Source organism: Prionailurus viverrinus, chromosome B4 (assembly GCF_022837055.1).
Source record: "Prionailurus viverrinus isolate Anna chromosome B4, UM_Priviv_1.0, whole genome shotgun sequence".
In the NCBI taxonomy this organism is placed as follows: Eukaryota; Metazoa; Chordata; class Mammalia; order Carnivora; family Felidae; genus Prionailurus; species Prionailurus viverrinus.
The window spans coordinates 123174356-123318534 of NC_062567.1; the positions used below are offsets into that span (position 1 = coordinate 123174356).

At 47.9% G+C, this 144179-nt stretch overlaps 1 protein-coding gene across 3 annotated transcripts; it reads right to left on the reverse strand.

Annotated features, from left to right (window-relative positions):
* Positions 1-41257: 41257 nt before the first annotated feature.
* NUAK1 (NUAK family kinase 1) lies at positions 41258-114495 on the reverse strand. Of its 3 annotated transcripts, XM_047866475.1 has the most exons (8): positions 113558-113689; positions 105177-105290; positions 81800-81920; positions 64314-64465; positions 61168-61233; positions 51625-51744; positions 49686-49818; positions 41258-45932 (listed from the first exon to the last, which is right to left on the reverse strand). In XM_047866475.1, exons 3-8 carry the CDS (start codon positions 81870-81872, stop codon positions 44779-44781), a joined length of 1698 nt encoding a protein of 565 aa, XP_047722431.1. In that variant the 5' UTR covers positions 81873-81920; positions 105177-105290; positions 113558-113689; the 3' UTR covers positions 41258-44778. The 3 variants fall into 3 exon arrangements, with proteins under 3 accessions (XP_047722431.1, XP_047722430.1, XP_047722432.1); XM_047866474.1 differs by lacking the exon at positions 105177-105290 and having other exon boundaries at positions 113558-114495; XM_047866476.1 differs by lacking the exons at positions 105177-105290; positions 113558-113689 and adding an exon at positions 96076-96157.
* Positions 114496-144179: the final 29684 nt, after the last annotated feature.

Here is a 144179-nt window from a genome sequence, read left to right on the forward strand (position 1 = left end):
CAGAGACCACATGGAACGGCCCCGAGGCTACGTGAAGAGAGATGCCTGACAGGCTCTCAGGGGCTCCAGCCCCTTCGGCCACCATTTGGCTGCAACCACGTGAAAGACCCCAAATCAGAATTGACCAGCTGAGCCCCTTCCCAAATTCCTGACCCAAAGGAATTATGAGAGATGACAAAATCATTGTGGTTTGAAGCCAGAAAGTTTCTGGAGTGGCTTTTGCATGCAGCAGCTGCTAACTGGAACCCTCTTTAATGGACACACAGTGGCCAGAACTATATGAAGCCAGAGAGCAAACTATTTGTTACCACTCAGCATGGATATTGAGAGGAAGTGCTTTTGACAGGGGGATTTCCTCCTTGTTGAATCCTGTCTTAAAAAAAAAAAAAAAAAAAAACTTGGGCTTGTGCTTTGTCTGGATTTGGGCAGACCTGGGTTCAAAGAAACCACTTTGGCTGGGTTGGTTAGACACCACCCTTCTTGGAAACTGCACTGCATTGAAAGAATGAAGAGAGGCCATGGATGAAGAGGGAGAGGAAAAACACACCAGGCAGAGGCAGTAGTGGGGGGGGGGGGGTCCCTGTCTAAGGCAAGAAAAAGAACAATATGTACTCAGGACTACAAGAAGGCGAGGGGCCCTTAGACAAGTGCCCACCTTGGAAAACCCTGTTCCAGGGGCTTAAACAATTCAAGGTTTATTTTTCTCATTATATTAGAATCGTGTCCATGAGACGCCCATATGATCTTGGCACTGGACAACATCTGTGCCCACCAGCCAGTCTTCAACTGCCCAAACTCGCAACTGTTTAGGGGCTTTTCTGACCAAGTCAGAGCAGGTCACTCCGCCCTCGGGTAGGAGAACCGAAGTGTGTGTTCCACACTGGCTCCCACGGTCCCCTTAAAGGATGAAGCTCCAGGTGCCCATGAGGGATTGTACTTCATGGCTCACCCTTTATTGCCTTTCTCCCCATCCTTGTCTCCTGTCGCCTCTCCCTTTTCAGCATTTCCTGGGATCACTTACCAAATAAATGACTTGCATTCTGTGAAGCTAAGGCAGCAGAAGCAAGATGGGGAATGGCAGGTGCCGATGCTGGAAAAGTAGGCAGGGACCAGAGAGGCAGGGACTTGCTTGAGGACACACAGAAGTTAGAGGCAGCACTGGAATCGGCCTCGGCCGATTGGGCAGCACATCTATCCATTTCAGGCTGCCCTAAGCTCACTAAGAAGCCAAGAAACAAAATCACAACTTATAATCTTGGTATTTCTTCCTGCAGATGACCTCACCTGAATTCTTACCTCTCATGGCTTCCTCCCACCAAGTAGCACCCACCGCAGAGCATTTCTCTGATGCTGAAACCATCAGCAGACCAAAAAGCAAACAGAAACAAAGATTCAGTAGGAGCTGGGAGCGCCTTACAAGTATACCCACATCAGTCAGCTCAACGTCAAAGAAACACTCCAAGTCAGACTCTGCCCAGTGTATGCCTCCTCCATGTGCTAGCTGTGTGGCCAAGGACAATTTTCGTAACTTCTCTGTGCTTCCTCTGTAAGTACAGATACACTCATAATGCTACCTTGCTGGGTCGTTTCACAATAAAATGTACAACACGAACAGGTGCCTAGGTCATGCCTGACCACTATATATGCTTGAGTAATAGCCAGCCCCTCTCATCTCCTCCTACACATTCGCTTTTTCCGAACAGAATGAAAGATCAAGTAGAGGTGTATTGGCCAAATAATGGACTCCATTTGCCTGGCGTTTCTTAGCCTACTAGCTTCACCTGATTATTTCTAGGAGGCTAATACCTCATTACAATAACACTGCACTCTAATACCAGTGGGCCCATAAACAGAGGCCCCACTAAAATAAAACCATTATAATCATGGCTCAGATTTAATCACTGGCTAGTGGGCTCCCCAGTGGTTTGACCAAGAGCCAGGCAATAGTCAAATAATCAAACTGCAGATGCCGGGATAGCAAATCAGCTCAAATTTAAACAGTGGCAGAGACCCAAACTACAGTGGGGAGAAAAGGGGGGTGGGGAGGGGGGAGACGCAGGCTTACACAACGTCAGAATTTCCCTTCCACGGCCTCCCAAGTTAATTGGCCCATAAAATAACTGGGCTTGTTAATGAATAATAGGCTCGTTCCTGAGAGGCCTCTAGGTCAGGCAGTCACTCTGGGCCCGCTGGCTGTTGAGGCTGCTCTTAGAGGTGAAAGGGAGCCCTCTTGAAGACAGAGGCATTATGATCTCCATCCTACTGGTTGCTCACAGGCACTCCGCTGCTTGGAAAGAGGACCCCGAGCCACAGAACCAATAATGGGAGGGAAGGAGAGGCAGGTCAGTTTTAGCGGGCTGAAGCTTGCACAGTTTGGGCGCCCACTAAAGAAAAATAAGACTGGGCACCTGGGCGGCTCAGTCAGTTAAGCGTCCAACTCTTGATTTCGGCTCAGGTCAGGATCTCACGGTTTGTGAGATCGAGCCCCGCGTCAGGCTCTGTGCTGATGGTGTGGAACCTGCTTGGGATTCTCCCTCTCCCTCTCTCTCTCTCTCTCAAAATGAATGAACATTAAAAAAAAGAAAAGACAAATAAGACAAACTGTGCATATAAAACATGTTCGACCATTCAATACCACCTTGCATGAAAGAGCGGTCATGCCAACCAACCAACCCAAGGAGAAGTTTGAGGGAGGGGAACTGGAATGGGAAGAGTTAGCAGTCTTAGCCCATTGCAGCTCAAACACCTTACAAAAACGTAGGGCCACGTGGGCGTCAAGCTAGAGCTGCTCCTCGGCGGGTGAGAGGTCTGAACCTTCATTAGCTTCACGGTATGCCCACTGCAGTAGGGAACTAAGACCACCAACTCCTGAGTGTTTCCCGTTTTGCTTCCCACTGTCATTCCATCAGCCCATGAATGCTGGTGCTACCTAACTTCAGAGATGGGCTGCCACTAAGAGCATGGCGAGCGGAGCCCATCCCAGGGTGAGTGTCTGGAGGCACACCAGACTCTTTCCAAACCCGGAACGCCAAGTGCTTTTGATTCCTCGGGGGGCAGTGCTCTCCATGAGAAACTGTGTATTTAAACACTAGGTGCTTCGCGAAATAGGTAGACATATTGTTTCAAGGAACCCAGACGTTCAAAGAGAATTGCCATTCAGACCCTCCCCAGGCAGGCTGACCGTGGCAGGAAGCATCGTGGCTAAGAGGAAATTCAGCAGATTTGGGTTCAAGTTCTGGCTCGGTCACTTGCGAGCTCTGTGACCTTAGGTAACTTACTTAACCGCCTTCAACATTGATTACTTCTTTTCTTAAATGTTTTATTTATTTATTTTAAGAGAAAGAGAGAGAGAATATCCCAAGCAGGCTCTGCGCGGTCAACACAGAGGCCAACATTGATTACCTCTTATGTAAAACTGAGGTAATGATAATATGTTTCACAGAAGTGGAAAAGGCTAATGAAGGTAAGTCACATAAGTCACTTAACCTCATTTCTGACACATAATCATAGGAGACCAAGATTCCCTGGGATTAAGAATAAATCTACTGTCCCTTCCCATTATAGAAAGAATGTCTATTCACCCCCGCCCCCGCCCAAATCCATACCTTGAAGTCCCAACTGCCAGTGGGACTGTATTTGGAGACAGGACTTCTACGAAGGTAATTAAGGTTCCATGAGGTCATGAGGGTGGGTCCCTGCTCCAATGTGATCAGTTCCCTTATAAGAAGAGACACCAGAGAGCTCTCCAGCATGTAAGGACACAGGGAGGAGGCAGTCACCCATAAGCCAGGAAGAGGACCCTCGTCAGACACGGATACTGCCAGACTTTGGCCTAGGACTTCCAGCCTTCAGAACTGCAAGGAAAGAAATGTCCGCTGTGAAACCACCCAGACTGTGGTATTCTGTTACGACAGCCTGAGCACACTAACACACTTTCACATCAGTCCTCTGCAGCCCACATTGAACTTTCTCTTTGCAAATGTGATCAGTCCAGAAGGAAAGCACCATCCAGAAACATTGAGGCTGGTCCTTCCAGACTGGGCTCTCAGGGGCTCAAGAAGGAAACAGACATGCATGAATAACTTCAAGTGATGGCCTTCTTGCCAGGATCCTTGGAAATGTGAGAAATGGAGGGAGAAATCGACACACTGTACATCAAGAGTACAATAACCTCATCTTGTTCTTCTACTTTGAGATGGCTTCAGGGTGATGGCAAGTGTTGCCCACTGAGGCTCAGAAAGCAACTTAAGTGAGGGGACCCATCCTCCCTAAAATGAGCCTTCATTTGTTCTTCCTATAGTGAACACAGATTTTTATTGTTCAGGATCCCTTCCATCCTGCCCACTCCAACTCCTAGCTCTGAGGACTGCCAGTCCCCTGCTCCAGCTCCAGGATGACCAGCCAGAACAACTTATTTACCTCTCCAGCCACAGTGACTGCACAAGAGGGGGGCATTTGGCCTGAGCCGAGCGAGCCAGTCTTCATCGAGACTTTTCAGCTAAAGCAATCTGGAAAGATGGCTTCCTATTACGGGATTGCTTGAGAGGATGTGAAGTCAGGGTTTTTGGTGGTCGTCTTCCCCCATCACAAGGAGTTAACCTGTCTGTAGCAGAGAATAGGAACAATGCAGAGAGGGAGGAAAAAGCGTAAAGCGATGGAAAAATAGAGTACACTCTGAAGATGCCTGAGGCCTGGATCCAGCTATGTCTGAAACCTATGTGGACTTCCCAGTCACGCAAGCCAACACATTTTATGTTTTCCTTAAGCGGATTCGACTTGGTTGGGTTGATTTGTTGTTGTTGTTGGTAGTGGTGGTGGTTTGTCACTTGTATCAAAGTCTTAATACATTTGCCATGATGCCCAACCTGACTAGAAATCGTTGGCACCATCTGGTCAGGTGGGTCACTTTCGGGCAGCAAATTGCCCACAGCCCTTCACACTCAGCGGGGGCTAGACTCCCTTGCAGCCTCCTCTTACGACTTTTCGGTCCTCAGCCACCAAGTGGCTCGGGTGGCGTCACATCCGCAGCTACCCACACCGCAGCATTTGAAGCAGGAGGGACAGAGTGGAGGCAGTGGGGCTGGTGTCTACTCCAGGCACCTTAAAACCTGCAAATCCAGTTTTCTGAGGGAAAGTTAGTGGAGTGCCAGCCGAGCAGGGGCAGCACGGAGCAGTGACAGTTTTCCTGTCGCCCAGACGGACGGCTTCCAAAGCTGGTACCACACGTCCAGTGTGTGCTCTGGGGAGACATGCAGTTCGTCTGCCGTGGCTTGTCTTTGTGCCACGGGGAGGGCGGGGCAGGAAGAGCCAGCCCCTCCATCCACAGGACACAGAGACGTGAAGTCAGCTTGCATCCGAAGACCATCCTGGCCGTGTGACATGTGACCAGGGCACCAACTTCCGAGGAAAGCACAGCCCCACGTGTTCATTGGATAGTCCAGGGTATACCAAACAGACCTGCTCCTGTCACCGCCCCAGCCCTGTGGGTGACAGCGCATCCGGGAAGTAAGAATCCACAGCTTGATGGCATTTCCTTCCCTTCGGACCCGTGAGGGGCTCTCACAGGAGTCGGCTCCCACCAAGTCTGAGGACAGGAGGAGGGGACAGGGCAGGAGTGAGTCTCTTCTGTGTGTTTCATGGAGAGAATGAGGTTAAGTGACAGCAACTGCTTCCTCAAAGCCACATGGTCAGCCCCATGCCTCACTTTCCCTTCCTCAGCCTCTCCCAGCTGTACCTCATCTTGGCCTCTGGGCCCGTCCACCCACAGAACTCATGAAGACTTAAGCAATCCTGTGGTAGCCTGCCTGACCAGCCGGGATTGAGGCAGAAATTTCTTCAGCACACGCACAAGCAACCACCTAAACACACACACGTCCTTACACGCATGCCTATACACACGAGCATACGCTCACATGTTCCCACGCACGTACGTATACACTACACATTCACGCATACAGGCTCGTGACCAGCACACACGCAAACGTCCATGCAAATACACAGCAGAAAATCACACCCACACATTCACCTAGGGTGGCCTATCGTACCCTGGCACATTTTTTAGTCGAGTTCATAAAACTGAGGCCTTTTTCCTCCATTGAGCTGAGTCACTGAGCCTCTAAATCCCTCCCCTCTACCCCCCATTCCAGTTATTTCATCCAGGATGAAGATCTGAGTTTTTCTTCACTTACAGCCTCTCACGGATGCTCCAAAGATACAGCTCTGTCATGACAGCTGGAACAAAATCTGTCACTAACATATGTGGAAATGAAACAGAGAGGAGCCAGCGGAAAGACCACGGACTCACTTGCACCAAAAGCTCCACACCGAGAGCACACAAATAAAAAACCATAGTCCACAGGGGCGCCTGGGTGGCCTAGTGGGCTAAGCATCCGACTTCGGCTCAGGTCATGATCTCGTGGTCAGCGAGTTCGAGCCACGTGTCGGGCTCTGTGCTGACAGCTCGGAGCCTGGAGCCTGCTTCGGGTTCTGTGTCTCCCTCTTTCCCTGCCCCTTCCCCTGCTTGCATTCTGTCTCTCTCTCTCTCTCTCTCTCTCTCTCTGAAAAATAAATATTAAGAAAATTTTAAGAAACCATAGTCCATATTTACCAAAATAGATGATAAATTCCAAATGAATATTAACAGATCACTCTCAGCACTCTAATAACCGAAATACAAGCATCATGAAGTAAGGCATCTATTATTGTAATTCACTCCATTAACATTCAAAACTAGTTATTGTGTTATTTGAATACTCACTCTTTGCCAATGTAGTATTGGCTTCATTACAGAGAATCAGAGCAAGATAGATGGATGAATACGATGACGCCTATAAATACATTAACAGGAGATTCCAGAGACGGACCCACACAGAGGGAGAAATTTAATGGTAAAGGTGACAATTTATTTTTTTAATTAAATATTTTTTTAATGCTTTTATTTATTTTTGAGAAAGAGAGACAGAGGACCAGCAGGAAAGGGGCAGAGAGAGAGGGAGACACAGAGTCGGAAGCAGGCTCCAGGCTCTGAGCTGTCAGCACAGAGCCCAACACGGGGCTAGAACTCACGAACTGCGAGATCATGACCTGAACCAAAGTCCGATGCTTAACCCACGGAGCCACCCAGGTGCCCCGGTGACCGTTTAAATCAGAAAGGAGAAAGGAAAGACCATCAGTATGTGGCCCTGACACAACAGTTCATTTACAGGGGAAAAATAAAATTAGATCCTGCCCCACATCATTCAAAACAATAGATCCCAGATGCATGAAGCTTCAGTATAAAAACCCAAACCAAGAAGCTGACTCGTAACTACAGAGAACAAACTGAGGGTTACTAGAGGGGAGGTGGGCGGGGCGGCACCTTAACTAGGTGATGGGGATTAAGGAGGGCACTTGAGATGAGCGGCGGGTGTTGTTGGAAGTGTTGAATCACTATATTGTACACCTGAAACTAATATTACACTGTGACTAACTACCTGGAATTTAAATAACAACTTAAAAAAAAAAAACACTAAACTACAGAGCATGCCCAACGGCAAACGAATTCAGATAACATGACGGGGCTTGCCAATTAGCACAGTAACACTGAGTCCACATTTTGAGCCATAATACTTTGGGCCCCGCTGCCAGCATTATGCTGGGGTTTCAGTATGCTAGGAGAGAATACGGTAGAACGTTCTTACAGGCTTCGGACGGAGAGACGGTCTTCCTAAGCAAGAGGGAAATCTCGAAGCTGCAGAAGGAAGACTGACAGATGTGGCTGAATCAGAATTTAAGGTTCTATCAAATGACCACCAAGTGAAAGTTCAGATGTGAAGCGCTACATTTTTTCAATAGAAATATCATCAGTGTATTCGATTACATCATTTATTATACAGCCATTTTCTGGAGTCTTAAGTAGTGGTTACCAAAAATGATGCAAAGTTGTATATACAGGTTTGGTAAAATTTCCAAGACACAGAGCTAAGGGTCCAAGACCAGTTACAGAGCTGACCAGATAGACAGATGGATCCCATTCATGTTTAAAAAGTGTGTGTGGTTTGGCCATAAGAGACTCTTAAAAACCGAGAATAAACTGAGGGTTGATGGGGGATGGGAGGGAGCGAAGGGTGGGTGCTGGGCATTGAGGAGGGCACCTGTTAGGATGAGCACTGGGTGTTGTATGGAAACGAATTTGACAATAAATTTCATATTTAAAAAAAAAAAGTGTGTGTGAGGGGCGCCTGGGTGGCTCAGTCGGTTAAGCGTCCGACTTTGGCTCAGGTCATGAACTCACGGTTCGTGAGTTTGAGCCCCGCGTCGGGCTCTGCGCTGACAGCTCAGAGCCTGGAGCCTGCTTCGGATTCTGTGTCTCCCTCTCTCTCTGCCCCTTCTCCACCACGCTCTGTCTGTCTGTCTCTCTCTCAAAAATAAATAAACATTAAAAATGTTTTTTTAAGTGTCTGTGAAAATTATTATAAAACTTCATGGAGACTCCTTTTTAAATTTTATTTATTCTTGTTTATTTTAGAGAGAGAGAAAACCTTAAGCAAACCATGCTCAGCGCGGAGCCCGACGTGGGGCTCGATCCCACAGCCCTGGGATCACGACCTGAGCCGAAATCAAGAGTTGGACGCTCAACTGACTGACACACCCGGGCGCCCCAGCGGGGACTGTTATCAATAGAGAACAGACTGAGGGTTGCTGGAGGGAGTGGGTGGAGGATGAACTGGATGGATGATAGGTATAAGCAGGGCACTTGTGATGGGCACTGGGTGTGGCACGTAAGTAAGAATTACTGAATTCTACTCCTGAAACCAATATTGCACTGTGTGTTGGCTAACTGAAGTTAAACAAACAACAAAAAACTTTATGGAAAATGGACTATATTCATCCATAATGAACTGTTCGTGCTGGTATCTCTGGGCAGGAGGCTGGCATCAGTGGGTGAGGGATGGATTTCACTTTCTAGTCCATAAGCTTCTGAATTACTGAGTTCTTACAAAAAGAACGGATTCATGCATTTCATTGTGTCACAGGTAAGAGACAAAGAAAATCATAACATTTGGAATCAGGCCATTGTCCTGACTCCCCTGTATTTTTAGCTTTGTCGCCTGTGGCAATTGGCTCCATCAAAATGAGGCAATAACCGCCTGCCTCATAATAATGATTTGAGCACAAGTAAGATAAATTACAGCTACCCTTTATTGAGCGCCCACTGTATACCAGGCTTTATAAATGCACTATTACCTTTTCAATATACTATCGGCTAATTTTAGTGATTTGCATATAAGGAAACTAAGGCCCAGAGAAGTGAACTAACTTACCCAGGGTCACAGAGCTGCTACGTAGCAGAGCTGAGGGGAAACCTGGATTGTTCTGATTCTAAGATCAAGCCCGTTCACCCACGTTCGCCACTCGAGCTCCTTTTGTTTGCTCTCCCAGAAGGGTTCTGGCACTGGCTTAGGCAACACCCAGGGATCGACCAGCTCCAGCACAGCCCCCAGGCTGGACCCTGCAGAAAGGGGACCAGGAATTCCTGACTCATAGCCACAGCCGATTGCTCACAGGCTGTGTCTGGAAGCGCCCATCTCCCACTTCCTCTGAAATAGATAACAGCTATTTTAGCCTCAAATGCCCCTGGCATAAACACATGAACAGTAATAAATCTGAACTGAAAAAAAAAAAAAAGAAGAACCTCCTAAAATAGCAGCCAGGGACCTGCCTTATAAAACTCTCCACCCCTCTACAGCCTGCTAGAACCCTCACTCTGGGGACCCCCCCCCCCACCAAGGAAAGGGAAGGAAGAAGAGATCAGGAGACAGGTACCACAGTCAGTAGGGAGTAATTAGAATAATCAGTGGCGGAGGCTAAACATATGTTAAAGACTAGGAATGGCTAATTGGGTATTCTAACTTTTCAGAGTATACACAGTCTGACTTCTCTCTATGAACCTGAAATTGTAGGTGACGTCAGATATACCTACAAACACTAGCTAAGCCCGTTTAAGGACTTACTATGTGCCAACAACTGTTTTAGGGATCTTCACAAATTAACGCATTTAATCCTCCGCAACAACTCAACTGTTACCCCAATTTTCCAGATGAGGAAGCTGAGACACAGAGAAGGCAGGTATGTTCCCAAAGCGAGTAAGTGACAGGCCCAGAACCACTTCAAACCGCCTCCCACATGCTTGGCGTGGAGAAATTGTTTGCACTGAAATCAAAGAAGGACCTGGAAGTCTGGATTTATGCAGTGCAGAGAGGTTAGCCTCAAGACGAAAAAGACCTTGAGGATATCAAGATACTCAGAAGTCTGGAGAGAAGAGAGTTGGACTGGCAGTGAATGGAATGAGGTTTCAAGCTGATCTTATCTGGATCAGAAGGTTCAGAGACCCAGCTGTCACCTGGGTTATGTTTCCGAAGGATGTTACCCTTCCTCTCCTCCAGATCGCCCTTGGGGGTGAAGAAGTCCTACTGTGTGCCTGGCCTGGCGTCCTCTGGTCCTTGGCCACTGGGGTTCTCCTTCCCAGTTCCCCTCCCAGGCGTCCCACTTCTGCCATACCACTGTCCTTGCTTCGTATCACTGGGACTTCGTATCATTCTAACTCTGCCCCACCACCTCCAGGACAAAATAACGTCTAGAACTACAACCACAGAAGTCAAATGAAGGATGCACAGCCCGGCTATATTGTTGGTATCGCCTGAATGGAGGGCATGGCTGGTACTCCCTGGCTAATTGGTTCCATCAGCTTTCCCTGAAGTCTAGCCCAGTGCCATCCAACGGAACTTCCCGCGATGAAGAAGATGTCCCGTATCTGCTCTGTCCAATAGGAAGCCACAAGCCATGTGTGGCTATTGAGCAGCTGAAACGTGGCTAGTGCAACTGAACAAGTACATTTTAAATTTGTACTTAATTTGAATGCCAAGAGCTATATATGCCTAGTGGCTACTGTTTGGGACGGCACAGCTCTAAACCATGGGGAAGACCCAGACACCATGGCAGCAAGAAGGGGAAAAGAAGCCTAATGTCACTCGAGTCTGTATTTGTTTCCTATTGCTGCTATAATAAGTTACCAGAATGTAGTGGCTTCACGCAACACAGCTCTATTATCTTATAATTCTGGTCGTCAGAAACTCAACACATATTTATCTCACTGGGCTAAAACCATGGTGTCACAGGGCTGCATCCCTTCCGGAGGCTCTAGGGAAGAATCTTTTCTTCATTCCTTGGCCCACAGCCCCCTTCCTTTATCTTCACAGCTGGCATTATCAACACATGACCTTCCCTCTTACAGGGATGCTGGGATTACATGGGGTCCACACAGATAATCCAAGAGAAGCTGCTCATCTCAAAATCCTTAACTTAATCACATTTGCAAAGTTCTTTTTTTGCCATGTAAGGTAATATATTCCGAGATTCAGGGAATTAGGATGTGGACATCTCTGGGAGCGGGAAGTCATTATTCTGCCTACCACAGAGCACTGTACTGGGACAGTGAGAAATAGACTTCCAGATCTGCCTCTAAAGCCTGTCTCCGGGGCCTGATCCAGAGGTGTTTACCCCACTGGGGCTGGAATTGGAAAAGAATACAGGGTACCTGGATCAACTCCAGGGAGTGCAATTTGCTCCTTTTATGTAAAGGAGACGCCACGGAGTTTTTGCAGTGCACAACCTGAGCAATTGTACATGGGGCTCTGGGAGAAAGCTTCTATCCAGCAGACAGGCCATCACAAAAGGAGAGAGAGAGAGGAAAGGTAAGCACACATACTCAATTCCTCTTCCTGGTTTGGTGAATCAGTAAGGCCTTCTTCATCCCTTGGGGAAAGATTCAGTGAACATAAGGTAGGAAATGCATTACTTCCAAGTACTTTCCGCCTCTCTTGGAAAGTGGGGTGAAAGTTCCTCATAGAAACATTAGGATAGGAAAAGAAATTTCCACTAAGGGGCTGTCTAGCTCAAAGTATCCAGATCCTAGTTGGCTGGAGATTCCTTCCCACACCACAAGACATACCCAATACCTCCCCACCCCAAATGCTCCTGGACTGACGCAGCCACAAGACTGATAAGACCAAATGTCCCTCATTGGCAAGGATCGCCCTTTACGACAAGCCCACAAAAATGTCCTGTGACACTTGGCCTTTCCCCGCTGTGGAGGACTCAGTGAAATCAGCATTTTTTACAGTTCTCTCTGCCTTTGGCCAGTTAACTCAATCCCAGCTCCCTTAAAGAAGAGGGTTTGTCATCTTAGCCTGAATTTTCCCCCTGAAATTCCCAGAATTCCTCTGGCTCCTTCCCCACAGCTGGGGAAGCTCCAACTACCACGGGGGAGTTCTCTGGGAGTCCTCAGGGAGGGCTCATGGGTACTCACCAATGTCCCCTCCCAGCCACAAGGTAGCCTCATCGGACACTTTCTCTGCTGCTCCAGCAATGACATCTCAGGGCCCCTCCCAGCGTCCAGGTGCATCCGGGCCTCTCCAACTTCTCTGATGGTGTGGTGGGCTGGGCCTGCTCACAGCTTGACCGCTCTTTGTCCCAGCCCCTCCCACAAAGGCTACCACCTGAGCTGCCTTGAGTGTCCAGGGTCTGACGAGAGCCACCGGCATCATTCCCTTAACGTCGCCTCCTACTTTGTTACCATGGCCCCTTTCTGGGGCTCTGTCTTAAATAGCAATGAGTGTCAGGAAAGCAGTGAGCTTTGTGTGTGACTTGAGGGCGACGGGAGGGTAACTTTAATCAGGTGGGCGTGACGTCTCCTCTGAGGAATAAGATTTGATCCCTCCCTTAACCTGAAGGAGGAGACGAAGCAGCCTGCAAGAGTGCCCCAGGCAGAGACCCCCAAGGCCAGAGCAGGCTGGCTTCCATCTGAGGAACAGAAAAAAAGAGCAGGGTAACTGGCACTAAGGGAGTGAGGACAGAGGGCCCAGAGACAAAGTGGGTAAATGCAAGAAAAGAAAGTGGTCAGGTCATCAGGGCTTTGTCGGCCACAGCCAGACATTTGAGTGACTCCTAAGCTGGGGGGTCTCGGAAACTCAGTAGTTGGGGTACCATTCACTGCGATGGACAAGTGGGAGAATAGAGGAACGGGTCTGTGAAGGATTGTGAGGTGGAGTCAGACTTTCCATCCAATGGAGCCAGTAGGACTGAATGCCGCGAGCTTGATGCTTGGGACCGTTGTCCCAGCGAGAAAGGAGATTTGAGCAGGGTGGCCCACAGTCTCTCTTGTGGCTGCAAAATCAGAACGAAACTCATAGACACACTGACAGACGACATTCCCACTCCATTAGCCCCACCCTCGCTAAGTCAGCCAACAAACTACTCTGTCCGAAATATTAAAGCAGCCACGATTTAAATCAGGTGGTTTTGTGCTCCCGCTGAAAACCTTCTGCTGAGCTCCCATTACAATTAAAGGAGAAAAAAAAATCATGCCCCCTTTCCAGGTGTTGAGGCAGCACTAGCTGCCTCTCAGGCACATCCCTGAATCTCAGTGGCCAAACCCAGTAGAAGTTTACTTCTGGCTTATATGCTTTAGACTGAGTGTGTGCCCCGCAAAGACATATGTGGAAGACATAAGCCCCAGTGTGATGGTGCAAGGAAGTGGTAATTAGGTTTAGGAGGTAATTTAGGAGGTAATTAGGTTCAGATGAGGGGTGAGGGTGGCGCTCCTGTGATGGGACTAGTCTCCTTCTAAGAAGAGACTAGAGCTCTCTCTCTCGCTTGTTTGCTTTCTCCTTCCTCTGCCACAAGAGGATACAGCAAGAAGACAGCCTTCTGCAAGAGGGCTAGCACCTGACCTTGGACTTCCCAGCCTCCAGAACAGTGAGAAATAGATGCCTTGGCTAAAGCCACCCAGTATGGTATTCCATGATAGCAGCCCAAGCAGACTAAGACAACCCGCACAGTCCAAACAGGTGATCCTGATGAATGGTCAGCAGGCCTCCAAGTAGTGACTCAAGAATTCAGGTCCCTGTCATCTATGCCTCCACCATCCCAAACATGTGGCTTCTAATGTCACCATATTGGAGAAAGAACAGCAAGCACTGCACCATTGGAGGTGCCATTGGCTAGAGCTCAGTCACATGACCACACCCGCCTGCAAAGCAGGCTGGGAAATGTAGTCTAGTTGTGTGGCGGGGGGGGGGGGGGGGGGGGGGTGAGGAGGACAACATCTAATGGGCTCTGCCCTCCACACTTCCAGAGTCCCTCACAATCTGGCTCTTGTCTACATCTCCAACCTCATCTGCCACAATTCTCCCTTCACCTACTATGCCTCAGCCTTCTTTCTGTTTCTTGAATACCCAAACCCAAGCCTTCCATGCCTTTTCCTGCCTCAGGACCTTTGTACTGGCTGTTCATCTACCTCTCAATGGCCGATTCTTCCCATCATGCTCACTTTCATTCAGAAATTACTTGCCAGACGCCACAAGATTCCAGCCTCCTGTCAAGTCCCAATCCTTGATCGGGACTTTGATTGTCTTAATTACATTTGCAGTATCCAAAACTATATTATTTATTTGCTTATTTATTGTGTCTTCCTCTATTAAAGTGGAAACATCAAGAGTCCAGGAACTTTGTGTTGTTCTCCACTGCACTCTCCAGCACACATAGGGGCTCAATAAGTATGTGTTGAACAAAAGGATGAATATCACCAGGATTGCATCACTATCAGGGATCCCCTCGGCACTTTCAAGGCAGCCTGGAGCAGGGCTTAAGGTGTGAGTTTTGCAACCACGCAGCCTGGAATCAAATCTCATTTCCACATGGTCTGGGACAATAAATTGACAAGCCTCTTAGCCGTAAATCATAATTATACCAACTTCAGTTTTTATGAAGATTAGCAGTAATGTCTCTTAGATGCCTGAGACGTTATAGGTGCTCAGATAGGTGGTAAGTGTTGAGAGAAATAAACTGCTATTTTAACTAACTTTTGAAGAGATCCCACTCCATGCCAGCCACTGGGCTGGTGACTGGGATGAGTGATCGTGGTGATCATATCATGATCATAAGAGAGGGACTCCTCCTATTCCTACTGTGCAAATGAATAGGGTTGCCAAATAAAAACATAGGATACTTAGTTTAATTTGAATTTCAGACAAATGAATGATTTTTCAGCATAAATGTGTTCCATGCAATATAGGAGACATACCTATGCTTTAAAAAATTGAAACACAATGGTACAACTGAGTTTTACGTTGAAATCTGTATTGCATAATAGATGTCAGGCATGGCCTAGTAAACAAAGGTAATAAAACCGAATCCCCGTCCCTTGAGGAATAATGTTGTCCCAGCTGCGAGCATTCTGGATCAGTCTTTTGGGGGGAAAATTTGGCAATGAATATCAAGGGTCTTAAAGACATTCTCATTCCTGGGCACCTGGGTCGCTCAGTCGGTTAAGCATCTGACTCTCCATTACAATCTCACAGTTTGTGAGTTTGAGCCCCGCATCAGGCTCCGCGCTTTGGATTCTCTCTCTCCCTTTCTCTCTGCCCGTCCCCTACTCATGCTCTCTCTCTCTTTATCAAAATAAATAAATAAACTTAAAAAAATATATTCTTATTCCTTAACCTAGAAACTCCACCGCATATGAATTTCTGACATATTAGCTGATTTTCTAAGTCCTTAATATATTTCACAATTTTTTTTGGCAAAGCAGGGTACACTTGCAAAACATCTGTTGTTTCATCAAGAAAAATAAAAAAGAATGATCAGGACTAATATCCTTACGGTAGTAATTGGGAACTGTTATCAATTGAAGTGTGTCCTTCCCCCAAAAAAATTCTGCTGGAGACCTAACCCCCGGGACCTCAGAATGTGATAGTACTTGGACATAGAGTCTTTGCAGAGGCAAACGAGGTAAAATGAAATCATTAGGGTGGACTGTTATTCAATATGACTGGAGTCCTTATAAAAAGGGAAGGTTGGGACACAGAGACAGACACACAAGAGGGAAAATGATAGGAAGCATAGGTAGAAGGTGGCCAACTATAAGCCAAAGAAAGAGGGGACACGTCATTCCCTCACAGCCCCCGGAAGGACCCAACCTTGCTGATATTCTGATTTTGGACTTATGGCCTGTAGGACTATTTAAGCCATTCACTTTGTGGTATCTTGTTACAACAGCCGTAGCAAACTCACACAGGAACATCTTAGCTCATTTTCAAATTGGGGTATGAAACTAATCATGAGTTTCTTTTTCCTGGTTTTTTTTTTTTAATTTGGCACACGATTTGAAACCCGTCTACCTTTTGGGTTAAATGAATTGTGGTACAATAGAAAACATGGCAGCCATAGTTATGCACAAAGTATTACTATGGCAAGATATTCCCATCTATTGTTAAATAAAAAACATTGGGGGTCAAGCTGCCAAGATTCAAATACTGGCTTGATCACTTATCACTGGGCCACCATATTTAACCTCTCTGTAATTCCGTTTCCTCATCCCTCATTTGGGGAGGATTGTATTAATACTTACCTCTTAGTATTATTTTGAGGATTAAGCCAGAACAAAAAAAGATTAGAAGAATGCCTGCACATAGAAGTTCCTCTATAAATATCAGCTATTAGAATTAGTACAGTTTGATTCCATATTTGTAAAAATCACTTATTTAAATTATATAAACGGTGTCAGGGACAGAGACAGAGATGATAGATAGAGCGAGGTATGGAGATGATAGAGCGAGAGAGAGAGAGATGACAGAACTAGAAATAGAGAGAGAGGTAAATGTCCTAGGTAAATAACAGCTATTAATTCTGGATGGTGGGATTACAGGTGATTTCTATTTTCTTTTTTTTCTTTATATTTTTTAGCTGCTACAAGAAACATGTGTTACTTACATAGCACATTTTAGTGAATATTTTCGTTATTTTAGAAATGTTGTGTCTTTTGACATTCCTAAAATTATACTGCATCACAGTGATACAGAAGGAGTTGATCAACAGCCAGTTAACAGAAGAACATTTCATCCCTGTGGCCTGAGCTTGGGCTTTTGGTTGCAGAGAGAGACCGGCAGAGCTTGGCAATTCTTGTTTTGGGACGGTCAGCCTGAGGAGGAGGGCTGTGGGCGAAAAGGGGAAGGGGTCACGGACCAGACCGCAGCCCAGGAACAGAGGGAAGAGCTAACCTCTGCCAACAGGTGGCGTTTTGATGATTGCTTCCTCTGTATACGATGTGTGCCTACATTATATGACGCGTGCCTCACGTATCTACTCACGTATGTTCGTTCTACTTACGCGTTCAAGAAACATTTATGAAGCGTCTGCCGCACGCCAGGCCCTATGTTAAGGATAAAAAAGACAATTCAGATGTAGTCCGGGCCCTCAAAAAGCTCACAGTCCAATGCCGAAGACAGACGACAGATGCCACACCATGAACGGCGACAATACGCACCAACAGCCGCAGCAACGATCCACGCGGGAATGCAAAGGCCCTCAAGAGGGCCGATTGAGCCACAGGAGCTGTGGCCAGCATCTCATCTCAAGGACTCCTGCAGAGCCTGTCTGGTTGATTCGGAGTTGTTACGCCCCATACCAGATCCCCTGCACCCCTAACCCAGGGGCAGGGTCAAACACTGCCCTTGACATTTTGTTCTTTGATATTTATACAACCAGCTGCGAAGATGAACCCGGACATCTGAGAATAAAAAACATTCCAGTGCCACCAAATGCAAGCATTCCACTTTCGGACACAGGTATACCCCTGTTGGCTTAATGACAGGCATCGTAAAAGATCCCGCCCGGTGTTGAGAGATACGTCAATGTTCCAGTAACAAGCAATCATAACTCGATAGCATTCGATAAACTCACTCCAGAATCTCAGGCCTCGGGCCAAGAAACCGCCACTGTTTCCCGTTATGGCCTCCGGGGCCTTGCCTTCCTCCCCAACGCTGAGCCGTCTCCTTTTAAAAGCTCACTCTGTGGGCTGTTCTTTGCAACAGGTGCTGCCTGTTATCCTCGGGATACCAGAAAGACCCAGGGCGAGGCTCTGAGGCGGAGGTAGGTCGGAAAAGGAAAAACAAATCTGAACCTGGGAAGGAAGGAGGAGATGAACGAGTCCTTCTCGTCGCCACCGATGCCACTGCCACCGTCACCGTCATCACCCTGCCCTTGAGGAGGTTTTATTGAGCACCAACTCTGTGCTCAGCGTTACTGGGGCTGTGGCATGAGCAGCACAGAGGAACTCACGTGGAACTCCCATGCTCCTGGAAGAGAGACAATAAAAAGTTCTCAGAAATTTCCAGATGATGACGAATGTTAGGAAAGAGATAAAACAGGGGCACCTGGGTGGCTCCGTCAGTTAAGGTCTGACTCTTGGTTTGGGCTCAGGTCATGATCTCACAGTTGGTGGGATTCTCTCTCTCTCCCTCAAAATAAATAAACATTTTTAAAAAAGAAAAGAAAAGAGCTACAACTAGGTGACGTGCTAGCGAGGAGCTTGGGTGAGAAGAAAGCTTACGAAGGTGATGAGAGGGTGTATCATTGGAGGTTAGAGCCTAGTGATAAGAAAAAGCCATGAGGCCAAGAACCGGTGAGGAGAGTTCTCAGCACAGAGGGAGCTGCATGTGCAAAGGCTCTGAGGTAGGAATGGGCGTGGCCTGTTTGAGGAGCCGAAAGATTGGTGTGCTTGCACAGCAGACGATAAACAGCTGGGAGAGGGTAGGAGATGGAGTGGGAGACCCACAAAGGGCCAGACGAGGTGGGGCTTGTAAACCATGACCAGGAGATTGGATTTTGCTCATAGCTTTATTGAGCACCTATTGTATGCCGGGCGTTTTACGGACACCATCGCTTGAAGTCCTCCCATAGTGGACGTAATGACCACCACATTATAGACGACGATGGTATGACACAGAGAGATTACAAGATGTGTTTTATCTTGGCAGAGTTAGAACTGATATCCACGTTTGTCGGACTCCAAAGCCCGCACAGCTAACCACTACACCATGCTTGGTAAAAGGACAGGACTTTAGCGGTGACAGTCCCTCCACGGGCTCCCCTCTCCTCTCTCCTCTTCACACCCCCAACTTCCTGTCCCCCCTCATTTACCCTGCTCTTCCCCCTCAGACTCCTGTAGTATAGGAATAACTGGAGGGCCGGGGCAACACAGCCTCCCCCAAGCCTGACATGACTCTCAGAGCCCAGGACCCTGCACCAACGGCCAGTCCTCGTGCTTCCTCCCATGCGGTGCAGGAGCTCCCCTGGGGTAACTCTCTCCGCTTCTCGGGGCCCCTCTCTCCCCTCCCCCCAGGGCAGAAGGGCTGACAACGTGATTGGAGAGGTTGAAAGGAAGCCCCTTTCCCTTCCCTCTCCTCCTCTCTCACTTCTTCCTTCCCCTTCCTCTTAGGACCATGTTGCCCCCCCCACGGCACATCCGCTGTGCCCTCCCACATCATGGCAGGCTCTGACCTCACTGGGGTAGGTGGGCCAGGGCTGGCTGCCTGCGGCTAGTGGCCAAATTTGTCCATTGCAGGGTTAGCATCAGGACACCCACGAGTCCGCCATCTGACCCACAGCTAGCTCACCTCGTGCGTTCTGAGGAGCAAATGGCATAGGGGAGCCATTAGTGTTCAAGGGTGTAATACCTTTATTAAACAGCCAGTGCAAGTCACCATCATCCACAGGCCTCCGCTTAGGTCCCCTGAGCATGGTTGGCACAGCAGGAACAGTTGAGTTAATAATCTGAGCTCTGCTTACCTCCCTGAGTTGTTGTGGGAACCAGCTGGAACAACATAGTGAACAACAAGGTGGTCCATATTCAGAGACCTGGATAATTGGAGCATGAAATTGTGCTCATAGCCAAGGTGGCTTGTTCAGAAACAGACACATGAATCTCTTCTCATTCTGAGACTTTTACGGAAACTCTCAAGAAGAGGGGATATCATCCGATTTTGAAGTGGGTAGATTATCAAACTGGAGCTACTGGAAGAAAAAATTGTCCCAACAGGCAGCCTGATTGAGAAGCGGATCCAAGGGGTGGAGAAAATAAGACGAGGGCCTGATGACATTTTCTGAACTCCTGGATCTAGCCATACCTGAAGCACAAAACTTTTCCAATGCAAATAAATTATCTTTATTTTGCTGAAGCCAGTTGGAGAGATCACCTGTTACTGAAAGTTTCAACTAATTGAGCATTTATTTATTTTTTTTTAATTTTTTTTTCAACGTTTATTTATTTTTGGGACAGAGAGAGACAGAGCATGAACAGGGGAGGGGCAGAGAGAGAGGGAGACACAGAATCGGAAACTGGCTCCAGGCTCTGAGCCATCAGCCCAGAGCCTGACGCGGGGCTCGAACTCCCGGACCGCGAGATCATGACCTGGCTGAAGTCGGACGCTTAACCGACTGCGCCACCCAGGCGCCCCATTGAGCATTTAATTTAATAATGTAGTCCAAGTGCTTGAAGCCATGCCTGGCACACCGTAGCTACTCAAAATCTCAAGGCCATTATTCTCAAGCTCATATGAATCCACCTCAGTAATAAGGCCTGAAGTGAAGGTCTTAAGGAGGCTTAAGTCTATATCATAGAAAGCAAAGGGCACATTAGCCCTCCTCTACAGCTTCTTGCCTCCTACAAGGAGCCTGTGAAGCATCTCTGACATTGGAGCCTCTGGCTGCCAGTCAAGCACTGTCTGACACACTAAACTTCTGCTATCCTCGGGACACTGAAGGAAAGGTCTGATCCCTTCTTAGGCCTCAAAGCAGATCCAGTGACTTCCTTCCTCAGTTACATCTAAGTCAGGGTTCCTTAACCTTGGCACAATTAACACTCTGGGCCACATAACTCTTTATTATAGAGGCCTTCCTGTGCTTGTAGAACATCCCTGGCCTCCACCTCCTGGATATCAGCAGTGCCCCTAGGATTGCGACAACCAAAATGTCTCCAGACCTTGAAAAATGGCCCCTGGTGGGGGGGAGGGGGGAGTCATCCAGCTGGAAATCACTGACCTAGACCAAAGCCATGAATGTTCATTTCATTGAGTAAACTTGGTATTGAAATGTACAACCCAAAGACCCCACAATTTTCAAAGCACAAGCAGTGTGAGGTTAGGGGAATTTAGTGGACAGCTTGGACAGCAAATTACATGATAGTGGTTGAGAACCACTCCGTGGGCAAAAAATACAACAAAGCTTGTGAAGCATTGTCATTGTCATCATCATCACCATCATCATCAGCATCACCATCATCATCATCACCACCATCAGCATCATCACCATCAGCAGCATCATCACCATCATCACCACCATCACCATCACCATCAGCATCATCATCACCATCATCATCACCATCAGCATCACCATCATCATCACCATCAGCATCATCATCACCATCACCATCATCATCAGCATCACCATCAGCATCATCATCACCATCATCATCACCATCAGCATCACCATCACCATCATCACCACCATCAGCATCATCACCATCAGCAGCATCATCACCATCATCACCACCATCACCATCAGCATCATCATCACCATCATCATCACCATCAGCATCACCATCATCATCACCATCAGCATCATCATCACCATCACCATCATCATCAGCATCACCATCAGCATCATCATCACCATCATCATCACCATCAGCATCACCATCACCATCATCACCACCATCACCATCATCACCACCATCAGCATCATCACCATCACCATCATCACCACCATCACCATCATCACCACCATCAGCATCATCACCATCACCATCACCATCACCATCACCATCAGCATCACCATCATCATCACCATCACCATCACCATCAGCAGCATCATCACCATCACCATCACCATCACCATCAGCATCATCATCACCATCATCATCACCATCACCATCAGCATCACCATCACCATCAGCATCACCATCATTATCACCATCAGCATCATCATCACCATCATCATCACCATCACCATCACCATCAGCAGCATCATCACCATCACCATCACCATCAGCATCACCACCATCATCATCACCATCATCATCATCACCATCATCATCATCATCACCACCATCACTACCACCAGCATCATCACCATCACCATCACCATCACCATCATATCATCACAAACCAGCATGTATTGTGTGCTAGCAGGCACTTTTCACTTATTATCTTTTATAATCCTCATTGAACAGCCCCATAAGAGGCACAAATATTAGACATAAAGCACAGATGGGTAAACAGAGGCATAGGGAAGTTAAGTAACCTGGCGGAAGTCACACAGACAGCAAGGGGCAAAGGGCTTGTCTGGGATTCAAACATAGGTAGTCTGACTTCCCAGCCCAAATTTTTAACCATGATGCCATATTTAGATTTTGTCTGAGATCCATCAACTGAGTGCTAAATTTATTTGATAATAATCATAGGTGACATCTAAAGAATTCCTGAGACATAGCCTAGATAGATAGATAGATAGATAGATAGATTATTGATAGATGATAGATAGATAGATGGACAGAAAGACAGATGATAGAATCAGAACTATGGAGCCAGAAAAGGTGTTCAATATCATTAAGATCTGTGAGTCCCATCTGGAGTCCTGGTATTCCAACACTGCTTACACTGATTAGAAGCCCTATTTGGCTACCAGGGCCATCATAAAAATTCCTAAAATGTGATTTCCTTATTCAATCAGAAATACTTCCATATCTGAATCACAGAAGAAAAAAAAATTGGTTACTATTTAACAAATAGTCTGCCCCGAGACAGTATCTTTCAAAACACAGGGAGGAAAGGAATCAGAAAAAAGTCCCAGGCACTGAAAAGTGTGAGACCTTGCTTCATTCTGATCTTGTTGCTTCTAATGAAGGTGGGAAATTATGTGAGCCAACTTGGGCAAAACCGTAAAAAGAAAAATTCAATTTTCCTAAATTCATAGTCCTGTCATAGTCCTGAGTACACTATCAGGAAGATGTGCACATACAAGTGTATTTTTTTCCAGTTATGTGTGGACTGAACTTTCCAAAGGACTTCTTATTATGGCCAGCTAGTTGGCCAACCTTTCTAGAAAGGGAAACATTCCCATAGAGCCTCAGAAGATGATCATGTGACCAGCAGGTAGCTCTGGAGAAGACAAAAGAACAGAATCACCAGCCTCCTGTATCCTGCCCGGACTAAGCGGGAGTCGGAAGAAAGGCTGGCTTGTCCAGTTCACACAGACATCAATGCAACACACACACATTTGCAGATGGAAACTATAAACCCCAACTGTTTGCCCATTTACTGATCTCCCTTACAGGAAGACTATAACCTCCTCTTTGCATCTCTAGTGCCCAGCACATTTCTTGCCATACACTCTATGAATGTTGGTTGAGCCATACAGTAAGCACTCCATAAATGTTGGTTGAATTAATTCATTTGAACAGACTAAGGCGTTACTCAACAATGATTAACACAGACTTACAGAGGACTTACGGACCCACAATTCAAATCCTGACTCTCACTGGAAAACTTTGTGACCCCGTCTAGGCCTCCTTGCCTTATCTGTAAACTGAGTAAATTTGAAAAGTAAAAACTCTATGTCGTGTTGGTGGAGAAGTAAGTCATTACGGACATTTCAGAAAGCAATCGGCCAGCCCTAAGTGAAATGAAATGTGTATATATCCCGCTGCGTGCATGTATCCCAGAGAAACCCTGGCCTGTGGTAATGGGTGACCCTGTCGAGGGGCGGGGTGGGTGGGGAACAAAGTGAAACTGTGATGAATATGGTCTGTGGGAAGCAATGCCCCAGAAAGAAGCAAGAAACTAGACATCCCTAGAGCAGCGTGGACAGATTTCAATGCAGTGTTAATATGCAAAACAGGCAAGCAGCCAGAAACACATGGAAAGACCTACGCAAACTAATAATAATAAATAGAATGGAAGCAACCTAAATTTCCAGCAACAGGAAACCGGTGGAACAGCAGGCAACTGAAAAATCACCACCACAAAGAAAGACCAGAAACCAATGTTAATAATGGTTACTCTTAATGGGTATGGGGGCCAGAAACAGGCTCGAGGGGGAGGGATGCAAGGGAGATACCTCCGAGCGGAATTTGTAATTTACTTTTGCCTGTTCAACTATGCAGTTTACGTAGTCAAAAAGTAAACCAAAAGAGAAGGGGTGGGTGGGAGACAAACTTCAAAACTGAAAGCAAGCTTTTGAACACAACGTCCTAACTGTTCCTCCTGGAGTGGACTTTATTCAAAGAAGCACACAACCACCCAGGAATTTTGCAAAGAAGTCTTAAGCTTCACGGAGTAGCTTTATCGTCAGTCGTAACATTTGTGCTTTAAAAAAAACCATAGTCTTGGGTGAGAAACTAAGAAAAGAGTAAGATTTCTAGCACAATGCCATCTGTGAACATTAGAAACACATACACCGATGCCACCCGACAAGGACGCACCCCTATTTGAAGATGGAATTAGAGGGAGTGCCTTCTTGGGGAGAGGGAAGGTCACGGGTGTTGGGAGAAAGCCGGAGATAGAGGGCAAGGTCTTTGTGAGACTAATGGTGACAATGTGCTGTGAGCTGACAGCAGTGACTTACAAGTTTCTCGGAGCTGAGGGAAAAGGTAGTAGGGACATAAAACAAATGAAATGAATGGTCGGACTTGAGCAAACGTCTGGAGTAATTTCTCCTTGCTCTTATCTAAATTTTAAAGAAAGAAAATTTGAGAATGAAATGAGCTACCTGATGTCATTCTTTTGCTTCCAGAACCCAGAACGTCTGGCTTATGACAGGTGCTCATTAAATGTACATGGAGTCGATGCACATCCAATATGAAGGGTGCTTGACTGCCACACGAAAGATAATTAGAAGTAGGCAGTCCAGGACAAGTATGGTGATCCCTGGTCGTTAGGGTCACAGACATTTATCTTTCTGCTCCACTGACCCCCATCTTACAGCTTTTGTCCTCAAGGTCACTTCATGGTCCAATACAAATGCCAGAGTGCCGGTCATTTCATCTACATCACAGGCCAGATGAGGGGGGAGACGTGGAAGACCAAAGAGAAAGAAGAATAGCTTGTCCCCTCCCTTTTAAGGAAACTTTCTGGAAGTACTAAAGAGTACTCACCATTACATTTCATTTTATATAACTTAGTCACTTGGTCGCACCTAGATATAAGGGCCCAGTAAGGGAAGCTGGAAAATATGGTCCCTAATTCTGGATGATGTGCCCAGCTGGAAATTGGGGTTTGCTACTGAGGAAAGATAGTGATAGTTAACAGGTGTTGGGTAGACAGCCAGTAGTCTCTGCCACTGGAGAAGGAAATGATTTTGGTTAGCAAAACCGAGTAATCCTATACCCTTAGGACTTAGTAAAGGTTAGCAGTTGATTGGGAGGCATACGGCTTAGTGGTAAAGAAGGCAGACTCCAGAGTCTGAGTTCAAATCCCCATTGAGGATATGAACTTGAATAATTTCTTAGCCTCTTCCTACGCTTCAGATTCTTCTAATCAAAAAGTCTCTCTTAGGATGCGCTTGTCAGGATTAAGATGAGCTACGTGAGCAAAGAACCTAGGACAGAGTATGTCTCAATAGATACAGAAAGTGGGGTTTGGACAATGGACCCCAGCCATCATCTTGTAGTCCCACCTCTCGGACACCCAATAGGCTGTGGTCCAGATAACACCTGTTACCACTGACCCTATACGTTTTGTAATCATGACTATGACCAATCATGATGATTAATCATAATAGCAGCAATTGTAATCATCCATCCACTGCACTTGGCAGGATAGGAGACCCATCCCCCGCACATTAGATCCTCACCGTATCATCTATAAAACACCAACGACGACACCCACCAGTGGCTGATACGGCTAGTGAATGAGATCCTGTGTGTTGAGTGCCTGGCACATAGTAGGTATTCAGCAATCCTTGCGCTTAATTCCTATACTCGACCGCATAGCCCTAGGTGTGCAACAAATATCAAAGATTTATGTATTGACCATTTTACTTTGTAGATTTGAGCATTAAATGTATATTTATATGTGTCTCGAGTATATATGTGTGTATTAAATATTTACCAGAAATAAGTGTCTAAAACGAAGCGATTCTTGCCAGAGCTACTAGTCGCCCTCACAGATGACTTTTCCTGGTGTCCCCTACTGTGAGATCTGAGTGTGGCTTGTTGGCATGTAGCCTGGCCCTCGCACCAGTAACTCAAACCTCTTTCGATCAATGGCCTGTGTCTGGATGTGCTCCGGAAACCCTGCATCAGGAAATAGGCTCCAAATGAGGGCTTTTTAGTTCTTTCTGGCATTGGCCTGGATTCAGAGCAAAGGGGATAGGGAGCAGAAGGAAAGAACTGCACAAAGGTGCCAGACGGTGCCCAGAGTGCTGGACGCACCAGGGGGATCCCATGCCCCATGAATGCTGGGATTTGTGCCGTCGTGCCCAGGCACAGTCCTGGGTGAGTGGGATTCTCAGGACTCCATCTCACTTCCTTTGCAATGTCGAGTGGGGAAGGACAGCGAGGCAGGGAGAGCGTTGATGTCTGGTGTGGGTGGGCAAGACAGAGACAGGTGAGCTCTCCCGATGGTGGTCTCCAAAAGGGCCTCAGACATCCCTTGTCTACATTTGAGGTTGACGGAGGGCAGGCCGTGTCACAAAATAAATGGTACAAAAGGGGACCGCCTCAGTGTAGATATTAGAAAGCGTATTTTACCAAATAGGGAAGATAAAGTTCTGCCATGCTCAGGCCTCGCAAGCAAACGGGACAGGACTGTGTCTGGCGGGCTCCTGCCCCCGTTCAATCCATCTATCCAGAGTCCTCTGAGCCAAGGACTAAACAGGATCCACCTGGCTCTTCTTTCCTCGGAAGAGATCTGAACCTTGACTTTCACCCAGCAGCGACATCCCATGTGATGTTCTCAAGGCTTAGGTGACCCGGGTTCAAGTCACTTTATCTCCCCAAGGGGCCTCAGTTTCTTCATCTAAATGGGGATAAGAAGAGCCTCCTGTGGGTTAAATGAAATGACATAGGATGATTTGTCATTGGTTGTGGGTCATTTTTTTGGTTTCCCTACATCTGAAACTTCTAGGTCTACAACCCAGTCCAGAGCAAGCAGGCGCACCTGCCCAGGATTTCAAATCTCAGAGTGAGTATCCACAGAAGCAGGGAAGGAGGAGGGTCCATTTTGGCCATTCTGACCCAGACCGTCTCATTTTCTAGGGCAGCCGAGCCCTGTGGCCAGAGGTCAGACCCGGCTGAGGTAGCAAAGCAGCCAGGAAGGTGGTGGAGGTCTCATCAGCAAACTGGCTCCGTGGCCCGATTCTGGCTGAGGTCTGGCCACTCGCTTCCTTTATATTCCCCAGCCTTTAGTTTGTCAAGCCTTGTTTCCCAGACCTTCTGGAGATTCTGGGAGTCGTCTCCCGTCCTCTTCTGCTGAGATCAACTGGGGCTCCTCTCTGGTGTTTGCTGCTCAGGGCGTGGTCCGGCCCAGCAGTGGGAAGGACCCACCACAGGGCCTGGCCAGGAGCAGGTGCACAGGGCGTGCTCAGCTCCCTCGGAACTGGCGTCCTGTTTGTACAAGTTTGCTAGGGCGGCCACGGCAAAGTACCGCAAATTTAGGGGCTTAACACAGCAGCCACATGTTATCGCACAGCTCTGCAGTTCAGACATCTGGCTTGACGTGGCTGACCTCTCTGCTCAGGGGCTCACAAGGCCGTAATCAAGGTGCTGACAGAGCCGCATTCCTTTCTGGAAGCTCTAGGGAAGAACCCACTTCCGAACTCATTCGCAGTGTTGACAGAACTCAGTTCCTTGCAGCAACAGGACTGGGATTCCCGTTTCCTTGACCTGCGGCCCCTCCATCTTCAAGCCAGCCATGGCTGGCCACTGAATCCTTCTCGTACTTGGAACCTCTGTGGCTGTCCCTTACTTAGCCTCCCTCGGCTGCCGTGAAGAGTTCCTGTGATCGCACCTGGCCCACCTGGGTCTTCTCCCTATCTTAAGGTCAACTGATTCTCACCCAAATTACACGTGCCAGGTAGGTAGCCCATTAGGGCTGGAATCTCGTGGGGGCCCCAAGCGTGCCCACCATAGCCTCCTCCCCAAAGCCACTCTGCAATGCGTGAAATTCCCCTCCTTGCTAAGCAGGTCGATGTCACCTAGAAAATGTCTTGAAGTGGGGTCGGATGTATGCTTTAGAACCACAACTCCAGAGTCTGTGTTCCTACGTGCAGGAGTGAGAAGGGGCAAAGCAGTTGGGGAGTTCGGCTCCTGAGAGAGAAGGTGAGGGTGAAAGCCAAGGTGGTGGTGGTGGTGGTGGTGGAAGGAGAGGCAGCCTGGAGACAGAGAGGGGGAGGAGGAGGGGGGAGGGGAGGGGAAGGGAAGCAGGGCTGGCTCCTCCCAGGTTTCCATCCTGTACATCCGGTGCCATTAAGCAAAATGGGAAACCAGCGAGGACGGGAAGCAGGTTTCCTGCGCGGGAGGAAGGGATTCTGATTTGAACGCAATGAACTAGAGAGGCCTGAAGTGTATCAAAGGGAACATGCATCCCCAAGCGCTGCGAGGATGCAGGCGAAACCTGAGAACACGGCAGCTAAAGCAAAAAGCAAAAAAAAAAAAAAAAAAAAAGAGCGAAAGCGAGAGGGGAGGAGGAAGCCGGAGAAAGTGCAGTCGAAGGAGGAAGGATGAGACACATGGCGAACATATGACCACTCTGCCGGGGAGTCAGATGCTGCTGGCTGTGGCCGCGCCGCTCCGCCGCGCGATTTAGGCTCCCATCTGCGGCAGCACCCTGCGCGGCCGCCTCTTCCCAGAGCACAAGACTCGTGTGCTTCCGTGCCAAGCTGCAGCCCAGCATGCACCTGCTGTCCCGATTTTGCGGGAATAAATGCTGCTTTGGGGCTCCGTGGAGCTCCAGATGGCACTCCGGGATTCCTGCCCACATGCCTTATGCTTCCCAGCCCCAAGAGGGTCGTCGCCACCTGAATGCCCCTCCACTGCCTCCCACCTTCTCCAAATGTCCCGCGCTTCTTTGCCTCGCTCTCCTTCGCCCTTCCTCTCTTGCCTCGTGCCGCTGCCCCACGACACGATGGAAGGATCATGGGCTCTGGTATCCGACAGACCTAGGTTACTACCTTACTTAATAACCCAGCTGTGTGGCTTTGAGCAAGTTACTTAGCCTCCCTGAGACCGAGGTTCTTCACACATGGAACGGAACCCGTAACACCTGTCTCAACGGGCCTGTCACATTAACTGCCTAGTCCCTTGTCTGGCACAAAGATGAAACCCAGTCGATGTCAGTCCCCCTCCTCCAGCCTGGCACGCGGGCCTGCGGGTCTCTTGGCAGAGGCAAGAAGGCACAGCCAGAGGCGCCACGGGGACTGGTGAGCGCGAGCTGTATAGTGAGGGGAACGCGCCGTCATGTCTTTGCCACATCTTATTGCTAGAACCTTGGGCTTGTTATCTGGCCGACCGCTCTGAGCCTTGGTTTCCTTGTCTAGAAAACAGGGACAATGGCAGCATGTGCCTCTGCTGGGCACCTCCCACCCGCCCCTCCAGAGACACCCTCCGTCTTGCCCCACTTTGCTCAAGGTGACCAGTGGCAACTATGCCAACCGAGATCCCCGCCAGCGTGGTCATTTCTGAGCTTCCTCCCCACAGGGTCACGGTCGAGCAGGATTCCGCACACCAGCTCCAATCCCAGCAAGGACTCTAAACGCTTCTGCCCCCTGCATCTTGGTACCGGAGTTGCAAGAAGAACATGACACGGCCAAGTACCGAACGGAACAATGCTTTCCATACACAGAGAAGAGACAGAACAAGGTCAGCTTCGATAGTGGGCATGGGTCCCCAGGGCGGGTAGGTCTCCCCCAGTGGCCAATGCAGGGAAGTCGGCCTCTGGGCACCCTTCTGTGCCACGGCAGAAGACAACTCTCCTCTCCCCATGGAGGACAGATCATTAACAGTGGGGTTGGCCAAGCGCCATATGACATGCATGCTTTGGACAAAAGAGTATCCATCCTGCCTGAAACAGGGGAAGATATTCCCACACAAGGTGATAAGCCTGGCACGGGCCATAGAGGGTCCTTATCTCCCGGGAAGGCCTGAGAAGGCCTGTTCTTGCATGGCCAAGTGGGGCTCGAAAAACTGCATAGGAGACAGCCTTTTCCAGTGGTCACCTCTGGCCAGCCGCTTTGCCTGATGACAGCTCCTGTCATGGAGGCCTTCCTGACATAGCTGTGTCCTTCTAGAGCCCAGGACCCACCCCATCCTCACTCCTTCTTCATTACCCCTGGGTACTGAAGTTCCCTGGCGTCTGCCCTACTCCCTAACCATACCCCCAGAAACTGTCCTTTTATGAAAATCTCCTCAAGTTATCCTATTTCGTGCCAGAACCCTGCTGGTGAGGAACGAGTGAATAGATGCCAAGGGCTTAGAACATTTCCTGGCATAAACACTAAATATGTGTTAGCTCTTATTGGGTCATTTCATCAGGTTTTCATGAGACTTCAATGAGATCATTTTTATAAAGTGCTCAGTAGCCTGTCTGACACAGAGGAAGACCTCAAGTAATGATGGTACCAGGAGAGCACTGACTGCTCCCGTTTGGACAGAGGAGGGCGGATGTCCTTCCCTCTTGACAGAAGGGAATATTGGTAAGAGGGGCACACGCTGTCCTTACCTTTTCTCCTCTCTCCCATGGTGCGCAGCGATTATCTGCCTGGTCAGACCAGAAAAGGGGCATAGGGCAAGCTCCCCTGGGGCCATTTGGGGTCACTCTCTTGATTACCATCTGCCCACAGGAATTTCAGTTTCTTCCCCTGGTCCCAGGTGATACATCCTGCATGGGGGAGGCTGTGTCCATCCAGTTTCTCCACCTCTCCCTGCCTCCCTTAAAGACAGAAAGAGCAAAAGCCCCAATATGGCCGAGGGCCCAAGCCATGGCCTCTAATTTTTCTTTATCAGCAATAAAGCTAGTAATCAAGCTACCCACCTAGGTGGGTCTCTCCATAGACTCAGAGCTGAGAGTAGAAAAAGTGAGATTATTCGCTACCTTATCAATCTCAAACTGGAAGTTAATTTTGTCTAGTTTATTATTATGATTCTACTTGAAGGTAATTTGCAAGCAGGAAAGAATCAGCGTTCGTTGTGTGGCTTCGTGGGGAAAAAGACCACATGCGCCTACTTTGCAAAGCTTGTCCGACCTGGGCCTCCCATGCAGCATACTTCACAGTTTTTGGAGTTGGGGCTGAAGATGGTATGTGCTCAAACTTAACCTTCCCTAATATGGTCAACACTGTGGGGATTTGTCATCCTATCTGGCTACCTAACATATTTAAGGCATGTGCTATGTCCAAAGACGTCCCCATCTTGTGAGGCATGATGCAACGTAGAGGTTACTAGAAAGACCGGGTAATTACTTCCGCTGCTATCAGAGTGCAGGCATGCAACCTCATCCCCACCTATTAGACAAATCCATGCTTAGCTTTGACCCAGGTACAGACCCCACAGAGGGTCTATTCTAGGAAAGGTGGTGGCAGCTACCTCCAATTTTCAGAGGCAGTCACCGTGACAGATACTGTGTTAATAGTGGCCTGTCCCCAGCATTACCCTGTCAGATGTTGGCAGTGCAGGGGGCAATGTCTATGACCACTGGGGCTGGCTGGGGAGGGGGGGGGGGTCCCCTCCTGACAAGTTCTACAACAGAATTCTGTTTCTGCACCTATAGTCTCAAAGTCTGGCCTTCCTGAAGGTTCTGTGTTTACTGAATAACCTTCAATAATTTCCATTTCTGCATAAAAGAACCAGAACTTGTGTCTGAAGTGTCTGAAGCTAAAAACTCTGACTAATACAGCCATCGAAATGACAGCCCTTTGGACCATGAACAATGTGAGTGCAGAAGCCAAGTTTGTCTTCATCACCACTATTCTACTAAGAGTTTCTTTTGGCTTTTGAGTCCGTGTTATACTCAGAGACTGTATCAGTCAAGAATCCTTCAGTTGCAAGGGACAGAAATCCAAATCAAACTAATTAAGCCAAAAACCAAAACCCAAAGCAAAAAACAGGGACTAAGTCACATAATTGTAAAGTCCTGGGTTAGTGTTTGCTTCAGGGACAGCTGGACCCAAGAGTTCAAATAAAGCTACAATACACATTTAATTTACTTTCTTAGTTCTGTTTTGTTCTCTCTTGGCTTCATTCTCGGGTCATCTTTCTTACCACCTGGTGATAAAACTGGCTGCCATTAGTATCTCTAGGTTTACATCAGTCCCATGGTCATTCCAAAAAGAAAAGAAAGAAGGAAAAGAATACAAGTCACTCTACCCCAACATGAACACTTAACCACCCACGTGGTACTGCTGGGCTCTGTTTTGGAGTGAACCCAGGACCAATCATTGGGTCCAGGAGAAAAAGAAATCCAACCAGTTAGGGTGGGTGAAGAGCTCATTCCTCCTTCAGGGTAGAAGGTGATGCCCCCCTGGAGCCACCTTGCATTGGGAGTGGTTGATCCCCACAGAAAGTGGTGCAGGACCAACAAAAAGAGCAGATTTGTATTATAGAGCTTTCAGTGACAGAATATTATTCAACAAAAGCTACTAGAATGGAAACTAAATGGGCTCGTCTAAGACTGATACATTTCTCTGTGTCCCTCTCTCTGTCTCTCTCTCCCTCCCTTTCATTGTCCCCTCCCCCCATGCACATCTCACATATGCATACAAGGCAGAGATTTCAAACAGTCCCTGTGCCACTAACAGAGGAAAAGGACCATGAGGATCAATCCCAGAATTGCTCAGAGGACAGAGCTAAAGTCTCTTGTTATATCAAGAGGAAAAGAAAAATCATGAGCTGAAGCATAAACTTCCAAATTATAAGGACCATGATTGCTGGGCAGCGAAAACCTCATCATTCTCAACTAGACCATAATCTTCAGGAAGCTTTCAATAAATAACCTGCTACTTTGACATGAATAAAGTTGAGAAGAAGTGAGCTGTGCTGCGACAGTAAAGGCTGAAAGAGAAAAACAAAAGTTGTTTCTGATGTCCCTTGGTGTCGCTCTCTTATCCAGACACTGAAATTGAAGCACCACAATGAGCCAAGTATCATATTCTCAAAAAATCTGCCAGACATTCCTGCCATTTCAGCTTTATTGAATTACTATGGAGTGCAAGCTTAGAAATATAAATCAAGGGGAATCAGGAAGTGCGTTTATTTCATTAACCCATCTAGCCTTCGTCTGAGGCCTGCCGGTGCCTCTGTTGTAAATAGCCTTGCAACCTCACCCTGCAAATACGTTGCATTTTGTTTTCCAACGGCAGCAAACCAATGATAGGCTATCGCTTTGTTCCTGCTTTCCTCAGAAGCGTTTTCTGCCCAATTTAGTTGCCCAGATGGAGCACAGAGCTTTAAGATGAGAACATCTCTGTGTCCTTTTGTTTGTCATTTCTTGGTCTCCCAGGCGCTCGTTGGCCAGACTTGCTCTTCACATCCATTCCAACCGACCAGCCACAAAGGGGAAGAACTGGTTCCCAAGATGGGCCACAAACATCTGGAGGACATGCATGAGCCCAGATGACCTTTGGCACAAAACGTAGTGTTGTGTAGAGGGGTTGCACATGCAAAATGCTTAATAGGTGACAGGGGTAATGAAGGCAGAGATTTTTTGGTCAAAGCAAGCAACTTTGCATTTTCAGATGACACAGCAGACTTGGGACGGGAATCCCCGTAGTCAGATTGACTGAGTTCAGGTTCAGACCATGCACTTACCAGCTGCATGACTTGAGCCCGTGACTTCCTTTCTCCAAGCTTCCATCTCTTCTGCAGTGTTGATGTTTACTTCCAGGGGCTATCGAGAGACAGGACAAAATGAGCTTGGGGAGGACCCATAACCTACAAGATGTCACTCACCTTGGTTGTCATTATGACACCCAGACCGAAGAGGGCAAGAGCCAGATCCTTAGACGGTTCAGCTTGAGGCAAAATTTCAGTATCTCTTGCCACCTTTCTTGTGAGAATTCCCTTGCCTTTGCCTTCTGTCCCAAGGATTCCCAAGGGGTCTGTGCTGTTCTCCATTCTTACTCCCAGTTAGCACTTAATAAATCTTTCCTGAAACATTAATGGCTGGCTAAGGTTCAGCTGACAATAGCTTAATGTGCGATATCCTCCCAGGGATCCTGGCGCTTATTTTAATAGGGAAAGAGGCCTTAACTTCCCTCCTAACCACTCAGAAGCTCCACCAGAATCCAGGGAGAGACAAACCTACAATGTCACCATCTGGGCCCTTTCCACATGCTCATGTTAAAGGTTTGGGGGAGCGAGCAAGGAGAGGGGGAAAGACAGTGAAAGAAGATCTTTAGGAGTTCCCTCTCCCTTCCCCTCTCAAAGAGAAACCTAGTGCCCAGAACACAGTAGGTGTTCCATAAATAATCTTGAATGGATGAATCAATGATAGAATTGGTAAACGAGTGAGCAAATAAATGAAGAGCTGTCCCACGCTTTCTCCGCTCACTCACAGGGGAAGAAAATAAATGAAAGCTCACTTTGGCAATAGCACCTCTGAGAAGCAGCCCAACTCTAATAGCAAACTCCCTGGCTAACCCTTTTTACTGAAATTACCAGCAAGCAAAATAACCAATTTGCTTTTCACTGATAGAATTTTTACTTGACTTCTTTCTGGAATGTGATATTTTAAAAAGAGAGAGAGAGAGAGAGAGGTTGGGGGGAGAACAGGATCTTGATAAGAGTGAAAAACATAGGGGGCCCCTGGGTGGCTCAGTTGATTAAGTGTTCAACTTCAGCTCAGGTCACAATCTCACAGTTCATGAGTTCGAGCCATGGGGCCCTGTGCTGACAGCTCAGAGCCTGGAGACTGCTTCGGATTCTGTGTCTCCTTCTCTCTTTGCCCCTCCCTCACTCACAGTCTGTCTCTCTCAAAAATAAATAAATATTAAAGAAAAAAAAGAGTGAAAAACATAGGCTTTGACGTTTGTCATATCTGAGTTTAAGACCCAGTTCTGCCATCACCTATCTCTGTGATTGGGCAAATGGCTTAATTTCAACTTTTCTTCTATCTATGAAGGAGAAACTCCTATGAAATACCTCCTAACCCCATTGTAAAAACAAAATACAAGACAGAACAGATTATATTAAACAATTGTGCTCAGACATCAGGCAACAAGCAATGTAGAACTATGATCCCCAGTAGAAAAGAAAACACAAGGTAAACCCTCCAATTGTACCAGCTTAACCTGGGGGAAATTTCTATGGTAAATCTCTTCCCCAGAAAGAGGAACCCAAACAGAGATCATGAAGGCCATGGGCAGCTAGATTGTAGGGCACAGAGTCCTGGAAAGGAGGGCACTATACAATCAAAGAGCTCCAGAAATCTTCATGGGGATACTGAGCCTTTAGATAAATACTGATCTGTGCATGTGTAGGGAGAAAGCCCATGAAGCTGGGCAAAGGAAAATAACAGGAAGAACAAGAAGAAGAAGAAGAAGAAGAAGAAGGAGAATCACTGGGAAGCTACAAGCTAAACAGTTCTCAGAGTTCACCCAGGGCTGGAAATATTCATGTTTCCACCAGCCAGAGTACAGAGACATTGCTGAACGCATATGTATACCAAATGGAACTTATAGGGATGAAAAACACAAAATCTGAAATACAATTTCACTGGGTGGAATTAAGAGCAAATTAAACACTATCAAAGAAAAGATCACTGAATTTGAAGACACGCCAAAAATATCCAAAACAAAGCACAAAGAGGAAAAAAAGATTGAAAAATGTCAACAGCCTCATTGTCAAAAATGTCGACAATATCAAGTGGCATAACATGTATGTAACTGGAGTTCTAGAAGGAGAAGAAGGAGAGGAATAAATATTAAAAGTACTTGAATACATAATGGAAATTTTAAAAATCCAACTTTTGGGGGCACCTGGGTGGCTTAGTTGGTTAAGCATCCAACTTCAGCTCAGGTCATGATCTCGTGGTTTGTGGGTTTGAGCCCCACATGGGGCTCTGGGCTGATGGCTCAGACCCTGGAGCCTGCTTTGGATTCTGTGTCTCCTCTCTCTCTCTGCCCCTCCCCTACTCTCACTCTGTCTCTGTCTCTCTCAGAAGTAAAAATGGAACATTAAAAAAAGTTTTAAATACAAGTTTTGATGAAATCTAGAAACTTATAGACATAAGGTCAATGAACCCAAAGAAGGCTAAACACACACACACACATACACAAAGTATCAAGAGAAATCATAATCAAATTGCCAAAGGAAAAAATAATAAATAAAAAATATTAGGTGTTGCACAGAAAAGAAAAATGTCACAGAGAACAGAGAGAAAAATGATCACAGACTTCTAATCAGAAGGTATGCAAACTAGAAGATAATGGAGTGATAACTTTGAGGAAGAAGAGATAAAAATGATCACCTAAAATATTATAACTAGAAAAAATATCTTTGCAAAATAAAGTTGAAACAAAGATTTTTATTTCAAAGAAAGAAAACCTGAGAGAAGTAGTCTCCAGCTGACCTTTACTAGAAGAAATGTTGATGAAAGTTCTCCATGAAGAAGTATGATACCAACGGGCAGCTTGGAACACAGAGGATAGAAAACACAGCAAACATAAAGTTATGTGTAAATATGAAAGATACTGTCTGATTTTTAATTTTTAAGGTAATTCTATTTATTTGTTTCTTTGTTTAAAAGGTCATTTTAAGGTCATTTAAAACAAAACCAGTAATCATGCATAGGCTTCTCAACAAATTGCTCTCCAACAACTGAAGATCTGTATGTAAAAAAAATGAAACTCAACCCTTTCCCACACGGTAAACAAAAGTTTACCTCAAAATGGAGCATACACCTAAGTGTAAAAAATTGAATGTAAAGCTACTAGAAGGAAACAGAGAAAATATTTGCAACACTGGTATAGGCAAAAATTTCTTTGGACATGAAAAGCACAAACCATTAAGTCTTTTATGAAAAGGATTCTGGCAAGATTCAAAACATCTGCTTTTCAAATCACTCTGTTAAGAAATACAAAGGCAAACAAACAGAATGGGAAAAATATTTGCAAATATATATCTCATAAAAGCCTGTGTCTAGATATATGAAGAACTCCTACAACTCAATAATATGAATATTACCAACCAAATTTCTAAAACTGGCAAAATTTTGGAGAGATACTTTACAAAGGAAGATACTCAGCCCAAAAGCACATGAAAAGGTGCTCAATGTCATTAATCATCAGGAAAATTCACATTAAAACTATAATGAGATACTACGTACCCACTAAAGTAACTAAAATTAAAAAGACTGACAACGTCAAGTGCTGGAATAAATATGGAGCAGCTGGAACTCGCCTATGTTTTCGTAAATAATGTCACACGGTACAACCACTATAGAAAACTCTGTGGTTCTTTTAAAGTTAAGCATACATGTACCATAAAATCCAGCAATTCCACTCCTAGGTATTTGCCCAAGAAAATGCTAACATATGTCCCAATAAGGATTTTTACACAGATGTTGAGAGAAGCTTTGTTCATAATAACAAGTGGTGGTATGTTCATACAATGGAATACCACATAGCGATAAACAGGAATGAACTACATGGGGTACCTGGGTGGCTCATTTGTTAGGCATCTGGCTTTGGCTCAGGTCATGATTTTATGGTTCATGAGTTCATGCCCCGGATCGGGCTTCCTGCTGTCAGCACAGAGCCCACTTCAGATCCTCTCTATTTCTCTCTCTCTCTCTCTCTCTCTCTGCTCCTTCCCTGTTCACTCTCTCAAAAATAATAAATAAAAAAAATTTTTTAAAGGAATGAACTACAGCTACTTGCAACCACATGGATGGATCTCAAAAGCGTTGGGCTGAATTAAAGAAGCTGGACACAAATGAGTACATGCTGAAAACTTTCATTTGTATGAGATGGTGTCAGAAGGCAGATTGGGAGTTTGCCTAAGACCAAAGGTGTGGAGTGTAGACAAACTGGGAAGAAGCATTAGAAAGACTTGTGGATGGTGAAAATGTTCTCTATCCTCACTCTGGTGGTGATCACGTGCACATACTCATTTTTCAAAACCTCCTCAAAACTAAACTCATGTATGTTTTATTGTATGTGAATTGTACCTCAATAAAGCTTATTTTTAAAAAGACACCCCCTTTATAATGGTACAGATAATGGAATAATAGTAGCCTCTAGCATTCTAGGTTGTAGTGATGAGGAGAGATGAGATGTGAGCACCGCGCCATGTGTCACTTCCAGTGGAAACGTAAAGAGCCAGGACGCATTTCCCCACCCTCCCTTTCCAGTGGTGCACTGGACACAGAAGAAGCACATGTCAAGATGCTCTCTCATTAGCTCCAACAGCCTCAAGGGCAGCAGCATCCCACGATTCTGGATCCCAAAAGGATCTGAGCATGTGATTATGAGTTGTTTCTCTGAAAAGGGGAGCTGATGTTTCCCAAGCCTCCACGACTCTTTATTACCATGGTGCCCAGATTTACATGTTTATGAGAAGCCAGTCTAAGCAGCTTCCCCTGCCAGGAACCATCTGTACCCCACAGGGACTGAACCCACAACCATGGCCTCTTAGGAGCTGACCAGCAGGCCTGGTTCAGAGGTCTGCATCTGGCTTTCTGCTCTGCGCACATCCTTTTGTCTGGGCTCCAAAGCCTAATGGTTGAAGCTTCTGGAATGCCCCAGGCACTGCCGCATCAGATGTTTTTCAGCTTCAGTGATTCACAAATTTCTATTTGAAGTACTTTCTCAGGATAGCTATATTATTGGAGCCCCTTTTCTCCAGCTGCCTCCAAAATGAGCTGTTCCCCACCCTCAGTTTCTCCTGACAGGGAGGTGTTCCTCTGGAAGTCTGATTTGAGGCCATGCCTGCATTGTCACCTTGCTCTAGGTTTTGAAAACACGGTGATGTTTTGTGTTTTGTGATGGAAGTTTTCGCAATGCCTGATGCCAAGCAGGTCCGTGCAGCCAGCCTGGCATCCCGTGTTTCCATGTGACTCCAAAGCAGTTGCTTTGAGCTTTCAGCCCTCCGGTAGTGGGCTCCCCTGAGATGACACATCAGCACAGGAGAGAGTTTATACAGCACTGTTGGGTGTGTGTGAATACACATCTTTGGACAGAAGAAATCTAGCCCCTGAAGGCCTACTACTGAGTTTGGAGCCACAGAATGTGCTCAGAATAGAGAAAGACTCATTCTCCATCCCGTTCCACTCAAGAGGAGTTAAGACACCTGAACCTACTCTACTAATTTTATCTACTGAGATGAAATCTTCTAGACCCTGGCACCATATTTGTTCGGAGAGTGCATTGATTTGGGCCCACATCTTCATTCCCGATTGTGTCCATTTAGCTCCTGCAGGAAAATGCCATTTACATGGACAAGGATAGTGACAAGAAGGGCCTTATGATCAAGGAGCTTGACTTAAGGAAGGATCATCCCAGGGGCACAACACAGCAGTTAAGAGCTTGGGCTCAGAAGCTAGTCAGCCAGGCTTGAATCCAGCTCCACATTTAATAGTTGGGTGACTCAGGCAAGATGCTGCACATCTCCAACACCATTTCCTCATCTTTAAAAATGGAGATCAGGAAACATTGAAACGTTAAAGGAGCATTAAAAGGGATGATGTACGTAAAGGGTAAGCACACTGCCTGCAGCACAGTAAGCACTCAGTTAATATCAACAGAAATGACTTTTCTTTGTGCTGGACCTCCCTGTGGAGAGCAGACGTAAGCTGTGGAAGAGCCGTTGTTATGTGCCCATCTGACTCCATTTTATTTTCCACTTTTTAAGTATTATAGGCTCAAAGACTACCCGGGAAATTAGGTTGGAGTCAGGTGAGTGAGTTGTGGCCAACGGGAGGAGGGTACACGTGATGTATACACATTCAGGCCTGACCCTTAAAGGGTCCTCACTTGTGGTCTCTCTATCCCTCATTTGCATAGCTAGAAATGGAGGACCCCAAGATGGCGGGCCCACAGGATGGAGGAAGCTCAGATCCCTGAGCGCCTGTGTGGAGAAGACATGACAAAGAGAGCTGCCCCACATGTTTTGGACTTGGTGACAGTAAGAAATAATCGTTGATCATATTCAGCCACTGACCTTTCGGGACTTGTTACTTTAGCATAACATAGCCTATCCTGACTAATTCACAAATGAAAACCAGCACAGGGGCTGGATGGGAAAACTAGCGGGTCGTGACGCAATGCACATTCCCAGACAGGTGGAGACGAGCACCATAAATTTTCCTTCACTAGGAAAATAATTGTCATAATTTAAAAACATTGACTGCCAATTCCCCTCCCCCCCCCCCAATTTCCCACCGGAACTAGACGGTTGTGACAGCATGGGGCAGGTTTTGTGACATGAAACCCTTCGTCTGAACTTTCTGGTCTTCATAGAGCACTACTGTTGCTCTGCTTCCATGCCCCAAGCTTTGCATGATTCTGCGGATTAAAAACATCTTCTCCATAAATTTCAATAAATTGGCAGTGATTTTTCTGCAGTGGAAACATATTCTTATTTAAAATTGCATGCCATGGCATGTATCTCATCTGGGGACCACCTGTCAAAGGAGGCGGCCATTTGTAATTAAGGGTACACAGAGTCCTAAATGATCGCAGCCAGTCCACGTTAGAACCTGACCACATATGTTTAGCAAAACACCACACTCCCGGGACCAGGATTGTCCTATGCCAATGGGCCAGAATTAACCCTGTAAAGCTCTGTTTTGAAGACCCCAGGGCCTTTGCATATACTATTCCCTTTGTTCTGGAATGCTCCCTCTTCATAGAACTAGTTCTTCTTCCAATCTCTTACCAAATGTCACCTCTTCAGAGATACCTTCCCTGACTATTCTTTCTATAAAAAGTACCCCCTCCCTTAATTCTCTATCTCTGTACCCTATCCATATCCTTCATAGTAATTATTACAATCTATAATTTGGGTGGGTTATTTGCTTACTTGTGTATTATTCATTTTCTCACTCCAGTCCAGTTTGAAGGAACCGGGCCAGTAGTCTCTTCTGGAACCCAGAACTGAGACTACCTGCAAGGTATGGGGTAAGTCATAAAATCAGGGAGAAAGCAAGGTTACAAGAGGAGGAGGAGAAGAAAGCTGGTGTGCAAAGAAGGGCGGAATAAAAGGGCCTGGAATTCTCTTGGCTCCTACTGCTCCAGTTCTGGTTCCAGCTGCATTTCCTTCTCCAAAAACTTCAAATAAATTCCCCTTTTGTGTTTCAGCTAGCTTGGGTGGGTTTCTGCTACTTACACCCAGTCTGTCACTTAATTAACTCAGAGGAAAACAACCAAATAAAGAAGCAAGGTCCCAGTTCAGTTCAGTTCATTGCAATTTATTTAATTTAAAAAATAAAAACGGAAACAAAACAAAACGAAAAATGAAAAACAAAACAAAAATCAGTTTCCAATGAAAATACACACACTTTGGGTGGTTATCCAGCTTTTTCCCCCCTGTAGGCTGTTCTGGGCTCAAACCAATCAAATGAATGAAAACCAATTTTGACTGGAGCCATAAAGCATGTTGCACCAATTAAATTACACCAATATATTATTATAATACCTTTGAAATGCCTTTCAGACCAATAAATAAAAAAAGACAAATTCAAATAAAAAAGTCAACTTTTTATTACCAAAAAAAAAATAGAAATTAAATAAAAGTCACAACACGGATTTAAAAAAAAAAAAAATGTGCAGTCAAGTTTCTCTCTCTCTCTCTTTTTTTTTTTTTTTCTTCTTCTAGGAATGATACCATGCCAGTAAATCCCTACAAAACATTTCCAGTTTGGCAATAAGCAGTCAGTCGATCATTCACATTTGTACTCAAGACAGCAGGCCAGAGCAACACTCACCTGAATTCCCCACCCCCCGCAAAGGGCTCCCCATCATCTGAAGAAGCAGCACCTTATAACAGGGATGGAAAGTCAGAGAGCACTTAGCATTTTCATTTCGCCTAGGGTCTTGAAGCACTTCCTGAAAACTGATCATGCCTTCAAATTTACCTGTAAAAAGAAGTATAATTCTACTCCTTTGGCAGATGTGTAAACTAAGACACCGAGAGGCCCACAGAGGCAGGGAAAGGACCAGGACAGCTGACATGGATTCTCCTGCTTGGTCCACCAGGTCATGAAAGTGTCTCTCACCTGTAAATTCCATGGAAATGAATCGAGCATGACTTCCTTGGTTGGGGATTGACTGGTAGGGACGATAGGACTTAATCAGGAAGCAGGGGAGCTGCTCGTCAAGAGCTCTTCTCTCTATTCCAAGGTTTTCCTTGAAAGGACACAGTCAACATGGCATCTAGAATCACAGGACGTTAGCAGAATGTCGGAAGCAGGCAGGGCCTGAGAGACTGGCTAATCCACCCCTCCAGCCCTCGCTGAAGGGAGAATTTAGCCCTCAAAACACTGCAGGTGCCTAAGGCCATCGACTGGTTAGCAGCACACCAGGACTCAGCTCAGAACCTCCGCCTCTGAGTGGAGGCTGTCTTTGCCACAACCCACTGTTGGTGTTTATTGACAAAAGAGAACATGCAGGTGTGGGGCTTTGGGGGGAGGGGGAGAAGCAGAGTGATGTTCCTTAATAGTGTCATTTTAGAAGGAAGGAAAATATTAAACAAATGCAATCACTTGGCAAAAGGAAAAAACACGTCAACCAGTAGGTAGGCGCTATACCTTCGTAGGTGTCATACCTTAAGTCATACCGACAGCCACCAACTAGGCTGGCCGAGCTGCCACGCGTGACGGGCCAGCAGTGTGGCAGTAGAGGCTGTTCAGAAAAGGTTGCATGAAATGAGACATGGAGTGGGGAGCTCACAGGCTGCAGGATGCCCTCCATGCACCCACACATCCCCCACACACAATTAGCTATCTACAGATTTTTTTCCCTTTGAACCTATACTGGAGTTCAGGAAGGAGGCGGCATTGAAGGAAAGAGAATCGAGAAGCTTCCCGTAATGCACCACTCAGCTCAACCTGAAGGCACGCACAAGCCACAACCCCAGAGCTAGCGACAGGGGACAACTGGAGCCATCTCCTCAAGAAAAGGGCAGTTTCATTCCAATGATTGTTCTCAGTGCCTTAAGGTGAATTCTTTCTCATCTCTTTATGAACGACTGTCTATTGGTTTTCCCAAAAATACCCCCAAGACTAGTCCTCCTTATATATCTATGTGGCTACCAGAGGTTGGCCATCTTGCATCAAAGGGTTCAATTTTCCCAGGCCAGTAGGATCTGAAGTCATCCCAAATTCCCCAAAGAAACCACAAATTCCATACCCAGTATCTGAAGATGTCCCACTGTGAGACTGGCATCTTACCACCGGCAGTCTGGGGGTCCAGAAATTAAATACTTAGTATTATTACTTTTTAACCAAAGAGTCCTGCTACACCTCTTTCCTACCTCCTCCAGAACCATCTGGATGGCTCCTTGGGAAATGTTCCCTCTCCTGTACGCTTTCTCCCAACCCACTCTGCTCTTTCAACACCTTATTCATTTGAATGGATTCAGCTTTCTTTTCCCCCAAAGCCTAGGAGTTCAAACCCATGACAGAATACTTAGATATGGGCGGGGGGGGGGGGGGGGGGGGGGAGGGAGTACCTTCTGCCTAACTTTCCTTTTCTCATCCAAATATCCCACCAAACACGAACTCCCTGGAAGCAAACTCACCTGCCTCTGCGGATTCCACACTCGGTGGATGGGAACCCATCTGCTATTAGTAAACAGGGTAAATGGTTGAGCCCATGACTCCTATGGCAACATCACATCCAATTCGTGCAGGTGAGAACCCCAGAGGCAGCATTCCAGTTAACAGTGAGATGTTAAAGAAAGCGACAAGTTGCCCCCTTGCTGGTGAGGATCAATTTCCATTCATCTGCCCAAAGACCACAGAGGGTCCCGAGCTCAGTTACACACCATGGTTTGACCTCTGATGCCACCAACTTTTTCCCTGTCCATCCTTGGAAGGCTGTGCTGAAGAGCAAGGCAGACATCAGGAAAGAAGTGGCATACGGCAAAAAAAGCCCCCAAATCACCACGGGCTGACTCTTCTAAGTCCTTAGCAGTGTTCAGAGCATTCTCCTCTGACCGAAGCCCTGTCTTCCATTCCAGGTAGACTAGCAAATTAACAAAGGTCACACTAGCGGCATGAAGGACAAACACAGAGCCCACAGGATGCCTTGACCCAACACTCCCAGGGCTGAGCTGGGTCCAGGATGGCGACTACGTGGCTTGGGCACTACCACCCTCTCTTTCCACTCCCATGGCACCACTGTGGTTCAATCACAACACTCCTTCCCATTGTGCCTAGGCGACTCGAACCAGCACCCCCAGCAGCCACTATCAACAAATCACTGACTCAACTTCAGGTTGCTGAAATCTACTTGCCGACCCCATGCAGTCAGACCAAGCCTGCCAATGGGAGGAGGAGAGAAGCAAGCTCTGAGCTCACCCCAAGCAGACGGCCCCAGGCTCTCTTGCCCCTCCTCCAGAAGCATTTGGATGATGTTTAGGGAAACGCCGCCGCTCCCATATGCTTCCTCCCCACCCTCTTAGCGCTGGCCACCACCACCTCCCCCGGAAAGCCGGTCCTCCGAGAGGTGCCGCAAAGTAAATGCCAATTCGGACCCAAATTCTGACTGGCAGCTGGCAGGACTGGCAGAGAACCCACTTCTCCCTTTCAGGTGCTGGCGCAAGGCTGCGGACTTGGCCAAGCAAGATGGTACCAATCCTTTTTCAGTCTATCATCATGGCCAGCAAAGAGGTAACCAGCTCACAAGCACAAGTCATTGCTCCCACTCCTCCCCCAAAACCCACCCACAACCCACCCCCTGCACCCTGGGGAGCTAGTTAAGCTTGTTGCAGATCTCCAGCGCTTTCTTGTAGACCTGAGTCACATCGTCCATGTCCACGAGGAGGGAGAAGCTGCTGTCTCCCAGCCGGTTCCGGTACCGCTTCAGGTACTGGGGCCGCGGCCGGTTCTGGAGCCCCTCAAAGTCCTGGATCTGGAGGAAGTTTTCAGCAGAGACGCAGCTGCGGATGCGCTGGCGGGCAGGGCGATTCTCCTGCAAGTCCAGCAAGTCGAAGGAGTCGCTGGACAGGACGCTGTCGTCACTGATGACGCTGGAGGGCCGGCTGTAGCTCCGGGAGAGGCCTTCGGCGGGGACGCCGGGCTCCAGCAAGGATTCCAGTGTGGGCATTTCGGGGCTGACGAGGGCCGGGTCCATGGTCCCTGCTGAGTACTTGCTGCTGTGTTTCAAGATGCCCTTCCTGCGGCAGGAGAGGCTGTGGGAAGTGCCCCTGGCTGGGTCTGGGGGGCTGGGCGATGGGATGCTGCTGCCCAGCCCATCGTTACTGTCCAACAGCTCGGAAGATTCGCTGCGCTCTGGGGACGAATAGTACCCCGATTCTCTCTGCTGGGTCTTCTTCAAGATGCCCTTCTTGGGCATCGTGGCCGACTGCTTGGGGCTGAGTTTACCTGGCACCTCTGCCTCGGGGGAGCTTGGGAGGGGCACACCAGTCCGACACAAGTCCTGCTCCATCTTGAAAGCAGAGGGCAAGGCAGGGCTGACCACACCTTCGATAAAGCCCGTGCTGTGGGAGCGATGTTCACTGTTGCTCCGCTTCTTCAGGATCCCTTTGGGCCTCTTGGAGCTCAGCTTGGATGGGCTTTCGGGCACCGAGTCCTGGCCAGACTGGGCAAAGTCATTCTCTTTCTTGGACTTTTTCAGTGACCGCTGCCGCTCCAGCATGACTTCTGAGGCCCCGGGTTTGGCCAGGCCCTTCATTTTGGCTTCAGCCTCAGCCTGCAGCCCCGTGGAACGGTGATGCCAATCGATAATGCGAGCCAAGAGCGGTGACTCGGAGTTGTGCAGTGCGTCACAGTCACAGACACTGCTCTTGTAGCCCCAGTTCACCCACCAGTGGTTGGCGATGTCCTCAATGGTGGCCCGGCGATCGGGGTTCACCATCAGCATCCACCGAATGAGTCCTCGAGCGTCTGTGGGACAAGAGAAGAAGAATGATACGTCGCACGGAAGCCTTTGGCCTTGACGGGGCCACCACTGTAGGGGTAAGGAGACCCCACTAGGGAATGGGAGCCAATGTCTTCCAGACAGTACATCAAAAGCATCATCAGGACGCAGAACCACAGGCCAGTGCATCGTCACATCTTGGCACGTTTTTGCATAGAAATAAAGGAATGTCCCAGAACTACCAAGCTCTCCATCAGCTCAGATCTTCATTAAGTGGGGAAGTCCAGGTAACCAGAACAGATTCCAGACCCGGCCCCAAGCAGGCCCCACCATTCCTTCGGTGGCTATCATTTTACCAAAAGGGAAAACAGGTGGAGGTTACCGAGGCTTTTCTTTCGACCTCCAAGGTAGGCTCGTGGAAACACACCATGCTCAAGGTCACGGGGAAAGTGCGTCAGCATGAAAAGGAAACCGAGGGCTGAGATGGTGAGAAAAAGGCTCCTCATCAGAGAAGGAAAGCCAGAGAAGGGTGGAGAGGGGCTCACATCCGGCATACCTGGGCAGGGAGAGGGGCCATCCCCAAGGCTGGCCTGACCCCGGGCCTTGGCCAGGTTCTGAGACCCACACCCAGTGAGCTCACCTCTTCTCCCTCTCTGACATAAGCTGTCGCCTACCGAGCTGTCAGATCCGAGAGCTCATTTAGATCTGCTATCTGCTTATAGCCTGGCTGAGACATACCGTGTGCAAGTCTCTGCTGCCAGAGGATTAGGGGAAAGGCCCAAAGGGATGTGGAGGAGGCCACAGGAACCAACTGACTCTCACAGCTTATAAACTGACTTTTCAGATCAAACTGTGCTTCCCCCAATGGGAGTTGAATTAGATCCTGGGAAGGATCTAAACTTCCCAGGCCCCACCTCCCCCCTCAGCTGCTTGTGTAGGCTAAAGAGTAGCTGGTGGGGGCCAGGCAATGAGACCAGGGGTGAGCTACGCCCCTGAAAAGTAACAGGATGATCGTTCCCTTCAGACATTCAGGAAATATCTTCTAAATTCCTGCAATGTGCCAGGAACTGTGTTTGTGTGTTGGTTAGCCGATGAGGCAAATAAGACCACCGTGAGGGTCACCTGGAAATTTCTTAAAAAAAAAACAAAACACCAGACTGGCCTATTTAAATAAATAAATAAATAAATAAATAAATAAATAAATAAGCATCTACATATATACATATATGTATAACACAGTAGTCAAGAGTCAACCCTCATTCTTCACAGATTCTATATTCTCAATTCTCCTGCTCACTAAAATGGATTTGTAACCCCCAAACCAATACCCGGCCACTCTCCCTGTCATTCGCATACATTTGCAAAGTGGCAAAAATTTGAGTCACCCCCAGCCTGTACGTGTGTTCCCAGCTGAGTTCGAAGGAGGCGATGACGCCCTGCCTTCTTGCTTCCACCCTCATACTGTAAAAATGTGTACTTTTTACAGCCTGTAATAGTCCATTCTTTTCCATATTTTTGTCCTTGTTTTTTGGTGATTTCACTGTGTAAAATGGCCCCCCCCCCACCATAGTGCTAAAGCACTGTCTATGGTTCTTAAGTTCGAGAAGGCTGTGACACACCTTATGGAGAAAATACGTGTGTTAGATAGGCTTCATTCAGATAGGAGTCATAGCGCTGTTGGCTATGAGTTTGATGTTAATGAGCCAATAAGATATTTCAAATGAGGTGTCTTTAAACAGAAATATACATAAAACAAGATCATATGCTGATCAGTTGACAAAAATATTGTGACCAGAGATTGAACCCTGTATTTCCTCTCAGAGTCGTGCTTCAGTATTCACTACCTCAGTGCTCAGAGCAACTTTGTAGAATGTAACTACTGGGAAGAATGAGAATCCAGTGTGTGTGTGTGTGTGTGTGTGTGTGTGTGTGTGTGCGCGTGTGTGTATAGCATGTCTATCTATGAAGGTCTGTGTTAACTACATTTCAAAGATGTGCACAGACTTTCCATCCACACATGACCTTCTCCTATCAAGGGATGAAGCTTATGACCTTGGCTGCTTTGACCCACAGAACATGGCAGAAGTGACATTATCTGGCTTCCCGGTGCTGACATGAAAAAGGCCTGGAAGCTTCTTCTTTCTCTGTCTTAAGAGCCCTGAGCTGTCATGTTAGAAGTCTAGGCTTCCTCCTGGAGAGAGAGGCCTGGGGAGGGACTTTGTGCAGGGGAGCCCACGTGGAAGGGCAGTGAGCAGGGGTCATAAAACCAGACCCAGCCAGGTGGCCATCTGAATGCAACTGTAGGAGAAACCCAAGCACGGCCAGGAGAGCTCTAGCCAACGCAGGGAATCGAGAGATACGGTACCTGGTTGTTGTTTAAACCACCGAATTTTTTTTTTTTGATTGATTACTCAAGATTTTATTTTGTGATTCCATTTTACTTTGATATGAGAATAAAAATCAGGAATTGAATTAGATTTGTTATCCAAAGTAGTAAAACAGATCGGAAAAACTTCATGAAAGAAGAAACATTCAGAATCCTTCATGACCCAGCTCATCTATTTTCATCCTAAACATACAGAGAAAAGAGCTAATTCAGAAACCACTAGCTGGATGCGTTTTGATAATTGTTCGTGAGTAAGAATATTAGAGACCCAGCTCCTTCTAAACCCTTACGTAGCTACTATTTCTCGAGGTGTGTATAGTTCTTCTCTCACTTCTGACCGGTAACTATAATTTATGAGAGAACGCCTTACTCTGTAAGAGTAAATGTCCCCTGCTTTTGTATATTCAGCTCAGCTGAATTTGTTAGTGCTGTCTCTTACAGGACAACTGGTTAGGCAAAAATTTAAAAATTGGATATATTTAAGGCGTATAACATGATCGGTATACATACACATGATTAAATGATTACTACAGTCAAACCAATTAATTCATCTCCTGACATAGTTAAACTGTGTGTGTGTGTGTGTGTGTGTGTGTGATGAGAGCATCTGAAATCTATTATCTTAGCAAATTTCCAGTATAAAAAAGAAAGAAAGAAAGAAAATAAGCCACCAATTTACTTGGAGTGGTGGGGGGAGGGGTAGAGTTGCTATAGCAATAAATGATGCAATAAATGACGCCAAGCGCCATACCACATGCCCCCGGGGCACAGCAGTGAAAAAGAGCGGTTGCCACCCTCCTGGCACTGAGTCTAGTTGAAGGTGGTTTATATGACTGCATGGGCTAGAAAGGACTTCATAGGATATCTCTTCCAAAATTAAAAAAAAAAAATTTAATGTTTACTCATTTTTGAGAGAGAGAGAGAGAGAGAGAGAGAGAGAGAGAGCACGAGTTGGGGAGGGGCAGAGAGAGACAGACACAGAATCCAAAGCAGGCTCCAGGCTCCGGGCTGTGAGCACAGAGTCCGATGCAGGGCTTGACCTCATGAGCCATGAGATCATGACCTGAGCTGAAGTCAGACGTTTAATCGACTGAGACACCCAGGTGCCCCTCTTCCAAAATTTTAATTAACAGTGGAGAGACTAAATCCAAATGGTAAGGGACTTGCCCAGGTTCGCGTAAGCAGGACTCCCAGCCTGCCTACTGTATAGAGCATTTGTTCTAGAAATTCCATTTGGGAAGGTTTGGGCAGAGCAGCTTTGCCAAAAGGCAAAAATCTGAAGAGGAAAAACAGGAGACTCCTTATAGACATTCAAACAGAAGCAGCAAGTGTGAGCAAAGGCAGGACAGCCAACCACTCCCGCTCGACCTCTGACCCTCCAAGGGCACCGCACCTGAGGGCTGCGTGGGCTCCCGGTACTCTCCACTGCTGATCTGCCGAATGAGGTTTTTGTGATCGAAACCATCGAAGGGCATCGTTCCATAAACGAGGGTGTAAAGCAACACGCCCAGGGCCCAGCTGTCCACCTGGAGCAGAGAGACGGGGTATACAGGAGCTCAGAAGCAGGTTCCAGGATGCCTTCCAATCCATCGGCCTCACTGCCTGTGAGCAGCCACCCACAACGACCCTAGGAACTGAACGTAGCCCCTGGCAGACAGGTTCCCGCCCGCAGCCTGACAACTATAGGCAAGGCAGCTGTGGGCTGCTTCAGAGCCTGACCTTTCCATTTCCAACGGAGACCAACAGTACCAATCTACGTGAGAATTTTCTTAAAAAGATTATCTTCTTGGATCCTCAGTATAATGTGAAATAGGTAGGGCCTGGATTATATTCAACCCCATTTGACAGATGAGACTACTGAGGCATAAGAAAGCCAAACGATATTTCCCCAGAGCCGCTCTCTGCCAACGTGATGGGTACAAGACTGGGCCATAGGACCCTTCACTCTGAATCCAGGAATCAATTCCTTCCTGCACCTTCTTCAGATGGGTCAGGGGCTAAAGACTCAAATGCTTATGAGAGCCAGGCACGCAACAAACATGAACAAAGCAAGGGAGAATCTGGGGTACGACGTGGAGCACTGGGGACGGAGACAAACGGTAGAGTGCATTGATCCACCTTACAGAGGCAGCCTCCCCTTGGCAAACTGCTTCCACAGAGCCAGGCGAGCCCAGCACTGCCAGATCCTCTGGTTTCTCAGGAGAAGTCAGAAACTGGACTTTGATGTGAAATCTCCCCATTATTAAAGGTTTGGTCCATTTTCTTTTAGAAAGACTAATGTGGCCAAATAAAGCCTGCTTGCTGGCCAGATCGCAGGCTGCCAGCTTAGAACCTTGGAAAGAGATCATCGAAGATCAAAGAAGCATTTATTACCTCTGATAAATGTAGTGTGTCAGGTTTTTAGAGTTTCGTAAATTGAGTCTGATGCTCCTTCCTTACACTCTTATTTTAGAAAGACTTTCTCTTCACTACAATTGGTAGGGGGCCTTGGCATCCTTCTTTCAGCCTTCAGCCCTGCCTTCAAACACTCTCAGAGAGATAAATATTTGGAAGGAAACATTTCAACCCACTGAGCAGCTGCTATTTAAGGGATAACCAGCGGGTGGATCTCTCGGTAAAGAGAACCTTCCTTTTAAAGAGAATCATCACTCACAACTCACGCATTTTCAAAATAGCATTTACACATACGCATCTCTCACAGTGGCCCTGAGAGCCTTTAGGCGTATAAAGAAATAAACACATTTCTCATGAATTAGAAGGTGCAGTTAAAACTGTAATTCCTTAATCAAAAATACATGCTGTCAAAAATACATGCTAAAAGACAGTCACTGCAGAGTTAGGGGTTTGGGGGTTTGTTTTTTGATTTGTCCTAACAGGGAAAAACTAAAAACAATCTGTCTAAATCTAGGGAAGTGATTAAGTTATGGTATATTCGTACAATAAAACATGTCTTTATCAGAAACCACGCTTTTAAGTAATAACAAATTTAGAAAATGTCACAATATGATTTTAAGCTAATAAAAAGCCAGACACACATATGTATACACATATACATAATGACTGCAATTATTTTTTGAAATGCAGAGATCTACATTGGAAAAAAGTCTAAAAGAGAAGTCACAAAAATGTTAAGGTAACTTTATCTTCTGGATTTCTCAAATTTTCTCCCAGGTGTCTACATTATGGCTTTTATAATCATATAAGGAAAAGTCTTCTTGCATGGCATGCTTTTTTGTTTGTTTGTTCTTAAGTATTGCTTAGATCCAATTCTCGCCCTCCCTCCTCCCTTTCCTCCCCCACCTCCACCCCCCACGCACCAGCAGCTTGCTCACCTCTGGCCCCCGGTAAGGTCTCCCATTGACAATCTCAGGAGAAGCGTAGAGCGGGCTCCCGCAAAATGTTTGCAAGAACTTGTCCTTCTGGTACAGGTTGGAAAGCCCAAAGTCAGCAATCTACAAAGAGAAGCAAGGCCAAGGGGGGCCTGTTAGTGTCCCAGTGAATGTCTACATTAGATCATCTGAGCACGAGGGCGCCTGCGTGGGTCTGCGGCTGGGTCACCATTCTCTCTCCGGTCCTTAGTCTTCATAAAGGAAGGAGTCCACAGGACCGGGCCAGGGACTCCCAGCTGCAGTCCCTGCCACCCACCACAACTCTGTCACATCCGCCCACTACATGCTCTCTTACTTACTCAAAATTACTCCCCACGTGGCCTTTATCTTCACTGCAGTTTAGGCCTGCCCTGAGAAACACCCAGGAAATCACTGGCTTGATGTTTCTGATGCACAACGAAGTACACAACTATTAATCTGGAAACCGCCCATCTGTGGCCCAGCTAAACTCACTCTGCACCCACAGAGCGTATCACACGTTGGAAAACCCCGACCAGTGCCGCTGATACCCCGGCATTTTCATCTGCCCACACTCTGACCAGAACTCTGGGTTGAACCGCCAGAAAATGGGAACCCAGGGTCCTTTCCTGTTCTGGATCACAGGCTTATTGTGAGAATTAAAAAAAAAAAAAAATCAATCAATCCAGATGAGAACATGAATGTAAACCTTTAAGTCTTCAAGCTCCACGCAAATGTTTTACCCAACGCTGATTCTCTGGTACTGCACATCCCTTAGAATCACTGTCTTCTGTCCTGGTTTCATTACCCTGTATGGCAGTACTCTTCTCTGTGTGTGTATGCGTGTGTGCATCGTGCATAAATATATACATCACATAAATACACACCCATATATACAGATAATGTACATTTATGTACGTATGTATACACACATGGCGTATATATAACTTCCCCTTGCCTGTTAGACTCCAGTCCCCGAGGCAGGTTGCATGTTCCACGTCTTCCCTCCCCACCCAACGAATACTTGTCACGCCAATAGGCAAAATATTTTGAAAAGCACAAGGTAATTAATAGAAAAATGAAGAAGGTGGAGGAGGAGGTGGAGAAGGAGGGAGAGAAGGGGAAAAGGAAGGAAGGAAAGAGGAAGGAGAAAAAGAAGAAGGGGAAGGGGAAGAAACTTGCACCACTTACTGAACAACCTCCAAGTATCGAGCACTGTTCTGAGCACTTTCCCCTTCTCTAATCTCATCCAAAACCCCATTTACACAACAACGCAAATGTACTTCATGCCACTGAACTGTGCAGCTAAAAAGATGGTTAAAGTGCCAAATTTCATGTTATGGATATTTAAACACAATTCTTTAAACAGATGAGGAAACGGGTTTAAGGAGACGAGGTGATGCACCTCAGGAGAGCTGACTAGTAGGTGGCCATGGAAACCCCGTGCCTCTAAAGCTTCAGTCCACTGTGTGCACAAGACCACCCCCTGATAATCTGCAAGCTTCACCCCAGCCTTCCGAGCTGAGCTTCTGCCATTCTCCAAGCCGATTTCCATTTGGGGCTTATAAATAGGCTGAGTGATTCACATGCCCAGAGCTCAGCCTGGCCCCAGTGGCGCTGAGGCTCTGTCTTGAATGCAGCCCCCAGAACAAGGCTATTTTCTAAAAGTTGTCCCTGAATGAATGAATGGAATGTCATTGAAAGCAGCTGGTGTATAACCACGCTCAGAAAACGCATTCTCTGGGCTCACATTGCACTTAATTGCCCTGAATTCCACTTTCTTATCAAGGCCTCCGATTTGCTTGCAGGAAGTTGGTTGGAAGCTTATGAAGTGTGCCCTGTGGATCAGGAAAGGAAGGGAATGGCTGGATGCCCTGGAGCCTGCCCCGAAGTCCCAGGGCTTCGGCCTCTGCAACTGCAGCCAAGGCAAGGTGCAGACACAGCGCAGTGTGCGTCCCGAGGAAAACATATCCCCTTCCTACCCCACGATGTCCACGGTTGCCAAATACATGCGTGAGAGGCACCCACCACCATGGCGTGCAAATCCCTGCACGCACACACTCGCACCAGACTTCTCTAAGTCTGGGCGCCCTTGCTTTCTGTGCAGCTGTCCTGAGAAGCAAGTTTATGTTAGGGACCCCTCCCGTCCTCTCAGACTGATGCTTATCAGCCTTGCCCAGTAAAACTGTCATTGCCACTGACAGAAGATTTATAGAAATGTAGATTAGCCCCGTGTTCTTGGCACTTCAACGGAAAAGAAATATTAATCAACACACACACACATACACACACACACACACACACACACACACACACACACACACACAGAGTTCTTAAACCTTGAACCACCTAAACTTAGGCTCCAGCTCTAAGATTTCATACCATCGGGAGTGTCTATCGACTATAAGAGCAGAAATGGCCACTGGTTAAAACTTCTCAAAGCCTCAATTTCTTATCTGTGAAATGGAGGTAGGGAGGTGCCTGGGTGGCTCAGTCGGTTGAGCGACCTGCTCTTGGTTTTGGCTCAGGTCATGATCTCAAGGTTCATGAGATCGAGCCCTGTGTCAGGCTTGGGACCAACAGCAAGGAGCCTACTTGGGATTCTCTCTCTCTCTCTCTCTCTCTCTCTTTCTCTCTCTCTTCCTCTGCCCAGCTCATGCTCTCTCTCTCTCTAAAATAAAAATAAAATAAAATAAAATAGTTAGGAACAGTACCCACCTCCACAGTGTCATGGTGAAAATTACATGACAAAAAGTATGTAAAATGCTTAGGACAGACATTGGCACAGAGTTGGGCCTCCATAAGTATTTGCTCCCCACCATTAAATCTGTATCCATAGCTTTATCAACCTCACGGTATTCAAAACAATACTGGCTTTCCAGTTCAGGAAATTATTTAAGGCCCCTTTTTCAAATTAATACATTTTTTACAAGTGAACGGAACAAAATAAAAATATGAAGTAAAATAGCACAGAAGATACGAGGGAAAGGCAGAAACCATGAAGACAGTGTAATAAAAAAAATCTGGGAAATTTGAAAAACCTGAAATTTTGGAGATAGTGATTTTATTTTATTTTATTTTATTTTAATTTTTTTTCAACGTTTATTTATTTTTGGGGGGACAGAGAGAGACAGAGCATGAACGGGGGAGGGTCAGAGAGAGAGGGAGACACAGAATCGGAAACAGGCTCCAGGCTCTGAGCCATCAGCCCAGAGCCCGACGCGGGGCTCGAACTCACGGACCGCGAGATCGTGACCTGGCTGAAGTCGGACGCTTAACCGACTGCGCCAACCAGGCGCCCCGAGATAGTGATTTTAAACATAATAAAACAAAAATAACCGAATTAAAGTCGTATTTTGCCGACACATCGGTAACCTTTGGAGAAGGTAACTACTTTGAATTTTTTCTGGTGATGGGCTTGTTCTGCCCCGTATCGGCTCAAAATCACGTCCCCACACTGGGCCAATACCCGTTCGGCCTGGGCCCCAGAAAAGAATCTGAGAAGACAACACGCAGGTCCTTAATTTTTGGAGTTTTTGTTATCATCAAGCCATTCTAGAGGGATGTCCTGCTGGATAAAAATCAAAGGTAGGAAGATACGGTAGGAAGTGATTATTCACATTTCCAAATAGCCTCGCTACAACACAGATGCACCTTGAAGACTCCCAGCTAAGTGAAACAAGCCAGACACGAAAGGGTAAATATTATATGGGTCCATTTATACGCGGTACCTAAAGGGGAGGGGCGGTAGTTAACCCTGGGTCTCTGTGAATAATCGCTGTGAGCTCACAGGATGAAAAAGGAAGTATCTGCTTGCCGGTGGGTAAATGCTGGGGGAAAGTGCTGACGAGGAGGGTGTTGGAAGCAATGGTCTGACGGTCATTTGCAGTGTCTAAGAGGAAGTGCAGCAGACTGGACAGATCAGAAGAATCTGGGGCTGACCGTGGACGTGGCACTAGTGCGTGATGGGTGGGACCTGCCACGTCACTCAGTTTCCTCACCTGCAAAACGGGACTAATAATAGAACCCACCTCGGAAAGCTGCGTGAGAGAGAAGAGCAGGCACGAGAAGCCCTTGGAATAGTCCTGGGACGACAGACTCTAGATTACAGCCGTCATGATGTTGCTGGTGGTTTGATCTGCTTAACAATTGTTTGCTAAGAAACAAACCCACCAAAGAGCCAAAGGGAAATTACCATCACCCACTTCTGGAATAGGCATGCCCAGGGTGGGAGGCTGTTCTGCACGACGGGAGAAGTAAGGGATGAAGGGTTTGAGGGTTTGGGTTCAAATCCCAGCCCTACCGCTTACCAGCACTGAGTTTAGGTGGTTCGTTAATCCTTCCCTGCTCCACTGAGGTCCTCGGGTCGGCAGCTTCCGCACCGGCTGGGAGATGACCAATCCCAAGTGACCTGGGAAAGCTCTTAACTGAGAGCACCTCCGAGAAGCAGCTTCTCAGGGGATGCTAATGAGCAACCCATCACGGCTCACCACACACTCGACTGGGGCGTCCCTACACAGCTGCCCTGGCCATCATGACTCCGGCAGCCTGGCCGGTGGCTACCAACAGCTCTTGGAGAGTCCCTCCTAGGAACTACTGTCTACAAGCTGCCTACAGACAAGGCAAGGCAGACTGAAGCAATGGCCAAAAAAGTGCCCGTGTGTGATGCTCGCCTAGATTTGGGGCAAAATTGGGTAGTAGTGGTAGAAGGCAGAATTTATCAGGTGCCTGGGTGTTTAGAGTCTGGCAGCCTTAGGTTTGCAGCCAGCCCCATTGCCAATATCAGCTGCAGAAACCTCCTCATCTGTAAAATGGGGATAATCAGACCCACCCCAGTGGAGACATTCTGAGATCCAAGTGATGCAAGGCATGTGGCAGGTCCGGCACAGGACTCCGGCTTCTAGCAGAGGCTCAATGAAGATCACTTTCCTTTCCCAGCCTCCGTGCGCTATTCTTGTGCTTGCTGCTCCTTCCCTGTAGAAGGCTGTCAGCACATTTCTATCAAACTCCTACCCATCCTTCAAAACCCAGTTCAATCACCACTGCCTCAGCAAAGGCTTTTTGGTCCTCTTATAATTAGCAGAATCACTACCTCCTGCTCAGCACTTCCAGAGCACATTATACGGGCGCTATGAGACACATAGCAAGACCATCTGGTCTTGAAAGGAGGATCAGGGAAGGCTTCCTGAAAGAAGAGGCATTCAAGCTGAGACTGAAAGGAGGGGTAGGCAAAGAGCAGTGGGAAGAGCATTCCAAACACAGGGAACCACGTGTGCAAAAGCCAGATTGTCCTCACCACCAGACAATTACATTCTATATCTGTTCGTCTGTTGCTTGTGTCCCCAGCTGGAATTCTAGGTCAAATTCAGTACCTTATCTTCCTCACTCACCTCTATATCCTTCTCATGGCTCATTATGCTGGTTTAACAACTGTGAGATTCCGAGCTCCGAGAAGATAAGGACCTGGCCCTCTGGTCCACTCTTAAATCCCAGCATCCAGCACGGGGCCAGGTACACAGTAGGAAGTTAGCACATTTCTGTGGTCAAACATGTACTGCCCATAGGACATACTCAATTTGCTCAACAAGTAAGTGCGGAAATAGATGAGTGAATGCAGCCACGCACGGAGACACGCATATACACAAACACACACGTAAATGGGTGAGTGAACAAATGAACAGATTAATTAATGCACAAATGCAGAGTTCTCACACGCATGTAATCAAAGCCCAGAGGCCATATCCTGGGCTGCCCCATTTGGCCTTGTGAAGCCTCAGAGATTTCTATCTCATCTTAGCCCTAGCCATTCAAATTTCTTTTCTTGTCCGCAGCCTCTTTGAGTCCATTGTCATCAGGGGCAACAGGCCATCTCCCCTATGCCCCTCTACTCTGAGCCCTGGGAGCTCACCAAATTCCCAGCCCTCTGTGAGGAGGCGAGCTGACCCCAGTGCTTGGACCTCTTACTTCAAGGCATTTTTACAGGACCCTTCTATGGGAATTGTCAGCATTCCATTCTCCCAGAGAGTGGGATGTGAATCTGGCCCATTTTTATTAATTGCAAATTACTGCTATGCCGGGCGTCTATTTTAGTAGACATAGGCTTACTCCACAGAGGCTTTAACAGGCCTCTCCGCAGTACGGAATGCAACCCAAAGAGGCACATTGCTCTCATTCTGTCTGCCAACAGACTATTGTGAATATTTTTAGAAGCCACGCCCTCTCACAGTGGCCCGATAAATAATTTCCAATGCCAGATGTGCCCTTTGCAAATCAACATCAGGCAGAGAAGAGGGGACAACGAGTTACCTGGCTCACACCAAAGTGCAGCGGCATGGGTCACATTTAAACCAGTAGCATGCTTAGAGGCTTCCTGGGCCAAAGCCCCCCGCCCCCACCCCCAGCCTTGTAATCCCGGAGAAGGAATCGGAACTGAGGCTAGGGAGGCACCAGCGGGAGCTGTGAGAAGGACCTGGCTGCTCTTATCCCGCTGGCTTTCTCCCTCCGGTCCAGACGCTGATGCCATGGGCTCTCCAGAACACGGAGGCCGGTGTGTGGTCATATGTCTGCTGCCTCTGCCACCAATGCCCTTTCTAAGTATGTTTCCAGCAAAGTGCTGAGTCAGGAAGAGAAGAGCCAGGCAGATACAGCCGGAAGACAAATCAACACCAGCTGAAACGTATTTAAAAAAAAAAAAAAAAAAACCTTGGGAGTGCGTGTGAAATGATGAAAGAGAATTTGCCCAGAAGTCAAACATGGTAGTTGTAATCCTGGCTGTCATCCTTTCACCCCAAACCCAAACAGCTTAAGGGTACCCGCTGTGTGGCAAGTGCTGGGCCACACTCTGCAGAAACAGAGACACAGAAAGCCCACAAGGATTCACTGCACATGATCATGGGCATGTCACCTAGACCTCCTGGGCCTTCATCATGCAAACAAGGGGGTCAGAAAATGACCCTCAACGTTCTTCAAGCTCTAGGATTCTCAGATCCTAGCAGCATCCCTTGAACAAGCAGAAGGAAAAATTCGTGTTGGGGAATGGGAAGGTCTGTGCGAATGTGGCGGGGGGGGGGGGGGGGGGGCGCGCGTGGGCCCATGCTTGTGTGTTTCACCTTGGGCAATGCCAGGAGTAGAGATTCTTAACGAAAAGACAAGGAAAAAAAACATGACCGACAGTTCAATTTTATTAACATTCTGTGCATCTGCTATTCACCTACACAAAGGACAGGGAGCTCAGACTGAAGGGCTCAGTCCTGGGAGCCTTGAGGCCCAACCCCACTGTCCTATGGCTCATTTGCATGAGCCATTCCCCTGGGCTCCTGCACCATTGTTCCCAGAACAATTGCCTTCAGAATTCTAACTATTCTTCTCCTCCATTGGGAAATTCTATGACTCCATAGGAAGCTATGTGCCTTATCACTTCTGGGACTACATCATGGGACCAAGAGGTCACATTGTCCCACAGAAGCCAATCCCCAAGCCAGAGGCTCACATTCCAGGCCTTGTAAAGACTACATTTCATTTCGAGAGCTCCCAGGGCAGGTGGCAGGACGAATCGCTGAGAAAGTTACCAGGGTGGAAGGCACAAACCCTTAGAAATGTGTCCCTAGGACAAGAATCCAATTATGTAGCCATGGCCTGGCCACCACTCCCCAGGACCCAGGCACCGTCCCAGCAGCTGACTCCCTGTTCAATGTCCTCTCCGGTGGCCAACCATTTGCACGGGTGCTTCGGACACGAAGACCTGAGTGGCAAGTGCTCTGAGTATATATGGTCTAAAATCCTCACATTTGCCATGGACTCCCCAGGACTGGGCACAAGGCATGGCACATGGTAATTGCTCAGGAAGTAGTCACTGTAAACTTGGACAAGTAGACAACAACCCCCAGAGACAGGACCAGCATCCCTACTGGACAGACAAGGAAACTGAGGCTTAGGCAAGTACTTTATCCAAAATACCGCCATTAGTAAGGGACAGAGTTGCAGTTCAAATTCAAATTCCAGGCTACCCAACTCCGAAGCCGCCGCTCTGAACCCTGACTCACTGCATGGTGCTCAGCAATGTACGAAGCTACACACGGGGTATCTTGCTTAGTCCTCAAAACAAGCCTGTGAGCATCACGGTTACCCCGTTTTATAGTCACAGAAGCAGGATGAAGTAGCTTTCCCAATGGCAAACAGCTAGTAAGCCACGCAGGACAGAATTTTCCAACCACACAGTCAGTGCTCCTACGAGAATAATCCAGCCACTTTGCCAGAAAGGGAGAGACCTTGAGACTGCACTGCCTGATCCTAGGAAGAAATTGTTTGACCAATTGTTCCCTCCTTATTCTGTGGACTAACACAGAAATGTGTGACCACAGTCCACTACTCACAAAAACAAGACATCACCCTAACATGGCTTCTGGGAGCCTCTCAAAGGATGATGCTAACCCATGGTTGCCACCATGATCTGCAAACAGAATCCAAACTCCAAGAGAGGAAACAGTCTCTCTGTGATGCACCCCCTCAAATGAAAGCAACAGCAACAAAAAGAGGGGACGATGCGAGGTCATTCCCATGCTTTGTCCCGGGACCAGGGATGAGGCACTAACGTCACCAGCGGCCAATTAGAGGGATCCCCTGGTGGCGGGAGTACTGAGGCCATTTCATAATGAAACCCATGCGGCGGGCTCCGTTTATTTTGAAACCGTATTTGCTTATTTTGCAGACGTGATCAAAAGGACATTCAGAGAGCTCCGCAGGAGGCACTTGAACCCCGTTGGCCGGGAGAGCTTGCTTCAGCTCCAGCGGCAGCCAGCAATAACACTCTCCGTAAAAGTACGCCCATCCCTTGATGGTATGCTCCTTCCCGGCAGCACAGGCCATCATCCTGTCCGGCAGCTGCCCAGTCCCAAGGCTGGCTACGGGGGTGGGAGGGTTGGGAGGGCGATGGAGGCGGCATGGCAGTGACAGGAGGGTGGCAGGGAAGGAGTTCCAACTCTTCCATAACCTGGGACCCTGCTGGCAACTCAAGCATTCAGGAGTCACGCAGACATGGGCTCACACCCCAACTCCACTACTTACGGCTGTGTCACCTTGGGTTGGTTACTTAACTTCTCTGTGCCTCACGTCCCTATCTGTGAAATGACGTAAATGACAGTGCCCGTGTCACAGGGTTGGGAAGATTAAATGGAAATGATATCAGGCAAGTTGCATACCAGTAACATGTGCAACCTGTTACTGTCCTAAGTGTTTTTATGGCGATGATTATAGACCATGAGCTTCCTGGGGACGGGGACTGTATTGTAGTCATCCCAGCATGAAAATCAATGTCTGGCATCCAGTTGGAGCTGGAGAAATGCTTGTTGAATTTCAGTGTTCGAACTGAACTGATGGCTTAAGCCCCATGACTGCCTGCACCTGCCTGCCAGGGCAGGACCCAGCAGCCGCCTGATGCCTGACTTCTGGGCTGCAGCCTGGGGCTGCTTGAGCCCCACCAGCCACAATCCCCAGGCTCCGTATTATCAATCAACGAGACACGAGCTTTACCTTAATATTGCAGTTGTCATCAAGCAGTATGTTTTCCAGCTTCAAGTCCCGGTGGACCACACCGTTCTGAAATGAGAACACAAGCAGGGGACTGAATGGGATGGCTGGGATGAGATCAAGAAAGAGGGAGCAGGAGCCGGGAAGCAAAGGGAACGATTTGACAGATTAAAGAAATGCGCCAGCCCGGTGGTCTTCGCCTCCAACCTTCAGGGCCTTTCTCACTGTCATGAAGCTCTCCGCCAGCCAATGACCAGGGACAGGAGAGCATTAGTCACTTGCTGTGTGGTTAAGGGAAAAATGACTGGAATCCATTCTCCCTCAGAGCCTGTAAAACAGCAGGGGGAGTCTTTGTCGGAATGTAATTCCACTGTGTGAAAGCAATATAGTCGCAGGCAGGGACAAACAATGTCTGTCTGTAGTGTGCTTCCCAGGGAAGAAGCAGATATCTCTGCTGGAGACTCAGAAAGTGGGGCTCACAGACCTGGCTTGTCTGTCTGTCTGTCTGCCTGCCTGCCTGCCTGCCCAAGGCTGGAAAGGGGACTTGCTCAATCTATTCTGACCCATGAAACTAATCCAGATCTGTTCAGAGCAGAACAGTAACACCCCCATGGAAATTTCCTAAGCAGCTGGGAGGGAAGGTTCAATAAGTCCCTCTCTGCTGGCAGGACTCAGGTGATGGGAGGCGGTGGGAGGGGCCAATGAGACCCTAGCCACTGGACCGACCAAAGCGGGTCCCTGCCATCCTACGTGACCTTTCCATTCAAGCCAACTCTGGCAAGGCTGGACGCTGAAGTGCAGTGACAGGCTGCTAGCCTACAGAGGGTGAAAAGCAGTCATTAACCAACAGACTGCTGGTCTATACAGCAGTAACAACTAGTACTCATGATCCTTTGTAAAGCCCAATGATCTTTTAAAGAGGTGGGTGGGCGTGGGCAGAGAGGTGGAACTGAGACAACCAGCTACATTGGGCTGGGTGCACAAACAGCAGGGAGTGAGTTTTTAACATCATTCGGCATAAAGGGCATTTGCAATCGAAGCTGCTGTTGTAAGCAAACCAACTGGCTAGAAGTTCTTAGTGTTTCATTCAAGATTTCTTTAGGGGAGCCTGGGGGGCTGAGTCGGTTAAGCTTCAGACTCTTGATTTCAGCTCAGGTCATGATCTCACAGTTTGTGAATTTGAGCCCCCACATCAGGCTCCGTACTGCCGGAAGCTTGGGATTCTCTCTCTCTCCCTCTCATTCTGCCCCTCCCGTATGCACTCTCTCTCTCTCTCTCTCAAAGTAAATAAATAAACTTAAAAAAAAAAAAAAAGATTTCTCTAGTTCAGAATCTGCATGTTTATAGTTGGTGCTTTATTGTTTATTTTCCTTTCCATTTGACAGTTCCTAATATCCCCAAAAGCACTGGCTGAAGACACAAAAGTTGTATTTCTGCTACGCTTTTTCTAACACAAAATTTCAAGGGTGTGTTTTGAATTCAGAAATATACAAACCAAGGCTCCTGGAGGAAAGATACAGAATACACACTACCCCATTTTTCTCTAGTTTTAAATATTGGGAGCAGTTTGGTTTATGTTATTGCATTCTTAGTTTTCATAGTAAGATGGAATGAGTCTGATAAAGCCCCATTCATACAAAAGCCTAAATCTTCACCCACTTCAAATAATGAAAATATGATCTGTAGTGCTTTAAGATGATGCCTGATGACAAAGCATAAAATACTGTTTGATCTGATCGGTGCCTTTGGAGTCAGCAAAGTGAAGTCCAACAGTGTTCGTGTGGATTAAAGGTTTTAGATTTGAATTATCAAATTTTTTTCAATTTTTTAATGTTTAATTTGAGAAAAAGAAAGAGAGAGTACCAGCAGCAGAGGGCCAGAGAGATAAGGAAACAGGGGATCTGAGGCAGGCTCTGTGCTGACAGCAGAGAGCCTGATGCAGGGCTCAAACTCCTGAGCCATGAGATCATGGCCTGAGTGGAAGTCAGCCGCTTAACTGACTGAGCCACCCAGGCGCCCCTGAATAATCATCTTCTAATTACTTACAGAGCCACTCTCAATTAACCAGAATATTTAACAAGCCAGAAGGCCCCATGTGGCAATCATTTGAATGAAGAAGCTGACTCTATTTTGGACGCCATGTTGGATTCAAGTCACTATTGTCCTCAAAGTGAAAGAATGTTCCTGAAATAAACAGCATGAATAGGATGGGATCATGATTAACATAATTAGTAATAATGATGGCTGAAATACGTCTTGGAATCATTTGTGCCCTTCATTTCCTTCTCCAGAGACAAAGGGTAGCCAACCTGGCTGTATCATGAGCACATCCCATTAGGCGTGTTGCAATAAAACGTACGTGTAGGGACGTAACCTTTGTGGGTGTAACCTATGTGAGGAAAGATACCAAGAGCACAGGAAGTTCACAACCAGCGGCTTAGTAACTCCACTTCTGGAATATCCCTCAGGTAAATCATTCAGATGAGTGGAAGAGGTTAATATATAAAGATAGCAATCACTACAATATATTAACCAGAAATTGGAACCAGTGTAAATGGCCAACAATCACAATAATTACAGAGAATTTTTAGTAATGTGGGAAAATGGTTTACATTAAAATACTAAGTGAAAAGGCAAGACACCAATATAAAAAATACACATACTGTGGTGCTCTGGATCCTGGAATGGAGAAAGGCCATGGGGGGGGTGGGGGGTGGAACTGGTGAATTCTAAATAAAATCTGTAGTTTTGTTAACACCAATGCCTGAATGTTAGTATCTCGGTTTCAACAAATGTACTGCCGTAATGTCAAATGTTCCCATTAGGATAAAAATGAATGAGGGGCAAATGGGAGCTCTCTGTATTATCTTGGAAACTTTGCTGTGCCTCTAAAATTATTCAAAATAAGAAATTCGAATAAAAAAATAGATGGTTGGAGTAGGAGGAAAAAGACTGGAAAGCAATGAACAGAAGTGTCACTTGTGGGCTATGCCTGGATTCTGGAATCACGGGGGATGGTGATTTTCTTCTATTTTATAAGTTCTCCATGCACATGACAATGAACAGATATCACCTGAATTCTATGAAAAGGATCACGTGGCACCATCAAAACCATCTGTGAGCAAAGCCCCGGCGGGGCGCAGCCGTACCTTGTGACAATAGTGCACGGCGGAGACGATCTGGCGGAAGAAGTGTCTGGTCTCCCTCTCGCTGAGGCGTCTCCTCTCACTGATGTAATCGTACAGCTCCCCCTTGCTCGCGTACTCCATGATGATCACAATCTTGTCTTTGTTCTCAAACACTGTGGGGGGAACGGCAACACACAAACACCCTGTTTATCCAACAAGCTCACTTATGACCACAGAGGGTGCGAGGGAGGACAACGGAGATGTCACTGAGCAGGGGCCAAGAGACAGCAGTCAGGCCATTCCACGTCACGAGGGGCTGGGCGAGTGTTCCGGCCAGGTAGATGATGACATCACGCTATTGTTACTGGACACACCTCTGTAACCCTAAGGGAAAGGTGTCTCTCTCCTCCGATGGCCCCCTGCCCTTGATCAGGATCATTTTCCTAAGCCCCGCCCACCAGAACAGCCCCCTGTATGACAAACAACTACCATCTATTAACCATTCGATATGGACCAGCGACCTGGACCTCACGAGCTACTCTGAACCCAAAATGGGTGGCTGGACTTGTCACCTCTTTGCTCAAAACCTTCTAGACTTTTCCATCTCACTCAAAATAAAACCCAAAGTTGCAAATGTGGCCCACCAGGTCCTGTGTGGTCCTGTGGACCCTTCCTAGCCCTATTCCGTGTATTCTGCATATTTATTGATTTAGTCACCCCCACTAGAATGTAAATGAGGGTTGGTCTATTTCATTCATGGCTGTATCCCCAGCACCCAGAGCGCTGACATGGGAGCTCAATGAACAATTATTGAATGAGCGAGCTCAAAACTTCCTAAATGCATTCTGGACAGTTACAGTAAATAATTACATAGCCTTTACTCTGTGCCAGGCGCCTGTAAGGTTTTGAGTGCCCCACATGTACTGACTTATTTAGATCTTACAGCAAACTTTCAGGGAAATACCAGTAATTGAAAAATGAGGACACTGAGAGAGAGAGAAGTTCGGCGACTTGCACAGTTTGGCTGAGCTGCCAGACTGGGACACGGCTCACCTCTGGCTTCTGGCCTTGGTGGGGACCCGTGATGCCATAGCCTAACATGGTGGCATGTCAGGACCACTGCAATCCGCCCCCCCGCCCAGGCTGGGTTCCCTGACTCAGCCCCTTCCTACTCAACCACCACCAGGGAACTTGTTTTCCAAAATGCTTGTAACCGCTTCTCTCTCCCCAACCCTGATACTCTCTCTAGCAGTGATGTTCACACTCTGCCAGACTAAGTCCTTGGGAGGGAGCATCAAGCAGATGCCCATGGGTGCTGGTCAGGGGAGGCCACAAAGCACAGGCACTAGGTCCTCGACACCACCTGCACCAAAGCCACTCTGCTGCTATTGGGCTCCATTGGGCTTTCACAAAGATGGACATCCTTTGAGCAAAGACAAAATAAAGAATAATTGTTTTGAAAGCCATCACTCCCGAGGGACATGGTATAAAAACCTTTGTAGGGTACCCAAGACCGTCCCTGAAGGACCCCTGCCTACATCTCATCAGTCTCTACCATTCCCCCATCAGGCCCCTGATGTTCACCATTGCTGGACCATTTGTTGTTTCTCACAATCTCTCTCTGTCTCTGTCTCTGTCTCTGTCTCTGTCTCTCTCTGTCTCTCTCTCTCTCTCCGCCCCCCCCCCCCCCCCCATGACTGCTGTTTCCCACCTCCTTCCCCCTGCCTTTATTCCTCCCTGTCTTACCTGTCTGGGAAACTCCGGCCCGTCTGTCAAGATTGAACTCAAATATGGCTTCTATTTTGCTTCCCTCTGCCCCGCACGGTGGCTACTTAATACGTGTATCACTTTCAAACCGCATACATTTATGTGCTGATTTACATACCCATTTCCTCTGCCTGGACTGTGAGTCTGGACTTTTAGACATAAAACGTTTGGTTTTAGAATCAGACATGCCTAAGTATGGCATGGAATCCAATAGGATTCCTGGGTCTGCCTCTTAATTGCTGTGTGACTCTGGGGGAGTGGCCCGCCCTCTCTGTGCCTCAGTTTGGTCAACTGTAAAATGTAAATAACGTTAGTAAGCACTTCTTATAACTGTTGGGAGCGTTTGTTGACACTGGGTTTGTTAAATGCTGAGAACAAGGCCTGCACTTATGGCATGTGCTCAGTGACATTAGCTAGTATTGTGACGATGGATATTATCGGACCCCAGGGCCTTAGCATGGAGCCAGACTCCCAGATACACTCAATAAGAACGGAATGGAACTGGAACATGCCCCAGGCCTGGGTCCTCTGTCCTCCCACACCTTGTCACTGGCTGTTAGAAGCTCAAGCCCCTCCAGTTCCTTCTTGGCTCCTTCAAGTCCAGCCAAACGTCTCTGATAGAATGAAGGGGGAAGGAGGAGGAGGAAGGAGAACAGCCAGACAAAATTGGCCGCTTCTGCGTCTGCTGGCCTCGGGGTACCCTGCAGCCTTGGCTCCTGCCAGGGATTTCAGCCTGTTGTGCCCTTTTCATTAACAATAAACTTTGGAAACTGGAAAAGCTGCCTCGGGAGGCACGGCTCAGGCTCCAAAAATGACGGAGCGATATGTCCTGGACAGGACGGCGGGCTTTCTAATTTTAAAAGGTGCGGAAGGAAGAAAGAGGGAAGGTTCTCTGACAGGGGAATAAAGAAGGAGCCTCACCCCCCTACACACGAAAGTCTGATGCGTCCCCAGGGGAGGCCAAACCACTGGTCCCCTCAGTGACTATCAGAAGGTGTGGGTCACTCGCCCGGTACAGACACAGGACCGTTTCGGTCTCTTTCCAATCGGCTGACTTGGTATCATGCAGACATAAACACACTCGTTTCAACAGTTCACTGCACCGGACGTTTTCACACACAGCTTCCATCAGTAAGTCCTGCTAGGTCTCCCTCTAAAATACATCTCGATTCTGCCCTGTCTGACGTCCCCAGCCACCCCTTGCTCTGCAGGCCCCGTCCTCACTGGTCTCCTGCCTTTCACTCTTGCCCCTCAGCTGGCTTTCTGTATTTAGAGGGGGGCCGGGGAACGGTTCCAGATGCATGTGCTGTGGAGCACAGTCCTGCAAGAGACTCTGGAGGAAAAATAGGGTTCTGCGATCAAACGTAGGCAAAATGTTTGGAAAACGCTAATTAATGCTCGATCGCCCTAGGAGAGTCTGGTTTCTTTGACTCTGAGTTTGGCGGGTTGATTTGGCCATTTCAACACCCCTACTGACATCCAGAGGAACTAACCAGGAGCCAGGCTGGGGAACAATGGGTGAATGAGATAATATCCAAGTGATAAAATCGGCCCCTCAACTGTTGCAGGCCGGGCTTGCGGGCAGCGGGTGACAGAACTGTCCAAGTGGCCACGCTGGGCTCTGCGACCCCACCCCCACCCCTCCCACAGGAAGCAGCACAGCCAAGCCTCAGGGTCAAGGCCCTGATTGCAACCCTAGATTAGCTAAATGCAAACAACAGTTCCAGACTTGGTACCTCAATGACTCACCAAGGAGGCCACACGGTGATATGCATGAAGCTTCCAGTCCCTTCTGGTAACAACGCGCTTACTGAAGGCTGTGTGCACACTTACTGTGTGCTGGCACTGAGCTGACCAGTGTTTTGCAGGAATTGTGTCATATGGCTTCGGTCCTATGAGTATCCTCATTGTACACGTGAGAAATTCTGGGTTCACCCAGGTTAACAACTGCCAGGGCCACAGAGAGTCTGAGGCGGAGCCAGGCCGAGGCCCGCAGTCTGACCACACACACCACGTTCTTAGCCACTACACTAATACACCTATACGTGAACCCCCTGACCCTTGGTCTCATCAGTCAAACACAGGGCACTCCATGAGCTCACGGGTCTTGCTCCTCCAGCGTGCTGCCTCGGCCAGTGCTCAATAAACGGGAGCTCTCCTCAGAATTACTTCATCTGCCTCTTAGCCAGCTCCTGCAAAATAAAACCCTACGAGACTTTGCTCTCCCCGCTGCCATCGCTCTTTAAAACGTGTTGTGGCTGCCGCAGAATCACAAAATTTTCAAGCAGGAAGGGCCTTAGAGATCAAGTACTATTTTTTCCAGAAGAGCCCAGGGTTTCTAACATATAAGAAAGAGCAAGGCCTTGGGGGTCTGTCCTGAAGAATAACCAGCTTCCGCGCCCTTGGCCCCAGACTCCTTGCCCACGTTAAGGTCACTATCAGCGAGGTGATAGGAACTCTTGGCCATTCTTCTGGCAAAAAGGGCCGCTTCCCTTGGGCACTTTTACAACTGGTTATTTATAAGCCCAGAAATCTTGTCTGTGTTTATGTTATTAGTCACTAAGCAAAAGCTTATTTTCCACCAGTTGGGAAGGGTTTCCTTTCTGCAAAATGAAAGCCTGTGTCTCTTGGCCAGTCTTACCCAGAAGCCCAGTGGCTCCAGAATGGTAAGGAAAACTATGGCCCTTGACATGCCAGGCCTACCAGGGAAATCAAAACCCTGAATAGAAACTTAGCTCAGCTTGAGTCAGCCCACAGCACGGGGCCATGTCCATTTGCTGCAGATCCAGGATTTAAGTGTAACGATACACTTCTGTAAAGTACCCATGATGGGAATGGCACAGGGGGCGGGGGGGGGGGGGGGGGGGCGGTTACTGAGAGAAGATTTTACCAGGTTAAGACTGGGGAAGGCAGGCCAGGCAGAAGGAGCTGCATGAGCCAGGGCAGAGACAGGAGCAGAACCAGCGGCAGTTGGCAGGTGCTAGGAACTAAGGGACAAGAAAGGAGAGGAGGGCTATGAATGAGCCGCAGAGGCCTTGAATGCCCACAAGGAGTTCTGGGGGGGCGGGGAGGGTCAGATATGCCCAAACATTGCGAAGAACCATCATAAATAGACGGAGCAAGGGACAGGGCAGCACCCAGGACCCTGGGCCTAAGAAATAGACCAGAGCTCCCTTCCCCTCAAGAGCTCCCTTCCCTGTCAGATGGTAATCTCTCCTTCCTCAGAAGGCTTATTTGTGATAACAATAGTTAACACTTAGTGGACAATTACTGCATGCCATGGATTGTCACCTTTAATCCTAACAATCCTACGAGATAGGTATTAACATGATCCCTACTTCATAAATAGGGAGCCGCAAGGCTACATCCTCCAGGCTGAACATCCTCCGTGATGAATATCGGTCAATACCAGGGATAAATTTTGCCAATTTTCTAAAAATGGAATCATGCAGTATATCTTCTTTGTGTCCGGCTGGCTGCATTAGCTCAACACGGTAAGAATAATCCATGACTGTTCCACGTAATGGAAGATTGTTCACTCTCGTTGCTGACCAGTACTCCGCTGTGTATGTCAGGGCTGTGTCCATTCTACTGTTGATGGGTATTGGGGCTGTTTCCAGGTGCGGGTCGCGGTGAATAGTGTTGCCGTAAACATTCTTGTGCATGTCTTTCGATGCTCATCTGTACGCATTTGTGTTGGGCGGGTAACCAATATGGATTTGACCCCAAATTTATATGACTTACAGGTTTCTGTTCTTCCCACGACTCTCCACCACTTTCCACCATCATCCATTTACTTTCCTTGCATAAAACTCAATAAAGAGCCTCCTTCATTGAAGAGACCAGCATCACTGCTTTTCTGAAAATGCTTTTTTACCAATCTGGAGCACTTTTTGCTTTGTTTAGTTAAAGGGGATACAAAGGCAACATAAGGCACTGCTTTGGCCCTGAGGAGCTGCAACCTAGCTGGATACAACCAGCAGTGTTTATAAAATAAATCAAGTGCTAACCTGTGTGATACAGACTTTAAGCACCTAGATGATCAGAGAGGAAAATCCGTGAGATAACTCGAATGGCTTGAAAAGATTGCTAAAGAAACAGGCATGGAACTGGACCACCCAAAATGCCTTGAGAGTTTTGCTTGCATGAGATGGTTTTACCATTGTTTCTGCACAGACTGATATGCAAACTCTGTCCATTTTCTTCCACTGTCCCGCAGAAAGGCCTTCTTCCCAGACACCAACTTGAATGATTTCTCTTGTTTTCTGTTTATTTTCCATTTCAAGGGAGAGTGGGGATTGGTTACTATAGCAACAGCTACCTCTCCAAATTAATTCTGAATTTCATCAGATGTTCAGTTTGACAGTCCAGCTCTGCCTTCTGATTGTCTGGCTTTCACAACCACGCTAATTACCCAGCTCCTAACGACTCCCTCCTGCTGCCCCCGGGGGGGAATAACACAACTTGTATAACTCGAGAAAATGCGTATTACAAAACAATGCTCTGGCCTGGGAGAAACACTGATGAGTGAGGAGATCTTGGGGTTTTAACCATCCGCCAGCCATTTTAGAACCAAATACACGAGGCCATTTGGGAAGACGACGGGCTTGGGAAGGGAGAGCGTGGGAATTGTTTTACAGGATGCTCCGTGGAGAGCAGGTTACAAAAAATGGAGGATGTCCTTCTGGTTTACATGTAACGTCAGAAGAGGAACATTAGTTTCTGTCGATGTGAAGCAAAATGGCCAAGGGCCTTGGCGCCTGGGTGGCTCAGTCGGTTAAGCGTCCGACTTCGGCTCAGGTCGTGATCTCGCAGTTGGTGAGTTCGAGCCCTGCAGTGGGCCTCTGCTATCAGCACAGAGCCCACTTCGGATCCTCTGCCCCCCTCTCTCTCTGCCCCTCCCCCACTCATGCTCTCTCTCTTCCTCTCTCTCTCTCTCTCTCTCTCTCAAAATAAACATAAAAAAAAAGACAAAGACAAAGCCAAGGGCCTAGAGTGGACCAGTCAGGATTCTCCTCATGCCTTTGCCTTCAATTAACTCCATATCTGAAATTAGTTCATTCTTTCCATGGGATTGCCTCCCTGCATGACAGCATTTTACTGCTTCCCTGAAACCTCAAACAGACACACCGTTCCACTCCTCAGAGATGTGCTCTTATTAAAGGTCATAGGATCCTCATGGAAAGTCGCTTATTTTTCATTTCAGAAATGGAGTTATCTTTCCTTTGCAAGAACTGTCTGCAACCTAATTACGGGCCCTTTAGTCAATACAAGATCCATTCTTCAAAAGTTTCCTCCCCAGAACTAAATTTCAAGCACCTCACGGGCTCATGGCTTCATAAAATGGTCCTCTGATCCCTTAAGTCCGAAAGCCCATGGCAGTGAGAGCGAGAAAATTAAACTGGGCTGGCAGCTCTCCACTGTCAATGAGTTGGTCAGAGTTGAATCAATGTGTTTCCTGGCTTAGACAATGAAAGGCTCTTTAGTTCACTAATTGTCTTTTCTTAAACCCAAACTCTCTCTGGATGTCGGTTGGCATGTGCAAGGAGAACCATAGCCAACCAGGCCACCCACTACCAGCAGTGGACCCCACAGAAGGCAGAAGAAATAGTAAGAAAGCGTATGAGCTACCTGCAGAAGAAAGGATGCAGAAGGCTTGTCAAGAACCATTCATTCCTGGTAGGACCATCAGTGCTACTTGGGAGCCCAATAACAAATCCTAGGAGGGCAGGGGATGTGGCCAGGAAAAAGGAAGGAGTTTCATGGGAGAGAGAATCAATGGCACCATGTTGGTCCAGCCATTGGACTCCATCTTCCTTCCACAACCACCCCTGGAGGTATTTCCATGGAAACAAGCAGGGCTATAAGGTGATGTGTTCCATCAACCATCACCACACACTCATCAGCCATGCCCCACAGTCTCCCTGATCGTTTTCTCTATTGCTCTGTCCGGGCCTGTCTGTCACACACAAACACACACACACACACACACACACACTCACCCAATCCTGAATCTGAGAGAGCCCTGACAATTGATCAGAACATCTCAGAACCACCCCAGGCTGATGCTAAGGCTCTTGTACTTGACACAGTGAAGTTCCAAAAAAAACATGCAGTTTGGGCAACGGGTATAGTAGAACCTCTCCCCACGGTGAAGACCACCTTACTGTTCCCCTCCCCACAGAGGGCTTTGCTACAGGGGCTCATCCCACCCTTACCAGCAGTCAGGGTGGAAAAGTCAGCCCTGCTGTTATCACACCTCTGCTTCTAGCCATTGTGTGCTCCACCATGCATGGTTCAGGACTATCTTGTCAACTCTGAATTCTGATCTGCCTCATCATGCAACACAGTACCGTAGTTAAGAACCTGACTCCCTGAGCCAGGCTACCTGGGTTCAAATCCAGGCTCTGCCACTTACCAGCTGAAGGACCTTGGCAAGTTACCTTACCTTTCTGAGCCTCGGTTTCCTCATCTGGTAAGGTGAAGATCACCTATCCTCATTGTGCAGATTATCACAGCACGTGTACATGTGTTAGCCTGTTATTAGTAAGGAGCGAGTCTTAGTCATGCCTGAGTCAAATCCAGGACTACTAAGGATATGTATGGGCAAAATCTGCACCTGAGGTCACATGTGTGCTCTTGAGGGATGAAAGGGAGGTGGGAGAACAGAGAAATAGAAGACTAAGACTCAGGGACGTCTTCCTCAACGCATGCCGCTGACCTCTGAGGCAAATTAGCAGAGCCATCCCACTTAAGTTCAAAAGATCCTATATTAAACGACAACACGGTTCCATTTTTTTTCTCTTTAAAAATTAACTTCAAGTACAAGTGGTATTATTTGAGGCATTAGAAAATATTGAATTCCAGGAAACCCAAGAGGGCGAGGCAGGACAACCACGGAGTAGCATTAGTTTTTAGTTGTTTTATTTCTAATCTCCAGCCTCTAGAAAAATGACTTGGGTGTAATCAAATGAAAACAATGAAAATAATACACTCGAAGGTCAAACAGCTAACTTAATAGGAAACTCATTAGAAACGTGGCTGGACAGATTCAGGGCCGAAGAGCTCGTTCGTCTGACTAACAGTGAAGAAAACTCCGGTGCTGTGTTATTAACCAGGGAAAGTCCTCACTTTTGGATCCGGTCTGCAGAGATGTCGCGTGGAACTTGCGAATCTGGCAAGTGTGTTAAAATGCTCAGCGATTCGCCATGGGTTCAAAAGAGTAAACACAAGCATAATACACTACTTTGCCAAGTTCAACAAACTGTTTCATGGGGCTCTGAGTCCCTGATGAGGGCAGCAACCAAATGGCTAAGTAAGTAAACCCAAGCCCAAAGGTATCGTTCACTGCTCACTGGGGATCACTGCCAGACACACGTTCTTCTCTGGAATTCACTGATGACAAATGATCAGACCAAGACAAGTTTCTAGAGCAGGGCTCATTTCCTCTTGGTTGCAGGATTAAGTCCATATTTCTCAGGCTGGCCAATTAAATCTGAATCCCCAGGGGTGAGGCCCAGGCATCAGCATTTTTTACAGACGCCCCATGAAACTTCAGTGTGCATCCAGCATCCAGAATCCCTGATGTAGGCGATCCGGCCTCAACCTTCTCTTCTAGCACCTCCCAAAAGAAGGTGATGCTCTAGCCATGAAAAGACCTCTCAGAGCCCTAAACACCACATCAGGAATAATCAATATGCTTTATTAAGCATATTTATCAAGCATGTACCTGCCACTGTACTTAGCAATTTTATTCATGATCTGGTTTAATCCTCACACCCTTATCTAGAAAGTATGGAGCTACTGGCCCAATATTATAGATAACAGAACTGAGCCTCAGAGAGGTTAAGTCACTAGCCCAAGGTCACATAATAGCAACTAGAAGAGCACCTGGCTCATTCAAATCGAAGCCCACTTGGATCAATAAAATACATATTCACCCTACTGGCAAAGTACCTGGGACATAAGTACTCACTAAATTTTTGTGAAAGTAATAAGTGATCAAATGAATGAATGACTAGACGAGCGAATGAATGAATGAGAACACTGGGTAGAATTAATGACCAACAGCCCTTGTTAGATCAATTCTGCCATCCCTGCCTTCAAAAAGGCCTCAGTCAGGATCTGCTTGATGCCTGAGAAAGCTGGATTAAGGCACTCGAACCTGAGAAGAAAAATGTGAACTGCTTCGACTGTAGGCATTTCCAAACAATTGATGCTAGAAATGAGCCCTGCCTTGGTTTGTGACCTGCTGAGCTGCTGTTTCTCTAATAGAGTGGTTCTCAAACTTGAGAGTGCATCACAGTCACCCAGAGGGCTGGTTATGACACAGAACAGGGGACTCCACCTCTATCCGGGGGGGTGGGGGGGGACAAGCAATGCTGTCACTGTGGTCTGGGCTCCCTCTGAGAACTGTGGCTCACGTACATTACTGGAGTTTATCAGGGTTCTGCCATTCTCAAGGGGTTACTTTCCAGAGGCAGCCATACTCTGGGACTCCAGGACCTCTGCTGTATCCCAGGGACGCACGTCTTGCACCAGCCCCACCGCCCCTGGCTGTAAGTTGAGAGGTGGAGGTAGAATGCTGTCCTCCAAGCCTGCAGCGCACAGTACAGCCTTTGCGCTCTTGCAAAGACCCTGTCTCTTGGTTTCTCCTCTGCATCTCTGGCTGGAGTTTTACGGCAGTGATTTTCACCAGGAGGCAAGAACAATAATAATATGCCCTTCCAGAAAGGTCTATCACATTCTCAGGAGGCAAAGGTAGCTTGAAAAAGCGTACTGTAATGTACACATCTAGGAAGGTGGAAGGAGCTTTTAACTGATAGAAAACCCACCCAAAGTGTCTTTATGGTAGGAATTCAGAGAATTTTCTAGAATACAGACTCCTTTACATCTTCTCCAGGGCGGCAGGTCTTAGGCTCACAAGACCCATATGCTTATCGAGGAAGGCACGTTTGTTTGTTTGGTTTTGCTTCTTTAAGCTTCAGAAACTCTTCCATAGGTGGGAGATCACAGCTGACCAATGCCCAATAGGCTTCCCACTTGGTTCCAGAAAGCCAGGACCACCCTTACCTAAGATAGGAGACGTGATGAAAGAGTTGGCCCGGTCTAGCATATGGCAATGCAAAGGGCCAATGAGGCAATGTAATCTTGCAGGGCCAGGAAGAGAGATTTCCAGGAACAAAAACCAAGGGCAGACAAGTGAAGGCACCAGGGGAATCTCCCCCACTCACTCCACACACCCCCATCCCCCTCCCTCCCTCCACCTGCCCCTCCCCCCCACCCCTACCCTGAGGGGTGCTGTTACCAGATGGGGTGCTAAGTTTCCCTAAAGTGTTGTGCGGCAAGAAGTTCATTTCTGGTGGTTTTGCGGATCGGGTCTCCTAGGCTTTCAAAGGGGAAGCCAGGGCGAGACAAAGTGCCTTTGATGTTTGCGCTCTGGGTCCTGAAATCAGAACCTCAGGCAAAAACTGTTTTTATCTCTTCCACCCTAGGCAGCCGAGTTGAAAGCTCTGGCGGGCACTTCCTTTTCAGCTGTTATTTCCATACTGTCAATTCCCACCCTGCTGAGAGAATGGAATTCCTTTGACTGGAAACAGGGTCCATCTCAGAGATGGTGCCGGAGATTTCTTTTTTCCTCTTCTCTCTCCATTAAGTGATTATCCTTAGTACCACATACTAGAAGGTGTAGGTCTATCCTCTTTTATTTACTTAGCATTAGAAACCAGTTACGGCTTGTGTTGACACAGAGTTGACAAATTTGAGGGTTAATCACCTTCACCCACAGGTCAGTAGGAAAGTAACCCCAGGGTCTGGTTTGAGAAAGAAACATTTGAAAGGAAACACTTGATCTTCTAGTTTACCAGATCTGGGCCCCACACTTCTTCCTGAGATGTCTGCAGAAATATTGTCTAAAATACCCACAAAACTGGGATTTAATGCTCTCACATATTTAGGGCAGCAACCCCTATGAACGCCAGGGAATTCTCTCGATCATGGGTTCCAGAATAACGCTTGTCCCCAATTAGGGGCATCTGCAGACCACTAGATGATCTGGCTTGGATCAGGAGCACCGGCCTCAGAGTGCCAGGGACTAGGTTCAGCTCTCGGGTCCACCACTGGTTAGCTGGTGTGACCTTGGGAAGTTATTTGGCCGCTAAGACAAAACTTCCTTACCATAAACCAGAGCTGTTAACAGTATGCATTTCGTGGACATAAGGAATTAACTGAGATGATACAAGCACACATCCTAGCACAGGGTAAAACTCAATAACTCATAGCTATTATTAGTATCATTTTAAAGTGTAAATAAAAACTATTTTCTTCCTCAAAACCGGTGGCTTTGCCTTATTCCTGGAATGAAAGCCACAGCCCTCCTTTAGTCAATGTGGTCAAAATCTGGCCCTCCTCAGCCTCCTCCACCCCCTCCTGCTCACTCACTCCCTCAGCCTCATAGACCCTCTGTCACTTCTGTCAACACGAGGTCCTTCCCTCCTCTGAGCATTGGTTCGTTTGCACATGCTGTTCCCCTTGCCTGGCATGCCCGCAACTTCGGGGGGCTCACTACCTGTTCCACTGAGGCTTCAGCTCAGTAGCCACATATCTGTTCACTCACTGAATGTCAGCCCCGTGAGACCAGAGCTTGTCCTGTTCACCCCAATATTCTTAGTGTCTAGAACAGGCCCTGGCATGTAATAAGCATCCAATTTGTATTTTTATTTTGTTAATGAATGAATTGCTTTTTCTCTGGAACTAGTATGTCAATATCATGGATAGTACAGTCCAAGATAGCGCCTTCCCCTTGTGAAAGCCCAAAGTTCCTAAACATACGGGGTTAGATACATCATTGCTCTGCCACGTTGCTACTGCTGGGACTGCTGCTGCTGCTACTGGTGTGTGTGTGTGTGTGTGTGTGTGTGTGTGTGTGAGAGAGAGTGTGCACACTTTAAATCATAAAAGTCCTGGCTAAAGAAGAAATTGTAAGGATCTTCAATAGTCCTATTCACTTGGCTAATGTCCAAACAGCCGGTTAGATGCGAAGCACTGATTTTTCATTCGGCAAATTTGTACATTTCCGTACTCAGCTAAGGCTCTTGATTGGCCTGTCAGGCAACCAATCAGCTTCCAGGGAGAAAGTTCCCCTTCACACTGTGATTGGCTGAGAAACCACACACTCAGGTCCCCCCACCATTGTTGCCACCAAGCTGCCCCTACCACACCCCAGGGATGCAAAGGATTGAAAAGGCCAACCTAAGGAGGATGCCTAGGGCACAGAGGTAGGCTGAGGAGCCTGCAAATTAAGACACAAGATCAGAAATACAGGGTTGAGGCCCGGCGGAGGAAAAGACAAATGGGGTCACTAGGCCTGTGTGCCAGGGCCACCAGCTAGCCATGATACCCTGTTATGAACTGAATTGGGTCCCCCAAATTCATAGGTTGAAATTCCAATGCCCAGGACCTCAGAATGTGACCCTACTTGGAGACAGGGCCTCTAAAAAGATCATTAAGATTAAATGAGAACATCAGAATGGGCCTTAGTCCAGTGTGACTGGTGTCCTTATAAGAAAGGGAAATTTGGACACAGGTGCATACAGAGGGGAGACCACATGAAGACACGGGGAGAAGATGGCCATCTATAAGCCAAAGAGAAAGGCTTGGAGGAAAACTACCCTCTGACTCTGATACCCAGAACTGGGACTTCTAGTCTCTAGAGCAGAGGAACAACACGTTTCTGTTGTGCAAGCCACCGAGTCTGTGGCGTCCTGTTGTGGCCACTACATCAAACTGATACACCCAGCAAGTCCTAACCTTCCAGAGTCTCAGTCTCTACAACTGAAAAATGGGACACCTGGCCTGCCCACCTCACAGGTTTGCCACAGGGAGCAAATAAGGTGCGACATGGGGGAGCTTTGCAAATTATACAGAGTTCTACAGATGACATTGAGAGATCTAACTTAGCTCTCAAAGCCGGGTCCCAGGGTCCTGGGCAGCAAAGCAGATAAAGTCAGAAGACCCTGGAGACTGCGGGGTCACAGGTGGAGGTGTAGGGGCTGGAAGAGCGCCTTGGCGATCCCTGGCTCCAAACCTCCGGGGAAGGGAGGGGAGCTGCCCTCCTCCACAGTTATTTAGTGGATGTGGGAGAAACAGAACTTGCGTGGGAGAAGGGAAAGAGAACAGAACAGAAACCAGAGATTTCTAAGAAATTAAAAGCCAAAAAAAAAAAAAATCCACATTTAAGTCCCTGGGAGTTTTCTGGATAAAAACAATTAATTTCATTTGTATGGTATTCTGCAGGCCATAAAATGTTTGGTGGCAGTAGAGGTTTTTTTTTAACCTATTTGAGGTCAGGAATCCCTCTGACAATCTAACAAAACCTACCCACCCTCTCCTCGGAAAAAACTAATGTAGGCACTGCCCAACATCTAAAACATTACATACCAGCATGGTCCTATCCTGCAAGGATGAACAAGATCTGAATCTACGCTGTCCAATATGGCAGCCAAGACTCATGTGGCTATCGAGGACTTGAAATGTGAGTAGTGGGGCTGACAAATTGAATTTTTAATCATTTTATTTTAGTAATTCTAAGTTAAATATCCATCTATGGCTAGTGGCTTCTGTATTGGACAGTGCAGTTATACACTATTTCAGGGGGTTTATAAGCACTCTGCAGTTCACCCACTGGCCCTTGCCAATGGACGAGGCCAAAGGAACCACTTGTAATGAGTACACTGTCTTCACGATAACTACCTTTTTTAAGCCTATCAGAACATGTATCATCTAATTTAATTCCTGTCAACAACCCTTAGAGGTAGAACTGTTACCCCCATCTTATAAGTGTGGTTATTGATGCCCTGAGAAACCCCTCAACTTGCTCAAAGTCTCATGTTGAGGCCACAGTGAAGGATTTGGGACTAAAACACAAGAGTCTGATGTCAGAACTCAGGCTCTTTCCTGACTCCCGAAAACCTATTGATAGGGTTTTATGAATTGAGGCCCAAACTCCCACCTGAGACCTTGATGGAAATTATTTCTAGTCACCCAAAGAACTTTAAATTATGTGGTACCCACCTTTAAAGTTATAAGCAAGGGCTTCTCTTCTTCTTGAAGCCTCCAGCAGGAGCTGAACTGAGACCAACCTGACCTTGATAACAGAATGTTTTTCCATTAAGTTTCACCTCTGTCCTTCCCTTGAGAGTACAGATTCCTGTTCTCCATTCCACCTTCAGGATTCCCAAGGCCAAAGTGAGCACGATGCCGGTGAAGAAGTCAGGCTTCTCTGTGCCAGACTTCAGTTATCACAGACCATCTCCCAAATAAAGAGTCTGCAAACTTCATACTGGGTTCGCACTCTCTCCAACTTCCTGATAAAGAAGGCTCCTCCCCTAAGCCAAGAAATCCCAAGCACAGCACCGCACACAGAGCATGGCACCCACACGGGTCTACACTGTACTGATCATCCTTTACAGCTGCCTTCAGGTTTTCATGGTAATCAGGTCACATGGAGGAAAAACACTCAGAATTGTATAAAACTCACTCTCATCCTGCATTTTGTATCTCCACTCACTTCTAAACTCTAGAAATTCCCCTCATTGACAGGCATATTCAGATTCATTTTATCAACGTAGAATTCTACTTTTGCCAATTCTTCCTCAAAACAAAACAAAACAAAACAAAAACAAAAACACACCTCCTTCATGGCCCAGCCTGTATGTCATGAAAACATCTAAGCTCCAGGACTCCACAGTGCTAGATATGTTGCTTGTATATCTACATAGTATTTTTCTATCATGCTTTGTATTGTGCCTTGAAAATGAGATTTTTAACCACATTTAACACAGTGCTTAACCAGACACAGATACTCAGTAGGCCACTGGTTCCCATCCTCGTTAAAACACAGACTTCTGGGCCCCACCCCAGAGTTGCCCATTCATCAGGTCCTCAGTGAGGCCCTTGAATCTGCATTTCTAACAATCCTAATTGATACTAATGTTACTGGTTCAGAGTCTGCACTTGGAAAATGACTGCAAAGGATGTTTGTGGAGAGAATAAATGAATGAACGAAGATTTCCCTCAAGCATTCTATCCTCAAGGGCTCCAAAAATGAGCTTCAGAAAAATCAAGATAAAACCTGTTACCAACATTTACTTCTGGATGAGGAGAAAAAATAGAGACAACAGGGGGAAAAATGGCAAAAAACAGCAGAGAACCAGAAGAAGGAGCACTTAGAATAGATACCAGAAAAACTTTCAGGTTACCATCTGGCTTCCTCTTAGCCACTACTGTGTAACTTATTATGCTCAGACCATAATTAAAAATATTACGATTATACCAAATTAAAAATAGGTTCATTTTTCTGACTCGACTGTATATTTAAAAATATTCTGGAGAAACACTTTGACTCAGGAAGTCCAAGCCTAGAAAATTTGTCATAAGAAAAAAAAATTACGGAAATGAATATAAAAATGATTACAAGGAGGATCACTAAAGCTCTGTTTATAATAACTAGAAATCTGAAACAACTTAAATATTTAAGAAAAGGAATTAGATTCAGTAAATTATGATACCTCCATAAATGGAATACTATAGTCTTTCAAACTGTCCCTACAGGGAATATTTATTGACATAGAAAGAGATGCATAGTATAAAACATGAAACAATTTTAAGTTAAAAAATGGTATAAACAGTAAGATCTAACTTTGGATAAAAATCATGTACAGATATAGAGAAGTAGATAAAATATAAATAAATATAGCCAGAGTGATATTAGAACTGGGGGGTTAGAATTGAATTATTTATTTATTTTTTTATTTTTATTTACTTTTGAGAAAGAGAGACAGAGTTCAAGCGCAGAAGGGGCAGACAGAGAGGGAGACACAGAATCCCAAGCAGGCTCCGGGCTCTGAGCTGTCAGCCCAGAGCCCGATGCGGGGCTGGAACCCACGAACCGCAAGATCATGACCTGAGCGAAAGTCAGATGCTTAACTGGCAAGCCAACCAGGTGCCCCTGAAAATATTTTTAAATTTTAACTTTTTTATTTCAATAATTCCTGCAATAAATACATATTGCTCAAGTAATTTTTTTTACAAGATATTAAAAAAAAGAAAAGATAGGCTATAGGAAGTTTATACTCTCCATTTCTTCCCAGGAAGGACCAACGAGTTGAAGTTCAAGCATTTGTGTGACTTTTTTCCCAGCCCCGCTCTTCCACAAACACCACTTACGACTTGGACTCCATTTGTGAAGCATCTGCTCCACCGAGAGATCCCTCCTCTTTCTTGGTACTTTCCGGACCTGCTCAAAGCTAATTCCCAACTCAAAGAGCCTAACTTGGAGTCACTCATTACTCCACTACTGGGGCATTTGCGTTAGGCAATGACCTTTACAATGGATCCACCATGACCCTGGTCACCCAGCAAACTGCCATTTTTCAGAAACCATGGCTGTCTCGCATACTGGCTTTTAATAAGGCGGGTTGCCTAGCAACCGCCAAGGAACTGGCCGGGAGGCGGAAGAAGGCACCAGCCGGAGCTATTTATGACCAAAGGGAGCCGTGCTCCGTGTGTCTGGTTGCGTTCGAGGTAACCAAATAGGAGATAACACCCAGCTATTTTTGCATCATGAAGAAAAAAACTACTTGGCTCTTGCCCAGAAGGGCAATTACCTAAAAATCTTGGCAGGCCCCATCGTATGAGAAATGGTAACTGATACGCGGGTGAAAAAAAAAAAAATCACTGACCTTCATAAATACTGATGATATGAGGATGGTTGAGGGATGACATGATCTCAATCTCTCGTCTGATGTGAACCATGTCTTGTTCATCCTTAATTTTGTCCTTACGAATGGATTTTATAGCAACCTATAAAGTCAGGAAATGAAATGTTACTCAGAGGACTAAACAGATGCAAATCAGCCATTGGGGGAGTTTGGAAAATAAATACAGATGTTACTTGTTGGCAGAACCGACAATAACCAAAACAAAGCTTCAAAATACCCCCTGTCACGTCTTTCATTTATAGCAAAAACACCCTTCTCCTGACAACAGAAAACATCAGAGTCCAAGAGCCTGGGGTTTGGGACGCTGGGTTAGGGGGTTTTATTTTGGTCTTGTTTCCCTTGTTTTGTTGTTGTTGTTGTTGTTTTTCCATAAAGCAGAGGTTGCTTCACGTGGCCAAATTCGTTTACTCTAGGAATCCTGATGCTTTGAAAAAGGGAAACCGAAGAGCTCAGTTGACAGGGTATAGATGATTAAACATGGATGGGTGAAATCAGTATCACTCAGCCCCAGCGGGCAGCTGCTGCAGCAATGGCTGGTGAAAGCTTCCTTGCACGGCGCTTCTCCAGGCCAGTTCTGCTCAAATGCAGGGTTTTAAGACTCCAGCCTATGCTGTGGTTGTGCAACTGCTCAGAGGCCAAATCCTTCCTTCATCCTTCCTCTGGCCCCGGGCACCTTCCATCGCACGTGACGTGACGTGACGAGACAAAAAGGCTCTGCTATAGAAAAATCAGGATGAAACAAAGGGAGGGACAGCCAGACTCCCTGCCTGGCCCCAGATGATCCCCGTGCCAATGTCTGCAAATGCAAACTGTAGAGGCCTGCCAGGGCCAACGCGCAGAGCAATCGCTCAAAAGAAACACATAAATAAAAAGGCATTAAATGACAACGGGAATCTAATGAGGAAAAATATGTTGGCCAGTGGATTCATCTTTGCTCCTAAACAAGTTGCTTGGTAATTTAGTTCACCCTGGCTCTAAGGGAGGCAAAAAGTACTCTGGGGGGGGGGGGGGGGGGGGGAGGAAGGTGTCCATGGGTAACAAGGAAGCTTGTTACCAACAGCCAGCTTAGTCCCTTCCAAAGTGGTCCTCCTATGACGTCAGCTCTCACCTGGACCACCCTCTCCTAGATGAAAGGCATTTAACTCATCCCTCTGGATCACAGAGACATGAAATACCCCAGAGAGACAGCGTCCTCATTACCAGCAGCCCACGGCCACACCTCGATTACGACAGGGGGAAGCCCCGTCAGCCTCAGCAGGAAGCTACTCACATCTGGGAACGTTTGCATCTTCTGGTTTACACCGGGTCCCCACCAGGCACTATACATGGAAACTACCATCAGCCCATCTATAATTCAATGAGAATTGGGCAGCTACTATTATTATTGCTGTTTTTGCCATTTGCTGCCCTCCCAACAAATGTCAATGGACTAGCAGGCCCACATATCTCTCCTTTGCAAAAGCCTCCCCAGCTGTAATGAAATCAGTATTTGTGTCATTACTTGGCTCTAAACTAGCGGGGATCTTATTCACTGCTTTATCTCCCGTGCTTAACTCCGCGTTGGCACGTGGCAGGCCTGAAAAACCCTTAGTGTGGGCAGGCAGGCAGGTGCTAGGTAGACAGAAGGGGAAGGAGGAGGGAGGAGAAAGGAGGGAAGGGAGGGGGAGGCAGGGGTGATGTCTGCGGTTAGGTGATGAGAACCCAGACCAGAGAAGCGACAGTGAAACCGGAGCATAAAAACAAGGACCACTCTAGTCAAACACCACCACCAAGACAGGCACACTGGGACGATGCTTCGTTTTTCTCTGGCATCCTACTGCAAGGGCAATCGAGGAATGGACAAAGCAGACTGGAAACGCTGGACGCCCTGCTGTAAACCCAGGGAGAGGCACCGTCCTCCCCTAGACTGGGAGCAGACCCCGAGGCGGAGGCCGGATAAAAGGAGGCTGCCCAGAGATGAATGAGCCTCCAGCTTCAAGGCCCCTTTTCACCAGGGTGCCGGGCTCAAGGCCCTCCGAAAGCCCCATTCAGTATGCAGCGAGAAAAGCCTCCCTGCGCTGACGTCAAATGTAAAGATATGACTGGAAGGCTTTATTTTGTCTGAGCAGGGCCTGCGATCCTGGGAGCTTGTTCTCGGAGGAAGCAGACAGTGAGCACACACAGGCCATGGAGGATGTGGGTGGCTGTTGGACCACCTCCTGCATTCCTCCATGGACTAAAGATGGGCCAGGGGAGAAACCACCCCTTTGATTATGCAGCAGGCTGAACTTGGCCTCAAGGAGGCTCTACTGTCAAAGGACAATAGGAAGAAATTCTTTCCCCATCCAGGGTCAGGGGAGGGTAAAGACATTCTGGGGGGTAAGAAAATAAGCCCACTGGTCAGCTCCCCCCAACAGTGGGGCAGGAGGCCGACTGTCTCACAGCGCCGTTTGCCAGGGGGATGTTTCCAGCCCAGTATGAAAAGGAAAGTGCTCACATTCTAACAAAACCCCACTCAGCACTGAGGAAACTAAAAGGGCTCCATAAATGTTAATAACCATGGTGGTTGTCCCTCCACAGAAGTTTCCCTCTTCCTACAATGAATCTTCTATTGAAAATGTAAAAGAGGGCTCATTCTGCCCCCTCTTTCAAAGGGTTGGTGGGAAGTCCATCGAAGAAGGCGGGCTAGAAATCACTTAGAACCATGCAATTGTCAAGGCCAGGGGGAGACTCTCATTTCAACTCCCAAGGGCAGTGAGATGACCCTCCCAAGGTCGCAGAGCCAGTTAACGGCAAACCACAGACACAGTAACCACCACTGTAATAACAGCAGGTGGTCGTGGAGCACTTCCTATACGGTGCAGACGTTGTGCCAAGTGCTCTACACGTCACGGATCTTTACATCCTTATTCAGGCTTCAGCTCCAGGATCCCTTAGGGAAACCCTCCCTCTGACCCCTTTAGGGGATGAGGCAGCTCCTGGCCACCTCCCTCTCTCCACACCTTTCCCTACTTCATCTTCGTGGGGACATTCTGCACCCTCTGAAATGCTTCTTGGTTTGCTGCATATTCAGCCTGTGACCAAATCCAGCTCATGGCCTGTTTCTGTAGGACCCAGAAAGCTAAGAATGGTTGTCACAATTTTAAAGAGTTGTTTATAAAAGGAGAAAGAGATCTATAAGTGTAGTTCCTGTAACTTAAGGTGGTGCCTGCTTCATGAAGTCGAAGGATAACGTGAGCCAGCACAAGGCAAAGCCGTGTTGTGTAATGGTCAGGAACATGGCTTTGAGTCCGGGCTAAAACCACTCATTAGCTGTGTGACCTTGGAGAGGTGACATAACCTTTCTGTGCTCCAGTTTCCTCATCCATCAAGTAGGGAAAGAAGGGGACGTCAGGTGCTTGGAACATGCCTGGCCCAGGATAAGTGTTCAATAAATGGCAACATGTTTAACCTGAAGAGACTGCCCCCTATATAGGGCCTTCCTGCTTTCCTTCCTTTCATTCTTGGAGCACACTTGAATTCCTCCTGGTTCCTCGTGGGCCAGCAAGTAAAGGCCTAGGGAACATATGTTCCCCAAGTACATAAAAGTCAGGAGAATCTCTCTCCAGGTCTTTAAACTGTACCCTCCTCTGACATGTCAGGAAGCCCAGAGCAGCTGGGGCTCCCCCACCATGATCACCATGGCATCTGAGCCTGAGACCAGACAGAAGGATAAAGCAACCCCAGGACTATTCCCCCCCGCCCCCATCTCCTTCTTATGGTCACCTGTGCAGGTGACCAGGGGAATAGAATGGCCTAGAATGAGGCCAGAAGATGGCCTCAAGACATCCACTTCAGCCTCTCTGCATTTGGACTGTTCATTCACTTACTCCTTTTGGGTACCTACCAGGCACCAAGCACAGTGCTGGGACTACACAAAAGGGAAAACCAGCAAGATTCTGCCCCAGCCCTCAAGGTTGGGGTGGGGGGTGGGGAGCAGAGGAGGAGAAGGACAAGGGCAACGAGCAAAAATTACACAAGTGATCACGCAATCTTCCTCATGACCGAAGGCTACCAAAGAAACACACACGGGTGCCAGAATTCTGGAGAAAAACCTTCTCTCCAGTTTCCCTCAGTCCTCGCCCACATCGACAAAGAAAGATAGAGGTGGGGAAAGGGCCCAGCAGGAAGAGATTACCAAATGTCTGAAACCATACACCCTCCCCCCAAAACATCCAATTTGTTCCTGCACGAGCCAGAGAGATGTCACTCCGCCTGCAGAGTGACGGGAACTCACGCGCAGTACAACCACTTTCATAAATGTTCCCAAGTCTAGACAGCACCGTGTGCCTTATAAAACGGTCTGCCTTTAAATAAGGCCACCCTATAGTTTAATGTTTAAACCGTAGGCAGCAGCGGGGCTGGCTGCGGACCTGTGAATTCTGCCCTGCGGTGCCTGCCTGTTTAAGAGGCACACTGAGCCCAGCCAGTCCCCAACCCTTGTTAAATGTAACAGGCCCAGTCTCCTCTTCCATGGAGGCAGTTTCTCCTTTTTGGAATAATCACCATCTGCCACCTGTTCTGCAGCCTGCTGGGTGTCCTTTGCCACAGCGGCTGCTGTGAATGTTAAGAGCTTGGTCACTGGGCAGGGTTCTGGGAGGCAGACAGTGGCTGCGAAAGCCAGGCTTTTACCGACTAGCTGACCTCGTTCCGGGAGCCTGACCATCACAGATCTCAGTTTCCTCATCGGTAAAATGGGGCTAGCAAGGCCCACCTCTTGGGGCTGTTGTAAGGAGTGGGAATAACATAAGTAGAGTGCCTGGAGCACAGTAGGTGCTTTTACTGATGGTGATGACTATAAACGAGGCCTGGCAGACACAGGGTCCTGGACCATGTTTTCGGGGGGACGAACCCACAGCAAATCATCTTATAGGCCTCTCCCCTCCCCTTTCAGTACATACCTCCTCCCCTTCCCCAGATTTGTAATAAGTAAGCAAGAGCAGGTTAAAATTCACATCCAGCCTGTGCGCCTGCAGAGAGGGGGGCAGCCAGCCGTCTTCCTGTCCTGCTTTGGGGAGTGGAGGTATTTCTGGGCAGGTTCTACATTTGCCAGGCTCTGACCAGGAGAATCACTGCCCTTTTCCCTCCACAGCCACCTCCCACAGATGCTCATTCACTGCCACGTCAGCCTGCAGAGACTGTCCTAGAACAGTGTTTCTCAGACAGGGGCCACGGACAGCTTGTTACAATGCAGATTCCGAATGCAAAGGTCTAGCGTGGGGCCTGGGATTCCGCACTTCTGGCAAGTGCACCCCCAGGTGATGATAGTGATGCACGTCCAGGGACCACACTTTGAGTAGTGAGGTCTTAATGCTCTTTGGCCAGGACATAGCAACAGTTTCAGATCAGTGGCACTATTCTTAATAATAGCAGTAACTAGCATTTAGTAAGTGTTAGCTGTGTGCCAGGGGACCTTATCTCATTTAATCCTAACTAAAACCTCATTTGTTACAGGAGGAAACTGAGGCACAGAAAAGACAAATACTGCCCAAACTCACACAGTTTGTAAAAGATAGTGCTAAGACTTCACCCGAGGCAGCCTGAGTCCACCACCTGCTGATTCTAGAAGCTGTGGATGAAGCTGGGGTAGACAGCAAAGACAGAAGCTGGGGTAGACAGGCAAGTGACAGAAGCTCTCAAAGGTCAGTGTGAAGGGACCCCTCCAAGCACATGAAGTTTTATAGGGTCATATGTGAGGTCTCAGGAGGCAGAATTGGGGGTCTGAGTAGCGGGGAAGAAACATGACCATAAACACGGCATTAGAATCACTTAGTAGGAACAAGCTTGCATTCTAATCCCGGCAATAGGAGCTGGCAGCTTCCCGGCCATTCACAAGGTGTGATCTCATACCCGGCCATGTTCCACGGGAGCTCCAGGGCACGGAGTCAGAGCAGCTCGGGGATCTTTTCTCACCAAGGGGCCCGGAGGCCACTTGCAGTGGAGGTAAGCAGCCAAATCAGGGCGGAGGCCGGCGTAGGGGTTCCTGCTCTTATCTGGTTGATGGTCAGAGTTCGTGGCAAGGCACAGTTCCACACCGGCCACACAGATCCAAAGACCCCAGGATCACCAAATGGCTTCCATTCAGAAAGGCTATGCGTGGCCATCACCACGGTGATGCCACCCAGGAGGCCATCCTGCAGCCAAAGCCCCTAATTAATTAAATGACCCCCAGCTCTTTTTGAGGAGCCTGGCCAACTCGAGACAACACTCGAGCAAGTTGCCATGATGCAACCGACCCTACAGGGACCCGAGCCAAGTCCTCTACGGGGCCCATGGGCCTCTTCCTCTCCGGCTTGTTGATTCATGTCATTACATGGATGTTTTTTCAGACAGAAGCAGGTTGGAAGCCAAGAGCTGTATCAACACGCGCTGAGGAGATGCGCCCAGACGCCAGGGAGCATGGAGTGTGTAAGGAAAAGCTTTTTCTTCAAAGAACGGCAACCCCCTTGTACCACCACCAGCCCTTTAATCTTGTAAAAGGTTCTGAAAACATAATCCTCTCTAAGTCGGTTCTCCATCCTTGATTCCCAAAAACCCCCCATCAGAGATGATGTGTCCTCCGATGATGCTCATTTTTCTCCTGCCATGAAAAATGTGTTCTATTTCCAGAATTTTGAACAGCAAATCAGATTTTTATCCGACGGGGCTAGGGCCTGCTCATGGGACCCCCAGAGAGGCCTGGGATGTTTTTTATCGACGTGCACAAGGCTTCCCTTGCTCTCCACACCCCCTCTTCAAGGACTGGGCTAAGCGTGTCATTGTTGCATGGGGTGATGCCACAAAGGAAGTGGAATTCACAGCTCAGAAATTACGGGCACGTTTACACTCCTTGTACTGCGCTGGGGTTTGTAAACACCAGATAGCGGCCACGGCTGACCAGGCAGGAATCAAAGGATGGGGGGCAGGGGTGCGGAGAAAGGCCAATGGAAAGTTAACAACACCGGCCATGGCAAAAGCAAGCAACAAGACAGTTCAGAGCACATAATCTGATTGTCTGGGAGCGCAGTTCCTCCCTCAAAGAGTGGGGAGCGAGAACACCACCTGCACCAGGCCCCGGCAGCCCAGGGGGGCTGTGGGTGCTGAGTGTCAAAATGCAGCTTCCGGGCCCCACCCCAGATGTACTGAATTCCAGCATCAGCAGTTGCTACAAGCTTCCCAGGTGATTCTGCCCCACTTTGAAGCATGAGAACTGCCATTATGTTACTTAAACCAGAGTTAATGTCACCATGATGGCACTTCTTACGCCGTAACCCAAACACCATGCGGTCATATTCAACACTGGATGATTAATGAGAATTAATGAACTGCCCATCTATATAGAGGGGGACTGAACACAAGCTGCTTCCCTGAGGGGATGCTGCGACCCGCATTAATTTAACCCCCGGCAAATGGAAGGTTTGCTCCCATGCTGCGAGGCCCCAGAAGCTGGCTGCTAACGGGTTACTTCATGCTCTGCACATAACCTGGGGCTCCCACACCTGAAAAAGTAAATGTCTCCAAAGGAGGAGAGAGGAAGCGAGCCCCGGAGCCTCGCGTTCTGACCGCTCTGTGACAGAGGATGTGGCTGGGGCTGTGGGGAGCCTTCTCTTAGCAGAAGCCTCCAGAAGTCTCTCCAGGCTCTAATGAACAACCCCAAGCCCCTCTGCGTAAAAAAGGCCTCTGCTAGCACAAGAGATGCTACACAGACCACAGCAGAGTCACAGAGAGACGGAAAACGCAGGCCTGTTTAGCTGGAACTCGAGTGGCCAGGCAGCTGTTTATTTTTGGGCTTTCACGTTTCTAAAAGCCAAATGCAACACCAACTCAGAATTCTAAAGTGCAGCTGCTTTTCTTCCAGATTCCAACTGTCCTGGGGAGGGAGAGGAAGGGCCTGGCCAGAGGGCAGAGGTTGGACAGCCTCGACCGGTAGCATCCAATAACTCTGATGCCGTTCGTAACCCGGCTTGGATATGCTTAGGGTTGTGTAATTTGTATTTATCAATCTCCAAGCCCAGCCAAGAAACCACATCAGCACCTTGGCCTTGCCCTCAGTCACGGCAACTTGGCCAGGTGCCCCTGAACAGTGGTACTCAGGCAAGCCTATCATAGACTCAGTTTCCTCATCTGCAGATGAGGATGACAAGCGGTCCAGCGCCACCAGGTTGACAGATTGTGTACAGGGTGGAAGGCTGAGAAGGCAAACAGTCACAGGCACGAGGTGTAACGATCACTGATCACCGTTACATCAGATGTCAGAGCTGCGAGGACCTCAGAATGGTCTATGCCAACCCCCTCATTTTATAGGTGAGGAAACTGAGTCCCAGGGAGGTTAAAGCACAGGCCCAAGTTCACAGAGTTAATAACAGCACTGGAGCTGCAGGAAGATTCCTGAATCTCACTTCAGTCTGAGATTAATACTCTGGGCAAGGAGTGCTAATCAAATTCCAAGCCACAGCTGGCAGCAGGACTAAAACGGCCACCCAAAGATTAGCCATGCACACACGAGGCAGGCCCCAGAGCAGCCAAGCCCCAGACCTGCTGCGTTAGTAATAAGCCAAGATGGGGAGATACTCCCAAGCGTGCTGGCAAAGTAGGACCTGTCTCACAGCACGGCACAGTATCTCACCTCCATCTAATGTCAGGGGGGCTCTCTGCCCACAGACATGCAGGGGACGCGGTCTTTAGTCCAATTCAGTCCAAACCTCGTTCCAATTTCTGAAGCCTGATTTGATATCACACATGAATAGGCATACTTGGGAGGGTTTTATCCCATTATTTCTTAATTCACTGAAAACAGCGCTTTTAAATATTAACTTCAGGCTGCTGCTGTAGCCCTGACCTTGCGAACAATGCACAAGGGCCACAAAAGACCTGAGAAACATAATTAGTTTTCCAAAGGGGGGCCAAAAGAATTAGTCACTTGAATTTAGCTGATCCGGGTGAGCAGAACAAAGAAAAAAAGTGTTTTTTTTTTAATTTCTTAAGATGGTGAAATATATAGAATGTGCAAAAAAAGAGGGGGGGTGCGTGGCTTTATATTGCGTGTTTTAACCACAGATGATTTTATAAATAAGTAAAAGGAAAGATTCTTCAGACATTATTTTTATCCCGACAGAGCTCGTATTCGGAAAGCTGAATTGTGGCAATCAGAGTGTGCAAAGACATACCAGACAGGTAAGGAACAGTGGATGGGCTACAATCCATCCCTCGGGGGCCTCATTCAGCATCTTCTCACAAACCAGAGTTTCTTTTCTGTCCAAAGGAAGCTCTCATTGTCCACTGCCCCGAGAGTGAGCAGGCTGGGCCCTGCTCCAGAGCCCCACTGCACAATCTACCCCGATGCTTCCCAGCCTGCTAATCAACTCCCTACAAACCTGCCGGGCATGCCTGTCACAGCAGCACCTCCAGCTATACATGCCCAGCCCCAGGCAATGCAGCCTGACCCCCCAAGCAGCACGCTCAGTCCCCAGGGGGCATCTTCTGCCATCCCCTTAGGCAGGTGACCTCCATGAGCTTCATCCAGCACCCATCACTCAGTTCCTACCCCGGGGGAGGTTGGGGCAGGGGACTGTGGTTCTTACCGGGACCCAAAGAACAGCCCGAGTGGAGAGTGTGATGCTTCTGGACATCTGTGCTTTTCATTTTCTTTTTTTTTTATTAAATATAGTTTTTTTAATGTTTATTTATTTTGGAGAGAGAGAGAGATACACACACAGAGTGAGAGCAGGAGAGGGGCAGAGACAGAGGGAGACGCAGAATCTGAAACAGGCTCCAGGCTCTGAGCTGTCAGCACAGAGCCCGATGCGGGGCTTGAACTCACGAACCGTGAGATCATGACCTGGGCCGAAGTCAGCCACTTAACCACTGAGCCACCCAGGCACTCCTGTGCTTGTCATTTTATCTGCCGGGATCCCTCCACTCCCTATCATCTGCAACTAGCTTCTTCAGCTGACCAACTCCTCCAGATCTGTCCCCTACCATGAGCCCCCGGAATGCAGATATAGGTCTGCTTTGCTGACCTCGGTTGCCATTCACACAGAGACCATTTCTGTTTTACTCACCTTACCTCCAGTGCCTTGCAGGCAAAAAGCTGTGGCTCAAATGGACTTCAAGATATTAAAAAGGAGCCTGAACATTTTGTTAAGTGAAATAAATCATACACGGAAAGGCAAACACTGTACGATCTCACTTATATGTGGAATCCAATAAAGCAAACCTCATAGAAATAGAGAATACGTTGGTGGTTGCCAGGGCCCGAGGGGTGGGGAAATGGGAGATGTTGGCCAAAGGGCACAAACTTCCAACTATAAGATGAATAAGTTCTGGGGGTCTGATGTGCAGTATAATGACCACAGTTAACAACACTGCCTTACGTACTTGAAAGTTGTTAAAGAGAGGAGATCTTAAGTGCATGAACTTGTGCACATGCATGCACACGCACACACACACACACACACACACACACACAATGATAATTATGTGAGGGGATGGAATGGTTAACTAAGGGTTAACATTTTACAATATATATGTGTATAAAGTCATCATGTTCTACACCTTAAACTTACAAACTTACATATGTTATATGTCAATAATATCTCAATATAGCTGGGGGGGGGGTGAAAAGGACCCTTAAAAAAATGTCTAAACACAGCCACCTGCCACTGAGTCTTCTTTTATTTATCTGCCTCTCAAGTGTTGAATCCCTACTTGTCCTGGAATCACTGAGCCTGACCTTGTCTCTAAAATGGAGATAACATGATGGTACTTAGAAATGGGGCCTTCGGGGAGTGATTAGGTCATGAGGGTGGAACCCTCAAGAACGGATTAGTGCCTTTAGAAAAGAGACCCCAGAGAGCTCTCTGGTCCCTTATGACAAATGAGGACAATGTGAGAAGATGGTCGTCCATAAACCACGCAGGGAGCCATCCCCAGACACAGAATTCCCGGGCACCTGACCTTGGACTTCAGCCTCCGGAACTGTGAAAAATAGATTTCCATTATTTACAAGCAAATAAATAAATCAATAAAAGGGAGATAATAATAGTACCCACCCAGAAGCACTGGGAGATAATTCACAATAGCTGAGAGTAAGCCTAATAATTACTGGTTATAAGCCCTGACTATGGGCCAGGCACTGGGCACCACCCTGTTTCTCAACCTTTCACTCATCAAATTCTTGCAAAAACGTTATTATTTCTGCTTTCTCAATGAATATAAACTGAGACTGAGGGAGGTGAAGTAACTCACCCTAGGGCACTCAACTAATACATAGGACATCTGGGTCTCAGTAAACCTAATAACTGTATTCTTAAGCTCTGTACCTCACCCACAAAGCGAGCGCCACAGTGCCTGGCACACAGTGGGTATCTGATAAATATGAGCTGTATCAGTCTCTGAAGACACCGCCTTATCCCCACCCCACGTCTTGTTTTAAGCTAATATTTAAATGCTTCCATCTTCAAAAGCACATCCATTGGTCTTCCTTGGTTTTCTCTGTGAGCCCAGCCAATGCACTTGGGCAAGAGGCAGAATCAGAGAGGAGGGTCTGGGAGGTGTGTCCCCAAAATGAAGCAATCATGAGTCAATTCTCCTGCAAGCAATTTTGGGAGATCTGCTCTGGATAAGGCACTGATCCAGGTCCTGCAAAACATGACCCAGGCATTCCCATCAAGTTGCTTGTAATCCAACTGGAAAAGGAGGGGGACATGGGAGCTCCTCCCTGTCCTGCACCCATTCATCCTTCTACTGGCAGAAATGCCCTGACTTTGCTCTGGGGATGCCATTAGATGCAGTTTTAAAGAGACTGTCAGTCAAGATAAAGCACCCTCCCAATACCAGTGGGTGGACCCATGATCCTAGAATTTGGCTAAGAAGACGCTCTTTCCCCAGAATTGAATTTTGAGTGGTTTGAAGATGGCTGGGGCATTGGGTTTTTTCCTTCCCCCAGCCTGGTCCTGTGGGATACACCAGACCTTACAAATTAATTTTCTCCTTAAATGAGTCACAGAGTCATTAGCAATGTCATTTCTGTCATTAGCAACCAAGACCCCTAACTTCTACTGGGAGATGTCAATGCATTGGCATGAGAAAAGAGAACAAGGTTACTAAGGAGGCAAGCACCCTCGGTATCGTGGGCTAGAGAAGTCAAGGCAGGTGCCTGGGAGCAGGTGGGGTGGGGGATGGGACTAGAAAATACAGAGGGTTTAGCATGGACAAGGAAACTACCAGTCCCTCCTGATGTCAATAGGTAAACACATGACCCTAGAGTTTGGCCAAGAAGATGCTTTTTCTAGGACTCCAAGACCCTTCCCAGAAAAGTGTCTTTTTGTGAGATCACAGGTGAACTGATGTATGTGCGCAGAGGTGGGGCCTCCTGAGAAGTCCTTCCATGCATCACCCCCCCCCACATACACACACACACACTTCTACTTCCGTGTCTCACTCACACTCCTAAATAAGACCAGAATTGAGTCTTACTTCACCCACTCATTTTTCCATCCCTAAAAAGGACACATCTCCACTGTCCCTTTTGCTCACACATAGTGCATGCCTTATACTCAGTCACCTCCTCCATAAAATGGGCCATGTCTCACTTGACTGGTATGAGTCAAGATGCCATCCTCAGGAACCATCCAGATGTAATTTTTACAATAATTTCCTCTCACACCACAATAAAGCTATATCCTATTGCCGTGCAGTTTTGCCTTTTCTTTCTGGCTGGTTGGGGGTTCCATAAGGATCATTTTGACCTATCTTGGTGGAAAAAGTCTAGCCATTATTCTCTGCCAAAGAATGTTCACGTGTATAAAATATTTACCAGTTGTTGTAGACTGAATTGCGTCCCCCCAAGTTCAGACCTTGAAGCCCTAAACCCCAATGTGACTATATTTGAAGGAAGTGCCTTTAAGGAAGTAAGTAAGGGTAAATGAGGCCATAAGGGTGGAGCCCTGATCCAACAGGGCGAGTGTCCTTATAAGAAAAGGAAGAGACCCCCGCGAGCACGCAAACACCCACAAAGGAGCTGAGAGGACACAGTGAGAAGGTGGCCGTCTGCAGGCACAGAAGGGAGGCCTCACCAGACACCAAACCCTGCCAGCACTCCAATCTTGGACGTCCAGCCTCCAGAACCATAAGAAAATTAATTTCTGTTATTTAAGCCACTTGATGTATGGAATTCTGTTATGGCCGCCTGAGCACATGAATATACTAGTCCTCATCCGTGCTACCTAAATCACAGTCAACATATAACCCAACAAAAGGGAGGATCATTCATGGTCAATACCACACACACAGCAAACAGAGCCTACAGGACAGGAACCCTAACTGCCTTGTTCACCCTCGTGTCCCCAGTATCTAGGAAAGAGTCTGGCACACAGCAGACATTCCAAGAACATTAGTGGTGTTGAATTTAATCAGACATGATGAACATAATATTGTCTTAACTTCTGTAAGGATGAGAACATCCATCCACTCACTACCACCAAGCTGGCCCAAGATCTGCAAGCTGCTAAAGTCAGACAACCCACCCAGATAATATCCCGGATTCCACTCCAGTCTACATCGCCTCTGTACTTGTAGGTAAGACCACAAACCCATGGATGGAATACCCGGGTGTGCAAACAACCCCCACACACTATGTTAGAAATGCTGCCCTACTTGACTGTACTCTCCCCACCACCCCATGAGACAGGCCACTCGTTTTGCAGGACAGGAAAATTGACACTAAGAGAAAAGGACTCCCCAGGCCCCCACAGGGTCATAAAGGCAACGTGCAACTGTCAGCCCAGGTACTTGGATTTTGTGGCTGGTCCTGGGTCACACCTGTTCCTACGTTTCATCAAACCTCCGGAACCATGGGCCAAAGAAGAAACACCCTGAGTCCTGGCATTGCGACCCTCCCTTCTCCAGGGGTTCGGCCTTGGGGAAAACTAGCTCAGATAGCAGACTGTTCAGACTTCATGGACGAGCCGGCCAGGGAGCTAATCAGAACAATTTGAGTGCGCGGCTAAGCAAGGACAGCCCTTCCTGGAGCGAGCCTTGCCTTTATGGCAACACTTCATAAGAACTTTTCCCTTACAACAAAACTGTCAAATCCAGCAACCACAGGCCAGAAACATCCCAGCTGAGCCCCACCAAGCTGCTTTCTGATGTACTGTACACACAAATACCAATATTCCCCAGATGTTCTCTATGTAAAACATTTGGTTTGAGACACAGCCCTTTTTCCCAAAAACTCTTACATTTGTTTAATGGACTCATACAGTTCAGCTAAAATGTCCTGGATCAGACATCTGAGGCCAGCCCGGCTCTGATGCAAGCATCCCATCTGCAGAAAAGACGAACAAGTAAATAAGACAGTCCTCCCCAAGATTTATGCTCCCTGCATCTTTAAGCAGGTCATAAAATGTAAGCTATGTACGGATAATAATGCAAGTTGCTTTCAAGTGTGTTTCTGAGTCCATCTCGGTATTAATCTAAGACTGATGTTCAAACAGAGAGTGGGTCTGGTGTGCCGAACAGGAGGCCACATTCTGCTACTTACTCCCGCAGAAAAGAAGTTTAAAAATCTGTCACTGGAGCCCCCTCCAAGGTAGGTCTTTTCCTGGTCTTAGTTATTCAAATACAGCGGCATCTCCTTCATTCCAACGCCACGTATCCCTTAACCCGCAAACACAGGGAGACGGTGAAATGGAAAATGTACTGGACCCAGCTTGGACGCGGGCTCCCTGAGTGACCCTGGCCAGCCCTACGCCCCCCACAATGGTTCATCCTGTTACAGGAGAAAACGGAAGTTCGCTAAAGTCACCGTTGGGGCCTGTTCAGCTGTGAAGATTATACAAGGAAGGGAAATAAACCCTTAGGAAAGCCACCCAAGAAATGTCATCGAATCCATGCACTGAGCCCCCACAGATGGTAACCCACAATTCTCCTACTAATATTTATAACAAGCGTGGTCACAGCAAATCTTTGGGGAAGTGGAAAAATGGAAGTAGAAGGCCGCCAGAGGCAGCCTCACCGATAGAATCAAGACAGGACAACTTAATCTTTAACTTTTCTGTGTTGTGTGAGCTTTCAGCATTGGGCACGCATTATTTTTGCTATAGGGGAAGAAGAATTTTATCATTTAAAAAGGTCACAAAAATCAATGAAAGCTGATGAGGGAGAAAGCAGACAAACTATAAATAGCAGACACAAGAACTCCAAAACAACGTTCTGAGGACCATTCAGGAGAAGTTCCCCAAAGACATCAAAAAAAAAAAAAAAAAAAAAAAAAGGTCTTATTTTCAAGGTACTTTGTTTTAAGAAGGAAAGAAAGCATAAGAGATTTCCATCATAAATGGCTATAATTTTTTAAAAGACTGGCTCTTCAATGGGTGAGCTTCAAATACCTGCAAAAATACACTTAGAGTTCTCTATGGTAACTCAGTATGTCCACTTACCCGATCCATCAGATTAACCCGTATTCTCCATTTCTTTGACTGAGGCTCGAGGTAGGTTGAACACTAGAGGCTGTAGCACTACCCTCTGCTTTCCCTACACCCTCTGTGCAATCAGCCAACCACCCATTGTCATCCCCGCCAAGTCGACTGCCCCAATATGGCGGCCTCTACAGTCCATGGAACGCTTCATCCTCCGACAAGGCCAGCAAATCATGACATGACTGTAAGCCCTTCCGTGCTAAGGATCAAAAGCCCTAGATAGCAAACTTTACTCTCTCACTGCCAGGAAAAGGTAAAATACAATAAGATAACGCACAGAAAATGCCGAGCAGTGTGCCCAATGCTGCTAAGTGCTCCAAATTACTTTTATTATTAGTGTTAACAAATGGGCCTTATGCAGAGATACGTGTAAGTAAGACCTTCAAAATCTCAAGAGGCCGAGAGGGCAATGTCAGAGGGTAGAGTGAGAAGGGGCTGGGAGAAGGGGACCAGCTGTGGCCTCTTTCAAGAGGACATTTCAGGTCACCCCCACTAAAAGAAGTCCCTCCAAATGTACTTCTGTAGCCCCCAGGGAATTGATTTTGCAGGATGGAATTATTTCCCTGAAATAAACAGACACACAAAGGTCGCTACAACTGGGGCCTAGAAAGAAAACAAGCCAGCTGCCGATTTACGGGCAGCCTCTGATGCAACAGAGCAAAAGGTCCCGGCCCAGGTCCAGTGGGACGGCTTCGGACACACCACTCCTCCCTGGAGAAAGCAACCCGCTGGAAAGGCTCGGGGAGGGGACCTGCCTTCTTGTGGGGAAGCTCCCCACTTGGCCAGGCACCAACGGGGGCATCTTCAGGAGTAAAGACCCTCGGACCTCTGCAGTCAGCGTGCGCCGGCCAGGGGCTCTCAACTCGCTGCATGACAGTGACGTTGGGGGACCGTTAAAAAATGCCGATGCCCAGGCCCCATCTCCTTTCAAAAGGTTATTCCACTGCTCAGCCAGGACTGAGAACAAGGGGTGTAGTGAGAATTGCCCTCAGCGGGGTCGGACGGACCGGAGCTAACCCAGGTGCTGCCTTGACCCCGTGGGCAGATCAGCTACTCTTCTTTCACTGCAAATTGGTAGTTACCATCACCCCATGACAAAGCTGCTTGAAATGAGAAGTCACGTGTCAGCTGCCCTCCTTCAGTGTGTCTTGTAGGAGACACATAGGGAGTACCTGTCGGTGTCTATCTTTCTCTCTAAGTGTCTGTCTTTCAAGGCTCTCACAAGTGAGTCGAGAATTCTGGGCCGCTCCCCACTCTAAGGGGTTTCCTGAATTTCTAAGTGGTTAAAAAATGGTGGGGGAAAGACCCCTGTCACACATACACATACACACACACACACACACACACACACACACAGAGGCCCTACTGGGTGACACAGGCATACAGCGGAACTAGGTAAAACAGCAAGAATCACACGCAGCAAAATGAGGGAACACCTAGTTTTTAAGATGTACGTTGCTTTCCCTGTCCAGAAGAAAGCCTATCCTGGCTGTGACACTTTCTCAGGAAGCCCCTGCCTATCCCTCGTGTCCCCCATTAGGTCAAGTGCGAGTCCCTTCCACCTGGCGGTACCGTGCAGGGCTGGCACGTAGCGGGCTCAAGGGAATATCTGACAAATGGCGTGAGTTAATTCCGCTCCTCGAGGCCAGGGATGGGCATCTGTAGATCAACAGAGCTCATAATGGCCACAGATGTTAATCCCCTAAACAGGCATTTCATCAACACACCTGAACTTCACTTCCAAGCAACTGGCAGAAAAGGATATAAAGGCCCGTCCAACATTCAGGAGACAGCTGCTCAAAGCCCAGTGACTGTGAGCAGCGGCGTCACAGCATTTCAGGGTCTGAATTCCATCTACGGGTACCGCAAACGTGGCCAAGTGACTTCATTTTCTGTGCCTCAGTCTATCCACCGTAAAATGGGAAGAGCCATGGTGTGCACCTCTTAATGCTAGCACGGGGATGAACTTAGGTCAGTGATTTAACACGCTTAGGCTACAGCCAGGCACGATCGCTGCTCCGTAACTGTTTGCCATTATTATTACCCCATGGGAGGATATCAGGCAAAGAGACCTCAAGCTTCAGGCCCGATATAAGAACCCCAAGGTCATAGGGTGCTCCGGTTACCGCAAGAAAAGGTGTGCACTGAAGAAAGTGGGGTGGTGTATCCAGACGAATGCAGCAACTAGCTTCCCACTGTCCAGAGCTGTGTGTTTCAAAGCAGAGACCACGAACCAATTCCACCGTGCTCACTTGCGTTGCTCGGTTACAATGCTAAAGACTCCCAGGTCCCCCTAAGTCCTACCCCAGCCGTGCTGGATCAGATTCTCTGGGGTACATGCCAAGGATGGTGCATTTCGACAAGCAGAGGAGATTCACCTGTCCCCACAAATTTAAGAACCGCTGGATCGGCTAAGCTAGAGGATCCGTGTCTGTATCACCCCCGGAGCCTCCCGCATCGCCCGATACACAGTACGTGCTCAACAAATACCAGGTGAATCCATTCAACGATTACAATCCTCTTAAGTGTTGGTTCGATTATCTGAAGGCGCCCTATGCGTAAGGCACATGCAGACCAATGCTGAATCAGACTTCGTTCATCCTAAAAATCTTTACTGGGTGCTTACAACATACCAGGCAGTGTTCTAGACCCAAGATACAGAAGAGATGATGAATGAGGTCGCTCAGAGATAATCAGAGAGAGTGACAAACGCTGCGTATGGAGCCAATAACGCCAAGTAAGGCGGTGGCACACTTCTCCCATTAAACTCCGCATCTAGAGCAGCGCTGCCCTTTGGAATTTCTATGGCGATGGAAAAAACATTTTCAGCACCGTCCAGTGGTAGGCACTGGCCGCACAGGGTTATCAGCCACTTAAAAGGGGGCTGGTGTGAGCAAGGAACTGAAGTTTTCGTTTTAACTGTGATTAATTTTAACAGCCACATGTGTCCTTATTAGACAGCGCAGGTCTAAAGGCAGAACAAGAAATGGAAACGGGAAATGATAACACAGGCAATATGTACTACGGGGGCGGGGAGGCGGGGTGGGCGCTTAGAGCACCATGTGTTATCAAATGCCTCTCACCCAATTACCAGATGCCCTAATGTTCTCTGGCTCCAAGAATTGAAAGTACAAGGTCAGGTACAAGGCATTGTACTCGGGCTGGAATTTTTATAGCCCATGATCAGTTGGAAGAGGTATGCAGCCCAGCCAAGCCCCAGAGACTGCAGTTCAGGAACACAGCACCGCCCGCAAAGCCTGCCCACAGCTGCCAGAGACATCTCTCCCGGCCCCGCCACTCTGTTGTTGGTCGGTCATTCTGTCCCTGGCTGGAACGTCCCACTGGGCCCAAGACACTGCATGGATTTTATGAGATTTCTCCGCTTCAAGCATAAGGACAAGGACAAGCCTCCTAAATTCCACCGGAAAATTGGTGGCTAATCCAAACATTTCATAAAATTAGAACTCATTGTGGGGCTGAAAGGAATTCAGACTGTGCCGCCACCAGAGAAATGCAAGATATTTGTTATAATTTTTTCCTTCATGAGCTGTTTTAAGAAGCAAGTGCGTTTTCTGCTTGAAATAAAGAAGGCATGCGGGGGGGCGGGGGGAGGGGGGCTGGAGGGGAGAGGGGCGGAGGGGCAGAGTTTTTGTTTTTGTTTTGTTTTCTCTGTGGTTTGCAAAAAGCATCACCAGATGACGAATGGAGGAATCCTGCCTGACTCCCTAATCCCACAGCGAGCAGAGATAATAAACCTGCCTTCCCAACCTTGGCTGCATCTTGCTTTCATAGAGACGGAGTTTTTCCTGGAACATGGTACTACTGTGCCTTAATTTTCTTCTTGGGCTTTAGCCCCAGAAGTTTCACATGCAGTGATTTTATTAGCGAGAGAGATACCTGAATCATTCATTTGGGCCTGTGTGCATGCACATCACTGACGTTCATTCACCAGGCATGGGGCTAGGCGCTTGGGATTCATCGGTGAGAAAACCGATGAAATCCCTGCCCTGGCAGAGCCGGGATTCTAGTGGAGGGACAAGGGAAGCCTCGGTGACCGCCACTTCAGAGCAGCGTGGGCACAAGACACACAGACTCACCGAATGCGGACTCTGGAAGAGGCTGGGAAGGGGGTTCTGGCAGAGCAGGAATCCCATCTCCTGACCATCACTCTCTCACTATCACCCAGAGCAGAGCAGTGTCTGACACACAGCTGGCCCTCGACAAATGTTTGTTGAATGAATAATCAATCCTGACAAAAAATCTGTCCCAGAGCCCTCATCTTATAGACGGCCCTCATCTTGCAGCCTAGCAGGGACACATCTTGCCCCAGGTCACACAGCTCAAGTTGTGGCAAGAAGGGGACGGACCCCAAGACTCCTGACACTATTCGCTGACTCTTAACACCCCACAGCCATTCAACAAGTATTTGTTGCATTCTTATTGTGTGTGAGGCCCTGAACTAGGCACCGGGAGGGCATAAACGAGAAGGATAACTGAATTAGTTGAGATTATGCAACAAAGTTCCTCCAACTGCCATGTTCACAAGCTTGGAGACCACTTCTCTGAGCCTGGGTTCAGTGGGTGTTCACCATCCAGTGTGTGGGTGAAAAAAACCAAAGCAGGGGGCTCCAGAAGCTTCCAAGGTCCCATCCCACAAAAGGCTAGGGAACTGAGGGATTATGACCATGACCCTGATGTCAGATAGCCCTGCCCTAAATCTCAGCTCTGAGACTTTGGGCAAGTCGTTTGACCTTCCTAAGACTCTTCTTCCTCAACTGCAAAATGAACACACTGATGATAGAGGACAGAAGGCATATACTCAGAACAGCGCCTGGCACACGCACTCGTCACCCAGTAAATGTTTCCTGCTATTAAGACCGTTAGGGAACATACCCTCCATCTGCTCTGAACCTTCCTACACATTCGAGAAGGTGGATGGGTCTCAGTGGAGATTTCTACTTAATTCCTCCCCTCTCCAGGATTTCTGCTGTCAGCTGCTCGCATGCCCATTCATGCAATGAGGGAGGTTTCCCTCCCTCAATGTCGCTTTTTTTTTAAGTTTATTTATTTATTTTGAGAGAGAGAAAGAAGCAGAGACGAAGAGAAAAAGAACCCCAAGCAGGCTCCGCACTGTCAGCACGGAGCCCAACACGGGGCTGGAACTCACAAACCTCGAGACCATGACCTGAGCAGAAATCACGAGTTGGGCGCTTAACTGCCTGAACCACCCAGGCGTCCCCTGGACGTCCCATTTGATTCTGCCTGGGAAACAGATATCCTATGACCACGAAGAAAATGCAAGCTGGGGTTCTCCCTAGAGTGAGCACACCCTTGCCTTGCCTTTCCCTCCAAACACATTCACATGCTGGGCTCGGAGCTCACCTACTCAATGGAGTGTTAGCCTCTTCCCTCCCACTCATTCTGCTAGTTGAAGGAAAAGTTCACCTTCAACTCTACTAAGAACCATTACAAGGTAATTATCCACCTAGGAGGCATGTTCTGCTATTACCGTCCCACTTTCCACATGAGAAAACTGATAGGCTCCTTAAAAGTGAGAATTTTCTGTCTCACACAGAATCTGGCACAGAACCTGCCGCACAGACATCCTTGAAAAAGCGGTGCCTGCCTTGAGCTGAAGGGGAGTGTATACAGATCCAGTGGGATCCGAGAACCGGGAAGGTAACGGCCCTCCGCATGGGAAGAGTCTCCTTACACTTGTCAAAGCCTGCACCAGACAATCGGAAAAGAGTTTTGAGAAATAAAGACACTTCCCTTCCCCTGCAACAAGGAGTCCTTTGGCCAAAAACCAAGCAACAGGAAACGAAATCTACATTTTACCAATATCCTTCAGTGAATCCCAGGATTCTCTTCCTGTGAGCCTGGAGAACAGTCTGTCTCAGCCCCTCGATTTACAGGTGAAGAAAGGGGGCTCAACACTAGGGTACCTACTTCAAGGGACACGCAGCACCCAGGCGGCCGGGGATACAAGGACAGCCGGCACGCTGGCCTGCCTTTCCCAGGAGGGCTCCTTCCAAGAATAACACTTAAGGAGTGTTTTCTGTGGACCACACACTTTTCTCAGACCTTGACACACAGCTCATTTATCTTCACAGTCACTCCCATGTCACAGATGAAGAAACTGAGCCAGGCTGACCATCTCAAGGTTACACAGGAGGTTCAGGCAGGCTCTGAAACCCAACCCGCCCCCATGCTCCCTTTCAGATCCATAGATTGGATCATCCACTTCCTTTTCACCATCCTGTAGAAGACACAGAGTGTCCCTTGGCAGTCATGTCCCTGGGCAGTTAGGCAAATCACACGTGAGCTGAGCCCAGGGCATGAGGGAAAGACAATGGCCAGCAAGGATTCCAAACCTGCAGCAATCAGCGGTCTTGGTGGCTTTGGAGCCACTTGAATATGAGGAGCTTGACACAGAGGAGGGAGTGGGGGAGGGGAGGGGGCCCTTAGAAAATTCTAACACAAAGAAGCAGCTCCCTCCTTCACACTGGGAAATTGCCCTTGGGCTCTGAGACACTGGAACCTGGCTGTCCCCCTCCCCTCCCAGGGAAGGGGGAACCTACCACACATGCCTCCTAGCACGGTCCCCGGGGAAACTTCATGCTGTCTCAGTATCTCTAATGAAAGTAAGCGACATGGAATTCTTCTCTTGAGTTTAAAAGGCAAATCATGATGGTGTTTTTTCCAGACATACATTAACTCTGCACTCCAGTCGGTTTACAATTCCTAAAGCACTTGATTTACAACCCAGGGAGAAAACGGTTTGCAAATCTTGCAAATGCACTTTGCATCTAAAGCTTGCCTCCTCTGCAGAGCTGACCACCAGGCTTCTCAGGTGGGGGGCTGTGGGAGCAGCCCAAGGAGGTGGTGGGGGGCGGGCAGGGGTGGGGGGGCAGGGGCAGCTGCCCAGGGTGGGAAACAGGTCCCTCCCTCCTCCTATTCTTCTTCAGCAGGGGTGCAGAGCTGCAAGAGAGAGGCACTTACCTGACAATGCTAGGCTTTCCACATCTGTCCACACAGTGGTGAGGAGGGGGATGACCCAGAAAGGGAAGAGGGTGGGGACCCAAGGGACCTTTCCTGCTGCCTCCCATGGTCACAGAGCCCCCCCTTCTCAGGATTGCTGCTGCACTCCCCAGTCATTCATTCATTCATTCATTCTTACTGAGCACCTACTATAGGAAGGGCACCAGGCCACAGGCCAGAATGCAGTGAGGAGTAAGAACGCACCCCTGCTTCCCTCCTAAAGGGGGAGGAAGGGGAGGGCATACACAGACAATTCGTCAAACCCACATAGTTCATATGTTCTTTTTTTTTTTTAATTTATTTATTTTGAGAAAGAGCACGCACACATGGGAGGGGCAGCGAGAAGGAGAGAGAGAGAGAGGGAGAGAAAGAGAATCCCAAGCAAGCGCCACACTGTCAGTGAAGAGCCCGACGCAGGACTCAAACCCATGAACCGTGAGATCATAACCTGAGCAGAGATCAAGAGTCGGATGCTTAACCAACTGAGCCACCCAGGCGCCCCATAGTTTACATGTCCTGAAGGGAACGGACCAAGGGCCGAGACAGAGTAATAAGGAAGTGGGAGTCTGGACACCCAGCTGGGAACCTTGAAGGACGTGGCAAATTCCGTGTTTAGCAGGGAGAGTCATGATCCAAGATAAGAAGATCACCGGGTACTCTATGTGGTACTTCTCACCAAAATAGTAGCACCAGCCCTTGTTTTCAAGAGCCTGCTAGGCGCCAGGCTCTGCGTCAGAACTTCTGACACTGAACTTCTTCCTCTACACCCCACTGATATCCTACCTTGCATGTTCCCAGATTATTCCAGATGTATTACTCACACGCCCCAACTAGGTTCTCAGGATCTCGGTGGCAGCACTTGTCATATTCTCCTCTGAAATTGCCAACAGTCCTGAGCACTTAGTACGCACTCATTCAATACATCTGCTTTACCACTAGATTAAAAGAAAAAGAAGGTACGTCAGCCCCCGACATATGTTGTGTCTTTGTTATGTGTTTTTAGTATGTCGTGTCTGAATATCACAACTCAGCCACAGAGCAGCGATGAGTGGCAGCTAATAAGAATACTGAAAGCCACCGCCAGGTAAGCCAGGTGGCGGTGTGCAGAACATATACACCCGGGGGCCCAGTGGAGGGACAAGTGAATGGCATCTGGTTCTCCCAGAGCCATCAGTCTGGGGCTGCTTCAGGCCAGGAGGGGAGCCTTTTCCTATTCACTTGCCTAGAGGGACGCCATTTTCTAATTCAGACAAATGTGCCCTTTTAGACCAGCAAAAGCCCCAGCTGCATCCGCTATGCATCTGTGCATCCGCTATGTGTGAGGCACGGGTCTAAAGGCTCAGCTGCGTCGCGGCACCTTCTTCCATCTTCTCAACAGTCTGGGGAAGAAGAACCATCATAAGCCCCAGATGAGGAAACAGAGGCTTAAAGGAGATGAGTAACACCCCCAGGTCACAAAATTGTCAAGCGGTGGGACAGAATGTGGATCCGGGCATTCTGGTTCCAGGGTGCTCTCGTGGCCACGGCACACAGGTCACTGCTTTCCTCATCTTGCACAACATTAGCATGAGACTTCTGTGGACCCACAGACCGGAATCTTGGCGGCCTGACAGACATGGGCCTCCACCCCCGAGCCCCTTACTCCCCCCACCCCCCTGAGCTCCGGCTTGTTGCTGTTTTGTTTTTCAATTTTTTTTAACATTATTTATTATTGAGAGATAGAGAGAGACAGAGCACAGCAGGGGAGGGGCAGAGAGAGAGGGAGACACAGAATCCGAAACAGGCTCCAGGCTCCGAGCTGTCAGCACAGAGCCCGACGCGGGGCTTGAACTCACAGACTGTGAGACCATGACCTGAGTCGAAGTCAGACGCTTAACCGACTAAGCCACCCAGGCACCCCTGTTTTGTTTTTTTAGTAATAGCTTTATTGAGATATAATTTTCATACCACCAAATTCACCCGTTTTAAATGTACAACTCAGGGATCTTCAGTATATGCCCATATTTGTGCAACCGCCATCATAACGTTAGAACATTCTCATTACTCAAGAAAGAAACCTCGTGCCCGTCAGCAGCTACTCCCCACTTCCTTCCAACCTACTCAAGCCCTAAGCACCCCCTCATCTACTTTCTGTCTCTACGGTTTGGCCTATTTGGGACATTTCACAGAAATGGGATCAAGCCATGTGAGATCTGTTGTGACTGGCTTCATTCACTGAGCATAATGTTTTCAAGGCTCATCCGTGTTACAGCACGTTTCAGTATTTCATTCCTTTTCACTGTTGAATAATAACCCGTAAGTATTCCCTAAATGAAATTGTGGAATGGATCAGATACAATATTCCACAAAGAAAAAGAACACACCACGTTTGATTTACCCATTCATCAGTTGACGGATGTTTGGGTCACTCTTACTTAGGGCTCTTGTGGATCGTGCCACTGGGAACATTTGCGTTCACGTTTCCGTGTGGACGTGTGTTTGCATCATTGGGAAGGCTGACGAGTGGAACTGGCCATCCCCATTTTAAAACGCAGTTAAAAGTTTACCGAAGGGCCCCGCCGTGAAGTCAACATCTGGCTGCTCTTGGGCTGTTTCCAGAGAATGTTATCAATACAGCCAGACTCTGCTCACGGGTGGGTCATCTGGCCGAGCCCCTCCTACTCTGGGGCCTGGGATCTTCTCATTCCTGCCCTGCGTAGCGTCGTCTGGGCCAGCGCGATGATAAATGCATTCTGCTTTAAAACAGATACTTCACAAATCATAACTTACAGATGCTCCAGGACTTTCATGTGGGAAAGACAAATGAGACTGAGGCTGTCTGACTCCAGAGCCACTGAGGACAGGAAGCCACGGCCAGGAAGCCGACAAGCCCTGGACAGACGTCTCTCTCCCTAACGAGTGCCTGAGCACATGTAACAGAAAGGGAATCCGTGCGGAGAATGGTCTGCCTGGCTTTGCAGACTTCGCTGTGTAACCGGCCATTCGTTTCCAGCCGTTGTTTTTTCTTCCCAGCAAATCAGAAAGCTCCTTGAGGTCAGAGACGATGACCTACGGCCTTTCCATCTCCTAAGATCTTCCCTTGCTCAATGCATTCACTTCAGTTCCGTCCTACAGGACTTTGTTGAGGACCTACTATGCGCTTGGCACTACGGGAGGCAGTGACAGGAGGTAATGAGACAGGGCTTCCAACAGACAAGATACTTTGCCTCAATCCTCCTTTCCTGCGGCTTCCCAGGAGGAAGTGAGACGTCCTGTGCGGTGTGGGCACATCTCTACCTGTACGCGGGGAGGTGAACCAGCTGACCTCTCCAGACCCGCTAGGGATTCCAGAATCAGAGGCTACTCGAGGAACAAAGAACTCAGTGTGGGTCCAGATGGAGCGCTCCCTGACTTGACTCATTAAAGCGTACTCGCGGCCCAACAAGCAGTTTGCCAGAAGCAGACATATCAACGCGGTTCTGATCCTTATCTCCTCATACCTCAATTCTTGCGAAAACCTCCAAGCTAGCCTCCCCTCTCCAAGCCAGCACACCAGACTGCTGGGCTTAGAGCCCCGCTGCGACCAGAACCCAGGTCAGCCCACCTAGTGGAAGAGATATGGTCAAGGTCTCTGCGTTCACACTGCCTGGGTCCAAACCCTGACCCTGCAGCTGCGTGTGACCTTCACAGTCGGTGACTCGGTTTCCTCGTCTAGAAAATGGGCTCATTATGAGAATTAAATCAGTTAATATGTACGTGGCAATGGGGGCGCCTGGGTGGCTCAATCAGTTAAGCGTCCGACTCCGGCTCAGGTCACGATCTCACGGTTCGTGAGTTCGAGCCCCGCGTCGGGCTCTGTGCTGACAGCTCGGAGCCTGGAGCCTGCTTCGGATTCTGTGTCTCCCTCTCTCTCTGCCCCTCCCCTGCTCATACTCTGTCTCTCTCAAAAGCAAATAAACATTAAAAAAAAAAGGTAATATGTACATAGCGATGTACCTGACCCATGGTATAAGCCCTCATAAAGTATTAGCTGCTATTACCATCATGAAATATTATTATTACTAGCCCCATCCTATCTTGTCAATCTTGCCTCCCAGCACAAACCCTGCATCCTAAGCAACACGGCCTGCTCACCCTAAAATCTCCCTTTGCCTGAAATTCCCTGTATCTCAGTCTCCTGAAACCAAATCAAGGGTCATCTTGAACATCAACTGCCCTTGCTAATCCTCCACTATGCCACTGCCCCTTCCCAAACAGCGCAAAGAAACCCCCCCGGGGAAAAGAATCACCCCATGGCTGGTCTTCTGACACCATGAGCAAAGAACCACGCCCAAATCCAGAGGCCATCCATTGTGCAACATGAGGAAGGTTCTCCGTTTCTGTAGCAGCAGCGGGTTTCGAAACCGACTACTTGACATTCTTTAGCTGTATGACCCTCGGCAAGTTATCCAACTTCCCTAAACATCATTTTTCCCATCTGTTAAATGGGTCTAGCTAGACTGCACACCTCTCAGGGTTGTTGTAAGGCTTCGATGAGAGGAAATGTCTGTAAGGCAGTTAGCATGGCATGTCACACCCCAAGCTTTCAAAAATATCGGCCAGTAATAATCATAGCAGCGGCGGCAATCGGGGAGGGGGTGTTCCTGTCCAGGATTGAACTCAGCGAAATGTACTAAGCTTCAGGGAGCTACATTCCAACATGAAAATCACCTGATATAATCCAGTCCTGCACAAAGGAGGTACTCAGACCTAGTGACTGCTTATTGCCTCCTCCACCAGATGGGTAGCCCCGTGGGTCTCAGTCATGCCTGTGTCCCGGCCTTTCACACGGGGAGAAACACAGGGGAGATGGTAATAACTCTTGGTTGAACTGCACAGAATTAGCTCAAAATTTGTAAGTACATTTTATCTTTGCTACTGGACTACGAGCTGTTTAGGAGTGAGCATCACATCTTGCTCTAGTAAAGATTTATTAAACAAGTGATGGAAAAACACCAAAGTGAGAATCAGATTGGTTAGACCCAGCTGGGTTACTTCCTGGCTGTGCAACCGCAGAGAAATCACTTAACGATTCTATGCCTTATTTTTCCCGTCTCCAAGAGGAGAAGTTTGGACCACATGTTTGCCAATGTCCCTTTACTCCCTGAAAGTGGGTTGGGGCCATAATTGCAATAAGGCACCCCAGCCACCCCCACGGGACAGCCACACGTCACCTGCCTCAGCAGGCCCGCTTCCTACATTGGGCCCTTCGTTTGCAGTTTCCCGGCACCAGGCTGGGAGCAACTTTGGGCTAGGGTTTCAAACACCCATCTTTGGTGAAAGCAGTTCCTTTGCTAAGTGAAGATGCCCCATCACCCAAGCTAGAGCTCCGGCAGCCAGGAACGCCGCGGCAAACCAGGGGCACACTCTGCCCGCTGATCCGCCACTCCCGGACCAGACCCCTCCTGGAGACCTCGCCCCCCGGCTCGGGAGAGATGACCTGGTGCAAGGGAAAAGTCGAACCCTTGATGGTGAGGTGATCACATGACACCTCTCCTCAAAATGTTGTTTGTTTTGGGGGGTTGGGTTTTTTTGGCAATAGTTTGAGCAGCCTGAAGGTCCAGGCAGTTTGGCTCAAAGAAAATGCATGCCGTGTTATGCCACAGGGCTCCACTCAGCAGCCCTGCCCAAAACTGTATCAAAACAAAAGTTGTGCAAGAAACAAAGCCCAAATTCAAGGCTGTAGAAATGCTTTCAGATCCTATCACAATCTGGCTGATTGTCTCGGCTCCTCATGGGCGCACTTTTCTGTTCACCTTGTGTTCTCCCTAATCAAGCCAAGAAGCCGATTATTTCCCCTACCACTCTGAGTGATACAAGGCTAATTTGTCCAATGCACCATGTCCCTCTGATGGTCTTAAAATCTAAATGAAAGTCCACGTGAGGTGAGGAAAAAAAAGAATCTGCTAAAAGAAAGCAACTAAATTGGTGAATTTCACTTTTTGAGGCTTTCTATAGACAATTTTATTCAATTATTACAACAGGCCCATGAAAATGGTACCACTGCCAGCCCATTTTACAGATGAGGAGGCTGAGGTTTCAAAGTAACATAGCCTGCACAAGGTCACAGAGCTGGCGAAAAGTCAGGATTTGAATGCTGGCCAGGGCTCTCAGCCCCTCTGCGAGAGTGCTTCCTTGTGGGATGTGTTCATCTCCAGAACAAGCCACTCGGAGCCCTTGTGTCATTGACACCCTCAGGCAGTGGCCACAAACCACATTTGGGAATCAGAGGGGAGCATGGCTGGACCAGGCCAGGCCGAGTCGGCCACTCTGAGCTCGGGATCCTGCAACTCTCTTCGGAAGTGGCTTTCACAGAACACAGAAGACGGTGTTGTGCGGTGCTCTGTTTGATTCCGAAGGCCCTTCCAGATGTGCAATTAAAAGCCACAACATTTTCAGTTTTAAACACTTGTCTGCCTCTGAGCTGCTTTCAACAGGGGGAGGGGGTGTCCCACTGATTCCACAGCATCTCCCATCTGGGACGCCAGCTACTCTCACAGGCCAAGCAGCTTCAAGCCTCTGCTCCTCTTGAGAGGACGTGGGCACACATGAAAATAGAAGACTGAAAGAAAAGGCAGGCCGGAGACAGTGCTCTCTCAGGTTTCTTCAACCGCACCCCAAAAAGCAAGGTGCATCCTTAGAACCAGAAGCAAACTCCAAGTCCACACTTCAGATGAAAATTCCTTGCTGCTCTGGACAGATTCTGAATCGCCAAGCGCTGGACAGGCAAGAACGACTTGCTGACCGATTTTTTTGTGTGTTTGTTTTATTTTCTGTTCAGCCAGGCATAGGGAATTTTCCACCTGACAATTCCTGTTTCTCACTTAAGTTCTTACACCATCTGTGAGCACTGTGCTCAGCAGGGGGAGGACTCAAGGCCAAGGAGGCCTTCCCATCTCCAAACCTCAGTTTTCCCATCTGGTTAATGCAAGGTTCTCACCACATGATTCTGCTAACATTCTTAAGTTTATGTATCAAATAGAAAGCAGTTTGAGGATTTCCAGCTTCTGAGCTGGGATCTGCTACCAGACTCAAAATCTTCACCTAATTTTTTAGTAAAACAAGAGATTTAGCTGAAATTAAGAGCACAATGGGAAACAACCAGGGCTGGACAATAAGAGAGCAGGACTTCAGTCTCCCGGCTGAGAAAGGAGCTTCTCCCGTTCTCAGGGCGCCCCCTAGCGGCCGTCCAACTAAATCCCGACGGAATGTTCAGAGTTTCTGCAAATAAAGGGAAAGACACCCACCAAAAGAGAAAGGCAGGCTCCCGTCTCCTGATGCAATCCCTTTCACTCTAGCCTCGTCTGTGGATCAGACAGCAAGACGAATGCTTGACAGGAAGCCCCAGGGAAACTCAGAAAGGTGTCTCCCATAAGACGAGATCTCATTCTTTCAAACAGCTGGCGGCCGCTCCCCAGCATTCGGGCTTCTGTGTCCTCCAGACACACCCTTACCACTCAACCCCTCACAGGCTCACATCCTCAACCTGCAGCTCCAGCCGCGTCTGTTTTTCATTATTCCGCTTCCCAGCTTCCCAGCGCGATTCTTCAACAGCTATTAAGACAACACGAGCAAGGAGCGAGGCTTACTTCTTGCTTCTTCAACATCCAGCCTGGGGAATATCACCTCAGAAGAAAAGCATGAATGAAGTGCACGTTTCTCAGCCTCTTCTTCCACCAACCTGAAAGTGCGTTCCTCAAAGTACATCTTTACAACTGTCTCTACAGAATCTTCAACCTACAAAAAAGTGGCACCTGCCCAGAATGAATTCTGAACCACTTGTTGGCTGTAGGATTTGTTTACTGAAGACGCCTTTCAAAATACAATGCACAATGTCTCGAATTTCCAATTAACCTATCACAGACCCTTTTTTTTTTTTAAGCTATAGAATACAGTTGGATCAGCCCAAACAGGGGAACTTAGGATGTGGGAGTTATCCAGGTATCCAAATATTTGAGAATAGAGGGGCTAAACTTTCTGACTGGTACCCCCTACCCCCACCAGAACTGTTCCTGTAGAGATCGAAAAGAAAATTACCAACATCAATCTGCCACTTCCCTCGCCAGTTCGTTTTGCTTTTTCGCCGTGGTCATTTGTTAAGTGTATAAGCAACTCTGGGCCCCGAAACACCCCCCAAAAGGGCACGCAAGGAGTATCATAATTAGTTCCTGACTTTGGCCCTAAATCGATTAAAATACATCTGATACGCTTCAAATCAAAGAACCATGTTAATTTTCTGCCACACACCACACGAAATCTTTCTGCAACAGTCAGTCACTTTGAACCCAACCCTCTAGCCACAAGCGGTGTGGATTTCAAGGGCCTGTTCTGCAGAAAGGAAAACGACAACAAACCAAGTTCAGGACAACGCAGAGACCCCAAGGCACTCAAGGAGCTGCAAATGGGGCTGGGACCCTGGCAGGGTTTCAGCTGTCACGAAGAGTGGGGCGGCTGGGCCAGACCCCGCAATTCAGTAGCCCTGAAACCAGGACCTGAAATGCAATGGAGTCAGTCGGCTGCAACTCGGCATCTGTGTGGCTACCCATGCCCTGGGCATTTCAGTCCTCCCAGAAGCCGGAGGCAAACTGTCACAACCCGCAGGCATGCAGCTGCCTTTAACTTTTGCTCCCAAACCTTCTCTTTTAAAAACAAACAACAACAAACAAAACAAAACAAAACAAACAAACAGACAAACAAAAAACAGAGGCAGGAGCCCACCCTCCCTTGCAGCTACAAGCAGCACCAGGGTGATGGGGAATAGGAGTGGGAGTGGGGGGTCGCATTCATCTACAGGACACAGGACTTGGGGAACCACAGCACCCCGCTGAGGATGTGGGTCTGTTCGGAGTTAGAGCAGCGAGGCATTCCAGGGCTTGGGCTGAATGCGTGCCCGCGAGGGAGACCTCCACGGTCCCAACGTTGCAAAGTGTTTGCAAATCATAAACACTACTTTGCTGCTGGGAGAAAAACCCCCAAAATATGCGCAGACAGGATGTAACAAGTGTTTCGAGAGAGAGAGACACGCCTGAGCCACGGCGAGCTGGGGAGAGTGAGGAGTCTGTCTGGGGGTTCCCGGGAAGCCGCTCTCCGACGAGAAAGTCTCGGTGCCCAAGACCCCCGCCCCGCGCGCCCTGGGTACGCCGCCGCGTCCGACCCCGCGCCCCCGGGGGCTTCCCGCACTCACCACTCGGCCCGAAAACCTCTCGGTGGCCCTCTTGACTTTGCCGTAGGTGCCTTTGCCCAGGGTCTCCTGCAGTTCGTAGCGGTGCTTCAAGTTGTGCTTGTGGTGATGCCGCTTCACCCCGTGCGGCTTCCTGGGCTCCGGGGCCGCCGCCACCGCGGGGGCTGCGGTTGCCCCCGCCACCGCCTCCGGGGGAGAGCCCGGCGCCCCCGGCCGCAAGTCTGGGCCGTCCCCGGCCGCGGGCGCAGCGGCCCCCTCCATGTCCGAACGCGGGGCGAGCCGGGCTGGAGAGGGCAGGACCGGGCACGGCGCTCGCGGTGTCGGGGTCCCCGCCGAGGAAGCCGGGGCGCGCTCAAGGTCGCCCCCGCAGCATCGGGGAGGCGGCCCGATCCCGCTCGGGCTGCGGCTCGGTCACTGGCGGCAGCGGCGACTGCACATCTGGCGCCCCTGGCGCGCACGGTCCGCGCACCGCCCCCCGGCCGCGGCGAGCTGCGGAGCGTCAGGCGAGGTGGCGGCGGTGGCAGGGGAGGCGGCGGTGTTTGCAGGAGGGAGGGGAGAGGGGTGGCTCCGAGCGCAGGAGGGGGAGTGTTATGTGGGGCGCCGCGCCCCCCGACCCCTCCCCGGGAGGACGCGCAGACGGGGCGGGGGCGGGGGCGGCGCGCTCGGCCGGCCCCGGGGGAGGGGAGCGAGGGGCGGTGTGGCCGGGGCTTCCCCACCTCCCCGCCGCCGCCCGGGGCCCGGGGCCACCCGAGCTGGGAGGGGGATGGGTGCGTGTCGCGACTCGCCCTTTGTGCCGCGCCGGGTAGGCCGCAGCGGCGGCCAGGGGGCTTTGTCCTCGCTCGGCCGGGCCGGGGCCCGGGGGCTTCCAAGCCCCAGCGCCCCCTCCCCGGGCTCGCCCGCCGCAGCTACCGCGGGCCCGCTCCCGCCGCCGCCTCCTGCTCCGGCCGCTCGGCCTCCCTGCCTGCTGGCGCCCGGGCGGCGGGGGCGGCGGCGGCGGCTCGCCGAGCCCCGAGACGGGGGAAGCGGGAGCGCTCCGAGCCGGAGGCCGCCGGGGCCCGCTCGCGATCCGGCCGGGGGCGCCACGGGCCCGGGCGCCCCTTCATTTTCTTTTAGGTGTCGCCGCGGCCGCCAGGCCGGAGACGGAGGAGAGGCTGGGGGAGGGGAGCGGGGCGGGTGTTGGGTTACAGGCGGTGAGTCACGGCCCCTCCGCCGCAGTGCGCACCCCTCCCGCCCCGCCGGGGCTGGCACCCCGCCTCCGAGGCCCCCTCCTCCGGCTGGGGCGGCTGTGCTCGGCGGAGGACCCCAATGGGGGGGGGGGGTCGCCTCGACCCCGGCCCCGCGCGCTCGCCGAGGAAAGGCGGAGTCGGGGAGGAAGGGAGGCCCGGAGGCTGAACCTGGGGCCCGCCGCGGGACTGCCTGCCCTCCGACACCAGCCAGGGCTCCGGCCGCCTGGGAAGGGAAGGCAGTTGGGGGCGTGGAAGAGGTGCGGAGCCAGGGGCGCCAGGACCGAGCCGGGCGCCCACCCTGCCCGCGAAGGCCGCCTTCGGAGGTGGACGAACCGGGGACCTCAGAGGGAGCAGGGCCGGAGCCCTCTGAGCAAGAGGCGACCGGCAGGCCTCTTGGCCCCCTTGGGCCTTGGGAGTTTTCCTCTAACTGAAAGGACCAGATCTCGGAGGTGGTAACGGTGACTGTAGCCCGCAGGCCGAGGGTCGGGCGGAAGGGCGTCCCACCGCGGTGAAGCTGCCCCCCACCCCCATACACACCTTCTCCTAAGAAGCTGCAAGGCGAGAGAAAAAGAGGCCTTAGGGAATTTTTTTTTATAATGGTGCAGTATACCAGACTGGGATAGGGAGCGTGAGGTATGAAGAATGTCCCGAGCGTTGTACAAACCGCCTGGTGGTTCTTTACTTTTCCACCAGTGAGCCGCTCTCCACCTTCCTCTGCAGCTCTCAGGTTCATCCCTTCTGCATTCCTGCTGTCTTCACTCATGTCTACCCCTTATCACCTTACCCTGGGCTCCCTCGACAGCCTGTCCTGCCTGGGAGCCCCCTCCCTGCTGCCAGAGAAATGGCCTAAAGTGCTGCAGTCATCGTGTCCCCCAAACCTGTGCCTCTGCCACACTCCAGCGTTAGGCATCCTTCTCTGTCCAAACTTCTGTCAATCTGCTGATGATGACATAAACCCCTCTCTGCCCCCTCCTGCCTTCCCCGAGAGCACACTGATTATTGCATAATACAAACAGGAAGGCCATGTCTATGCAAATCCTATTCTATCCTCCACACTTTGCAGGGCCCCCCCGCCCCCATCCTGAAACTGTATTCTGCGTATATATAAAGTCTCTAGACATTGTGCATGTAAATTAAAGCGTCAGAGTGAGCAAAGTATCGGTTTATCCCCCATGGATAGGCTGTGTGACCTTGGTCAAATGACTTAACCTCTCAGAGCTTTTGTGTCTTCTTCTTAAAACATGGATTCCCCGATCTGTTTTACAGGTAAACAGACTGCATAGTGGTGATGAAAATTGTTCACCAAGCATTTCCTGGTTCTCCCCCCACCCAACCCCCACCCCTCCTCTTACTCCCAAGGGATGTGGTAGGAATCTACTACCTTATATGACTCACTTGGGCCAATGGAATGAGAGCAGAAGTGATACACATTGCTTTCAGGTAGAAACTTTTAAGGGCCAATGGGCAAATCCGCATGTCTTGAGAATCCCAAAAGTTCAACCCTGGCAATCTTACGTTGACAACCGTGGAAATGCAGAGACAGAGCCTCACCAAGCCAGTGTGGGTCTCTGTAAAGATGACAGAGTAGGCCCAGCTAATCTGCATTAGAAAAGTAGCGTGAGGGGCAACTGGGTGGCTACTTCAGCTCAGGTCATGATCTCCCCCCACCACCGTTCGCAAGTTCAAGCCCCCTGTCAGGCTCTGTACTGACAGCTCAGAGCCTGGAGCCCGCTTCAAATTCTGTGTCTCCCTCTCTCTCTCTCTCTCTCTCTCTCTCTCTGCTCCTCCACTGCCCGTGCTCACTTGCTCGCTCTCTCTCTCCCACACACACACATACACACACACACACACACACACACACACTAAATAAATAAATACATACATACATAAATACATTTAAAAAAAAGAAAAGTAGTGTGAGCAAATATTAAACTTGTGCTGTGTTATACCAGTGAGATCAGGGGTTTATTATAACAGTGTAATGTAGCATTCTGGCTAATAGTGTTGCTTCCAAATGCTTGCGACTTAATCAGTATTTGTTGAATGAATAGCACTTAATGTATTCTGATACTATTTTATGATAGTAAACTGTCCTCTGTAAGGTGCTTGTCATACTCCCTATTTTCCTTTAAGGCCACCACATCAGAAAACTGACTTTGCCTGAGATTGCACAGGTCATAAATAGCAACGCCAGGATTTAAACCCTACCTGTGCAGTTCCAAAGCTCATGCTCTTCCCCTTCTGCATGTGCCATGCTACCTCTCCTTAAATGGGAAGGGTGGAAACACCCAGTGCCATGCCTGGCACACAGTCATGCCTGAGCACTGGGAGTTCCTCTCCAGACTGAATTCCTATTGCATTTATAATCTGAGCCACACTTCAGCACAATGTTATCACACATTGTGCTCAAGTGTTTTCACATAGATAAAGTGTTTCCTCCAGCAAGATCCCAGGCTGCCTGATTAAGAGCTTGAGTTCTAGAGTCAGACTGCCTGGGTTCAAATCCCAGGCAATTGACCACCTCGGACAATTCTTTTCCCTCTCTATGCCTCCACTCTCTGACCTTCAAAAGGGTGGTGGCTACCGTGCATTCATCTTGCAGTGTCCTCCAGGCCTGAGTGTATGGATGGGCGAGAGACTACTGACAGTCAGCAGAAGGCCACAGCGGCTTGTGACACTTGGATGTTACATTTGGGGGGTGGGCAGGTGGAAGTCAGAGGGGGGACTCCCTATGAAACTCATAAATGGGGAGCTGCGGAGATGAGTGCCACCACCAGGCTTTCTATAGGCAGGCACTGCAATTCCTAGTGATTTGCAGCACATTTGATTGGCCTCTGAAGAAAACCCATTATCTTTGAGGAATTCAGTGCATTGTACAATTATTGGCTTTAATTGCTTCTACATTTCCAGATATCTTCCCCTTTCCCTAGGCAATTCAGTACTTCACTCGGCCCATACCACAAAGTACTGATTTAGCAAGTGCATTTCTCCACCCCTAGAGAAAGAGATGGGGCGGGGGGGGGGGGGGGGAGCTTAAAAGCACCCACACAGTTTTCTTTCGTTTGCCAGGACAGCAAGTGCTGTTACCTCTAGAGCAAAGGTGATTTTTCAGTATGAATTTTAGGGTCTTTAAAATCTGAGTTCCCCTGATTCTCTATTGAATATAACCTAATTATATCATGGTCTCTAAATGCTTGACGTAATATATCATATTGTTTTGGTGCAATTGACAGCAAGTTTTCAAATAAAGGTCAACGCATACAAAAGTGCCTATAATTTATAACAAAGTATGTGGTGTGAAGTGTTTCTGTAAGGTTGGTCACCTAATTACCTTGCAATTTCTACTCAGATATAAATTCTGATTTCTTTTCACTAGTTTCTATCTCCTGTATAAATTGTGTGAGGAGTGTTTTCCAGTAGTTTTCAAAAAAAGAAAAGAAAACAAATCTTTGACCTTCAGGGAAAGTTCCTAACTATGCAGTTATACTTGAGATGAAAACATTTGTTCAATGTTTCTTTGTTACATTGAATGGACTCACTGCTACCTGATCCATAACCGATAATAAACTGTATTACTTATTTATAAAAAAAGAAAATAGGGGCGCCTGGGTGGCTCGGTCGGTTGGGTGTCCGACCTCAGCTCAGGTCATGATTTCGCGGTCCGTGAGTTCAAGCCCCGCGTCAGGCTCTGTGCTGACAGCTCAGAGCCCCGAGCCCGTTTCGGATTCTGTGTCTCCCTCTCTCTCTGACCTTCCCCCATTCATGCTCTGTCTCTCTCTGTCTTAAAAATGAATAAACGTTAAAAAAAATTTTTTTTTAAGAAAATAAACAAGTTTTTTTTTTTTTAATTTTTTTTTTCAACATTTATTTATTTTTGGGACAGAGAGAGACAGAGCATGAACGGGGGAGGGGCAGAGAGAGAGGGAGACACAGAATCGGAAGCAGGCTCCAGGCTCTGAGCCATCAGCCCAGAGCCTGACGCGCTCAAACTCACGGACCGCGAGATCGTGACCTGGCTGAAGTCGGACGCTTAACCGACTGCGCCACCCAGGCGCCCCAAGTTTTTTTTTTTTTTTAAGTGTGGTGGCTATAACATAGGTGGTGTTCGGGATGGTAACAATAATATGTGTGAGGGCTGGTATGAAGGTTAAAGGATATAAAGTATGCACTCAATCAGTCATTGTTTTTATTATGCTTATTTTTCATCTTGCATGACTCCTACTAGCATTGAGGCAATTAAAATCAGTTTAATCATACTACTTGATTAGACTCTGACTCGTAGCTTCATTCTGGTTACGTGACAGAGGTTATAACATCTGAAGTTGGAAGCATGACATCCGCACTGTGCTACAACTTATATTTACTAAGGCTAATGACTTGTTCTTTATTACGCTTTCTGTTTTCAAAGCATTTAAAAGAAAGGACGTTTGCTTTCTTGAGAACTACTTGTTCAGAAAACATAGTAATACCAGTATCGTGTATCCACGATCTGTCTGCCAGGACCTTTCTATGTATTACCTCCAATCATCATAAAACCGCAAGGTGGACATTATGATCCCCCATTTGGCTGTTAAGAACCGGGAGGCTCAAAGAGGTCGAGTTGCTTATGACCAGACAGTAACTGCTTTAGTCAGAATTGGAACCCAAGTCTCTGACTCGGGTTTTGTTCTGACCCCTATTCCAAGCTACCTGACATCTCAGTGCATCTCAATGAATGCCTATGCTTTGGTTGACGCTAGTCTGCCATTTTTCTAGATGAGGTTTTGGAAAATTACCTAAGATTGTGACGTTTCTGACTTAAGAATTTTGCCTGGTAGACATCTTACATTAAAGAGCAACCTGAGAAGTTACATATTCTTCACTGTGGCAGAAGCTTGCTAGCTAACCACCAAATATTCATGCTGGTCCTTTCACAGAGGAGCTGACACACAGCTGCTCAGCTGGGGACAGATTTCCCAGCCTCCCTTGCATCCAAGCCTGGCCATATGATTAGTTCTCTCTAATGGAATTTGAGCAAAGTGATGTTCATTTCTTCCAGACAAGGGTGTTTAAAAAAAAAAAAAAAAAAAGCCTAGCTGGAAGCAGAGGGCTCCCAAGACACCAGAGGATGGTGGAGTCACAAGATAAAAGAAGCCTGTGTCACCAGGGGCACCTGGGTGGCTCTATCGGTTAAGCGTCTGACTTCAGCTCAGGTCATGATCTCACGGTCCATGGGTTCGAGCCCCACAAGTCGGGCTCTGTGCGGACAGCTCAAGGCCTGGAGCCTGCTTCAGATTCTGGGTCTCTTTCTCCCTCTGCCCCTCCCCCACTCACACTCTCTCTCTTTCTCTCTCTCTCTCAAAAGTAAATAAACAGCTGTGCTGACAGCCAGAGCCTGAAGCCTGCTTCAGATTCTGTATCTCCCTCTCTCTCTGAACCTCATGCTCTGTCTCTCACTTACAAAATTAAATAAACAGTTAAAAAATTTTGAAAAGGGGCGCCTGGGTGGCTCAGTTGGTTGAGCGACCGACTTCGGCTCAGGTCATGATCTCACGGTTTGTGAGTTCGAGCTCTGTGTCTGGCTCTGTGCCGACAGCTCAGGGCCTGGAGCCTGCTTCGGATTCTGTGTCTCCCTCTCTCTCTGCCCCTCCCCTGATCATGCTCTGAGTGTGTGTGTGTGTGTGTGTGTGTGTGTGTGTGTGTGTGTCTCAATAATAAATGAACATTAAAAAAAATTTTTTTTAAATAAAAAAAAAAGTCCGTGTCCCTGAATCACCTTGAATAAGGGGAATGAAGACCCCCCTCACACCAGAACATCGGACTGGTACGTGAGTGAGAAATAATCTTCTATGAAGTCACTGAAATTAGAGGGTTTATTTGTTACAACAGCTAGTGCTGCCCTAACTAATACATACAGCTTACGCTAAGTCTGTATCTACACGTGAAAAGCAAAATGGAAGATCCTAACAACCATCTGAAGACTTAGAACTGAAAGTGCCACTTTTATATGTTCCGTGTACTCACTTATTTAAGGAGAAAGCAGATCATTCGGGGCCGGAATTTTTCTTTTCCTTTTTCCTGGATTACACGTATCAGGGATCCACTAAGCACAGTAATCAACAGTCATAAACCGGTAAGACAAATTTAGTCATTCAACAATATCTCTTAATTTTCTCCTCTACACCAGGCATCTAACACAGGCCCTGTCTCATCCTCATGAAGCTTCCAACCTATGGGTAATAAACACAATTTACAGCATTTAACTGACCGCTGGCCACCAAACTTCTTGGGAGAACCCAGGCTCCTTGAAGGTGAAACAGAGGACTAAGATAAAAAGTAAAATTTGCTCACAAGTCAAAACAGAAAGCTATGTGTCTTCCCCTGCTGAGCAGCTAGAGAAACAGGAAGGAGGGCAGGTACGAGCCTAGTCTCCAGTGTCAAAACCAGCTCAGTTCAAATCCTGGATCTACCACTTACGAGGTGTGCGATCTTGGGTGACTTCATCTCTGTTTCTCAGGTTGCCTCGCCTTTCGAATGGGGACATTCAAAATACCAGCTCAAAAGGTTTTTGTTGAGGATTGATTGAGCTAATGCAATAAACAGCCTGGGATGGTGGTAGCACCCAATAAATGTCAGCTGCTAATACGATTTGCCACCTTCCCTATGATACGCTATCGATATCTTATATTCGGTCTTGTGCCTGACAGGTTACAAGGGAAGGCCAGGAAGAGAATTATAAGTAGAATCAGTTGCTATTACAGGGGTTCAACTGAAATAACCCAGACCAAGTACCCTTGCAATGTTTCTCACCTATTTGGTGATGGGGAGGGCAGGGGATCCAACTGGGAAGGACAGCATCTGTTTAGGCATCCACCGTAGTATGGAGACAGCCAACAGGAAGAGGTAGGGTTTCTGGTCCCTGTTGTCCCCGGGGGTGTTGCCTCGGGCAGGTGCCTTCACCTCTGTGTGGAATGACATCACCAGGCAAGATGACCTCTGATGCCCCTCCGTGCTGACAATTTTTGATTCCTTCTGGAGGGTGCAGCTTCGAGCCCCTTGCCCGTTTCTTCTTTTCCTCCCTTCTCTGCTCACATGTGCAGAAGACAGAGCAAGCAGATGACTGCCAGTGGTTCCACTGACTTTGTTTCCTCTGTCCTGAACATTGTACTGGAAAAGAAGGTAGCTTGTCTTGGAGGGCATAAAACAGTGGGGATTCGTTGGAAGGTTCTCTTGGGAAGAAAAGAAACTGAAGAGTGATAAACTGCCCATCAACAGGGGAAGTGTGGGCAGGACTCCAGAAGCAGGAGACCACACCTTGCCACCCTGGAAAGTGGAAAGTACATATATCACATGCAGGGATGCACTGGGGTCATGTGGGACAATAACTCTAATTGGCTATCATAGAACAGCCTTTGGATGTCATTGGGGTTACGGGTGGGGGGGGTGTTGTCCAGGCAGGGGGATAGAAAGAGCTCATTTCCACATTTTGCTCCCTGGATGGGTGAATACACTCAACCATATTAGCTAAGTATTTACCATGGGTCTGTCATGATTCTAGGTACTGGGGATACAGAAGTGAACAAAAACCCTGCCTTCCTTAGGTTGACAGATAAATAGTGAGCCACTGACAAATAAATGTACTACCAGTCAGGTGATGGTAAGGGCTGGCCAGAAGACTAAAGCAAGTTAAAGAATAGAAAATGATGACAGTGGTAAGGAGAAGACTTTCTGACAAGGTGAGGTTTGAGCAGAGTCCCTAAGGAAGCAAGCATGTGTACGATCTGGCTATATGGGGGATAAATACGGATACCTCAGGGAAGAGCCTCCCAGGCACAAAGCCTTATAAGTGCAAATGTCCTGAGGCAGGAATATCCTTGGCATGTTCGTGAAACAGTGAGGGGGTCATCATGAGTGGAATGAAATAGAGGAGAATAGTAGGTGTTAAGGCCAGAGAGTGACTGAAGGACAAAATCCTGTAGGCTTTGTGGAATGACGAAAGAACTCTGGGTTTTATACTGAGTCAGGCAGGAAACCATTGGTGGATTCTGATTAGAAGAGTGACATAATCAGACTTGGGTTTGAAAAGTCTCCCTCTAGCCATTGTATTAAAAATAGATTTAAGGGGCGCCTGGGTGACTCAGCTGGTTAAGTGTCCAACTTCAGCTCAGGTCACGATCTCACACTTCGTGGGTTCGAGCCCCGCATCGGGCTCTGTTCTGACAGCTCAGAGCTTGGAGCCTGCTTTGGATTCTGTGTCTCCCTTTCTCTCTGACCCTCCCCTGCTCATACTCTGTGTGTGTGTGTGTGTGTCCCTCTCCCAAGAATAAATAAACATTAGAAAAAATTAAATAGATTGAGGAGGGAGGGAAATGATGGGGGCAGGGGACTATGAAAAAGGCTAAGGGGAGGCTCCTGCAAGAACCACAACACCTCAGTCAGTCTCCTCAGTGCCTTCCTCCTCGTGCTCACTGTGGTTCATTCCTAAAACACATATCTATCTGATTCTGTGTCTCCCTCTTCTAAGATTCTGCTGATCTCCTGTGGCCTTCGGGACAAAGTCCAAACTCCTTAGCCAGGACAGCATCCCAGGATAAGAAGAACATTGGCTTTGACCTCAGAAAGACCCAGATTAGAACCCTGGCCTTGGCGCTCACCAGCTGTGTGATGTGCCCAAGTCGCTGGAGCTCTTTCGACCTCAACTTGTCCTCTTTCCTCCTTGTCCTGGGTGTTATCACCTGCGTGTCAGCTCCATGAGGGCAGGGACTACGTTTGCCTTGTTCCTTGCTATATACTCAATACGCAGAACAATGCCTAGTATACAGTAGGCCCTCAACAAATATGGGTGGAGTCAACAAACGAGCTAATGTAGGAGAGAGCATCTGGCAGAGTGGCTGGCACACAGGTGCCCAACAAGTATACCTTTTTGTTGCTGATTAATGCTCTTTCCCTTTCCCTGCAAGGTCTGACCCTAACAGTACTCTTCCTGATTCGTATCCACACCACCTCCCCCCACCAAGGACCATGTGCTCCAGGGGCCCCTCTGTTTCATGCCACTCCACATTTATACATGCTGTGCCCAATGCCTGGGATGCCCCCTTCCCTGTCCTCCAGATAACAAACTCCTACTCACCTTGGAGACCCAGCTTAAGACATCACCTCTCCTCTGCTCCTATGCTAGACAGAATGAAAGTCTCACTTCTCTGTCCCCAGAGTACTCAGTTCCTGGGTCTATTACAGCACTTACCTCATGGCATTACAATCATTCAGTTATGCGTCCAGCTCCGCCCCGTTGCCTGGGAACTCCAGGATAGTCAGGGATAGAATAGCACTGCCCAATTAGAAACATAATGTGAGCCACATATGGAATTTTATCTTTTCTAGCAGCCACATTAAAAACAAGGTTTAAAGAGAGAGAGAGAGAGAGAGAGAGAGAGAGAGAGAGAAATTAATCTTAATAATGTATTTAACCTCAGATGCCCAAGATATTATCATCTCAATATGTAATCAGTACAAAAACCCACTGATAAGATATTTTATATATCTTTCTTTTGGTACGAAGTCTTTGAAACCCGTAGTATATTTTACACTTAAAGTAAACCTCAATTCAGAGCTACAGAAAGTTTGCAATGGTCAAACTGAAATATACCCCAGCAAAACAATAAAGTTGTATTTCATAAAAAAAATTATTTTACACTGCTCCAGGGTTTTTTAACTTATATTTTAGTTAATTGCATAAAATTAAATTTTTCATTCCCCCGTGACAGAGCCTCATTTCAAGCGCCCAATAGCCACACGTGATTAGTGGCTACTGTATCCAACAGTATAGATCCAGATCTTATTCTTCATTTGGATAGAAGTATAGATCTGACTTGTAATCTATGAGCACTGAAAGGATGGATGGATGGACAGATGGACAGACAGATGGAGGGATGGGTGGAAAGATGTATAAATGGATGGATGGATGGATGGATGGATGGATGGATGGATGGATGGATAAATGGAGGGATGGATGGATGGATGGATGGATGGATGGATGGATGTACAGACAGATGGACAGACGGATGGAGGGATGGGTGGAAAGATGTATAAATGGATGGATGAATGGATGGATGGATGGATGGATGGACGGACGGACAGACGGATGGATGGATGGATTTTACTAAATTTTCCCCCTCCCTAGTTTACCTTCTTATTTCTTACTCTAGAAATGCAGAGCCCAGGAAAGAGGGAAAGAACTTAAAGGAAAGGTGAATCCATAGAAATCTTCCATGGACTCCAATTTTTCAACTTGCCCCGTGGGACAAAGTTCAAAGTCATCAAAGTTCTACTCTCTAATCCAGCAGCTCGGCAACCCAGCATATTCAACTCTTTGCTTAGATGTCAAAGCAACATGGGGTCTTTCCTGGCCATCCTGTTTAAAATTGCAGCCCACCCTCTCCTCCTCCATCCCAACACTGGTGCTACTTACCCCTTTACCTGTTTCATTCTTCACCATTGCACTTACTGACATGTCATCTGTTACACATTCTATTTGTTTGTCGTGTTTGCCTGGAAAACCAGGGACTTTTATGTATATGATGCTCTCATAAATCCCCAGTGCCGGGAATATGATAGGTGCTCAGTAGTTATGCGTGGAATGAACAAATGAATGGATGGATAACTTGAGTTCCAGCTCTTTCATCTGCCAGCTCTATGACCCCAGTAAGCAATTAAAGATTAGAGCTCAGGTCCTTCATCTGTAAAATGAGTATATGCTAATATTTACCTTACAGAGTTGTCTGATATGATCCTACAGGGTTAATGCTTACCTTTAGTACTAAGATTACGTCTATGCACTCAAGTACAAAACCTACGTTGGCATGTAGTAAGCATTGACAAAATCATAGCTATTCTTATTCTATTTAAATAATAATATTAGATCCATTCTATCAGGTCTTTAACAACCAGATAAAGCAATTAAATGTCCCAAGTAATTCTGTCCCAGACAAACAAACAAACAAAAATAACTAGGTCAGGAAAAAATAGTCTTGGGATCTAGATTTCCTACACAAATGCCTATATTTACCTGTCCTGTTTTTATTTATATTTCTAACCATGGGATACAGGTCCCCTCGGCCCTACCCTGCCAAGACCCAGGGCAGCTCAGTGTCAGGCCCTGAGGCTGCTATGTTTACTGTCACCAGGGACTTAGGCTCTAAAGGCAGGCACGAGAGACAGGGCATTCCACACAAGTCACCAGCCTGCCTGTGACGGCAGAAGCTGTCGGCCCCCCTGCTCTGGAGCAGTCGCCCAGGCCTCAGATGGCCCAGGGCCTGGCAGCTGGGCCCAAGGGGAGCCGGGCTGCCCAGGCGGCCAGCTGGTGACGGATGCATTAGCTGCCTTCCTGACAGATGAGACAAAAGCCCCAAACTCCTTTCAAGGACCTACTCCTCCTGCTCCCTCTCTAGCCTCATCCTCTGACACCCTTAATCTAACAGGCACGTTTCCAATCTGCCCTTCCCTCCATGACTCTCTACATCCACCTGTTCATCCATTCAACCAGCACATGTTATTTGAGCGTCCACGGCGATGTAGTCACCGTGTCAGGGCTGGGGATAAAGGGTAATATAAGACGGTCCTCTGCCCTCGGGAAGTGTCTAATGCCTCCCCCTGATGTGATGCTTTACAGTTTACAAAGCACTCACACATGAGTGGTCTCTCTTAAATCTCCTAATGCTGTTTTACTTGGGATTAGATATTTTTATTCACCCCCGCCTCCCGTATTTCACTGGTTGTGCTGAGAGACGGGATGCCTTACCCAAGGTCTCCCAGGGCACGCATGAGGAGCCAGGACTCAAACTCAGGTATTTGGCTTATACCCCAGGGTGTATCCATGTGACATCACATCTCACAAACAGCAGTTCTGTAAAAGTCACAAAAAGTCAGCTCACCGAAAGATAAAGACCATTTGATGGCTCCAAAAGATATTGCATGTTATACATGGGGAGGAGAGAGATGCTCCCTCCCCCACGGCAGCAGAAGGGGGAGCCTCGGAAACTTACAGGTATTCAGATGGATCGGGAACCTCACCAGATCTGCCCGTCCCTTCTTCCTCCAATGCAGGTGCCCGGCTCGGGATTCCTAGAATCTGAACACAGAGCCCAGACGGCCCAAATTAACACAGTGTGGACAAATGCTGGAAACACATGCGCGGGGATGAACCACACCTCTTTTCCCTTGAAGCACCATTTCTGGCGTCCCTATCTTGATTCCTGAAGTTTTCGGGGAGAAGCATCCAGGTGGCTTTATAAGAAAAAAACATCTTCCCACAGCACCACCAAGTGGCTGAGTCTCTGCCCATTAAAAACTCCATAAAACAGAGGCTCACTCCAATGAGCCAAGTCACAAAATATCCAACGACCAGGACTGGGAAAAAGAACTTGGCAAAACCGAGGTGGGGTGGAAAAATTCATTCAGGGGAGATCCAGGAGGCGTGGATGCCCTTAGGACAGGAAGAAGGCAAGTGGTCAAAGCTCTTTATCAAGAAGCAATTTGGCAGAAATTTATAGACTAGTACTGTGACAAGTGGCCAAACTTTCCCTTTTTATAGATGGGAAAACTGAGGCCCAGGGAAGTTCATGCTCTCGTAGGGTGGCATAAGGGTGATGATGTACTCTGTGCAAAGCTCATTATCTGTATGGTCTTAGTTAATCCACACAAGCCCAAGAGAGAGGTGTTACTGCTCCCCAATTTCACAGATAAAGATAGAATAGGACCAGCACACTACGGTCTTCGCCTGCTTTTTTGTGCCTTACACAAGCTGAGAATGGTTTTTACATGTTTAAGCCATTGGAAAAATCAAATAAGGGCAATATTTTATGATCTCTGAAAATGAAGTGAAATTCAGATTTCATTGCCGTAAATAAAGAGCTATTGGAACACAGCCACACCCATTTATTTATGGACATCGATGGCCTGCTTTTAAGCTATAAGAACAGAATTGGGTGTTTTGACACAGACCATATGACTGTCAAAGCCAAAAATATTTACTACCTGGCACTTTACAAAAAATTACGAGCTCCTGGGATAGAGACTCAAGGAATTTGAGGAACTCCGGGAGAAGCGATACAAGGGAAAAAAAATAGAATCTGACGTTACAGGACCAGGTCTGTCACTGACAGTGTGATCTGCAAAATAGGAGTTAATAATAAAATTCCCTATGGGGTTTGTTGTGTGCATGAGTTAAAAAGCTAGATGCAAAAGCTCTCTGCACTGCAAAATGCTCCACCTTCGTGTCCATTGTTGTTTTATGAGATTAAAGCCACCTTAGGACCCCAATCTTCCAACTCCTCATCCTGCACACTTTCTGCTATATCACATAGTCTCTCTGGGCCTCGGCTTCCTCATCGATTAAATGGGCATAATGATACCTTTCATCACATGGACACAGTGAAAATGAAAAAAAAGAATAAAGAGCATGTTTGTGAAAGCCACTCTGAAAATATTTTGCGTACGGCTAGGCTTAGCGTCTCCATCTCCTGTTTCTAATGAAATGGAAGGCCGTGAGTTTTCAGCATCCAGATTAGAGTCCTGGGAGCCAAAATGAAGAGCTGGGGAAAGGACAGGACAAGAAAATCCAGCCTGGCTTCAGCTTGGCCTCCTGCCCTTTCCGAAAGAGCAGCCCCTTCAGTGTTCTTTTGAAAGGGCAGCTGGTTGGATTCTCAGCACCTTCATTCTGCCGGAAGGGCATTTAGGGAAACTAATGTGTCCTTGGGGTATTTCCATCCAGCAGTCCCCTCCAGCCTGACATTCTGCATCTCACCTCCGGCCCTGGGCCACCGGCAGGCTTGCTCTTGAGCTGTGGTACCAGCCACTCGCAGCAGATAGCACAGGGGATGAGGCCCAGGGACCAGATCCTGACACGGACAAAGCGGACCAAGGCAGCCAGCTGGGTAGTTAAGGAAGGGAAACAAGACTCTGCTGCTGAGGCGGGAGATGGTGACCAGCCCACCCAGCCCACACCTGGCCACAGCAAGATAGAGCAATTGTCCAGAGTTTGGGCCCCCAAGGCCTTTACCTAAAATGTTCCAGCAGCTCTCACCAAATTGCTTGGGTCATGGGCCCACCTGCTGGCTCAGATCTCCATTTGACTATGTGACTCTCTAGCATCCAGTTGCATCTATCTATTAAAATTTTTTTTTTAACATTTATTCATTTTTGAGACAGAGCATGAACAGGGGAGGGGCAGAGAGAGAGGGAGACACAGAATCGGAAACAGGCTCCAGGCTCTGAGCTGTCAGCACAGAGCCCGACTCGGGGCTTGAACTCATGGACCGTGAGATCATGACCTGAGCCGAAGCCGGATTGGTTGCATCTATCTTAAACAGGTCCAGCCAGGGGCGCCTGGGTGGCTCCGTCAGTTAAGCACCCAACTCTTGATTTTGGCTCAGATCACGATCTCACCGTTTGTGAGTTTGAGCCCCACGTTGGGCTCTGTGCTGACAGCTCGGAGCCTGGAGCCTGCTTCGGATTCTGTGTCTCCCTCTCCCTCTGCCCCTTCCCTGCTCTCTCTCGCTCTCTCTCTCTCTCTCAAAAACACATAAGCATAAAAAAATAAACATTGAAAAAATAAAATAAAATAGGCCCACCACAGTTGAAAGGAATAAAATGCAGAGAAAGTCCAATGTAGGAGAGGCCACGTATATGGAGAAGGAAAGCCCTGGAGTCAGATCTGGGTCATACCTCAACTCCCTTTGTTACTAGCTGTGTGACCTTGGGCAAACTGCTTAACTTCTCTGGGCCTCAGTTTCCTCTGTACCTGTAAAATGGGACTAATACCTAACAAATGTCATTTGAAGATGATTATACTAAGGTATGCCTTATTGGGGAATATTGTTATTTTTTACTGTTGTGACGGCAATTTCTCCTCTGGCATCTTGGTAGCCCTTTGTCCCTTAGATCAGGACTGCAAAGAACCATTTGCTAAATGTGAATGAATGAACCAAACAAGGAAAACATAGTATGCTTCATTCTGGCTTCCCGATAACATCCAAGAGAGTTAAAGCGATTGCATAATTGTGTCCAATTCACAGATGAGCAATGTGAGGCACCAGAGCCTAGATCATCCATAGAAATGTGTAATCCAAGCCAAGGTTTTCAATTTTGGCTTCTGTTTGGGTGTCTGTTTCCTCATCAATTACACAGGTATAATTGTCAAACCCATCTTACTGGATTGTCAAGGGCATCCACTGAGAGGAGGCGATGTAAAAACATCCTTTTTCTGGTTATTAAGTGTAAAGGCTCACTCTCTGAGGAATGTATTTTAATAAGACACAGATTACCTGTTTGACTCTAGCCAGGAGGATGACATTCTAATTGTAGAATTAGATAAGCTTGAGAAGTGTCGATATAAGGGAAGGAGAACTGTCCATCAGTTTTGCAAGTAAATGGCATATGGAAATGATGGCCAGGGTAAGGGTGACCTTGTCCTCTGAGGGTGTTTTCCTGGATTTGTGGAGTCCAACATTGACTGTGGCTCTGGCCTATTGAGTGAAACCTACAGATGGTATTTTATTACAGAGACAGTGGTGCCCACAAAATCTGCACATTTAACGGAAGTATCTGGCATAGTCCCCATTTAGAAGCACCCTGTCGGAGCCACAGGGGTCTAAGGCTACAGTGAGCTGTATTTCCTTCACTCTACTGGCCTTGTCATAAGTAGAAACCCATCAGAGTCCACTTTTTAGATCTCACACACACACACACACACACACACACACACACACGGACTATTTAACAATAAAAGATCTTCCAATATAAAAGTATCTAAACTGCCTAGACTAAACCTCCCTATTAATGTACATGCATATATTCCTTTGGGATAAAAGGCTTGATCAGTGCCTTAACATCCAGGGAGGTACCTGTAGGAATAAATAGAAGTTCTCACGCACGCCTCAGCAGCTGTGTCCGCCATCACCGTGGGTGGGTTGGATCCAATACAAGTGTTCTCATCAGAGCATGATCTAGGGCCTCTGGCCAAAGACCTTCAGAGTTACTTAGGGCAGTGGGGAAGGGGTGCAGAGGCCACAGGATGGCCCCTGCAGTGCCAACCAATGTCATCTAAGAAAGCTCAGTTGCTGGCAATGAGGAACTCCCTTTCTGATTGGTTTCCCTGGGGGTGTTGCTGTTCACACTCTCACTCTGATTGGCTATATGCAAATAAGCAAACTCTAATTTGTTGATCCTAGATACATTGATTAGGGGCACTCCTGCTGGCTGTGCTTTCCCCATCCAACTCTCTGCCTTGTACGGATGTATGAATTAATATGCTGATGCTAAAAAGATGCTGGTCCTTGCTGGGAGGAAGCAGCCCTCAGGTGCCTATGTTGGATCCAGAACTGGTACTTCCAGTTAAAAGTATATATGTGTATATACTCCACACACCTTGTAGTAGATGTTTAATAAGTATCCTATTTTCTGGTATGATTTGCTCCCCTCCTTCTCCCCCGGCCATGTGGCTGGTTACCCTCCTTTGTACTTCCTACCACCATTGCCTTTTCCATTTTGTGGAATTATCTGTTCATCGATTTGTTCTTATCCCTAGGCTGTGAGATCTTCGATGGCAGGATCTGGGTCTCTTTTTCAATGTGTGTCATCACTTAATGCCATGATACAGTTGTGGTACTAAGTAAATGTTGAACAGAGCTGAGCTGACTCAGGAGTATAACTATAGAGGAATGAGACGGACGTTTTAAAAATGCATAAATCCAAAATTAATGGTGTCCATGTCAGAGTGGTCACCATAAGAGGGGGTACACTTGCTATACTTGTTGGAGGAAGAGGCTTTTTAGCATGTGGCACATGTTTTTGAACAGCCTTAGTGATGGTGTACCTTCCTCCGATGATGGGAGGGTTTCCATGAGAATGCGTTTAGTGACAAGGAAAAAAAAAAAAACAAGAAAAAAATGACTTAAGCAATGCAGACATGTTATTATCTTGCATGATGAGAAGGCTGGAGGTAAATCGTTCCAGGGTTGGCTCAGCACTCCTACATGGTGATGTATGGAAGTATTAAGCCACCATATTGAACACCGGAAACTAATATAACTGTATGTTAACTAACTGGAATTAAAATAAAAATGTAAAAATTTTAAAAAGGAACACAGGCTTTTAATATTCTTTTTCTCTACCATTCTTAACTTATTGACTTTTTTAAATTCTTAGGGTTATTATCTACCTCATGGTCATAAATGGCTGCCATGGTTCCAGACACCACATTCTCATACTACTGCTTGCAAAGAAATGAAGAAGTGGCAGGGTAAGAGGTCTGCAAGGGCAAAGGGGAAGTTCCCTTCATATGTCTTTCTCTCCCTTTATGAGAGATGAAAATACTTCCCAGCACACCCCATTGACCAGAATTTGTTCCATAGTTACACTTAGCTACAAAGCAGCCTAGGAAAGCAAATACTGGCATATTCAGTCTCTACAGCAAGAGGCAGAGGAGGAGAAAGGAGGTTGGGGAAGGCTGCTAGGGAGGCAATCAAGAAAAGTTCTCAGAGACTTGATTTCCATTAGATGTCAAAATTCAGTTAAAGCTCAACCCAGGGAATCAAATGGTTAACTTTAAGGAGGAACTGTAAATGCTAATAACTGTTGAACACTATAGACCAGCTTAGTATTAAGTACTCGGCATACATTGCCTAATTAATCTTCTTAACACACTTGAGTGACCTTGAGCCCACCATTGTTAGCCCCATTTTATCTTTGATGAAACTGAGACCCAGAAAGTTTGAATTACTCACCCAAGTCACACAAATAATAAATGAGGAACTCCTGATTCAAAAGTAAAGCCTCTTCATCCCAACATTGGACTACAAATAACTCATAAGAAGGTTTCTCTATCATGGTTCATACCATGACATTATGCTTCACAGTTTATAAAGCTTTCCTACCAGGTCATTTGATCCCCAGAACAACTTGTCGAGGTAAGAAATATTATGCTGTAGGAGGATGTTTCGTTTTTCCACACCATTCTACTTCTCTTCATTTGTGGCAGTAGAACTTATGGTTTTTAACTGGGTACATGGCACCCCAGAATAAAGACTGTATTTCCCAGCCTTCTCTGCAGGTCAGTTGGCCACATGGGTTCTAGAAAATGGGATATGAGCAAAAGAGACATGGGCAGCTTTGAGGTCATGCTTTTAGAGAGGATGGAGTCTTACCCCTTCCACCATCTTGAAAGTGAATCAGACGATGAGCCATAATGAACCACATGGTGGGTGAAACTACAGGTCGTAGCCACCAGATAAATGCAGCCCAGCAGCTAGTACTTCAGCTGTGGTCTCTCTGCCCTATACTGCTTATAACTGACCTGTTACACGGGAAATATTTATCTTGTTTCTATCTTATGTAAGCCACTGCATTTGAGGTCTCTGTTGAGCAAGTGAGTCTGTGTTCTGAGATACTCCCCTAGATGAATCTTGGCATTACTACCCTGCTTCGAGCAGGATACCTTGCCCATATGATTGTTCCTTAATGATGTTTATGCTCAATGACCCTGACTTCATGGAGATGGGAGTGGACAATAAACCCAAGGCAGGCCAATCAAAGTGTCTCTTCTAGCTATCTAAGTGATTCTAGATCGGTCTCGGCCAGCTACTCGAACAGAGAAGATGTAAATTCACGAGCTATGAGGTGTCCACCTTTGCACGTTTCATGAACCAAAGCACAGGAAGTCAGTCTACAAAGAACGAAGCCGATGGACAGAGACAAGCTGTATGATCCCAGATGAATTTGACACTCCTGATCTCTTCCTAAGGCCCAGCTGTATCTCTTTCTTAAGTTCTGTAAAGCGTCTCTGTATCCTTACAGTAATTCCTCCTTTTGCTTCTATAGTTCCAATAAGTTTTCGTTACTTGCCTGCAGAACTCTACAGAATGCTGTGAGGCCAGTAACATTAAGTGGATGGCAGAAGAGACTCACACTTACCTTCTCTAATTCCGGGTCCAGTGGTCTTCCCACAGCAAACCTGTCATTTTGCAGCTTGACTCGGAAACCTGATCTCACCTCTCCCTTCTCCTTTTCAACGGGCACATCCAAGTAGGACAGGGTTCAGGACCTAAATTCCAGTTTGGACCTGGCCCCACTAAGTTCCGCCTGCTATTTAAGGTAGGAGCTAGGTCTCAGCTTTCTCCCTGCTTTTCTGCTTATTCAGCTGGATGTGTTAAAAGTTCAAATTTTGTTCACATCACTGTCCTAAATAGCCCTTCAATAATTCTCATTTCCTTCAGTCTAACTGCAAAGACCTTGACCGCTGACACCTATCCTCCCCAGACTGTCCCTTGCCTGCTCTCTGGCCTTGAACCCCATCGTGTTGCTCTAGTCTCCCTGAACTGCTTGCGGCTTCCTGTCCTTGCTCATGCTCTTCCTCCCACTTAGAGGTCACTGACCATCAGCCAATTACACACATTTAGTTGTCAGCTCTTCCTGCGGTAACAAACAACCCCCCAAATCTCAGGGGCTTACAACAAGAAATGTCTGTTTCTCGTGTCTGTGCTTCCCTCTCTTCTACGGCTCTGCTGGGCACAGCAGGGCTCAGCCCCCCCAGGCCGCAGACCAGGTTCAAGTCTGCTGCACCCGTCTTTTCATCGCAGGATCCAGGCTGAAAGACAAGTACGAGGGGTATGTATTTGACCCCACGACAGAGGCAGATGCCCAGGAGGCCAAGCCAAACAGAAGCACATTTCAAGTCTTGGGCCAGAGGTGATAGACATCACTCTGTCCATTGTGTTGGCCAGTGCAAGTCACGCTGGGGAGCAAACGTCCATGAGGCAGGGGTGTGTACATTTCCCGTGGAGAAGTGAGGGACAGTGAATATCCACTAGATAAGGATACAGTCTACTGCGCCGCCTCTCATGTCTACATGTGATCAAGAGAGCTTTCTTTCCTTCCTCTCTTGGGAAAGAAGAGTATTGAAAATTCACTTCCTCCCTCCATAATCCCTAGCTGTCTGAATGGGGAGGCGGGAAGAGGGGGACCGTTCCGTGTGGGGTCTCTCCCAGGGAACCTGTCTGCCTGCATACTACCCAGGTTAATTTTCTCCTCTCCTCCTGCCCTGTGATAAACTCACCAGGGCAGGACTTAGCCCCTGAAAGGGGGTGAGTAAGCCAGTCTATCAGAGGGGCAAAAGGAGCAGGAACACCACACCAGCCTCAAGCCCGAGCTGAGGTCTCTAGTTCTAGCTCAGTATGAAACTGATCTCGCCTCTATCTGACCGCCGTGTTCATTTCTCAGCGCACAATATGAAGGGGAGAAGTGAGTAAGGTCTCACCAAGTCCCCAACCCCAAGAGTGCTGTGACTTCTCCCAGGCCCCCATCTGACTAAAATCTACTAATTATGAAAAAATAATAATCCTAGCTCACACTCATATAACGCTTATTATGTGCTGGTCACTGTTAGAAGAGCTTTTCAAACATGAGTTCATTTAAAACTCATGCAAACGCTATGAGGTAGGCACTACTTTTAACATTAAACATTAACATTAAACATGTTCCCACATGTTAAACATGAGGGAACTGAGACTCAGAGATGTCAAATGACTTGCCCAAGGTCACACAGCTATATCAGCACTGGATTTCAACTTGGGCAAAATGGCTGGAAACCATGATCTTAACCACTCCACTTTACTGCCTCTAGCTTTTCTACATCCCACCCTGCTTCCAGGCTGGATGAGGGAAGCCCTCATCTTACTAGTGTTTGCAATATCCCCCACAAACTACCATCACCACACTGACTACACTGTGTTAGAATGACCCATTTATGAGTCTGTCTACCCTCCTGGCTCTAAGTTCTTGAGGACAAGAATGATATCTCATTTTTACCATGATATTCTCTGCCTAACAAGATGCTTTTATGTATTTATCCAACATTTCCTGAGCATGACTAATGGCAAGCACTGTGCTGAGTGCTATCTCATTATTCCTCCCAGTCACATGATATCCCAGATGATATCAAACTTGTACAGTTAGAAAGGTAGATTATTGGGGGGGGGGGGGGGGGGAAGGCCTGCAATCATGCAATCATATTTCCCTCCTTGAATCTGTGCTGACTTTAAGATTTTCTTTGGCCAATAAACCGCAGTGGAAGTGATGCCCAGATAGTTCTAAGCTTGGACCTCAAGGGCCCTTGTCCACTTTCATTCTCTCGAGGCCTTGGGCCACAGGAACAAGCCCGGGCCAGCCTGTTGGAGGATGGGAGGCCACATGGAGCAGACATGAGCCAACCCAGTTGGTGCCATTTTAGACCAGTCAGCGCCAGGCCATCTTGGAGCCGACCACTGATGCATGAGCCAGCAGCTGTAAGCCCTACCCACTTCTGCCCCTTCCGTTCTTCTCTCCCGCCAAATATAGTCACGTGGTCTGCAAGATGAGAAAGGGCCACAATGGTTCCAAACGCTCTGTGAAGAGAAACCAAACAGGCAAACAGGTCTTCCATTCCCGCCTCCAAGGATTTTAATGCACTAGCTCTCAAACCCTACAATAAATCCTGCTCTACCAAGAAGTGATTATTGTGTATCCCAGAATTAGAGCATCTCAAAGGAATGTTCAATGAATAAAATAAAGTGCCAGGAAAGCCTCTTATGTAATTCAAAGGGAATGAGGCCAGTCCCTCTGAAAGTGACTTGGATCTTGGAGAGGACACTTGTTTTTCTGGTTAGTGATGAAGGACTCAGCATTTGTAGAAAGGGATGAGAATTTTGCTGTTTTCTTGCAAAGTCTTGGCTCCTCTGCCCCGAAAGGTTTTGAATTTTCACCTAGTGGGCTCTAGCTCAATAAACTCAGATAGCTCTGCCTCCTCTGGAAGGGAGGGGCTGTCTTTTTTATTAGCTTCTTAATTGCTCTGCTGCTTTTGTGTAACCTGCCAGCTGCCTGAAGACGCATGTCTAGGAGTATAAGTAGCAGGGCAGAGACAAGCCTTTCCTAGGAATAGCCTTTGTTGTTCATTCATTGAAAAAAATTCTAGTATGCTGGCACTTTGGTAGGCTCTAGAAATAGAACAGTGCAAAGACAGAGGACCCGCCTTCCAGAAAGGAGATGGAGAAGGAAGACAGACAAGAAGAAAAGATCTTTTTTTTTTTTTTTTTTTAGTTTATTTATTTTTTGAGGGGGGGGTGGTGGTGGGGCAGAGAGAGAATGGGAGAGAGAGGATCCCAAGCAGACTCCACACTGTAAGTGCAGAGCCTGATGCGGGGCTCAAACTCATGAACCCTGAGATCATGACCCCAGCCAAAATCAAGAGTCAGATGCTTAACCGACTGAGCCACGCAGGCGCCCCCGGGAGAGAAGATCTTATAACTGCCATGGCTTTTATTTCTTCGCTTAGCGGTTTTGGTTTGTTTTGTTGGAAGCTTTCCCGTCTGGAGAGCCCCGCATTGCGCCGACTAGAGAGGACAAGAGTGTTTACAAAATAAAAAGGATATACTTTCAGAAAGATAATAGCGAGTGCTGTCAATAATCATTTTAATTTCCTCAGTGTGGTTTTGTACACTTTTTGTAACAAAATATACATAACACAAAATTTACCAGTTTAATCACTGTTTTTAAGTTTATTTATTTGAGAGAGACAGAGAGAGCACGAGTAGGGGAGGGGCAGAGAGAGAGGGAGAGAGCGAGAATACCATGCAGGCCCTATCGTCCGCGTGCAGAGCCCAACGTGGGGGCTCGAACTCACAAAACCGGGAGATCGTGATCTAAACCGTGTTCCCCTCAAACACGGATTCCCTGTTCCTGTGTCCTCCCTCAGCCCCTGGCAACCCTCATTCCACTTTCTGTCGGTCGGAATTTGACCCCTCTAGCTACCTCACAGAAGGGGAGCCAACCAATCTGTGTCCCTTTGTGACGGGCTTATTTCACTTAGCGTAACGTCTTCAAGGCTCAGCCACGTTGCTGCTCTTGCAGAGTTTCACTCCTTTTCAAGGCTGGATAACACTCCAGCGTATGTGTCTACCACATGGCGTTCATCCGTGTGTCCATCGGGGGACATCTGCTTGCTTTCGCTTTGGGCTACTGCAGGTAACGCTACTCTGCGTCTGAGCGCGCAAATACCTCCTTGTGGCTCTGCTTTCATTTCTCTGGGGCACGTACCGGAAATGGGATGGCCGGATCACATGGAATCTCTATGTTTAACTTTTTGAGGGACCGCGTGAGTGCATGGCTCCACATTCCCATCGGCAGTGCATAAGGGTTCCGTTTTCTCCATGTCTTCACCAACACTTATTTTTTAGGTATTTTTTAAATAAGTCATCCTATTACTGGGGAGGAGGTGATAGCTCACCGTGGTTTTGATGTGCATTTTCCGCACGATCAGTGATGTTGAGCATCTTCCCATGTGCTCATCGGCCATTTGTATATCCTCTTTGGAGAAATGTCTACCCGGGGCCCCTGGCTTTGTCTTTCGTGACCATGTGCTGCTCTTATGACCGTATGTTTTGTGCCAGGCACCGTCGCAAGCTCCACAGGTGCGTTATTGTGTGTAACCTCACTACAAGCGAATTTGGGAATATCGTTCCCATTTTCCAGGTGAGAAAGCAGGCTCTCTTCAAGACCCATGACCTACAAAGTGGCAGGGAGGAATGTGAGAGGGGCCTGGCTGACCTCACTGAGCCGCCCTGCATTTCCGGCAGCAGAGGCCTATGGGAAGGCAGGGAGCGGTGCCCATCTGGCCCTGGGAGGGCTGTGTGTCTCACACATTCCCTGTGCTCCGCTGTCACACTCCCCCCTTCCTCTTACTTCCTTCCTTTCCCCGGTCTCTCCTTTCTGATCCTGAGCCACTAAATGTCTCCTGCCTGCCAGCCAAGATCTGATAAATTCTTAGCACCTCAGTGAGAACGGCTCCCTTCCCAGGAGGATTTTCATTTTCAAAGGCATAAACTAGAAGAAAAGTGCCCAGAAAGACCCTTTGAAGAGTCACCCCTGAAGATACGACTGGGAAAGTGCAATCTAACCTGGGGTGAGCCAACGAGAGAAACGGGGGGGGGGGGGGGGGGGGCAAGCTGACAGCAGCCCCCACCCCATAACCCAATGACTGGCTCTTTTTATTTTTTTTCCACAAAGTGATATGACCCAACCACTCCTTTGTTCTTAATACAATTCTACAAACTGAGCATCTACTATGTGCCAGGCACTGTTCCAAACATCTTACACAGATTCACTCACCTAAGCCTCCCAACCACCACTGGGCCCATTGTGAGATGGAGAAACTGAGCCTCCGAGAAGTCAGATCACCAACTCAGACAGACTCCCACCACTGTGAAGTGGTCCAGACACGATCCCGGCTCATGGGCACTGGACCCAAAGCTTGCACTTAGCTGCTGCCTCACACTGCCTACAGTATTCTCCTACAGGAATTTAGAGACAAATATACATGCTAGATACATGGATGGATGGATGGATGGATGGACGGACGGACAGACAAATAAAGAGTTGGGTGAAGGCAAAGGAGAGGCTTTTGCTCCATCCCTGACTTTTACTTACTTGTAAAGTAGCTGACCATCAACATCAGCCTCCTCCAGCTCTCACCCACCCCTCCCCTGGAAAGGAAGTCTCGGTTGTCTGTTCCTTCACACCTCTCACCACCACCAATCCATTGTGCGCTTTCTCTGGGAAAGAGCCCCAGTGGTGCTGCCCCCTGTGGCCTACACCACCAGGGCAGCCTTGACCTCTGGCTTTCAGAGGACACAGCCAATGGAAGGACCAGCAAGGGCCAAAGGGTGCCCGATTGCTGGCAGTTTCCACATCCTCCTGTGGCCATGCACCCTGCTCTGTAGCCCGCTTCAAGGCTACAGCCTCTCCAAATGGAATCCCTCTGCCTTCCTGGCATCCTTAGGGCATGCACGTCCTTCAGCCGTCGCTGGCCTCGAAGCGCCACACCGCTGCGTATTTGTTCCTTCACTCTACCCACACCTCTGTGATGTTCCCTTCTCTTCATTTAGATCTTCCCTGCCAGCTCTGCAGACTCTCTTAAAACGTTCAGAGAACGGATGGGGAAGAGGGCTGTGTCTGCTGGATCCTATAAACACATGGACAAACACATACATATACAGACACATACACACACACGTATGCACACACAGTGCACATGCACGCGGACATGTGCACACGTGTATACATATGTACACACGTGTGCACATACACACATGTGTGCAAACCCGTGTACTCGCGTGTGCACATGCACACACATATATGTGCACATGCGTGCATACACACGCACCCTCAAATACCAGGAGAACACAGCCCAGATGCTCACAGTGGTTTTCTCTGGGCAACAGGATTATAAGTGATTGATTTTGTTTTTTATTAATGCGTTTCTGGATTTTCTATGATATCCATGACTCTAAAACTTTGTGTGTTCTCGCTGTTTTCAAAGAAATGCTGATCTATGGGTGAGAAGGCAGAGCCAATGGTGGGGGAGGCAGCTGCAAATATATTGAGGGGGCAGAGTTCTTGTTTCCCCTGCACATATACTGGTGGGAGGGGACTCCCCTGCCTTTGCAAAAACCCCCACCCCCTTCGCAAGCCCTCCTACGGCCCACCTCTGCTCCGAGCCCACCTCTGCTTTCTCACCAAGGCTACCTTGAGGCCTTGAGATTAGGAAAGGCTCTTAAGAACCCTTCCATGCCTCGGAAATGACCAGAAGTGTCAGCTAGCCCTCTGCCTGGACCCCTGTCTCCCAGTAGCCTCCCCACCCAGGTGTTGAAGCCTCCCCAGCCCCCTGCTTTCCATCTGTGGGAGGAGACCCTGGACTTTCCAGGCAGTGAGAAAAATGTGTGTCCCACAAACCAGGTCCTGACTTCCTTATTCTCCCCGTCGCCCCACCCCCCACCCCCCACAAGAGCTCCATTCACTCGTCTCTCAGGACCTGCCCTGAGATCTGAGACACTCTCAGGCAACAATAGCAGGTCAGATGGAAAAGTATTTATTAACGTTTCAAATAGAGGAGTTCTAGAAAGGCAACCCTAAAGAAGGCCTTTCATGGCAGCGTTTCAGGCAGTGGTCAGGGCAGTCTGTTGAGAAACGGAGGGTGTCACGCTTCTCTTGCTGCCCTCCCGCCAGAACAGAACCAACTTTCTATTGCATTTCAAAGCAGGGCCAACCCAGGTCAGCCAGGTCACTGCCCGTGGCTACCTCCGAGGAGAAGCTAATCTAACAAGGATCTAGCAGCACCAGAGGGAGGAACCGGTTATTGAGATGTCAAATTGGGTTAAAGTAAATGAGTCCAGCCCTCTGCTCTACTCCCCAGCCCTGAGGAACCTCTGAGGTAGCTGCAGTGGACAGACCCTGTGGGTGGTAAACAGATCCAAGCCCAGAAGTTTAAAATTCCTATGTTCTGCGCCTAGCCGGCTCCTAATCTGCTGTGTGATGTTAGGCACAATTCTAAACCTCTCTGAGCCTTGTGACACGGCTGGCAACGTGAAGAGCTTGGACTGGGTGGATCTAAAGCCTCCTCCAGCTCCAATATGCTGTGATGTCCCCTGCCCTTCCCTCTTCCACCCCCTTCCTCACTCCCTTTCCCTTACACACAGACACACACACACACACACACACCCCAGTCCCAAAGATCGAATCCAAGAGAAAGGCAGAGTTTGGGTCAACTCAGTCCAGAGACTTCTGGAAACTGCAATGAACCTGCAGCTTGTATTTGGCCAACTGTCTCAGGGACTGAAAGAGCTTCTCTTCCCAGGTCAACCAAAGGTCCAGGCCTAGATAAAAGGACTGCCCCACGCTCAGTGAGTTGAGTTGCTCAGCCCTCGTCCAGGATGAACCAAGGCTCCTCGCTGACGCTCCAGTTTCAAAACAAAGCTTTGAAACAGAACTGCATTCAGTGGAAAATCCCCCAGTAACAAGGCCCCTGGGAGCATTCTGGGAACACCATCTGTCAAGCATCATTCCCACAACCTGTGACCAGAACAGCCTTTCAGTGTCAATGCCAATCACAATCATCACATCCTGTGTCTTTAGACAGTGGTCCTGGACCCTGTAAAGCCCTTCCTCTGGACTCAGTTTGGCCTCATACAACTCTCTGAAATAGGCGAAGCAAGGGACTTTCAAGTAACTTAGTCCTGTGTTAGAGATGGGGGCTCTGAAGCCCAAAAATGTAACAGAGGTGGAAAGAGGGATACTCAGAGCTTTAACAAAGTCTCCTGAGCAAAGTTCGATGAGCTCCCCCATGCCAGTGCATCCCACGTGCCCCCGGCAGACGGCTGTCCAGCTGGCTGCGCCACAGCCATCTGGGCGCCCCCACAATGATGCGAGAGGTCTTGGAGGTTACCCCAAACCTGTATTTTTCATCTTCCCTAGTGATGCACAGATTTGGGGACCACTGCCCACCATGCCATCTGCACAGAATCTGGGAATCCTGGAAACTGCAGGCTTAAAAGGACCATCAGAGCTCCAGGAGGACACTCACCTGCCCAGCGCAAGTTGTCTCTCTGCGGCGTCCACAACCACTGAGGATACGGATGGTGACGCAGTGACAGAGACCACCAGTAGTCACAGCTTGAATGAAGGAGCAGCATCATTCTCACATAACACTCCAGGGCTGATAGGGCAGCTCCTTAGGCTTGGGGACACAGGACTCTTCTGCTTGAATTTGTAGGGTCTACTGACGTTTGGGCACCGCAGGAAGCAGACTCCAAGCTGGAGGTCAGCGTGCAGGATCCACACCTGTGAAAAGGGGTACCGGCTGGATTGAGCAGAGGGAGGAGTCGGGCTGTGATACGGGCACAGCCAAGGCTTCAGCCAACCCCTTGGAGACCCCTGAGGCTGTGATATCCTTTCAGGGTTTTTCAAACTGAGACGAGGGAGCCAAGCCTTTACACACACACACACACACAAGGACTAGCCGTTGGATACTGGCTGCCCGTGGGAGTGGGTATGACCTTGGTCCAGAAGACTCTCTTCAGCTGAGGGCGATTCTCAGCATTGGCTGATAGCTGAGGGTGGGCAGCTGTGGGAATGAGCCCTTCGCTCCTGAAAAGGTAATCTGAGCAGCACATCACAGCACCCACTATGTGACTGTTACATGTTGAATTGTGCTCCACCCTCCCAAAAAAAAAAAAAAATCCGTATGTTGAAGTTCTAACACCCAGTACCTCAGAATGTAAACTGATTTGGACATAGAGTTGTTGCAGATGTAATTAGTTAAGTTTAGATGACGTAATACTGGAGTAGGATGGACCCCCCCCCCCAATCCAACACGGCAGCTGTCTTTACAAAAAGGGGAAATTTAGGGGCACCTGGGTGGCTCAGTTGGTTAAGCGTCTGACTCGGTTGTAGTTCAGGTCATGATCTCGCGGTTTCATGGGTTCAAGTCCCGCGTCAGGCTGTGCACTGACAGTGAGGAGCCTGCTTGGGATTCTCTCTCCCTCCCTCTCTGCCCCTCTCCAGCTCACGCTCTTTCTCAAAATAAATAAATAAACTTAAAAAAAATTCAAAAAGGGGAAATTTAGACACAGGAAATGCACACAGGGAGTACTCAGTGAAGAACAAAGATTGGGGTGATCCTTCCACAAGCCAAGGGATGACAAAGATTGCCAGCAAACCACCAGCAGCCAGGGGAGAGACATAGAACAGCTTCTGCCTCACAGCCTCAGAAGAGACTAACTCTGCCGACACCCTGACGTTGGGTCTTTGGCCTCCAGAACTGTGAGACAATAAATCCTGTTGTTCAAGCCACTAAGTCTGCAGTACTTTGTCATGGAAGCCCTCAGGAAACTAATATGAAGATGTTGCTTTCATCCATATGGTCTGCACTCCAGCCCAAGGAGAAAGAAAAGGGAGAAGGCAGACAGACCTCCTCCCTCACCTCTAGTCATATCCCATTGGTCACAACTTGATCACATGGCCACATTAGCTGCAAGGAAGGCTGGGAAATGGAGTCTTCTTGCTGGACAGCCATGTGCCCGGGTAGAAATTCTGCTACTAAAGAGGAATAAGACTGTGAGTAAAATGAAGTGAATCCCTTCAAGGAGGTCAAGTAAACTTGGTCAGGGGGGAAGGGAGCAGACATAACAACAAACACTCCACCTAGAAACTTGCCAGGAGGTCTCCAAGAAAGGAAAGCATATGGGATTTTGAGAGCAGAAAAGAAATCCAGTCTGATCCTGCCTGAGAGCTGGAGAAGCTTCCAGGAAGAGGTGACAAAGGAGCTGGTCCTGGAAGGGCAGAGAAGACATTCCCAAAGTTTGTTCTATGGGTAGTGTACAAGGAGCTCCACACCCATTCTCTCATTTCCTCTTCAGAACAACCCTGCAAAGCAGCCACTCCTATCTCGATTTCGCAGAGAAGGAATTTGAGCTAAGTAGAGAGATTAAGTAACCTCGACAGGTTTCTTGTCAAAGGTCCCGTGACTAGTAAGGGGCAGAGCAAAGGTACAAACTAGGTCT

Coding starts and splice junctions, on each gene's coding strand:
- NUAK1 (XM_047866474.1), bottom strand. CDS start 113,815: ATGGAGGGGGCCGCTGCGCCCGCGGCCGGGGACGGCCCAGACTTGCGG. Junction 61,234..64,313: donor CCGTGCACTATTGTCACAAG/GTACGGCTGCGC, acceptor TTCTCATTTCAG/AACGGTGTGGTCCACCGGGA. Junction 51,745..61,167: donor ATGACAACTGCAATATTAAG/GTAAAGCTCGTG, acceptor TTCTCTTTGTAG/ATTGCTGACTTTGGGCTTTC.